At 56.9% G+C, this 119101-nt stretch overlaps 1 protein-coding gene and 1 non-coding gene across 6 annotated transcripts; one reads left to right on the top strand and one right to left on the bottom strand.

Annotated features, from left to right (window-relative positions):
- The first annotated feature begins 30605 nt into the window (after positions 1–30605).
- On the top strand, positions 30606–90091 carry SH3TC1 (SH3 domain and tetratricopeptide repeats 1). 5 transcript variants are annotated; one of them, XM_021669506.2, is made up of 18 exons: positions 46334–46448; positions 52094–52287; positions 57088–57162; positions 60103–60230; positions 62171–62276; positions 63993–64139; positions 65091–65301; positions 66407–66483; positions 67685–67880; positions 71162–71292; positions 74033–74074; positions 75881–77539; positions 81298–81478; positions 81933–82083; positions 84151–84273; positions 84985–85135; positions 86205–86401; positions 89687–90091. In XM_021669506.2, exons 2-18 carry the CDS (start codon positions 52122–52124, stop codon positions 89942–89944), a joined length of 3999 nt encoding a protein of 1332 aa, XP_021525181.2. In that variant the 5' UTR covers positions 46334–46448; positions 52094–52121; the 3' UTR covers positions 89945–90091. The 5 variants fall into 5 exon arrangements, with proteins under 5 accessions (XP_064221575.1, XP_021525182.2, XP_021525181.2 ...); XM_064365505.1 differs by lacking the exons at positions 46334–46448; positions 89687–90091 and adding an exon at positions 30606–30735 and having other exon boundaries at positions 67685–67799; positions 86205–88238; XM_021669507.2 differs by lacking the exons at positions 46334–46448; positions 89687–90091 and adding an exon at positions 30672–30735 and having other exon boundaries at positions 86205–88238.
- On the bottom strand, positions 38869–38975 carry LOC135271996 (U6 spliceosomal RNA). Its single transcript, XR_010340115.1, has one exon. It is a non-coding gene; the product is annotated as a U6 spliceosomal RNA (small nuclear RNA).
- Positions 90092–119101: the final 29010 nt, after the last annotated feature.

Below are 119101 nucleotides of genomic sequence, written 5' to 3'. Positions count from 1 at the left end.
CCTGCCCTTGTGCTTCCTGGGGTCATCTCCCAAGTAAGCCACCTGCACCCAGGTTTCCCAGCACCTACTCAGGGAGCCTAACTGGAGACCATTGTAGGGCAAAGGGGTTAGAACATCGCAAGGGCATTTGAAACTCGGCTGCCAGGGTGAAGGTCTGGATGGTGCTTGGAATTCTTCCTCCTGGCACTTCGTGTCCAGCTGCAGCACCAACGGATGCCATTTTCCATGTGAGATCCAGGGGACACTGAGGTCCGCAGAAGCAGAGGGTCAGAGAGGGGCCAGGCTGTGAGTACATCACCTGGAATGCCAGCACAGGCGAGGAGGCCCCACCGAGGCGGGACGGAGTTCCACCTAACCCTCATCCTCCACTCGACGGGTGTTCACGGAACGCCCCCTCTCATTCCACCCGAGTGGCTTGCAGGGGAGCCAGTACAAGGTCCCGCCGTGCCCTGAGGACAGACGCCAGCGGGGACAGAGCCAGCATGCCAGCCGCAGTGACACTGAGCACTTTCCTTCATGTGCTGGCTGGACTCACATTGCCGGATCGTGTCTCTAACTCGTCGCTCTAAGCACGGAGAAACCAAAGTCCTGAACTTCCAGCACAGCGTGCGAGCTGAGCTCCGTGCAGGAGGCGGGAGGGGGCCGCTGCTGCCGCCTGGGGTGGGGACCGCTCAGTAGAATGCAGCTGAAATGAAGCTTAGAGCTGGGACCGATGACTCAAGACACCACGCCTCCTGAGCATGCTGTGACGAGAACTGGGAGCTGGGCGGCTCTCTGGAGATGCCGGTGGTCCTCCCGGTGCTTCACTGCAGCCCTGTAAACAGGACTGAGACGGGGCTGGCAGGGGAGACAGCAGGACCAGCGAAGGGGAGGAAGCTGTGAACCCAGCCTTGGGTGTGGCTGATGATGCCACAGCAGCTCCCACGGGGCATGACGTCAGGTTTGTCCCTGAGCTGTGGAGGGTATTTACGGCTGTGACAAAGGCCACCCTGCCTGTTCCCTGGTGCTTGCTGTGCCCAGGCCCTGGACTCCCACTCAGCACCTCTGAGTCGACAGCAACCCCCGAAAGCAGCTGTCATCACCTGTGCCTTTTATGTGGGGAAACTGAGGCAAAGGGCAGTTAAGCAATCCACTCGGAGAAACACAGGAGTAGCAAGTGACGATGGGGCTGGAGGCCGAGTGCGCCGGCCCCGAAGCCAGTGCGCCTTCTGAGGCACCAGAGTGCCCTCTCACGCTTGGAAACGTTCAGCCAAGGGAAGGCTGGCTGAGGGTGAATCACCGGGGCCATGCAATGACCCCAGGCAGGAACCCCCACAGGAGGCAGAGACCTGGAACCAGACAGAGCCGGCTTTGGGTCTGATCCTGCCTCCTGGCTCCATGCTGGCAGGTCCTGCGCCTGGAAAATGGGAGTAACACACCACGGCCCAGGCGAGAAGGTGGGCTACATGAGACCTCCAACGAGAAGCTCCATCGTAATGGCCCCAAATGGGCCACACTGTATCCAGACCAGCACTCAGCCACACATTATGAGGCAGCAACATATCCCCCATCGTGGCCGGCTAACGCACACAGGCGGAGGACAGGCAGACAGGGCCCGCCCAGCGGGGGAGATGCATGTCTATGGCTGAGTCAGACACACTGGGGTCCAAATCCCAGCTCTGCCATTTACAAATCACATGACACCGGGTTGGATGGGACTCGCAGGCATTTCCTCCTCCGTAGGTGGGGATACCACGGGTCGCTCTGAGCAGTGCTGTGAGGACCCCGGGAGGAAACCCCGGGAGACGCCCTGGGCGTCTGGCCCAGGGCCCCAGCGCAGCACTTGATGAGCTGAGGTCTCTGCGACATTTAAGCCTGTCCCACCTGGGTGCTGCCCGACACCCTAGACACCCTGAGCAGCCCTGGAGACGGAAAAATTCCTGGAGTAAACTAAGACTGCTTGACTCAGGTTGCTCTGCGCTGGGTGCGAGCCTCGGAGGTCCGCTCTTCTGGGGCTTCCCGAGGCTGGGGCAGCCGCACCATGGGGGGATGATTGCGGGAGCCATGTGATCAGCCGCAGGCACTAGGAGCTACCCCAGGACACGGCCCGTGTTTTCCTATTGCAACTACTTTAGCAACCTCTGTGAGCCTCTACCACGCGCCAGGCAGAGGCTGATCAGCTCACGGCACCCTCAGTCCCTACCGAGACCCTGGGGAGAGGCAGCGACGGAAGGAAGGACATGGAGGTCTGGTCTTTGATCATGCCAGCAAGTGGCAGGGCTAGGTGTGAGCCCAAGACCCCACTTCAGGGTAGGTCTCAGGGAGCTCTATTCAGGCAGAGACACAGCCGAGGGGTTCGGCAAGGAAGTCCCCTGAGTGTCTCTGCAGGAAAGGGGCCATGGAATCCAGGCTCTGGGATTGGTTGATGGCATCGGGCCAGCAGCCTGGTCCGGCCTCAAGGACAGGCAGTGCCCGCCTAAAAGCCCAGCAACAAGACAGGCCCCTTCATCTCCCAGTCTTGCCAATTTCCTCTCGTGAGCTCAGCGGTCTCCCATGACCCAGATGATGCTCTGGAAGCCCAGGGTGTGGGGCAGGCAGCTTTTCCATGAGTCAGAGGCACACACCTTTTTCTGGGACAGTACGATTGAACTTTCCAAGCGTTCATCAAACTCAAGACTTGATTCTAGAAAATATCCTATCTACCCCTAAACTGTCTCATCGACAGGAACCATAGAGAGTCAAGGGTCTTAGGTGGCCAGGTTAGGAAGGAACCCTGCGCCTCACGGAGGAACAGGGCAGAGCTTGGGGGTGACCAGGCTAAGCGGAGACTGCCAGGGCCTGCGCAACGGTGGTCCTCTCCAGATACAACCTCAGATGAATTTCTGGGTCAGGAGGGTCTGGCTTCTGCTGTGCCTCATTCAGAGCGGAGTCAGGCAGGGAAAATGGACCGCGGTGCAGCTGCCAGTGCTAAGCTCCCTCAGTGCTGGGAGACACCCCCATCCCATGCAACGGACAGTGGCCCTGCAGAACGGAACCGCCGGACCTCCGCCGGAGTCATGGGTTCCCACCAGCACATGCCCTTCTCAGGGCTGGAGCCAGAGCGTGCTCTCTTCTTTCCATTTGATCTTTCAGTACAAAAGAAAACACGGAAAGCACATGGAAAGTAAAAAGGTGCAGAAGCGGGGACACTTTGCTCCTTCTCCCACCACTGACAGATGGGCACCGAGGGCACTGCCACACAGCTCCGTCCTGGCTGTTTCTGTAGAGCTGACGTCCTACATGACATACGGTTTTGCCCTCAGCTATTTTCTATATTAAACCTGTTTTCTTAAGCATGTTCTCCTAACATTAGAAATTCTTTACATAGGTAGCTAATTCTTCACGTGCACAGTGACTTCATTTACATATCTTCCCCACCGCCCAATTAGAATGTAAGTTCAAGAAACCATGGATTTTGGGTTGTTCTGTCTGTTGCGGAATCCCAGGGCTGGGAGCAGTGTGGGTTGTGTATCAGTTTGCTCTCATGCTGCCAGTGAAGACATACCAGGACTGGGTCATTTATAAAGGACAGAGGTTTCATGGACTCACCGTTCCACATGGCTCGGGAGGCTTCATCATCCTGGCGGAAGACAAAGGAGGGACAAAGGGACATCTCACATGGTGGCAGGCAAGAGAGCCCGTGCAGGGGAGCTCCGCTTTATACAACCACCAGCTGCTGTGAGCCTTAATCACCACCACGAGAACAGTATGGGGAACCGCCCCACGTTCAATTATCTCCACCTGGCCCCACCCTTGACACGTGAGGATTATTACCACTCAAGGTAAAATGTGGGTGGGGACACAGCCAAACCGTGTCAGCTCATAGTAGGCATTTTGTACATCTTTGCGGAACAGATGGCTCTATTCCATCACTCGCCTCCACGGTTTGGTGGCTTCTAGCTTTTTGTTGTTACTAGTAAGGCTGAGGTGGACGTTTCTGTGGCTACGTCATTGCCCATTCTTGGCTTAGGTGAAGAAATGTGTCTCTGTTCCAAATACTAGGCCCCGTGCCGACCACAGTCCGAGAACTAGGACTCAGGTTCGGGCTCTGCCACATCCTCTCCTTGCTCCTGGACAGCTGCTTTTCCTTCCCTGAGCCTCGGTTTGCCCTCCGTGCGGGTAGGTGGGTTTGGGCTGGAGCATTCATCACGGCCCTTCCAGCTCCATTTAAGTCACCTGGTCTTTAGTACTTTGTTAGGGAGCAAATTAATACAACCCCTCAGGAGCCTCTGCCCACCTGGCGGAATCCAATCTGCCAGCCCAGCAGCTGCCTGGTAGGACATCTAGGCTCAGAGGGAGCACAGGTCTTGCTCAAGGATCTGGTGCCCACTGGTGGCAGACCTGGCACTGGAATCCCTTCCCACCCCACCCCCTGCCCCAGCTCAGGCACCTTTCTCAACCCCTCCCCCAGCTGCCCCCCTTGTGACCACGTGGGCTAGAGTAAGATGAAGCTACATCACACCCATCGTCACCTGCTGGGCTCACCATGTGTGGGCTGGCACTGCACTCAGAGCTAAAGGCCTGCCCGCCATACTACTGGGGAAACTGAGGCAGGGGAGCCCCACAGTCAGGGCATTGGATTCGGATCCAGGCCTCTCTGGTACGGGATGTCATCCCCCCCAACCTTGCCATGTGCTATATAAACAATCACCCCAGCCACCTGACATCAACAGGCGACAGAAGTAAGGCAACTGTACAGCCTCAGTCCACACCCGAGTCATCTTAGAGGCACCCTGTGTCATGACGCTGAAGATGTGCACACAGCCCAAAGGAACGGGGAGCCCGCAGCTCAGGAGGGCTGGACAGGTTGCCCTGGGCTCTGATCCTCTGGTCCATCTGGGCAGCTGGAGACTGGACCAGATGATGCTCAGCCACGCCTCCCAGTGCTGAGCTCTGCAGTAATGCCAGCCGGCCTGGGGAGCGCCACAGGGGGCCTGCCCTTGTTGCCCTTGTTGACGATGGAAGCTCCTGTCCTGCCAGACACACTGTGGCCGGACGTTAGAGCCCACATGCCAGGAACAAGGGCCCAAGCTGTTTGCTCTCCCCTACTGTGTGGGTGGAAATGCCTGCTATGTGCATCATCGGCTGGGGACAGGGCTGGGCAGGGGCGACAGGTGGCTGGGAGCGTGCACACACAGACAATTCCAAAGAGCTGGACTGACTCAGAGGGGCTGAGCTGAGTTGGCCATCTAGCAATGACCATCTCAAACTACCGAGGGCCTCCCATGTGTGGGGTTCTTCACGTTGTACCTTGTCCCCTCCAGGCAGCCAATGCTACTGCTCTTACAGGTCAGAAAGCTAAGCTCCGGAAGGTGCCACCTATGCCTAACACCACCAGGCAGGCACCACGGTTCAAACCCCAGTCTCTGCCCCCAACTGCCCCAGTGCCCACATACCCCTTCTCTGGGGACAGCAGCCACAGATGCAGAGGAGAGATGTCAGCACTGCTTCAGAGGCTCTCCCTGATGACAGGGGGACCACAGGTATCAATTATGGCCACAGGAGGCATAAAATTACTCTGCGTGCACCCAGCCATTATCCCCACCTGCCATTAGATAAATGTGTCTGCCAAGTCTCAGGGTGCCCCAGCCACCGCCAGATAACTAGGTTGGCCATTTCAGAAATCCTCTTCCAAAGGGTTCTGCCTCCGACCTCCCCAACCACCTGCCATTGCTCTCAGCTACTCCCAAAGGCTCCCTGCGACGCAGTCCCTCCTTCCTTGGATGGGAGGGGGAGGCAGACAGTCTCCCAAGGGAGGGGAGTCCCTGGCCCCTCAGCTCCCGCCCCCTTCTAGGCCTACACTGCACAGGAAGCTTTCACTAAATGCACATTCTCTCCCCAGTCCGATCTCCCTAGGGGAAGAGCTGTCCCCACTGGTTTCTGCACCATGGCGAAGGGCCATACTGCAGTCCCTGGCGAGACAGGCTTAGAGGAAAGAGCACAAGAGTCTGTGAGCACCGGGTTCGAATCCCTGCCCCCATTCCTGAGCCAAGCAAGTGACTCAAGCCTGGTGCGCCTTGGGTCACACCCTGAAAAATGGGGTGACAGACCTCCCCTGCCGAGAATGCAACGATAAGCCCTCGGCCTGGTGCGGGCCCCAGGAGGCTCTCAGATCCAGGCATCCTCAGGCCGCCTCCAGGGCTCACCGCCAAGAGCTCCAGTTCCAGGTCTCAGTTTCCCCAACAGCACAAGGCGCGGCTGCGTTGCAACGCTGTGGGATTTTTCCAGGCCGCATAGAGGCCGTCAGATCCCGGAGGGTGGGTGCGGCGGGAAAGGCAGGGATGCGATGCGCAGGGGCGAGGGGCTGGAGACACGCAGAGATCGGGTCGGAGCCGGGTCTGACACATGCGGGCTCCGGGTCCCCAGATCTGCTGCGGAGAGTCCCGGGCGCCGACGGTCGGCCTGACGCCCCTAACCCAGGCGCTGCCGGAGCCACGCAAGGGCGGCGCCCCCCGCTGCAAAGCCCCGCCTGTCATTTCACCTCTGCGTGCCTAGGTCTGCTGGGGTCCCGGCCCTTCGCCCCCATCCCAGGCCCCTGCCCGGATCCCCGCCTGGCCGCCTTCTGCAGCCTGGAGCAACCTGGATCCCCGTGAGAAGCAAAGGAGGGGCGCTTTCCAGACAGCCCGGCGCAGCCACGCCGGCCGGCGCGCTGGGAAAGGACCCCAGCCCGCGCCACTGAGCTACGCGCTCCGGGCGCAGGGCACGGGGCTGCACTCTGGCCCCTCGGGACTGCAAAATCCTGGAGCAAAAGTTGGGTGGAGCCGCTGGGTGATTTCCCCCGGCGTTGCAGGTACAGCCTCCGAATGCCACCCAGCCCTGGCGGCGCCGCGATCCAGCGCGGGGACCCGCCAGTCCCTCAGTCCCCAGCACTCACCTGTACTCATAGCAGCAGCTCGGAGTCGGGGCGGCCCGGCGCTGCGGCAGGCAGCCCGACACTCCGGCCCGCAGGTGCCGCGCCCGCGCTATCCTCCGCCAGCCCGCCGGCTCCGCGCCCGCTCCTAGCGCACCCTCCCGGCAGCGCCACCGCAGCCCCACCGCGCGCAGGCCACGCCCACGCCACTCCCACGCCACGCCCCTCCTGGCGGCCCCGCCCCGCGCCTGCTCCCGGCCAGGAGCACCCTGGGAAGTGTAGGCGTCTCGCTCCCGCCCCTCCGCCTCTCGCCCCAGCTGCCGGATGAACGGACTACACGTCCCCGCACGCTCCGCGGCCAGCGCAGGCGCAGACTGGCGACGGCGGCTGAGGCCTTTCGCAATCGCTCTTAGATCTCTGCAGAGAGGTATCCGCGGCCTGCGGGGCGACGTGGGGACCGCCGCTGTTGGAAGCCCGGGAGTCGCTAGGAGAGCGGCGCAGGGAAAAGCGAGCTTAGTGCAGCTCTTCTTGAGTCGTGGAGCTACAAGGCGCCTGAAGAGCTTCTGGGCCAACCCTTCTTCTTTCCCCGTTTACAGAGAGGGAAACTGGGGCGGGGGGCGAGGCGCGGGCAGGATGAGCCCTCATCCCTCAGCGAGGCATGCACCGGCTGGGATTCGTGCGCACGTTTTCTGCCTCCGGGCCTGGGCTGTCCGCGCCTCGCCACCCGCCCCAGGCTCCCGTCGCTCCTCGCCGGCTGGCGCCCTGCTGGGGGGCGCACCGGGGAGGTGGCGCGGCCCACCACGGCGCAGCCCCCTGCCCGAGCCCCCGCGGTGACCGGCTCCCCTGTGACGTCAGGCGCCCAGCATAGGGCGTGGACGCGGATGCAGGAGAGGGAGTCAGGGAACGGGGAGAAGCAGGATTCCCCTCTGTGTGCCTGGTGCGACAAAAGGCGGGCTGCAGAGAGGTCGGGAGGAGCCAGCCAGCAAGAGAATGGCCACCAGGGGCCTGACCTGGAGGAGCATTTAGGATGCAGAATCGCGGGGACCTGGCATGGAGAGAGAGGCCAAGGACTTTTGGCTCGGACCAGGGCTGTTTGGAGATGTTTCAACAAGGGGAAGAAGGTTGGGCACAGAAAATGTAGACTCAATGGAACACTGGGGCAGGAGCAGGTACTCCTCCCCTCCCCCACCCCACCAGCAGCCAGCTCCTCCCAAGACGGGCCAGGACGAGAGGCCAGGACTACAGTGGCTCAGGGGAGAGCTGAAGTCCTGGGGAACCACCCCAGCCCCACACACACTAGAAATCCAGGGGGCCCAGATACGTGATTCTGCCCACAGCTCTAGGGCTCCCATGCCAGCCACTGGGATCTTGGGAACACAAGTGCCATGTAATTGAGGGGGCGCAGACAGGGTGAGGCATCCTGTTCTCAACCCAAGTCCCCTTTCAGTGATGCGACTGAAGCAAGTCCCTTCCCTTGTGGGCATTAGGGCCCCATCTGTGAAGGATCCATCATTGGCTGGGAGCATTCTGTTCAGGCAAGGGTAGTAGGGGTGGCAGTCCCTGAGTGTGCCTGCCCATTGGGACCTGCTCTTTCCACCTGCTACGGCAAGGCTGTTAACTCGCTGTGCCTTGAGATCCGTCATTAGATCTAAGAACAGTCCCCATCTTTAAGGATGGCTCTGAGGATCAGTGAGTTAATGTGTGCCGTGCCCCAGTGTGGGTTGAGATCTTTGAGTTAAATGTCTTTGATTTGCTATTATTATTCTCAGTGCTTAACATAGGGCCTGGCACAGAGCAGGCCCTCTACAAATATCTGTTGAATAAATGAAGAGGATGGAGGAGAGGGGAGAGCCCTGGCACCTGGCGCCCCTGGGTCATAGCCTGAGAGGTAGGCCAGGCACCCACCTGCCATAGGGACACCCTGCTGCCACTTGGCCTCTAAGGAGCTCTCGGTCCAGCTCCCCTGTAGCCTCTGTTTCCTTCCCAGCAGAGGCACCGTCCCCCTGTGTTTCTGAAGGCTCCTGAGAGCCTCCCAGGGGTGCCATGATTTCCCCCACACAGCCTGGTGAGGACAGCAGGGAGACCTCACGCCTCTCCGCCAAATCCCTGTGAGCCAGAGGGTGGATGTGGATGCCCCGTTCCGGGCTGGTTCCAGAGCCCAGGACAAGGGGCTGGGGAGTCTTAACAGTTCTCAACCTGGAAGGGCCTCCAGGGGTCATGTGGTTCCAACACCTTCTTTCACAAAAGCAGAAACCAAGGTCCAAAGATGTCCTGCCCCAAGTCACCCAGCAAGTCAGTGACAGGTGGGGCTTGAGCCAAGTCTTTTCTTTCCTTCCTGCTCGGTGCCTGCTGAACTGGTACTTTGAGGAAACTGCTGGTTGATTTGAATCGACTGAAACAGACTTTGGTTCTCTGTCCATGGTACTATGGGCCAGGTGTGACCCCAGGCAACTCTGTGTGCCTGAGTTTCTGTAACCTTTGAATCACAGTGCACGCCCCTTAGGATTCTCGAACACCTTTAATATCCTAAACTCCCTAGTCCTAGTGAAGAAACTAGACAAGAAATTGTTTCACAAGTCATAAGATTCATTCCAGAAAAATGCTGTCCCCCTCTTTTTTTAGCAGGCTTGGTGGGGTGTCAAGGGATCTTCAAGGAGCTTATGGACACAGGGAGGCCCCAAATGTGTCAAACCAAGGTCCTTTAAAGGTTCATCAAATGGGGACTAGGCACAGTGGCTCATGCCTGTAATCCCAGCACTTTGGGAGGCCAAGGTGGGAGGATTGCTTGCACTCAGGAGTTTGAGACCAGGCTGGGCAACTTGGCAAAACCCCGTCTCTGTACAAAAATGAGCCTGGTATGGTGGTGTGTGCCTGTGATCCAGCTCCTCTGGAGGCTGAGCTGGGAGGATTGCTGGAATGTTGGAGGCAGAGATTGCAACGAGCCATGGTTGGACCACTGCACTGCAGCCTGGGTGACGCCATGTCTCAGAAGGAGAAAAAAAAGAAAAGAAAAACAAAGTTCATTAAATGTGCATTTAGAGGTGAGTGCCTTGGTGGGTACTGACGTGGAAGCAGGAGCCCTGCTTCTCCTTCCTCAGCTGACATGCCCTGTAATGACCCATGCCCCATCCAGCAGGCAGGGGCTAGAGACCTGAACTCGGAGGGGCTCCCTTCTACCTCCACTGCTTATTCAGAGTCCCCTGGGGGCTCCCATCCCATTTCACTGGAGATCCCGTCAAGCCCCACGCAGGCGGGTGCCCCAGACCCCACCTGCCCAGCTCCACGCCCACGCTTACAACAGAGCCCTTGTCTGCATCACGCCTTCCTGAGGATCTGCCTGCTTCCCTGGGCTGTGGACTTCCCTGCTCTGCAGACGGTCTTAGAGAGGGGAAGCAACTTGGCCCAGGCTTCCCATTCGGGGAAGTGCTAGGGGGAAAGCTAGAGTTTTCCAAGGCACAAGCATAAGGAGTGGGGTTTCCTGCACCCCTCCTGGTGACCCTGGTTGGAGGCTTCAGGATGCACCCCTGGCCTGGCCTCCCTGGGACGCGAGTTCAGGTACTCTGCCTTCCTTTGTGATGAGGAGACACTTAGAGGTGATGCGTTCATCTTTCCCCTGCTCTATGACGGGGTGCTCTGGGCTCTGGGGAGGACAGCAGGGTTATGGGGGCCCACCTGGGGGTGGGCCCAGGGCCAGCAGGAACGTGACAGGCCAACAGGTCAGAAGACAATGGCCGGAACCCCCAGTAGGACCCCAGGGAAACAAGGGCACCCACTCCTTCTGAGTGTCCTAATCACTATTGTGGGATGTGGGTTGTTCCAGTGATGGAGGGAGCAGAATGCAGAGAGGGCAGCTCCAGGTCCTTGACCCACTGCACCCCAGGTCAAGCCACCTGAAGCCAAATACTGCTTCCCTGGGGCACCAGGTTTACATGTGGGGTCTCTACCCTGGTGATAGAGGTGGCTATAAAAAAACAAAAATGTGGCCCGGCACGGTGACTCACGCCTATAATCCCAGCACTTTGGGAGGCTGAGTCGGGAAGATCACGAGGTCAGGAGTTCGAGACTAGCCTGGCCAACATGGAGAAACCCCGTCTCCTGAGGACAGACATCAGTAGAGACGTCTGTAATCCCTGCTACTGGGGAGGCTGAGGCAGGAAAACCGCTTGAACCTGAGAAGCTGAGGTTGCAGTGAGCTTAGATGGTGCCACTGCACTCCAGCCTGGGTGACAGGGCGAGACTCCATAAAAAAAAAAAAAAAAGAAGAAGGCGGCAATTCAACACAAATACACACTTTCACAAACATATATTGAAGACATAAAGCCAGGCGCTCTGGTGAAGAGCTCCACCATGGTGAGCTGGGGAATGCTTTTCCTATATGGCTGAGCTGGGTGAGGCCTCCCAAAATGTGAGTCCTGTGACCACAGGTGAAGACTTATTCTCTTCGTGACAAATGACCCCACCACAAACACAGGGACCTGTCACTGCTCTATGACCTTTAAATTGCTTCAAAATTGGGGTCATTTCCCCTGAAAAAGCTATTGCCCTTTCAGAGAGTGTGAAGGTCTCAGAAAGTGTAGAAGGACACATTCTGGGTAGGGTTGAGGGCTGGGCAGACCCCATAGTGCCGGCCTCATGTAGACTGGGGCAGGTGGGCCTGTGGGTTCCTTGAGGCTCGGCCAGGAGGGGCCTGGAGGGAGAGCGGCCAGCACCCCATGGGCTGGCGGCTGCTTTAGGGAGCAGGAGAGCCTCGATGGAGGGGTCCTGTCTAAGCCCCAGTGGGAGCAACTCCAGGCTGGCTCAGAGGTGGAGGGACGTGTGACACTGCACCCAGAACTCCTGGGACCAGGCCAGGTGAAGCAAACAGTGACAGTCAACACTGCTGTGTCCTGACGGCTCTGGGCCAAGGCTCAGAAGACCCTATCATTGTCATTGTATCATCATCATCCCAATGTCACAGATGAGAAAACTGAGGTATTTGCTTACCCAATTGCAAATTATGGGCAAGTGGAGCGGGCAGGACGCACACCTGGGCCCTGCTGAAGACAGTCCCTGGCCTTCAGCCGCTGGCCGTCCGGAATCTGTCATCCCCTCCAAGGGGCATTCAAGAAGTCAAGGGATGAAGCTGGGAGTCGTGGGGTCCAGTGTGAGGTGCATGACCAGGGTACTCGCCCAGCTGGGCCCAAGCCATGCCAGGCCTGCTCCCCCCACCCCAGGGCTCCTGGGAATGCCCCGTCTTCTCCCGAACAGCTCAGACCTACCCTCCGGACCTTGGTTGAGATCCCGTCCTTGGAGAAGCGTCCCTGGCCCTCTAGCGAAGTTAGGGGTCACCCCCACTCCCCAAGGGGGTCTCCAGCACAGAGGAGAGTGGCCACTGAACTGTGGGATCAGAGCGTGCCCCCACTGCGGCTGCCACTCACCCTCAGCCAAGGAAAGAGGTCAGAGCTGCCTGAGCCCGTCTCCCGCCGTCCTGACCTCTTCCTGAATCTGCTGGGGCTTCCCACAAATTGCTTCTGTGAAGAGCAGCACAGTGTGGCTGTGCTCACCTGGGGCCTGGTCTAGAAAAAAGGTGTCCGCTCCGGAAACCCAGCTGTGCAGAAACCCTGGAAGTCAGAAGCACAGGGCGGCAGACCGAGCAGAGGTCGTCCCAAGGCCGTCAGGGGCTCCACTCAGTTGGGGAACCTCCAGGCTTTCTCTCACCAAAGTGGCAGGATCCCTGCCCTTTCTTCATCTGTAAATACCCTCCAGGAATTGATTGACTTCACTGCCAAATGGAGAAACAAATGAAATATGATTTCATTGTGGGATCTTTCCAGCCACTCAATAATTTAAAACCACGCCACATGAAACCAGGAGTAAAAATAGCATGTGACTCATGGCTTGGAGCCTATCTCAAGCCCCGGTCCACACACCTGGATTCTCAGCTAAGTCAGGCCCAGCCTCACCCTCACATGCCCACGGCTCACCTGAGGCCTCCCAGGTGGGTCAGGAAGGGGACGCACAGCCCTGGGTTACACGGGCATCTGTTCTCCCTGATACCCGATCTATGCCACAATTCCAGCTGCCCAGCTAACTCTGAGTGGTTTGTAGACTTGGCAGTGTTTTGCCATCACAGAAAACTCACAAGAGATGGTTCATTACAAGTGATGGAATGAAGTAGAACGTACAAAGGTATAGGCCTAATTCCAGAATATGACTCACACTCTGCAAAGCTTGGATGCGGCTGGTCTTCCAAAAGCCCTTCCTCCGATGAAACTTCATTCCTGTGCAGCCCAAATAGACGAGGAAAGTGAGGAGCACCAGGGAAGGAAAGAGAAAGTGAGAGCAGAGCGAGGGGCAAGCTCTGAGGTGAGACGCCACACCTGTTCAACACCGACTGCATACCTGCCCCGTGCTGGGAGTGAGACGAAGAGGCTCAGCTAGAGCAGGCAGGTGCGTGAGTCAGCCGAGCTGCGGAACAGGGGACCACAGGCTTTCGGAAGGGGCTTGAACGAGCCAGCGCAGGGCGTCGCTCCCAGCGAGGGAGGCCGATCTCTGCACTCTGCCTCCGCTGTCACACGGCATTCTTCTCTGAATGTTCCCCTTCTGTTCTCATAAGGACACTGGTCCTAGGACGGAGGGTCCACCCTAACCCAATACTGTCTGCCTTCCTCTTAACCAATCACGTCTTTGAAGACCTGATTTCCAAATAAGGTCACATTCCTGGGGACTGAGTCTTGGGGTTAGGACTTCAACGTATCTTTCTGGAAGGTGCAATTCACCCCGCCAGAGGGGACCACCAGTATCGGGCCCCACAAGGGACATGGACTTCCAGAGCCACGGCCTGTGGGACCCGGGAGGGAAACTGCAGGTCTCAGGGCTCCCAGCTGGGGAGAAGAAACGGAAACCCAGAGAGAGAAGGTCACGTGAAGCCCAGACCCCGGCAGACCAGAAGCCACAGGGCTCCCCCAGCCACGTGACCCTTGGTTGATGACCACTCAGGCACACAGCCCTGCAGAGGACCCACAAGGCAGCTGTCTCTGACAGTGAGAGCAGCTCTTGTCCTGGGAGGCCAGATGGGTCCTACCAGAAGCCTGCGCCTGGCCTTGCTGTCCTTCCCAGCAAGCTCAAGCCTCTGGTCCCACATCGCCACCACCCCCAGCTGCTGATCATGCAACACATCGCGTCCCTTCTTAGCAACTTTGTCACCAGGCTGTGCTTCCCAGAGCTGCTGTGTGGGCATGGGAGGGACGGTTTTGAGGAGGCTTAGTCAGGAGCCCTTGCCTGTGTAACTTACAAAGTGCTTGTTCCGCGGGCATCCCAGTCGGGTGTTCCCTTGAGGTCATGGTGTTGAGTGTCACCCGGTCTTACAGATGAGACACTGTAGGCTCACCAAGGCTAAGAAAGGTGCAGTCAGCTGGGTGGGGCTGGACCCGGCTCCCTGAGTTGACCAGAGCAGAGCAGGCCCCACTAGAATTTCTTCTTTCACTATGGCCAAGCTGCTTGGAGCAGGAACTACTAATGGTTTGATAATAATAAAATGACTTTAAGGCTGGGCGCGGTGGCTCATGCCTGTAATCCTGGCACTTTTGGAGGCTGAGGCAGGCTGTTCACCTGAGGTTGGGAGTTCGAGAGCAGCCTGACCAGCATGGTGAAACCCTATCTCTTAAAAAAAAAATAAAAAAAAGAAAAGTTTGAAGAAAATGACTTTAAGTAAAGGAGATCACTCTTGATAAAGAAGAGATGACCCCCATCCAATCTACTGAAGGCATTAAGAGTAAAAACAGGTTTCTTCTTCAGTGGAGAATAAAATCTGCCTCAAGACTGCAGCACCAACTCCTGCCTGAGTTGCCAACCTGTCCTGCTGCCCTGCAGAATTTTGGACTTGCCGGTCCCCACAATACCATGAGACAATTCCCTAAAATAAAACCCTGTTATCTATCAGTTGCCCTTTGTACCTGTCTGCTTACCTACCTACACACCCATTTATTCACCCACTCATCCATCCACTCCCATCCATCCATCCATCCACCCACCATTCATCCATCCACCCACCATCCATCCATCTACCACCCTCCACCCATACATTCATCTATCTACCCATCTATCCACCCACACATCCACCCATCCACCCATCTAACCATTCATCCACTCACCCATCCAGCCATCCAGCCATCATCATCCATCCATCCATCCATCCATCCCCCTATAAACACATCCACCCACCCACCCACCCATCCGTCTATCCATCCATCCACCCACCCATCCACCCATCCATCCATCTACCCATTCATCCACTCACCCATTCAGGCATCCATCCATCATCCATCCATTCATCCATCCATCCATCCCTCCATCCACCCACCCATCCATCCACCCATCCACTCATCCAGTCACCCATCCATCCATCCCTCCATCCATCCATCTATCTGTTCGTCCACTCACCCACCCAGGCATCCATCCATCAATCCATCCATCCATCCATCCATCCATCCATCCATCTGTCCATCTATCCATTCCATCCACCCATCCATCCACCCATCCACCCATCCATTCATCCATCCACTCATCCACTCACCCATCCATCCATCCATCCATCCATCTATCCATTCATCCACTCACCCATCCAGGCACCTATCCATCCATCCATCCATCCATCCATCCATCCACCCACCCACCCATCCACCCACCCATCTATCCATTCATCCACCCATTTATCCATTTATCCACTCATCCATCCACCCATCCACCCATCTACCCATCTATCCATTCAGCCATCTGTCTACCAGTCATACACCCATCCATGCATCCATCAGTCCATCCACCTACCCATCCACTACCCATCCACCCATCCATCCACCACCCATTCACCCATCCATCCCTCCATTCATCCATCCATCCATCCATCTATCTGTTCATCCACTCACCCACCCATTCACCCATCCATCCATCCATTCATCCATCTGTCCATCCACCCATCCATCCACAACCAATTCACCCAACCATCCATTTACCTATCCACTCACCCATACAGCCATCCATCTACAACCCATTCACCCATCTATCCACCACCCATCCATCTATCCATCTGTCCATCCACCTATCTGTCCACCACCAGTCTACCCATTTATTCACCACCCATCTACCCATCCATCGACCCATCCACCCACCTACCCACCCACCATCCATTCACCTATCCATCCATCTACCACCCATCCACCCATCTATCCATCTGCCACCCATCCACCATCCACCCACCATCCATCTGTTTCTATCAGTTCTGTTTCTCTGGAGAAGCCAGATTGATATACTTTCCAAATCTATCCCTGGGCTCCTTGGCACCATGACTTGAAGGCCCCTGGCTGAGCTCGGCCTGTCTTAAACTTCTCCCAGCTCCAGAAATGGCACCTGCTGCCACTACATTGCTTTCCCTGATGCCTGAGAACCCTCTGGGAGACTTCTCTTCCTGCTCCATCACATCAGTCCAACCCCAGCTCCTGCCTCCAAGTCCTTCCACAGTGTAGTTGGACACAAGTGCAGGTGCCTTCTCCAGCTCTCTTTGCTCCTGCTACCACCCCCATTCCTTCTCCTGTAGACAGAGGGATTTGCTAAATCAAAGCAAATTCCACCCCATCGTGACCCTGCCTGCCAGGAGCCTCCCTCTCCAACTCTGCCTGGCCAACTTCTCTTCAGTCCTTAAGGATCAGCCCAGGCATAATTTCCTCCTGGAAGTCCTCCCTGGCCCCTGGCCGAATTGGGCACCCCTCGGGGTTCCATGGGTCCTGGGGCTCCCTCTTTTACAGGCTGGTCTCTTGGGATTGTCGTTGTTTCCTTGTCTGTCTTCCTCACTAAATGGTGAGCTTTGAGTACTATGAGCTTCTCTGAGGAAAGCTGAGATTTGAAAGGGCCAAGGTAACGGGCCAAGTAAAGGATGGAGTGAGCAAATCCAGGAAGCCCTGCATGTTTTACTTGACTTTTTGATTGCGGTACCTGGAACATTAAGAATCAAATGCTTTTATGCGATCTTGTTTTAAAGAGTATGTTATATAGGGCTTCTTACAAAGAAAGCCTTACTATAGAAAGATCTTTTCAAAAGCTTGTAAGAAAACCAGAGTTAAGGAAAACTACATAGATTAGGAGGAAGTTGCGGCTGAGGTCAAGCCCCATCATTTCTGCCGTGGGCTGTGACACTGCCAAGGGCAGCCCCTCCTTTCTCTCTGCAAAGCCCGGCAGCCCCAGCAGAGAGAGGAACAGGGTCAGTTACATAATTCTCTGTGTCCACAGGATTAGAAGAATTGCTGAGAAGAAGCGTACTTCCCAAGCCTGAGACTTGAAGAACCTGCCTCTCAAGGTCCTGTGGGGCGAGGCCAGTCTGGCTTCTGCCACGGCCCACAGCAGTATGCATCTCAGAGCACCCCTTCTCCTAACCATCCCTTTCTTCCTGTCCCTTTGTGTTACTGGATGCAGAGGTCTGGGGGCTTACTATGCATGCAGTAAGTGATGAGCAAACATCTAAAAGGAACCTAGTTGTGTAATTAAGTGATATTTTAAACATAAAAGTTACCCATAATCTCATGGAAAAAATATGTGATCGTCTACATTTCTCAGGATGCCAACATCAATGAGTTTTTTTGTTTTGCTGCCTCCTGGTGGCAGAGTACCATAATTGCAGGCATAGTATCAAGGAGTGGAAATCCCCTCCTTCCCAGTGGTGACACCCAGACTGTGAAAAGTGGGCAGACACTGCCCTCATCAAACAGCACTCAAACATCTGCCTTCAGCCAACACAAAGGGACAGAAGGGAAGGGGTAGTTTCATGTAAGATCTTTAACCACTCCCCTTCCTGATTTCTGAGGTCTTGGGTTCAGAGGCTGTGCAGGCTTGTAAGGGTGATCTCATTAGGCATATGAGTGTGGAGAAGGGGGGGCAGCCAGTCAGACATGCTGTAGTCTCTGTCTTTGGGTGGGTTGTTTACTTCACTCCCATTTACCCTGCTCCCTGCTTTCTTATAGCACCCTGATTTTTATGCAGGAGCCACAACATCTACCCCACGCAGTCCATGGATTTCTCAGTAAGTGAGTGACTCCACATCCAGCTCAGAAGGTTTTAATGAGAGATGGGGTCATCCTTAGACTCATTAAAACCTTCTGAGCTGGAGACAGGCTACATCAGTCAACATCCCTGGACACAAAGATTTGCTCCAGGAAAGGCATATGACCCAATTTGACCAATGGGGTGTGGCAGATGGCTTGCTGAGAAAGGCTGGAAAGAACGTCTCCTGACCTTCAGGAGGGAGCTTGGAAGCTGCCCTCTCTCCTGCTTTGGATATTGCAGTGTGGGATGTACGCCAGGGACAGCTTAGGCAATTTTGTCTCCATGTGGGAAGTGAGCCTGAGAGGGAACCCAATTGTAAAGAAGTGGTCTCTGAGCCCCTGGATCAAGCCAGTCCTGAGGCCCACCTACCTCTGGACTTCCCAGTCCGTGAGCCAAGGAAGACTTTTTTGAACCACTTAGACTTGAATACTTTGTTATTTATAACACTCCACGAAGTCCCAACTCATCAGTGTTTGTGATGTCACTGAAATGAATGCCAGCAGGCTTAAGTGTCCTTGGCATGGTCTCCCTCAAAATATGATAGCATTTGGATTGCTTTTAGCTCGGGCAGCAGAACTCTGCATGAGGCCCTCACCGCTCACCTTCTCCCTGGTCTGGCGAATGTGCTCGGGGGATTCCTGAGAGCTTCTGGCTTCCCTGACCCCACTTCAGAGCTGGAAAGAAAGATGACACCTCCCAACTCTACATCAGGCAAGACTCAGGAAGAAAGGGATCTCCACTGTGTGTCAGGGAGCCTTCTTAGCATCCACCTCGCTGAAAGATGGAAGGAGAAATACGTCTAGTGCAGAGTGAGTCCCTGGATCAAGCCAGTTCCCACCCAATGCAGGCTGATAAGTTTCTGCCAAGGGAAAAAAAAAAAAGTCTTGCAGATGGTGATCAGGACTTATTTCCTAATGACAGTGGATAGAACTGTCTGCAGACTCCTGGGAAGGGTCTCAGACTGAGCGTCCCACTTGGCAGCAAACATGGTGAGATAATGAGCCCCTGACCACGGGGCCCACTTGTCCTTCCACACCCCCATCTCAGGGCAGCTGCTGGCTGCTAGAATGACCCACCCAAGGCTCAGCCTTCTGAGCTGTGCGCTAAGGGCTGGCTTCTTTTCCCAGGACACAACACGTGCGCCAAGCCAACGGGCAGTGCACAGGGCCTGGAAGCAAAGGCAGACGCTCTGTCCTCTGCAGGGACCTCCGTGTAACCTTTGTGCTTCAGTCTTGAGCTTGTTGCATCAGAGGTCTGGGTTCAGGGTAGGAGGATGGTGAGGTTTCTGCCAAGGGAAAGAATAAAGTCTCTGTTGAACCCGTTGAACCTGAAACTGACTCATCCCAATGGCCGGGAAGGCAATGAAGAGTTCCTCTACTGGGAGGGAGCGGGCAGAAGACAGCAAGTGTCCCTTATTACCATGAGAGCAGGGAGGAAGGAGGAGCCTCAGCCCGGAAGCTTCACTGGGGTGTTTCTAGGTTCTTCCATGCCCAGTGATAATGGAAAAAGGCAATTGCAACAACTACTGACCAGCAGGCACGACCGACTCAGGGCTCAGTTGCCTTAGAGCTGGGAGTGCGGGTCACCAAGCCTGAGCAATGGGCTGTCCAGGCGGGACATGCTGATGGGCACGGTGGGAGTGGCAGTGTGGGATGTCCGCCAGGGACAGCTTGGTGGAGGAGATGATGGTGTCCATCACAGCCCTGGGATCACCCACAGCCGTGGGGCCGGGGCTTGTCCGGCTGTCCCCCCTGGGCAGCTGGAGGCCCCGTGGTGGGCCGGCCTTTCTGAGGGCAGGAGCAGGGGAGCCACATGGGGGTGGACGGTGGGGGCACCTGAAGGGCAGCCTTCCCATCGCCTGGGCCAGGCGGGGAAACCGGCAGGGGAGAGGTAGAATCTGACCGCACTGCTGCCTTGGCCATCTGCAGACTCTCCCTCTGATTCCATCCCCAGCTTCACTGACAGCTGACATGGGACGCTCTTGGGGCTTCCTGGCACACCAGCCTGGCCCTTAGAGCAGACTGGCAGCCACAGGGCACAGGAGCCTATGAATACATGGCCCCCTCTTCCGAGCTGCAAGTGAACTATCTTTTTTTTATTTTGAGACGGAGTCTTACTCTGTCGCCCAGGCTGGAGCGCAGTGGTGAGATCTCAGCTCATCACAACCTCGGCCTCCCAAGTTCAAGCAATTCTCCTGACTCAGCCTCCTGAGTAGCTGGGATTATAGGCGCCTGCTACCATGCCCAGCTAATTTTTGCAGTTTTAGTAGAGACAGGGTTTTGCCATGTTGGCCAGGCTGGTCTCAAACTCCTGACCTCAAGTGATCCTCCCACCTTGGCCTCCCAAAGTGCCGAGATTACAGGCGTGAGCCACCTCGCCTGGCCTGCGAGTGGACAATTCTAAACCACATTCTGCTAGGCTCCTCTGATGATCCTGGCTGTCAAGCCCCAGGTGCCTGCAGGGGCGGCCGACTGGACAATGCCTCTGTATGGGCCGCCTCCCTCCCGTCTCCCTCTCTCCAGCCCCACTCCTGTGACCCTGGGCCCTTTAGATTTTAAACTTTCTCTTCTGGAACCGGGTCTCCAGGTCTGCCTTCCAGAGGGGGGTGTGGGTGGGGAACCAGCTTGAGGTGGGGAAGGAGCGGGAGCAGGGACCCAGGCTGGCGGGCAGGTGCCCAGGAGCCTCGAATGCCAGGCGCAGACGCTGGGCTCCTTGGGCTCTCAGCACATGAAAGTGGCCGAGTCTTTGTGCCTGAGCTGTCTGAGTAACTGCAATCGCAGGCTTGACCCAGGAGAGGATGGAGAGACTGATGAAGATCATGGACACCCACACAGACACACCGGGAGAGAGAGAGAGGGAGGGAAGGAGAAAGACCCAGGGAGCAAGAGACAGGGAGATGTGGGGACACGACAGGGGAAGAGCCTGGGGTGGGAAGGAGGCAAAACAGTGGCTGGATGTGCAGGGTCAGCCCCGCTGCCCCTCCGGCCGGCCTGGCTCACTGTTCTCCCAGGGACGGTTGGGACGGGACCATTTTGGATACCAGGGGCAGACGGTGGCTTCATTCTAAGGACGGAGGCTGGAGGGCACTGGAGCTCTTTGTTCTCAGGGAATCCTTGAAGAGAAAGCCCGGAGGGAAGGAAAAATCAAGAGACGTTTCACTGTTAGCCTCCTGCCCTGAGGAGTCTGCCCTCGTCCCAGCTGCTGCGAGGGAGCCCTGGGAGGGTATGCAGGGGTTCCCGCTGATGGGGAGCAATCCCGCCTACTCTCCAAATAGCCAACCCTCTGCTTTCTTGCGCAGAAGGAAAGGGAGAAGACGCAGACACTGGTGGGCTCTGAACTTCAGTCAGGAGGGAGAGTTCCCCATGTGGGTTTCTGAGCGGAAACGCCCAGGATCTGCAGGGCCAGCGTCGCCATGGTCCTGCTGCCTCTCCCTCTCCAGCCTCGCTCCTCTCATCTTCACGAAGGGCTTGTTCGCACGCAGCTCTCAGGCTGGCAGTGACGGTTTCATGGGTGATGATCATGAGCAGGTGCTTGGGAAACCGGCCCCGCCCACACCTGCGGATGGCAGGAAGAGGGGCTCCCCAAGCCCTCTGACGCTGACAGCTCAGCTTCCTGGGAGTCCTTCCCCTCCCTGCTCCCCGGGTGCGTTAACTGTCCTCCAGCCTGGGAGGTCACGCAGGCAAGCAGCTGAGAACTCCCCGCTCACCCCCGAGCTGGGTATGCTTCCGGGTCTGACCCTAACGAGGGTCCCAGGCGGTGCACCCACGGGGCCCTCCTGACCTGGGTGCGAAGGAGTCAAAGCTGCACAGACACAGGAACCCAGGCACACAAACCAGACAGCACAAGGACCGGACGCCCGAGCCCTTTCGCCGGCTCCGCCGCTAGCCGGGAGAGACACTGGATCCACGTGTTTTTAAGAAGTGATGGGATTGCCGTTCATTTTCACAGGGATCGGTGGGTAAATGAACAGACACACAGGATAAAACTCAGAATGGTGAGAACCGAAACCGGGTGACCGTTACTGCAGATAAAGCTAAAAAATGACAGTGCTGAAGCAACACCATGGCCACGTAAGCGCCCTCCTATGCCAGGCACACGCCTTCCCTTATGCTGCTTAGATCCTTCACCGAGGCTGCACCACCATCGCCCTGGCACAGATGAGGAAACTGAAGCCGACTCAGGGGAGGTGGCAGTGCCAGGGCCGGAGACCGGGCCCGCAGCACGTTTTGAGGACACACAGTGGGTTGCAAGTTGCTCTGCCAGGGCGAGTCTGCATTCTGGAATGTTCATCCACTGCCCACCTGTGCCCTTACTCCTGGGAAGTCACTCCCCATAGCTCATTAACCTGGGCCCTCTGCTGCAGAGCACACCCGGGGAACACAAGCTGCCTGCTGCTGCCCATGCCCAAGGTGGCCACTCCCGCCCCTCAGAGCTGGAGGCCAGGAGCAGAGGTGCCAGCCAGTCTGGCAGAGGGGACTTCGGGGGCAGGCACAGAGGCAAGGGAGAGCGGCCATCATAGCCCAAGCCTTAGCTGTGCCCTGCCACCCCTCTCTCCTGCCTTTCTTGGGGTCTCTGGGGCCCCCTCCTGGCCTGTGGCCTCCCCCAGGCTGGGTTTCCTGGTCTGGTGCCACAGGCATGGCGGAAGACACCCCCAGGGAGGCAAGTATGATGGGGTGCAAGAGACCCAGGCTGCGTCCACTGGACCGCCCCACACCCTGACCAACTGTGAAACCCAAGAATTTCCCGAGTCCTCGTGGCTCCTCCTCCAGAAAAGGGAGCTGGTATTGGCCTTGCCAGGCTGGCAAGGGGCAAATGGCATAGGAGAAGGGGACCTCAAGGGAGTTGTGCAATAAGCTCCCTCAGACCAGGAGCTGGAGGTTTTAGATCCATTGATCCATTGGTTCGGTGAAGTCTGGAACTTGGGTGGAAAGGCGGACTAGGGAAACTGAGGACTCCGGCAGTCAGAGATGGGCGGGCAAAGAGAGAGCGGGGCAGGGCCACCACAGGTATGTGCCATCCCGTCGACCCCGACCCACTTCACAGCTGGGACACCCAGGCTCAGAGAGGTTGCGTGCTCTGCCTAAGGTCACACAGCCAGCTTTTGGTAGCGCCAGAAACACCAAGGTGAAGTACTTTCTAATCCCGGTGTCTTTAGTGGATTGGGCGGACCAAGGGGGCCTGGCAGAGCATTTTATCAGATCACTCTCATCCTCGTCCTTCCAGAAAGTCAGGCTCTGTCTACTATTTGCTCTCTCAAGGTACAAACAGACCTGTGTTTCTTTATTCAAAAGAGAAGCTGCCTTTCCAGGGGCCGTAGGGGACGGAGTGGACGCTAATGCAGCAACAGCGACATGACGACGGCCTGACCCCAGAGCAACCTTCAAGCTACTGAGTGTCCTCTGTGCCTTCACCTGCACGACCTCCTCCCAGAAGGGCCCGAGGCTGCTAGCTCCACTTCACACGTGGGAAAAGCAAGGCGCACGAGGCCACGCCCTCCCCGGTAGCCAGCAAATGGCCGAGTGGGAGCGCAGAGCGTAAGTGTCCTTGGCACACAGTTGCAGTTGGAATCATGAATTTCCTTCACTGAATCACAAACAGTGCTTCCGTGCAGGCTGGGGAGGAGGGGAGGCTGAATCCTGTATTTTTTTAGTGGCTTAAACAGCATTTATTTTTGCAGTTTCTGTGGGTCAGGAATCAGGTGCGTTTGGCTGAAGTTCTCTCATGAGGTTGCAGTCAGGGTCGGCGGGGTCTGTGGCCTCATCGGAAGCTTCACTGGGGGAGGATTCACCTCCGAACCTGCTCATGCATGAGCCCCATTTCTGAGATGAACAAACTGAGGCTTAGAGGGGTTAGGGGTCTGGTTCCAGAAAATACAGCTGGAAGCATCAGGGCCAGGTCAATTATCAGCATGTGCAGAGACGGGGGTCCTGGTGGAAGCAGCTCCTGGGGCTTCCCAGGGAGTGGAATCCGCTCTGAGACAGAGTCTTGCTCTGTCACCCAGGCTGGAGTGCAGTGGCGTGATCTCCACTTACTGCGACCTCCGCCTCCTGGGTTCAAGTGATTCTCCTTCCTCAGCCTCCCGAGTAGCTGGGATTACAGGCACGTGTCACCACACCCGGCTCATTTTTGTGTCTGCTCTGTCTTTGCTGGCAGCTGCCGCTGTGGGTCCCCAGAGCACACTCCTCAGACATCAGTCCACAAATCCCAGCCGGGCCAGGCCTTTCTGTGATCCCGTCCTGACTTCGTAGCTGTCCCCCAGGCTCAGGCGGTGCAGCTGCCCCAGGCAGCGCACTGGGCTTTGGTGGAGGTGGGGTGCACACCCAGTCTCGTGACGGGAAGGCCTCTGTCCTGGCTACATCAAACCACTTCCTGTGTCCGTCCAGGCCGTGGGGCCAGAGTGCCTGGACCATCCCCACATTCATCCCACTCCCCAGGAGGAGAGGCTGGGATCCCCCCACCCCCGCGTTGTCTCTCAGCTTGCCACTCTAGGTGAAGCCCGAAGCCCCCACCTGGCAGGCTGCCCTGGTGATCAGATGGGGCAGCCCCCTGGAGTGGTAGCTGAGGCTGCACGTGTGGGACGCGCCCCTCCACTGCAAGAGATCGATGCAGGTTATCTGCCATGCAATGGTGAGCACCACTGTATGTTTAAGGATGGGGGATCTCACAACTGGAGAGAGCCAGAAGAAGCCCAGACCACCACTTCCTGGGCAAGCCATGCCCCTCTCCCATCCATGGAAGGAGACGGTTTAGGAACGTGCCCTCGGGGCGCTCCCACTGAGGGGACGCACAGCGGGGGCTCTTAGCTCAGCGCCAGTCCCAGACCAGAGCTCAATTGTGGGTGCTGCTGTTGTTCTTCTGATGTTCCACTAGAGGGCAGTGGCGGGTCGGGGCGGTGCCCTCTGGGCTGAGACTCCCTGGGCCTGTAAATGTCAGAGGAGCGGTAGAGGCTGGTGCTCTGTCTACACAGGAGGACCGACCTGCTCAAAGCTACCAGGGAGAGCTGCCCCTGGCTCCCAGGGCCCATCACACGCTTGTTCACAGTGGGCGCTTGTGGGGAGACGCACCACAGACAGGTACTAGCCTAAAGGATTGAGAGCTTGAGGCGGGTATCGGGGGTCCCGTGCCGGGGGCTGCTGAAGACCGGGGCTCAGGAGCACCCCTGCAAGGCGTGCTGTCCTTGGGCTGGACCTGGGGCTCCGGGCCCCTGCAGACCGACACCTCTTTTGTCTATAAACCCCCGGAAACACTTTCCTCCATAAACTTGCACCCACAGATGGCTTTTATGATCTCACTAATCACATTTCTTCTGATTGCAAAAAAAATCGTTTTCTTATTTTAAAAGTAATGTGCCTGAAAATTACAGAAAGAGGATAGTGAATATTTAGTGACTTCAACCTGTCGCTCTGATGACAGCCACAAATGTTTCCATGTTATTCTGTTCAACTTTTTTCTTGAGAGCATTTTTAGAAGCATGATGTTTTGAGATCTCGCCTGCCTCAGAGAATATACTGAGACTGTCTCCCGTGCGGTTGCCGGTCGCTCTCAGTGGCTCCTGACTCCCTGCTGGGCTGGGCAGACCCCTGGTGTCAGGGTCCAAGCTGGCTTTGGGGAGGGTGAGTCCCGGGGAGAGGTGAGGTCCAGCTCTGTGGCCCGGTCAGAAGAAGGCAGTCAGGTCCTGTATGACCTCGGCGTTGTCCGCCCCACCAGCCTTCCACGTGTGAAGCTGGGATTCCCCGACTCGGGGAGTCCCACCATCCCTGCCCTGCCAGAGCACCCACCTTGCCTTTGCTCTCTCTGGGTCTTGCTCTGGCCTCAGAGAGCACTGCTCATCCCAGAGAGAAACAACGGAACCGCCCGCCCACTGCCGCTGTGGGGCTCAGCTTCTGCTGCCTGGGGTCTTGGTCTATCAGTGCCCACCGTTATGTGGGATCTTCCAGCCTCTCATGGGCAGCCTTCGCGTAGGGGGTCATGCCTGCCCCTTCACTCCCTCACTCTCCCTCTGGACTCCCGGCTGCGGGAGACTCGCCTCACAGGGCCCCAGTCAAATCTCCATCTCCCTCTGGGCTAGCAGGGTGGCCTGGTCGGCACTTTTAGGATCAAGAATGACGGAAAGCAGGTGCACTTGGCTTATTTATTTCTAGAACCGTCTTAGAGAATAAGACAATACGTTTAGGACTTAGGTGACTCGTGCGTTTTTAAGTGAATTCCGGCTCCACAGGGCCAGGGTCCAAGGTGCAAGGAGTCACACATATTTCTGTTTGTTTGTTTTTAGAGACAGGGTCCCCCTCTGTCACCCAGGCTGGAGTGTAGTGGCACCATCATAGCTCACTGCAGCCTCTATCTTCTGGGCTCAAGCGAGCCTCCCACCTCAGCCTCCCAGCTAGCTGGGACCTCAGGTGCTTGCCACCATGCCTGGCTAATTTTTTGTAGAGATGAGGTCTCACTACGTTGCTCAGGCTGGTCTCAAACTCTTGGGCTCAAGCAATCCTCCCGCCTCAGCCTCCCAAAGTGCTGGGATTACAGGCTTGAGCCACCGTGCCTGGCCTCACACACATCTTGTCCACATCAGTGAAGCCCCCTTGGCATGCGAATTCTGAGTCCACCACATTAGATTAAAAGGAAGTGGCCAGGAGGCTGCTGCGGTGTGGACGCTCCCGGCATTAGGGAGTTCTCTTGGCTCACTGCAACTTCCGCCTCTCAGGTTAAGCGATTCTCCTGCCTCAGCCTCTCCAGTCGCTGGGACTACAGGTGTGTGCCACCATGCCCGGCTAATTTTTTTTTGATTTTTAGTAGAGACGAGGTTTCACTGTGTTAGGCAGGATGGTTTCAATCTTCTGACCTTGTGATCCGCCCGTCTCGGCCTCCCAAAGTGCTGGGATTACAGGCCTGAGCCACCATGCCTGGCCGGGAGTTCTTGACAATGAGAAGGGAGCAGAGGTGTCTCTCACCAGCTCTCACGCAATCCCAACTCCCTCAGCCCGCCAGAGGCGTGGGGGTATCGGTGAAGAAAGATGCCTCCCCACAGTCTGGCAGGTGGGGAGGCGCCTGCCAGGTAACTCAGCCCCGTGCCCTCGCTGGAAGGTGCACAGAGCGTGCCCAGCCCCACCCTCCCAGATGCAGACAGGGAGACTGAGGCTGGGGTTTTAAATGCAGGCTCCTGACACAGCTCGGCCCCAGGAGAGGATCTGATGGGCTGGGGAGGGCAGAGGTCAGAACCTTTAGCGCAGAAGAGCTCCAAGTCTCTGGCGACTTTAGCCTTGGGAGGCGCCTGGACGCAGACTCAGCTTGGGGCTTCCAGAGCAAGAATGTGTCCAAGCTGCTGGGCTGCTCAGACCCCGTCTCTGCACTTGGAAATGGGGGCGGCTGCACAGACCTCACTGGGGGTGGGGTGGGGTGACACCCAAGTCAGAGGCACAAAGAGAAGCAGCCAGCGAGGCCCCCGGTCCTCTGCAGGCTCCTGACCTGCAGAGCGCCCATGGCTGAGAGTAGCCTGGGACTCACCTCCTCCCGGCCCCAGGCCTCCCCAGTCTACGGGCCGGGGCACACACCCGTGGCCCTCTGGGAATTCCAGTGCTCTGGGCAGGTTCCTGAGGACGGAGCCGCTGGGGCTCAGTCAAAGCTCAGCTCTGGCAGGGTATGAGTCAGCAGGGACCTCCATGCGGCTGTGGAGTCAGAGAGCTCACCCCATGAGCAGCAGACCCTCAGCGCCTGCTGTGGGCAGGCTGGGAATGTCATCCCACGTGGTCAGGCCTCCTGGATTTTCAAGAACAGCAGGATGTCTAGCAGCTTGATTGCTGGAAACGCACTGGGAAGTCTTTAAACCTCACACCAGAGCACTGAGGGCCACTGATGGAGGGTGATACTCAAGGGAACGTGAGCTCCCATGTCCAAAGCCCCTGGTCCTGGAGCAGCACCCAGTGGATGTGGGGTGAAGGAAGCCTCTAGTGTGAGGGACAGGGCAGAGACCAGTGACTGTCGTTACAGATTGCGACGAGCAGGGCATTATAGAGGCAAATTTGCTGCTCTCCTAATTAAAAGCAAAGAAATATGCCAAACAATTCATACCTCATTCATTCATTGACACAGATAACATGGGCAGCTCCTGCCCAGCCCCGAGGACTAGCTCAGACCCCGCAGCCCAGCACTGCCCCTGTCCCAACTGAGTGACAGTGTAAGTCACTTGGCAGGACTGGGACAGGATCACCAGGATCCCTGATAAAAATACACGTCAGGGGTGTGCGTGTGCGTGTGTGTGTGCATGAATGTACATGTGTCTCTCCGTGTGCGTATATGTATATATGTATATATGAGTTCACCTCTGTGTATGCATATGTGTGCGTATGTGTGTGCACAGGTGTGTGTGTTTATGTATGTGTTTATGTGTATATATGTGTATGTATGTGTACATGTGTCTGTGAGTGTGTGCATGTGTGTGAGTGCACCTGTGTGCGTGTATGTGGTATATGTGCACACGTGTGTATGGGTGTGCATACATGTGTATGCACGTGTGCACCTGTGTGTCTGTATACATGTCTGTGTGCATGTGTATGCACTTGAGCATATGTGTATGTATATATATGTGTATATGATTGCACCTCTGTGTATGCATATGTGTGCGTATGTGTGTGCACAGGTGTGTGTATGTGTTTATGTATGTGTTTATGTGTATTTATGTGTATGTATGTGTACATGTGTCTGTGAGTGTGTGCATGTGTGTGAGTGCACCTGTGTGCGTGTATGTGGTATATGTGCACACGTGTGTATGGGTGTGCATACATGTGTATGAACGTGTGCACCTGTGTGTCTGTATACATGTCTGTGTGCATGTGTATGCACTTGTGTGTATGTGTGTATGTATGTATGTGTGTTTGTGTGCACATATGTACATGTGTGCACACACATGTGTGTATCTGTATATGTGTGTGCATGTATGTGTCTATACGTGTCTGTGTGTATGTGTGAGTGAATCTGTGTATATGTGTATGCATGTGCACACCTGTGTATGTGTGTATGTGTATATGTGTGCATGCATGTGTATGCATGTGTGCACATGTGTTTGTGTGTACGTGTCTCTGTGTGTGAGTGCACCTGTGTGTGTGCACATAAATGTGTCTGTGTGTGCATGTGTGTATGTGTATGCATGTGTGAACTTGTGTGTCTGTGTATGTCTATGTCTGTGTGTGCATCTGTGTGTGTCTGTGTGTGTCTGTCTGTGTGTGTGTCTGTGTGTGTGTCTGTGTCTGTGTGTCTGTGTGTGTGTCTGTGTGTGTATCTGTGTCTGTGTGTGTGTCTGTTTGTGTCTGTATGTCTGTGTGTGTGCATCTGTGTCTCTGTGTCTGTGTGTGTGTCTGTCTGTGTGTGTCTGTGTGTGTGTCAGTGTTTCTGTGTATGTATGCCTGTGTGTGTGCATGTGTGTGTGTCTGTGTGTCTGTGTGTGTGTGCCTGTGTCTGTGTGTCTGTGTGTGTGTCTGTGTGTGTATCTGTCTGTGTGTGTGTCTGTTTGTGTCTGTGTATGTATGTCTGTGTGTGTGCATCTGTGCCTCTGTGTCTGTGTGTGTCAGTGTTTCTGTGTATGTATGCCTGTGTGTGTGCATGTGTGTGTCTGTCTCTGTGTCTGTGTGTGTCTGTGTGTCTATGTGTGTCTGTGCGTGTCTGTGCGTGTCTGTGTCTCTGTGTGTGTCTGTGTCTGTGTATCTGTGTCTGTGCGTGTGTGTCTCTGTGTGTGTGGTGTGTGTGTGTAGGGCATTGTTTTAAGCCCTGAACATTTAGTAACTCATTTATTCCTCATAAACGCCTGATGAGGTAGGCCAGCTACCCATTGTTCTTCAGCACAAAGACCAGGCATGGGAGGCACAGAGAGGTTAAGAAAGTTGCCCTGTGTCACACAGCCTGTCACAGAGGCCATGCCCAGCTCCTGGGGGCTCAGGGGCCTGTGGAGGGCAGGAAAGCCCCTGTCTGTCAAGGCCTTGGTGAGCATCTGGAGGGAGAGTGCTGTTTGGAGCAGAGGTTCCCAGAATCGCCTGATGAGAAGCATCGCCTGGGAACTTGTGAAAAAAATCCAGATTTCCAGGTTCCCTGCCCTCCCCGGGAGATCCTGATATAGGAGACTCCAGTCAAGAATCTGAACCTTTAAGGACGTCCCAGGCGATTGTATCTTGAGCAAGTTTGGGGACCAGTCCCTCTGGACACCGCATGAGAGGCCCTGTCCATCCTTGCTGGCCTTACACTGGGCCCCCGGCACACAAGAGGTGCTCAGCAAATGTTTACCTGACTCCCAGCTAGCTGCGGTGAAGGCCCAGCTGCAGAAACCCGGCCGGGGCGAGACTGCTCAGACTCTCTTCAGCCCAGGGGAGCAGGGCCTGGTTCCTAGGGCCCAGCCTCTCTCTGCTCTGAGCAGGGACCAAGCAGGCGGTCTGAAATCCGCAGAGCCCTGGGCAGACTGAACTGGGCTGGGCCAGGGAGCACCTGTGGCAGGCTCCCTGTGGCAGATCCTCCCCAGCCTGCTTGGGGCCTGCTGGGAGAGCTGACAGTTCCAACAGCTGATAAGGAGGAGGAAGGTCAGAGGAGACAGCCCTTCCTGGGGTGGGATGGGCGGGCTGCAGGAGCACAGCCAATGACCCGGGGCCCGCCGCCCAGGTCATCTGATTGGAGCCCAGAGGCCAGGCTCACTAAACACCTTCCTGCCCGGGCTGGGTGCTGGGCTGCGGGGCTGTCCTGAGGAACCATGAGGACCGCGGCGGCTCTGCGGCAGGTGGTGGAGCCGGGATCCAGCCTCCCCGCCTCCCGTCCCTGGCAGGGTAAGTTCCAGAGTGTTTCACCGGGTCTGTGCCTGGAGAGGCTTCCCCCCTCCCCAAGGCTAAGGCCCCAGCCCCATCAGGTGAGGCTGGAGAAGGTGTTCACTCGGCAGGGTGCGCCCCAAACTCGCCTGGCCAGGAGCAGCAGGGTGGGTGCTGCCTCAATGGGGTTCCAGGGGAAGGGCCAGCCTGGTGTTCCCACGTATGAGAAATGGGCCAGGAGCCTGGTGGGTGGAGCTGGATGCTGTCAGGGTGGCAGGGTGAGGTGGGGGCGCTGTGTCCCCAGGATCCTGATGACTGGGCAGTCAGGGCGCCTGGTGGAAAGGTGAGGGCCCAAGAGGCCGTGGCCGGGGGTTCTGGAGCCGGCTTGCCACTGACTGATCCCACCCTCTGAGCCTCAGTTTCCCCGTCTGTAAGATGAGGCATGGGTGTTGGTGCCCAGGGCAGTGTCTGCACGTGACCAGCAGCCATAACTGATGGTAACAGTGCAGTGCTGGTGACCCTGGAGGGGCCAGAGTCATGCTCCCCTGCACCCTGTGCCTCTCAGGCTGCCCCAGCCCTCCCGCTATACCAGTGCCAGGGGTCTCGGAGGGGTTCCAATTGCTCCTTGCATCTCTGAATCCTCAGTCCCCCTCATGGGGCCGGGGTCCCCACCTGCCACTGGGGATGAGGCCACCTTCTCCGCGGGCTAGACCTGGGAGTGGGTTTTGAAGGCAGCAGAGGCTGGAGGCAGAGGCTGTCGGGGCAGTGAGGAGAGGCACGGGGCCTGGCCCAGAGGAGGGCAGAGGAGAGGCTGCCCTGGGGATGAGGAGACTCCGTGGCTCCGGGAAAAGTGTGGGGCCTCTGTCAGCCTCAGTGTCTCAGCATGCCACCCGCCTGGGGACCTCGCCTCCCTCTCCTGCTGGGGCTGTGGAATGATCTGGAGCTCTCTGTGGCAGCAGCAGCCCCGGGCAAGTTCTGTTCACCAGGAAGGAGCCCGTTCTCATCTTCATCCTTGTTTACAGAGGAAGGCCGGGGCTCAAGGTGGCAGAACTGGCCGGGGATCACAGGCGGCTCCCGCCTGGGGCTAGGCTGCCCTTCCAAAGGCCTGCCTCGGTTTCCTGGTGCTTCGGGGGCAATACCCAGAAACTGGCCCTGCCCCAGGTGTCTCTGTGATTAACTCATTCCCTGTGCAGTGGAGGGAGGCGTGGCCCAGAGAGGCTCCTGGGCTGGCCTGAGGTCCATGGCAAGCGGCCCCAGGGTGTCACCCAGGCAGGCAGCTCCAGGCCTGGCTGGGATCCCACTGAGACACTTGACTGTCTTTAGGCCTTAAAAGTTCACTCTCCAAACACATCAAACTTGTTCCACACTACAGGGACTTTCTGTTTCTTTGTTTATTTTAATAGACCGAATTCTTTGGAATCCTTTTAGGTTTACAAAACAGTCAGGAAGACAGTTCAGAGAGTTCTGTAAAACCCCACCCAGCTGCCTGTATTATTAGCATCTTACCTTGATACGGTACATTTGTCACAACTAATGAGCCAATACGGATGGCTTATTACCAAGCGCAGCTCACACTTGACTCAGGTTTCCTTTGTCTTTACCCAGTGCCTTCGTCTGCCCCAGGACCCCACGTTGCATTGGTCCCCTGGCCTCGCCGGGCTTCTCACACTCTCCGTGGTTTTGCTGGCCTGGACAGCTTGGAGGAGTGGTCGGGATTGTATACAGTCTGCCTCAGTTGGGATCTGTCTAGTTTTTCTCGTGATTAGACTGGAGTTATTATGGGTTACTGGGGGACAGACCCCCAAGGCACAGTGCCAGGCGCACCACTTGGTGCCAAGGCCACACGCTGTCAGCAGGACTCCCCACTGTTGACCCTGACCCTGGCCACCTGGCTGAGGGGTGTTGGTCAGGTTTCTCCCTGTAAACCTTCCCTTTTCCTCCCTTCCCTCCAGTCCTCTCTGGAAGGAAGTCTCTGCGCGCAACCCACACGGAAGAGCAGGAGTCATGGTCCCCGCCCTCAGAGTGGAGCCGCTCCATCAATTATTTGGAATTCTTCTGCCCAGGCGATCTGCCTCTCACCCTGCATTTACTCAGTCATTCCATTGTTTTATTTGAGGATGGATTTGTGGATAACTACGTGACATTTTGGGTTATAATCAAATACCACCTTATTTTTGCTCAAATTACTTTAACTCTTTCAGCTAGCTCCGTGTCCCTTTGACATGTGAGATTTCACTCCTTCCCCCATGCAGGCACGGACTCACTCTCCCGGCACCCCAGGCCGGGCTCAGCGTGTCAGTTTCCTGGCCCAGTCCTAGAATCCACCATTTCTCTGAGCCCTAACTTTTGTTGCTGGGGAAGGGTGTTAGAAACTGAGATCTATTTGGGTGCTAGGCATGCTTACTGCTGTATGGGCATCTTTTCTTCCTTAAAAACATTTTTTAAGTATTTTTATTTATTTTTAGTTTTAGTTTTTACTTTTAATTGTTTTTTTTTAGCGTCAAGTCTCAATGTAGTGCCATTACTTGGATAGGGTGACTGCGGGGAAGCGGCTTAGCTAAGGCCCCCCATTAGCAAGAGGCCAATCTGGAATTTGGGTAACTCATCCATGTTGAATGCTCAGCACGGGGCCAGGGCCAGCGTCAGATGCTGGCTAAGTGCCTACCATGTGCCAGGTCCCGAGGTGGGAGGGCTGAGCCCCATCCTTACAGCACTGGTGTGAGGACATGGGAGGCGCATCGTCACAGCACAGTGACAGGAGATGGCAGCGCCCAAGTGAGTTGGGGGCAGAGGAACAAGTAATCTCTTCCTCTCCTCCCCGGTCCCTCCCAGAAGCAAGAGCAACCCAGAAGGACTCCCAGCAGAGGTGTGGCCAAATGGGGCGTGGAAGGATGTGTAAGAGTTTGCCAGGCAGCCCCGGGAGGAAAGCAAGCCCTCCACGTGTGGAACGGCCACGTGTGGGGATGTGCAGGTAGCCCCCTGTTCTGAGGGAGTGTGGGGTGGGCAGTGAAGCTGCAGAGCCCAGGCTGGACTGAGGAGCCCCCGAGGCACACCTGCCCAAGCTTGGGTCTCTCCTGTCTACCCACTAGTTCCTGCCAGTGCCACCCCCCGCCCCACCAACCGTAGGAACTTGTGCTTCAGTTGGAGGAAACTCCCTGGGCCTCTCCTGCCTGCCCTCAGGTTCGTGATTAGAATCTAAAACCCAAGATGGCTGAGGCCGGGGGCCACTTTGGCAGGAGCCCTGTCAGTCGCCAACAGAGCCCAGCAGACCACCTGGGCGCAAGCTCAGACCCCCGGCCTGGAGAGCCTCTGTCCTCTTTTGATCCCTGTTGACCAAAGGTGGGTGCCTGGTGAGGTCTGCTACCCTGTCCTGTAGCTCGGCCCCCTCCGTGGTAAGAGAGGGCCGGGGGCTGGCAGTGCAGACCCTCCTCACCGTGGCTCCTGCTCGCCCTCCACCCCCTCCCACTCCCCTGTCCAGCCCCAATCACTGTGCTTTTGCCCAGCCCAGGACTCCTGCCCGAACTTCCCTTGCCCTCTCTGATACCTCCCATCCTTCAAGGCCCTGCTCAAATGCCACTGCCTCCACGAAGTTTTCCCTGACTGCCAAGCACAGTTAATGTTCTCACTCGTACCCTCTGCCACCCAGCGCCACTCCCGTTCCACATACTCAGTTGGCTCTGTCCGATGTGTTTCTCATATTAGACTGGGGCTGTGGGTTTGGGGGAGGAAGACCGTGAGAGCGAAGCACACTCCTGCTCACAGCACAGCAAGGACACCTGCTAGCAACAGGCCTCGCCACTGATGCGGTTGACCCCGGTCACCTGACTTCCGGGTTGGTTGGGTTTTTGCATTTCCGCACTGTCCTCTGTGGAAGAAAGCCACCGTGTGCAGCCCACGCCAAAGAAGGGAGTTCATGCTCTGCCCCCAACCTAAGGTAGTGGGCGTTCTCCTGCCTGGGGCTCTGTCCCTTCTCCCCTATTTACCCGGCTTATCCCGTCACGTATTTGTGCCCACGGGGCCTCAGGCATATTTGTTTTCTCTCTGAGGTTGACTTGACTCCCGCTTCGCCTGTGTTTTGTTGGTCACATTGTCCCAGCTTTGGCCACTGGGAGCTCTTTCAGTTGACGCCCGTGTCCCTTCGTCATGGTTCCATCATTTTGGGGATCTACTGATTCATTTAACTGTGGCTCGCACTTCCGTAATTCCTGGTGCTACAAGACACTCCAGGCCCAATGTGATTATTTCCTGCCAGGGAATGTATTTCACGAATATTTCACATGTGGAAATATTCTGCAGACTGCCTCCTCCAGGCAGCCTCCCCAGCTGTCTACAGGCAGGACTGGGGGTGTGCAGTCCTCCCCGCTGCCGGCCCCTCTGCAACGGCTGCTCTGGCCGAGCTGTCCCATCTGGTTCCTTGACTGTACCCACCATGAGGCTGAGGCTGGGGTCTCCAGACGGTGGCAGGCACCTGACTCAGCCATGCTGGATGCTGAGCACGGGGCAGGGCCAGGTCGGGCAGGCAGGTTGGAACTGGGCGATGCCTCCTGCCGATCCTGCCCTGCTGAATAGTAACGACTACGACTGCTCTCCTTTGTGGAGCCCTCCTCTGTGCCGTCAGGTGCTGGGCCTGGGCAGCGCCCGTAAAGCAGCTCCCCCAGGGGCTTTGAACCCAGGCTTCAGAATCTGCTCTCCGTCATCGGGTTGCAGCCCAGCATGTTCTGTGCTTGCCAGTGGGGTACTGTCTCCGTACCCACTGTGTGGCACCTGGACCACTACGCTACCCTTGGTGAACAGGGGAGGGCTATGCCGGGGTAGAGGGAGTGAGGCATGTGTCCATCCTGCAGCAAGTGAGGGGAGACCCCGGGACCCACACCTGGCTGGGCATCAAAGTGGAGGGCCATGCCCCTGTGACGCCGCCTGGGAGACACCCCAGCTGGTCAGCAGGCACGTGAGGCAGCAGCTGTGGACAATGGCCCAACAAGGGGCTGCTGCCTGGAGCCTGCACTGGGCACCTGTCATGAAGCAGCCCCCTCCCTGTCTCTCCAGTGTCCCGGGGGAGGTGTAGCCAGGGTGTGGCCAGATCCTGCCGGGCGTTGCTCACGGGGACACGTGGCTTGCCACATGAGGTGGGAGAGCTGGAGCCCCACCTGGGGCAAGCCCATGCCCGCTCCAAGCCGGTCGTTCCTTCCCACCAACTGCCCACACAGCTTTGCCACAGTAGAAGTGCACCTGACTGGGCTCTGTCCCCTCCTACATGTCTGGCAGAGGTGAACCCACTCAGAATTCATGGGGCTGTTGGCTCCCACCTGGCTTGAGCAGCCCAGCCTCCAGTCACCAGCACTTGGTTTGTTAGTCATTCAGCAAACGCTTGCAGAGTGTGGAGCGGTGATAGGCACGGGGGCCACAGAGAGCAGGGCCCGCCAGTGCCCTCCCTGGAGGAGCCGTCAGTGGCGGTGCTGGATGATGGCCCCAGTCCCAAGAGGGGTGGAGCGTGCTCAGGCTCTCCAGGGCCCAGGGCAAGGGCTGGCCAGGCTGGTGGCCAGGTAGGCCTCTCTGAGGAGGCAAAGCACCGAGGTCACAGCTGGAGGAGAAGGGGCGGCAGGAAGCAGTGGGGTGCAGATTCCAGGGCAGGCGGTGGGGGTGTGGGAGAGCACAGGGTGGTCAAAGCCCACGGGGTGGGGAGGTGGGGAGGGGAGGGCAGAGTGAAGCTGGCAAGGATAGCTTGGATGTAACCAGGTGGGGAAAGAGAGGGGTCGTGTGCCAAGTGCCTTGTGGTGCCGTCTACTAAGACGCAGGGCAGGGGAGGGGCAGTAGGTGTCCAGTTTGGAAGGGTGGTGTCTGGACTGGCTACCAGCCATCAGAGAGGCGGACGGTGGCGCTGGCACGGGCCTTCAGTCTGAGCTGGAGCCTGGGGACATTAGCAAAGGCAGATGGCTCCGAAGTCCCTGCTGGCATGAGCTCCCCACACAGTGTGGCCCTTGGAGAAGGCGTGACTGTGAGGGAGGATGCTGGGAGGTGGGAGAAGGTGCCCAAAAGGTGAGGTTCTCGGGTGGACCCATGGCCCTGAGAGGCAAGGAGGAGGCAGCCAGGAGGGGACTGCTGGGCTTGGCCACGTGGAAAATCTGGTGACCTGCGCATGGGTGGTTTTGGGGAGCATAGGGGCACATCGATTCGAGGCCAGGAAGTGGGGCGTGGAAAACAGCACTTGAGGTTTTTTGGGAGGTGGCCAGGCAGTGCAATGGGGCTGTCCCAGCCTGGCTGCAGGTGCCTGCAATTGCCAGCATTTCCCCCGTCCACCCCGCCCCCCATGACATCTGGCCCAGTCCAGTGGGCAGCAGGAGGCCTGCAGGAATCTCCCTCAGGGCCCTCCTCCCCTCCGCCTGCAGTGACCTCAGCCTTGGAGCCTCCAGCGTCCCGGAGGTGGGTCCCAGCTGGGAGGATTCACTCCTTAGGAGGAGCTGGGGGAGTGTGTGCCCGGGCTGCATTAATGTTTGTGTAAGCCAAGGTCAGGATCAACCCCGATCTTCAGGCTCTGCAGAATGCCGGGAATTCCAGCTGGGTCCCACCCCTGAGTCAGGAAAATTGGGGCTCTGAGGAGTTCGGGCTTATGGGATCGGGAGTCCTGGGGACTCATCTGTAAGCTGGGATCTGTGTCCCCAGACTCCTGGGAGAATGGCCTCCTCGCGGCCCCGGCCACGTGCCCTCTCCTGGGGCCTTCTCGTCTGTGCACCCTCGCTTGGTCATCCACACCTCGCCAGCCGGCTGGTCCATCAGTGTGTTTCTGAGACTTGGCCTCTTCTGGCTCTGTGATGTTTTTCTGGAGACAGAACCTGGCTCTGTCGCCCTGGCTGAAGTGCCGTGGTGCGGTCATTGCTCACTTCAGCCTCCACCTCCTAGGCTCAAGCAATGCTCCCACCTCAGCCTCCCAAGCAGCTGGGGCTACAGGCATGTACGGCCATGCCCAGCTAATTTTTTGTATTTTTTGTAGAGACAAGGTTTTGCCATGTTGCCCAGGCTGGTGTCCAACTCTTGGACTCAGGCGATCCTTGTGACTCAGCCTCCTAAAGTGCTGAGATCGCAGGCGTGAGCCACTGCGCCCAGCCCTGGCTCTGTGATCCTAGCCTCCCCACACCTCTGTTCCTCGTGGTTTTAAAGGCGGAGATGCTGGCAGGAGCTGAGGGGCTGCCATGGGGTCCTGAGGGAGGCAGTGAGGGTACTCTGGTCAGCTTCCTCCAAGAAAGGAAAGTCCCTCTTCTGAAAGCTCCGCTGGGGAAGCAGCTTGCCTCCCCCACCACCCCCAGGTGAGGAGTGCTGTGCTGAGGGGTCTCGGGCACCTGGTCAGAAGGCCAGGCTGGCCCAGGGAGGAGGAAGGACTGCGGACCTGCTGGGCTGCAGCGTCAGCAATTCCCTGGGCTCCAGGGCGACGCCGGCCCAACAGAGCAGGACATTCCGGCCAGTTGGGGGTAGGTGTCTTCAGTTTCAGCCCAGGCAGGAGAACTGCTGACCACTTCCTGCAGGCTCCGACCCGGTGGCCCTGCCACCCATCCGGCCGGGGTGGCCATCAGTCATCTGGAAAGCCGAGGAGCCCTGTGCCCCTGTTTTGCAAAGAGCAGTTCCTGAAATCACAGGGCCTAGAGCTCTGCTCATCTGATCAGGGACCGGTTTCAGCAGCAAAGGCCAGCAATAACACATGGTCTGAGCACGGCTGAGTGGGGCACCGTCCTAGCCCTTTCTGGGGGATGACTCATGACGCTGCCATCCAGCGCCCGCTGCTATGGGGCTCCAGGCTAGCAGCTTACCCCGCCGGCCCAGATATGCCTGTCCTCCAACTTGGGTGCGTGGAGGAACCAACTCGGGAAGGAATCTCGGGGGAGATGCGTGCCGGTCCTTCCCTCTTGTCCTCGGGTCTGAGCTGGGCCTGGGAAGGCCTTGGGAAGTGCGCGGGCATCTTTGCTGGTTTGCGTTTCTGCAGAACACTGCTTCAGAGAGACAGAGTTTTACACGGGAGGAATCGGAGGCCGGGGAAGATGACAGGGCTACTCAGTGTGGAGCTGGGCTCTCCAGGGGCAGGAGATGTCTCTGTCACCTTTCTTTCTTTCTTCCTTTCCTTCCCTCCTTCTTTCTTTCTTTCTTTCTTTAATTTATTTTTTAAAATAAAATACGAAACGCTTCACGAACTTGCGTGTCATCCTTGTGCGGGGGCCATGCTAACCTTCCCTGTCTCGTTCCAATTTTAGTGAATGTGCTGCCGAAACGACCACTTATTTATTTACTCTTGAGACGGAGTCTTGTTCTGTCGCCCAGGCTGGAGTGCAGGGGTGTGATCTCGGCTCACTGCAACCTCTGCCTCCTGAGTTCAAGCGATTCTCCTGCCTCAGCCTCCCAGGTAGCTGGGATTAGAGGCGCTCGCCGGCATGCCCAGCTAACTTTTGTATTTGTAGTAGAGATGGGGTTTCACTATCTTGGCCAGGCTGGTCTCGAACTTCTGATCTTGTGATCCACCCGCCTCAGCCTCCCAAAGTGCTGGGATTACAGGTGTGAGCCACCTCGCCAGCCTATTTATTTATTTTTATTATTATTATTTTTGAGATGGAGCCTTGCTCTGTTACCCAGGCTGGAGTGCAATGGCGAGATATCAGCTCGCTGCAATCTCTGCCTCCCAAATTCAAGTGATTCTTTCTCCTCTGCCTCCCAAGTAGCTGGGATTACAGGCAACCACCACCACACCCAGCTAATTTTTGTACTTTTTTTTAGTAGAGACGGGGTTTCACCATTGTTGGCCAGGCTGGTCTCAAACTCCTGACCTCAAGTGATCCGCCCACCTCGGCCTCCCAAAGTGCTGGGATTACAGGCATGAGCCACTGTGCCCGGCCCTGAGTCACCTTTGAAATGTAAGGGCCATGGAATCACCAGGAACTGCCCTTCCTGTGACCTTGGGTAAAGGTACTTCTGAGGTTGTAAATTACAATCTTGTTACCAACCACTTGTCTTTGCCGTCTTCTCTTCCACTCGGAAGGCGCTACCTGGTGAGTGGCTTCTGTGTGCAAGAGGTTTGCGTGGTTGCAGGTGTGACCAGGGCGGAGCATCGAAGCGGGGCCGGCAGTGACGGACCACGTCCCGAGCCTGTTTCGCAGCACAAGACGGCCTCGGTTCTGTGGTCCACAGATCTGGCCCCCTGTCTTGTATGATAGATGAAGTTTTATTGGCATGTGGCCATACCCGTTCGCTTATCGCTGTCCGTCTGCTTTGCTGCTGTAAGGGCAGGGTTGTGACAGACCTGATGGCTGGCAAAGCCAAACACGCTTCCCCCGGCCCTGCCCACAGTGCATTTGCCTCCCGAGTTCTAGAACGACCTTGGAGGCTCCCGTGAGCCTGTTTCTGCTGGACAGGGCCAATGGGAGAGCCAGCAGCCTGCTGAAGTAGCCTGTAGCCCCCAGGTCCCTGCATTCCTGAGAGTCACTTTTATGGCAGTTGTAGATTAACCCCTCAGGGCACGAGTGTGCTGGCCTCTCCTTGGCTGCGAGAGTCCATAGTCCCCCGAAGTGGCTGTGGGAGATTTTCGCACTCTGCCTGCCAGGAGCACAGTTGTTGTTTGAGCTGGCTCTGACCCCTGAGAAGCCCTTTACACCCCCGCTTTGCCTGGTTCTTCTCCCTCCAAGTCTCAGCCCAGGTGCTTCCTCTTTCAGGAAGCCTTCCTCGATTTCATCCTCCTCTCTTTCCTCCCAGGCCTCCCTTTGCTGCTACATGGAACATGCTTTGCCATCCTGGTCTGTTTCCCGGTCAGTTTCCCCGACTTGTCTGTGAGCTCCTCCTGTGAGCAGCCAAATCATGGGATGGGCGGGGTCCCAGAAGGCAGAGCTGGGATAGGGGTGCTGTCATCTCCAGTGGCAGGTGGCGCTCCAAACCGCAAAAAGCAGCATTACCTGGAGGTGGGGAGTGTTACCCACTGCAGAGGTGCAGTTCCCTGCGAGGGATGAGTCCCGGTAACCCCCGCTGGTGTAGGGCAGGTGAGGATCACCTTCTGAGCCTGAGATGATTCCCTCGTGACTGCTGCTGAGAACTGAATAGGCTCTGAGACAGCTAATGAAGCCAGAAGCCGCCGGGGCCTTTGTATAATTGCTGCTGTCATCACTTGCTGTAGGAGGCTGAAAAACACAAAGACAGAGCCACCAGGCACAGCACAGCCAGCAGCCTCCCAGAGGGAGGAACCTGAACCCTCAGGGCTGGGGGCTGCGGAGGTGGAAGGCAGGGTCCCCTCTTCCTGACCCAGCAACCCCGGCCTCAGGGAGCCTGGTCAGCACTCAGGTTGTGTCTGAGGCTTTGACAGGCGCTGTCCTGGGACCTTCTGAGATGGATAATTAAAGGGACTTCTCTAAAAAGTCACAGCTGAAGGGTGTGGTTGGGGGCTTCACACCCACTGTGTCACATGTGGGCCAGATTTGGGTTTTCCTGAATGAAGGACACAGGAACAGGTCTGGTAGCTTCTTTGAGTGACCAGGGACAGTCACAGGAAAAGTCTGAAGCCACACTCGCTTTTCCCAGGCTGTGGTGGCCATGCCTGCCACTTCTACATTGGATAGAAATTGTGTCCCCAGCACCTCATCCGCCCAGACTCCTGAGCAGCCAAGCCCGGGACGGGAAGCGCTTGCCGAAAATGAGCTTGTTACTCTCTCAGCGAGAGGAACCTCTCATCAGGACTGCTTTGATGTACCTGGTCAGCAGCTTCCCAGCCTGGAGCAGGCCAGAAACGGGGAACCGGCTGGTATCAAAGGCGGGTGGAGAGATGGAGAAACTCTATGCCAATCCCCTCACCTGGCAATGGGTCACTTCGCCTTATAATTCAATCAAACACCAGCTGGTCCCAGAGATCAGAGAAAGGGACAGAGGAGGGCCACTGCTTTCCAGAGCACCATCGCAAAGATTAACTCTGGGGCTTGGTGCTCGAAAGCGTGCGTGTTAGGTTCCCTGGAAAACCCCAGACTCTTGGGAAGGACTTGCTCCTGGGGGTTTCCAGGAATTGAGGGCATCACTGCCTTTGTCTCTGGCTGCTCAACTCACCTTAGAAAGCACCAGAGGGCAGTTGAGGGAGGGGTGAGGAACACAGGTTTGAGCCTGGAAGGACTAGGATCTGGGCTGATTCTTCCACATAGGAGCTGTGTGGCCCTGGCCAGGTCATGCCACCTTTAGGCCCTCTGTGAATCAGACCAGTGGGCATCAGGAGGCACTCACCAGCAGGCATCAGGAGACACTCACCAGCAGGCATCAGGAGGCACTCACCAGCAGGCATCAGGAGACACTCAAGCTGGTGGGGCCATCAGCAAGCCCCATGTGATGATAATCCTCTTGAAGGACTGAGTATCTTCTTGGCAAGTGACAATTTGAATTTATTACAACCACATCAGGGAGCAGAACTGTTGAGCTGCAGGGCACTTAGAGATCTCCAAGACCAACTCTACCATTTGCAAGATGGGGAGACTGAGGCCCAGAGCAGTGACAGATTGTGCTGGGAGAATTGAAGGCTGAGCTGGGTTCGGGCGGGCCATCTGGCAGGCAGGGCTGTGTGTGCTTCTGCCCCAGCATCTGCAGCCTCCAGGTGGGCATGCTTGGAAAGCCCGCAGCCATGAAGGCTCAGGTCCCTTCCTCTGGGAGGCTGCTGGGTGTGCTGTGTGGCGTCAGGGTGCTCTGTGCTCTGCGCAGTTGGGGAGGCTCTCAGAAAATCCCCCCGGCCTTGGGCCAGAAGGGCAGCTGCAGAGACAAACAGGATATGGAGTCTCCAGCCACAACAGGGGACAATGGCCAGGAGAGGAAATGTCTCCAGACCCGTGTGTGGAGGTGGAGCCCATTTGGGGGCGTTTTTTTTCAACGCAGCTTCCAGAAAAACAAACACAGGCGAAGCCAGGCATCTCTGGCTAGGAGAGGAAGTGTGTTCTGCCCACTCTGGAGAATGGACGGAGGTGTGAGCAGGCGGGAGAATGGGGGGACACCTGCTTTGAGTCTCAGGTCATAGACGGGAAACTGAGGCCTGCAGGAGGAGGAGCTGCCACAGGCAGGCAGCAAGTTGACGCAGGTGGTCTCGGGCCCACTCCCCACTTCTCTGCACGGCCCCTTGCTCTAACATATAAGCAGAGGCACAGGCAGCCCCATCCCATGGTGGGGCGACGAGGCCAGGGCACTGGTAGCACGTGCTGACCTCCCAGGGGCATCGGTTCTCCCCCACCTGCCTGTTGAGCATTGCTCCTCTGTGCTCCTTTCTGGGCCAAAGCCGTGGAGAGGACCCGGCACAGGCATTTGTCACACACACAGAATCTCAGTGCGACTGATCTGTGCACCTGTGCTTGGCATTTTGGAAAAGTCCTCAAGTCTAATTTAATCTTTATGACTCGGGGCACGACCGCAGAATCCCACATCCCCACCTGCCTGACACCCAGCACTACTGGGAGGAAGTGACCACTCCATGAGGCTGTGTTGACGGATGCGTGCGCCCTCGGCCTGCCCAGTTCCTGTATGTGGAGCCCAGGCTGGAGATGAATTGGATCTCAGTGGAGAAGCCTCACTGAGCGGGGGAGGGAGTCACAGAGGCTGCAGGTGGCACTGGTGGGGGTGTGGGGAGAGGAAGACCTGGGGGAGTGATGTTGGGTGCTTCTGTGGGCATCCACAGCTCCTGGGCACTGGGGCAGCAGATGCCTTGGGGGTGGCTGCTCACCCAGGAAGGCAGCCCACACAGAGGAGAGGTGGGTGTCCAGAGTTGCACTCATTCTGCAGGGAAGGTGCCAGGAGAATCTGGCTCCCAAGATGCTCTGGGCTTCGGTAGTGGGAGCTTTGTGAAGGCGGACACATTACCCAGTCGAGGGCTGAGCCGGGAGAGGCAGAGGGAGCTGGCAGGGCCGGACAGGATGCAGGTTGAGCTCTGGTGGTGGGGAAAGGTGGGAGATGGGGCCGGCAAGTGTCTGCAGGGAAGTGCAAGAAAGGCGGACCTTGTACTGTCCACCCCCGAGGCCCAAGGAGGGGACTGGCAGGACACCGGGCTCGAGGGACTGCAGGCGGCTGAGGTTGAGGGGCTGTGTTTGGGGACCGACATCAGGCTCGAGGGACTGCAGGCAACTGAGGTTGACGGGGCTGTGTTTGGGGACCGACATCAGGCTCGAGGGACTGCAGGCGGCTGAGGTTGATGGGGCTGTGTTTGGGGACCGACATCAGGCTCGAGGGACTGCAGGCGGCTGAGGTTGACGGGGCTGTGTTTGGGGACCGACGTTCCCAACCACACTGTCCCAGGTCTGCTTCACAGCTTGAGTACCGAGCTGACCCCAAATCCAGTGACACGTACGTCCACCCTGAACCTGGGAACTGACCTTCTTTGGAATGAGGGTGTTTGCAGCTGTGATTTCCTCCAGGGTCTCCAGGTGAGATCATCTTGGGTTACTTAGGTGAACCCCAAATCCAGCAACAGGGTGCTTAGGAGAGAGGAGACACAGACACAGAGGAGGAGGCTGGGCGAAGACAGAGGCACAGCCTGGAGCGAGGCGACCTTCAGCCAGAACATGCCTGGAGCCCCGGAGGCTGGGCCGGTGAGGCCGCCCCTGGCCCTCCCCACAGCTTGACTGCGGACTTTCAGCCTCCAGAACTGTCAGAGATGACACTTCTGCTGTCTGGAGTCCCCAGTGTGTGGCACTTGGATGTGGCAGCCCCAGGAAACTGACAGAGTGGCCACCAGAGCTGCCCTTCAATGCGGATGGAGAGGCCACCATTTTCCTCCTCAGACAGAGGCCGGGCCGGGGAGCCGCGTCCCCACAGGGAGGAAGAGCTGGTCTGGGAGCTACTGCTCTTCTGCCTGTGGGTCAGACTTTCAGACTGCTGTCACTGAAGACTCTCTGAAAGTGTCCCTTTGTGCCTCTGAACTCCCTCTCCCCGCCCCCACCGTTGTGTGGTCACCAAGCATGTTGGTGGCATGGAAGGTGGGGTCTGGCCAGGCCAGGCCAGGGAGCTGGGAGGCTGGGCCTGCCTGGGCCCCTAAGGGGCTTGGACCTCCCATGGACCCTCCTTGGGGCCCTTTTGGAGCAGCAAAGGGACACACCTGGGGCATCTGCGGTTGCACCCTCGTCCTGGGCCCCGGCCTCAGTGGGAGGAGGGAGGGTGCGACCTTAGGGCTTGCTGTGCAGGATGCGGGGAGTTGAGGCAAGGGACAGCCCACAGGCAGAGTCTGAGATTAGAGAAAGGTGAAGGGCGGGTAGCTGAGGATGAAGGATTTGGGCGTGGGCTGGGAGTGGCTTTGACCTGAGTAGCTCACCTGGGGTGGGAGTTCTTAGCCCGGGGTGACTTCATGCCCAGGGGATCAATATCTAAGCTATGTTTGGCTGTCAGGACTGGAAGAGGGGGCTACTGGCATCCCATGGGTGGAGGCCAGGGACCAGCTAAAACCCTCCAGTGCATGGGACAACCCCGCCCCCTCGACTAAGAAGGATGCAGCCCCAAATGTTGGTAGTGCCAAGGTTGAAAACCCCAGCCCTAAAGGCTTGAGAACCAGTGGGACCTGGGTCCAGTCTTATCTTCTAGTTGGTCACTGGCCTTGGGCATGCCACATGACCTCCCTGAGCCTTAGTTTTCCTGTCTGTGAGATGGACACATTACTATTTAACTTGAGGATTTTCCTGTGTGTAAAGCGCAGGGTGGAGGGATCCCTCCCACTCTCTCTTCCTAGAGCTGGCTGGAGCTGGCAGCCCACACCTACCACATGGGTGCCCACACCTGTGTTGGCAAGGGCATCAGAGCAGGCAGAGAGGCGGGGCCCACGGGCCAACCTGAGCTCAGTTCTGCCTCTTGTCTGAGCTGACGTGAGTCCATTCCAGGCTTCCTGAGTGGACAGGGGCGGGATTCCATGTCTTGGCCTTGGGTCTGCCTGGACAGGAAGGTTTCTGCTCTCAAACCTGGCTGAGGCCTGGAGCCAGTGGGAAGGTAAAGAGGTAGACCTGCTGGGACAGGCCAGGTTCCAGGAGAGCTTGTGGTGAGGAGGAGGAGGGCCCATCTCTTCCCTTAAATGTTCCCATTGGTGGAGCCAGTGTCCCGGACAGCACCCGGGCAGAGGCAAGGGAAGTGTGCATGAGCGTTTGTGTGCATCTGTGTGCCTGTCCATGTGTGCATGAACGTGTGTGTTTTGTATGTGTGTGCATGTGTGCGCAGGCCTGTGTGTGTGTGTATGTGTGTGTGTGTGTGCGTGCAGGCCTATGTGTGTGTGCATGTGTGCGCAGGCCTGTGTGTGTGTGTGCACGCGCAGGCCTGTGTATGTGTGTGTGCCCAGTAAGTGGAAGAGGAACAGAGAGCAGAGCTGAGGTTGGCAGGGCTGGAGGGCTGGTGGCTGGTGGACTTCCCCAATCCCAGCCTGGCCGGGGACTGGGTGCCCCGGCCTCTACTGCAGAGCCTGGGGGCCGGGCAGCGGGCGGGCAGGGCAGGGCCTGGAGCCGGTCCAGGAAAGAGCTAATGATCAACCGGCTGCGGTGTCTGTGCAGCCACCCTGGGCCTGCCTCTCCGTCACTGGCCCCCAGGCGCAGGGAGGAAGTAGGGCAGGAAGCAGGGGGCGGAGGCCGCTGTGCAGTCAGCCTGGCTGTGGGCGGCCCCTGCCTGCTCCGTCCAGCTGGAGACAGCCCCGTGGGGCCAGCCAGCGCTGGGCCAGGACGGCCACCTGGTGCCTGCGAGCTACGGCCCTTTGGGCCTGGGAGCTGCCTCTGAGGAGCAGAGCGCAGGTACGGGGGGCTCCGGGGCAGGCGGGGTGTGGACTGGCCGGGCAGCCTGCTGTCTGCGGGTCTTTGCCATGGTTGAATCTATACACTTTCTTGAGGACTTTTCTGACCTGTTTGGGATTGGGGTGGAGCAAAACTTCGAGCTGGGGGCCTAGGGGAGGTCGTGGGCACCCTCCGCAGACCCCACTCAGAGCTCATAGGTGCTGGCGGTGCTAGTCCAAAGTGACTGTGGGTAATCTCAGCTTTGACAAAGCACCTTGCTTCTGGGACTGGCCTGACCCCATGCTGACCCTTGGTGTGAGCGGCCCTGGGGGTCTGGGAGCAGAGCCAGTGACAGGGATTCCAGGTCTAGCGGGTCTCAGGTGTGACCCCCCTGCCCCGGATTAGCTGGGCCCACGCTGCCAGACCCACCAGGGTGAGCCCAGCGCCTCTAAGCCTCACCCGGCGCCATGGAGGCTGTAACTGGCCACTCTGACGCCGCCACCTGGGTCTTTTTTCCAACAACCAAATGGACCAGCGACAGGGACTCCAGCCTGAAAATTCCAGGGAGGATCCATGGTCCTGTGTGTGTACACCGCCGAGACCCCTCTGGGCCTGAGTGTGGCCCCCCAGGAGTCCCGGGAGCCCTGCCCTGTCTGTGAAGCGGGAGTTTCCGAACTTTTGCTGTTGCCGAGGCTCAGATGAGATGAATAGCAGAGTGACGCTGGGGGGAGTCAGTGGTGCCTGCCAGTGCCAGGGCCAGGGCAGCCTGCATGTGGGCCAGCCACTCAGGGTGTGTGTGGCCTCCCAGTGCCAGGCAGCGGGCTGAATCAGGGTGTCTAGGTTTAGGATGGGTATGTCGGGGCTGGGCTCAGACCGCCTGGGTTCAGCCCCACCTATGCCGCTGGGCTGTGTGACCGTGGGCAGGCAGAGTCACCGACGCTGATGGCTCGTCTGTGAAAGGAGCACAGTGGTGCCTCCCTCCTCCAGGTGAGCCGAGGACGCTGTGAGCTCCCTGCACGGCTGTAATTATGTGACTGTCAACACCGCTGTTGACAGCGATGACGACTGTGTCCTGTGATGGGCGTTGGGCGGCATTTTACGCGTGAAGACATCACTTGCTCTTTCAGCGACGTGGGGGAGGATGGCCGCACCGCACACTAGAGAGAAGCAGGGCCAGGAGTGCGCGGGGCGCCGGGTTCCCTGGCTGCCAGAGGGCGTGGCAGGGCCCTCTCCAGCGGGTTCTCGCAGCTCCGGAGGTCGGAATTCCGAACTCAAGGCATTTCTCGGAAGTCTCCTGGGCGGCTCCTCCCTGCCTCTTCCCTCTCCCTGTGGCTCCCTGTGCTCTTTGGCTGTGATTTGCATCACTCCACCCTCCGTCCCGTTGGTCACATGGCCTCCTCCCCGGCTCCTCGGGTGCCTCCGTGTCCTCTCTTTTACTCACAAGGAAGCCAGGCCTGGATTTAGGGCCCGTCTCATCTGGAACACCCTCATGTTAACTGAAGTTAACGTCATCTGCACAGACCATTTCCAAATAAGGCCCCATTCTGAGGTTCCTGTGGGCATGAATTTTGAGAAGACAGTGTTACCCCAGGATTTGAGGTGACAAGCCCACCCCCAGAGGTGCTTGGTGGCATAGGTCAGGTCTCCAGGGCCGTAAGAGTGTTCAGTAAGAGCCTGGCAAAGGCTTGGCCAAAGCTTCCGGAACCCATTCAGGGCTGGCTGGGGGCCCCTTCCTCCTTCTTCCAATCCAGATTCACAGGGCCCTGGCTGTGGGCCAGAAGCACGGTCCCTATAACCCACCTGACCCATTTGTGCGGCATGTATTTTCACTGGCATTTTCTGGCTCAGTAAACTGAGGATGGAGAGGCCTCCCAGACACCGGGGCTTGGCCCCACGTCTCCATGTTCTGGAGCCAAACTCCGCCCCTTCCCCCAGGGCTGGAGGCTGGCCTGGGGCTGGAGCCTGTTCTGACCCATCCAGAGCCCCCCAAGGGTCTGTCCCAATGATAAACTGAACAAACAGGATAAAGGCGGGAAGGAGAGAGTCCTGCAGGCTGCTTGGTGGTCCCCTAGCCCGGCAAGCTGGCCCCTGGGAGAGCAAACACCTGTCCGTGGCTGGGGGCTCTGCTTGTGCAGCTGTGGCGGGGCCTGCAGGGCTGAGGGAGGGGGAGCTGGGGAGATGGAGCTCACTTCCTCATCGCCAGGCTTTATGCAGGAACCCCACACTGAGGGTTGTAACAGCAGAAGGGAAATTCCCTGAGCCTGGGGAGTCCTCCTTTCCTCAGGAGACAGTCTCTGATCAGTAGCTCTTGCCAGGTCCGTAGAAGCCCTGGATGTGTTTCCAAGGCCCATTCCTAACACCTGTGGCTGGGAGGCAGGCAGGTGGCAGTGGATGGCGAGAGTCTGCTGGGACCCCTGCTCCACCTACAAGGACACAGACCTGGCTCCTGAGGGGCAAAGACGCAGAGACAGGAGGACGAGGACCCTGAGGTCAGACATTGGGAGCTAAAGGCCCCATAAACCAGGAAGCTGGCACGTCCAAGGAGTGGATTCCAGAGCTTTGTTGAGCTGTCTCTCTGTGCTTCCGGAGAGAAGATGGGAAGACAGCTGGCCTCGCAGGCCAGGGCTTCCTGGTTCCGCCACAGACCCAGGGCCAGGCGGTGGCACATGCAGCCACAGGCGCCGGGACTGCAGTCTGGCAAAGCGAGCAGGAGAAAGCAAAGTCTGAGCCTCCGCCAGGGCGGCTGGGGCATCCTGCGCTGCCCCTGAAGGTGCCCAGAGCTCTCCAGGCATGACCAGGGTCCCAGGACACAGGAACAGGGAGGGCGAAGGCCCCAGGCTGCACAGGGCATGTGATCACTTACAGATGCCCCGTGGGGCGTCCACTGTGAGGCCGTGTTCTGCTTCTGCAGCTCTGCGCATGCTTCCTCCTTTGGAGAGCTGGTCTTTCGGGCTGCACCCTACTCTGGCTCCAGGGGGAGCAGCTTCCCTGGAGGGCCTCTTGGGTGCCTCTTGACATCAGAGGTCTCCCGATTAACCGCCCCCGGTTCCCGCAGGTGCAGGTCCGGGTCGCTGCCCCTCAGAGGTGGTTGGGGAGTGGGAAGGATTTGGCTGTAGACTGACCAATCAGGTTCCAGCTGGAGCAGGTGGGAGGTGGAAGGGGGTGTGCCAAGGCCACTTCACAGCCAGGAGCTCCCGCCTCTGTAAGGCTTGCTGGCCTGGGGCTGGTCCCACTGAGGCCCTGCACTCTGAGCATCTCCAGGGAACCTTCCCTGACTGTGGGATTCCCTCCCCCGCCAGGGTTAGGGGACCCTTTCTATGCCTCATAGAACCTGCCTCATGGAACCATCGCTATTCTGTGTCTAAATTCCCAACTGAGCAGGCCTGGGTCTTCCTCCCTCTGTGTTCCCACTTCCTCACTCTGAGCTGGCACAGCGCAGGGGTGGGTGGTGGTTGTTGAAACCAAAGACTTGAGAACGTGGGCTCCTCCCACCCCTGCTCTGCTGATGGAGCCCAAAGTGTGCGGTGAGCTGGGGCCTGGGAGGCTATTTCTCGGGGTGACAGCCACGTCCGTGGGGGCGGGGGTGATGGCTAGGCTTGCATGACACCCACCCGTCCCTGCCTGTCACTGACTTGCCCCCCACGAGGCTTTCCTCATCCTGTACTAAATGTCACGAGGGAGCTGCCTCTTGGGGAGCAGCCTCTGTGAAGGGACCCCTCACCGCAGTGGTGGCCCGAGCCGAGAGCAGTGCCGGGATGGAGGAGGCACTCAGGAGTGGGGAGCAGGCAGCAGGGATGGCAGCTGCAGCGTGCGCTTCTGTTTGGGTCTGGCCAGGGTGTGTGTGTGCGCGTGCGCGTGCGCGCGCACCCGCACAGGTGAGAGAGTTGCCTAACCCCTCAGAGCCTCGGTTTCCCCATCTGTGCTCCGGGGAGGTAGGCCTTCCCTGGGGGTTGCTGGGCCAAGGTGTCTGGCACTGGGAGGTGTGCCTGTCCTGGGGCCGTGCTGAGGTCAGTCTTGACCGCCTCTGGGTTTTCAAGCTCAGAGCCTCAGGGTGTGGGGGCGGTACTGGGGGTGCTGGGGAAGGAAACTGGGCTCTGTCCGTGCTTGCCATATGCTGAGCCCTGCTGCTGTCTAAGGCACGCTCAGCTGCCCCTGTTTAGTAAAAATCTGAGGTGGGGAAGAAATCAGCCCAGCGTCCCTGGTAGCCCTGCTTCCAATTGCCCCCGCCCCTGCAAGACATTCTGAGCAGACGCTGGGATGGACTTGCCAGCATGTGGACCTGTCCCCCTGTTCCCGGCTTCAAGCCCCAGGGTGCCTCTCTGCCCTTCCCAGGTGCTCCACGCCCAGGGCCTCCCCTCACAGCCATGTCCTGTGTCCCTGACTGCAGACCCCACGCGCCCCCAACAGCTGCCTGGTTTGCCTCTCTGTCCCCTGCCACGTCCCTGCCCAGAGACCAGGGTGGAGATGGAGATGGGGACAGGGACGGGAGGCTCTGGGGGGCGTCCTGGCAGCTGGCAGGCCCCAGCCTGGGGGGCCCGTTGGGGCTCTGAGGCCCGGACAGAGGCCCTGCCGAGCCCTGGGTGCCCTGACCCCAGCGTCCACCACAAAAAGGGCAGTGGGACAGCAGGAGGCCAGACTCGCATTTTTGCCCAGAGGTCAGAGGCATGGCTGCCCGGGTTGTCCGTGCCCTGCCTGCAGAGGGGATTTTTGCCGGCTGCTGGGGGCAAAGGGACAAGTCCAGGCACTGGAAAGTGTGTCCCAGTGTTTGCTCAGAATGTCTCGCAGGGGCAGGGTGATGGGAGGCAGGTGCCGGCGGAACGCTGGGCTTAGCTCTTCCCACCTCACATTTTCACCACGCAGGGGCAGCGGAGCCTGCATTAGCAGCAGGAGGGAGGGGCTTGTCACCACACTTCAGGCGCGGACGGAGCCCCCTCCCCTTCCTCTGCATCCCCATCACTCCCCGAGGCTCTGGGCCTGAAAACCGCCCAGTCCATGGCATTCTGCAGGGCACGGTTGACCCTTCCTCACCCATAGTCAGGGACCAGGGCTCCCCACATAACTGGGCCCTCCCTGCGGGCACAGCAGGTGTCTTAACTACTCGCTTGCCATCCTCTCCTCTCGTCAGTCCCTCTGCCCGAGGCTGGAGCTGAGGAGGACATGGCTGACCCCGTCTCTGTGGCCACAGCTGGGATCTGTCCCCTGCATGCCTCAGCCCTGGCCCAGGCCGCTGGCCCCATGGCCCCTGTGCCTGCACGTGACACCCGAAGGGGGACTCTGTGTCCTTCTGTGCCTCCTGACAGGCCACTGAGCCCTGACTCCCGGAGCAGGATCTGTCGGGTGTGACGGCCCAGGAAAGAGGCAGTGACCCGCTCCTGAGGAGGGGCCCGAGGCACCCAGGGGCTCTGCCTCGATGGGGAAGGGGCTTCCAGGCAGAAAACCAGCAAGAGGAGGCCCCGTGGAGGACAGGAGCACGGCAAACCCAAGAAGGGGAGGGGAGGCCCCGCAGCAGTGGGGATCATGCCCTCAGCACAGGGTGTGGTCACCTGCTGCGGTGAGGGCCCCACTGGGTCTGAGAGGCACAGGCAGCTGGACCGCAGCCCTGGCCACGACCTCCGTGCTGGTCCTGGGGGGGCCGCCTCTGCTGACCACACCTCCTCTGTCCACAGGGTCAGGCATGTGAAGCCTCCACGGGTCATGGAGAACGCTGTGACCACTGAGGAGCCAACCCCTAGCGGGAGGGGGCCTGTGGGGCCATCAGGAAGTGGCGGCAGCCAGGACCAGGTCCAGACTGTGGCCATGAGGCCCTCTGTGAGCTGGGAGAAAGCAGGGCCTGAGGAGGCCAAGGCGCCGGGGAGAGGCGGTGAGTCCACCCCACCCTCCCCACCCACTTCTCCACCCCATCCCTCCCGCCCCACCTATCCCTCACCTCGCTGTCAGCCTCGGGCCGCCTGGGGCTGGGGCTGGAGCTGGGTCTAGGGCTGGGGCTGGGGCTGGGGCTGGGGCTGGGGCTGGGGCTGGGGCTGGGGCTGGAGCTGGGTCTAGGGCTGGGGCTGGGGCTGGGGCTGGGGCTGGGATCGGGGGCGGGGTCTGCTCTCCGGCCCTTCTCCCTTTCCTTCTCCTGCATGTTTATTTATTTTTTATTTATCTAGTTTTTTCTTTTTTTTGATTGATTGCCTCTGTCATAAATCCTGTGAAGTCACTATTTATCTATGTTTTTTGAGATGGAGTCTCGCATTGTCTCCCAGGCTGGAGTGCAGTGTCGCGATCTTGGCTCACGGCAGCCTCTGCCTCCCGGGTTCATGCGATTCTCCTGCCTCAGCCTCCCGAGTAGCTGGGATTACAGGCTCGTGACACCACCCATGGGTAATTTTTGTATTTTTAGTAAAGACAGGGTTTCATGATATTGGCCAGACTGGTCTTGAATTCCTGACCTCGTGATCCACCTGCCTCAGCCTCCCGAAGTGCTGGGATAACAGGCGTGAGCCACCGTGCCTGGCCCCACCCCCCGAGTGTGTCTAACAGGAGCGACTGTGCCCGCTGAGTCACTTGAGAGGCCAGGGCCCAGCTCATGTTTTTCCAGGTGTGCGTAGTGATAACGAAACTGGCCAAGAACAAGGCAGGGGCCTCCGGAGCCACAGGTTCAGAGACACTCCAGACACAGCCCCATGGGTTTGGCCTTAGAACCCCCGGGAGTCCTCAGGATGGGGCATCCCTTGTCCCCAGGAAGCACCCAAGGTGCAGACAGGGAAGGGCCAGGCCAGGTCACCCTGCACTTAGGGACTGGGCCAGGACATGTGCCCAGTCTCCTGAATCCCTCCCCGTCCTGGGACCCTGAAGGGGAGGAGGGGAGAGACAGGGGAGACCAAGGCCTGCGTGGCCCCTCCCCAGCCAGAGACAGCTGCCACTGTGACCTCTCCCTGGGCCTCCTCCTCCCACTGTCTAGCCTCAGCCCGGTGCCCTCGTAGCTGCCCCCTCCCTGTCTCGGGACTCTGGGGCTTGGCACACGGTAGCTGCTCCATCACTGCTCGAGGGATCAATGAAGGAAGATGTGTTTGGACCATGGCATCGATAGCTCAGTGCTGTCGCTGGCCCAGAGCCAGGTGTGGGGAGTATTTAATACCTGTGATCCTGCGCTTCCGTGTGAGGGCGGAGATGGGAAGGGGTGGACGGCCTCCTGCGCTGAATCACAAGGGGAAGTGGTCTGCAGGCACTGGCCTGCCCACCAGGAAGGGCGGCTCGGAGGGCTGGGGCGGGGCCTGGCCTGGGGAGCCCACCCCGCCATGGAATGGAGTTCCCTGCAGAGCAGGCCTCCTGGAAAGGAAGGGGCTGGGCAGTGCCCAGGCCCCTGAGTGCACAAGGAGACTGAGACGCAGGAGGGCGGCGGGCCAGCCTCGCGCAGAGCCAACGGGCCCAGGCAGGACCTGGGAGCCTCCGGGACAGGGAGTGCTGGGAGTCAGAGCCTTTGGCTGGAGCGGCTGGAGTTTCCTCCTCCAGAGGCTCAGCAAAGTACCGTGGCATCGCCTCCGCCTGGAGCCAATTTCTGTGGGCCCAGCTGACACAAGCTGGGGAGCGGCTCCCTGCTTAGGAGGCTGGATGGGCCGAGGGAAAGCTGGCTTGGGGCGGGGCTCCTCCTCAGCCCTTCACCTCCTCGTCTTCCCCCGGGGCAATTTCAGATAGACAGCAAAGGCAGCAGCAAAGGATAGAGATATTCCTTTTGCCCACACCCAGATTCCTCGAATGTTTACATCTTATTACTTTTACTTTGTGTGTGTGTGTGTGCGTGTGTGCATGTGTGTGTGCATGCATGCTTGTGTGTGTGTGATTTTATTCTGAACCTTTTGGGAGTCAATTGCGGACATGCTGCTCCTTCATCCTAAAAGGTGTCCATAGTTCTAGAACCAGGACATTATCTTAATAACCGCATCGTAATTATTTCAATGTCAATTTCCTGGTTTTAATAACGCTGTAACTCATCTGCAGACCTCAGTCAGATCTTGCCGTTTGTCCCAATAATATCTTCTATAGCAAAGAAGAAAAAGATTCCTGGGTCACACCTTGCGTTGGTGCGACGTCTCTGAGGTGCCTTTCAACCCGGAGGCCGCTGTTTTGAAGAATGCAGTCCTGTCCCTCGATTCGAGTGCAGCTGTTTCTTCAGGGTCACGTCAGGGATTCGGGGCAGGAGCCCGCAGAATGACGTCTCCTCACTGCGGATGGCATTTGTTTGTCTCTGGCTGGTGACGCTCATTTTGGTCCTTGCTGAAGGGGCAGCTGCGTGGTTACTTTTCTTCCCTCATCAAACTCACGAAGCATTACCGTCTCATCATGCGTGAGCCTGGTTGAAATAATCCTTGGGATGGAGGCTGCGGGACGGTGACAGTCTGCTGAGGCCTCCTGTCTCCACTCAGCAGTCGGCTCTCTGCTATAAGGAAGAGCCTGCCCGCTCCCCAGTTATTCACTGATTTATTTCAGCGTAGGCTCACACATCTTTAACTGAGTCTCTGGACTACATACATCATTATTTATTTTGTTGCTCGAATCACCCTGGATGTGGGTTTTCCACGTGTCTGCCTCACTCGGTGGGCTCGTTGTCACTTTCTGGGACATGAGGCGTTCCGGGCTCAGCTGGCACTTTCCCTGGCACGGCCCTGGGAATGGCCGTGTCTGCAGGGAGCCCTGGTTTCTGAACTGGAGGATGGGATTTAGAAGCTGTCGGGCCGGACCCCTGTCAACTTCAATAGGGGTGGCACCTCGTTGGAGAGGCCGAGGAGGAGACGCAGAGCCAGCGACCGTGACAGAGGGTTGATGGAGAAGACTCACACACTGGATGGTTCCGTGGCGGCAGCCGGACGGCACCCCCGTGAAAAGCGTGCTGTTGATGGACCATCCTCCCTCACACCCTCCCTCTAGCATCCTCTACCTGGCAACCCCCATCTAACCCTTCCAAACAAAGCGCCTGGGTCTGCATGGCCTGCATTCCACAGGATAAGCCAAGGGCTCAGATCTTCCTCAGATAGGGAGTGAATCTCCAGGCTGGCCGCTGCTGGATTCTTTGGCCCAGAAGTCCGAGCACACATTCTTCTCAGCCCACGGGGGTAGCCGCGGGGTGTGCTTCACTTAACACTGCCAGGTGCACAGGCCAGCGGGACGGAGATCTGAGCACACACACCTCTTTCCTTTCAAGACATTCCTCCCCCTCCCCTCCCTCCCCTCCCCCTTCTCTTTCTTTCTTTCTTTTTTTTTCCTTCTTTTCCTCCCTCCCTCCTTCCCTCCTTTCCTCCCTCCCTCCCTCCTTCCCTTTTTCCTTCCTTCCTTCCTTCTTGCTCTGTTGCCCAAGCTGGGGTACAGTGGTGCAATCTTGGCTCACTGCAACCTCTGCCTTCTGGGTTCAGGTGATTCTCCTGCCTCAGCCTCCCGAGTAGCTGGAATTACAGGCACCTGCCACCACGTCTGGCTAATTTTTGTATTTTAAGTAGAGATGGGGTTTCCCATGTTGGCCAGGCTGCTCTCAAACTCCTGACCTCAAGTGATCCGCCCGCTCAGCCTCCCTGGTGCTGACATTACAGGCATGGCCGCCGCGCCGGACCCATTAGGGACATTTCTGAGCCCCACTGTGTGCCTGGCTCTGGGCTTGGGTGGGGGCTGCAAAGCCAATGAGGCCTAAGAATGGGTTCTGGCCACACAGGGCAGGCGAACACCACTGCAGCCCGTCAGCAAACCCTGGCGTGAAATGGCACCATCGCCATGCAAGGTCCAAGAGCACCCTGACTGAGCTGTGGGCAGGGCTCTGCATGAGGCGCCAGGAGGCCGTGAAGACCAGCTGCATAGAAATGTACTCTGCTGCAGTCTCAGGCTTTCCTAGTCAGATCCCCCTGGATCCCGAGGCCTCTGCATGAAGAAACCTCGCAGGGCCGAGAGGAAGTGCCCAGGCCGAGATGCAAACTCTGCAGGACCAATGGCCAGAGGGGCGACCCCCAGCGGGGAACCCAGCAGCCAGGGGGGTCCAGGTCCTGCTTCCCACCTGCACAAGCCATGAGTCTGAGCCCGTCTGTGGGTGGCAAAATAAAGTCCCCCAAAGATGCTCCCATCCTGAACCCCGGGACCTGTGTCTGCATTACGTCATCCAGCAAAAGGGACTTTGCAGATGTGATGGAAGGCAAAGCCTGGAGATGGAGAGGGGATGCTCCCAGGTGCTCCGGGCAGGCCCTCCATGTAATCGCAGGGCCTTTGCAGGAGGATGGCAGGAGGGAGACATGCTGACACACAGAAGTAGAAGTTGGGGCCACAAGCCAAGGGATGCATCTGGCCTCTTGAAGGCGAGGAGTGGCTTCTCCCCAGAGGCCCTGAAAGGAGCAGGGTCCCGTCCACACTGTCACTTTAGCTCTGTGGGGCCCACTGGAACTCCAGAGCGGCGGGATCATTCAACTGATGTTGTCCTAAGCCACGGAGTGTGGGGCAGCTTGTCACAGCCCGGCGGGACATGCAGGCAGCTTCCCTCCTTGCTGGGCTGTGAGGAGCCTGGAGGAAGGTAGCCGTGGGAAAGCGGCTTGTGTGGACAGAACTCACCTCTTTTCTTGCAGAGATACCTGGGGCATTTGGCGCCTTCAGAGGAGTCAGGCATTTACCTGATCTCCCCTAATCCTGGGAATCTGCTGTGTTGCAGACGAGTCTCCTCCTGCCCGCGTGGATGGGCCTGCTGCTGGGACCCCTCCGTGCCAGATGGGAGCTTATCCCACAGGTAAATGTCCTTGGCCCGACACAGGGCTTCGGGTTCAAATCGGGGCTGTGGTGCTCCCTGAGCATCAAAGACTGTCTAACCCAGGGCTTCTCAAAGTGTAGCCTCAGACTTCCCGCCTAAATCACGGTGGGAATAGAAAGAGGGACTTATTAAATGCAGATGCCCGAGGCCTGCACCCGGAGGGGGACACAGCCCCTGGGGGCTCCCTTAGGTGTTCCTGTGTATATCTGCACAGACAGGGGACACAGATCCTGGGGACTCCATGGGTGGCACCCTGGGGAGGGGCTTCACAAGTCCCATATGGTAAGGAGTAGACGAAAAGGCCAGGCGTGGTGGCTCACACCTGGAATCCCAGCACTTTGTGAGGCTGAGGTGGGCGGATCATGAAATCAGGAGATCAAGATCATCCTGGCCAACATGGTAAAATCCTGTCTCTACTGAAAATACAAAAATTAGCTGGGCTTGGTGGTACACGCCTGTAGTCCCAGATACTCGGGAGGCTGAGGCAGGAGCATCGCTTAAACCCGGGAGGCAGAGGTTGCAGTGATGAGATCACACCACTGCGCTCCAGCCTGGTGACAGAACAAGACTCTGTCTCAAAAATAAATTAAAAAAAAGGGGAAATGGATGAACGTGCCCACTGCATCGTGGGGCAAGGTGTCCGGGCACAGGCTTCCCCTGGATGGGATCTCCATGGGGCACGGGTGGAGGGAGGTGGCCCTGGGCGAGGGAGCAGAGCCCACAGAAGGGGCCCAGGAAGCTGCGGGCTGTGGAGGTGGTAAGAAGCCCTTTACCCTGGAGACCCCCAACCCTGGCTGGGGAGGAGTGGAGACCCCAAATCCATTGCTGGCTTTTAACCATTGCTGTGACACCTGCCTATCCTCTGACTTTCCTTCTGTGTGGCCAGCACAGCTGGTGGCCACTCAGGATGACCAGGACATGTTAGGCAATGGGACAGATGATTTAGAATTTGATAAATGCAGGCCGGGCGTGGTGGCTCACACCTGTCATCCCAGCACTTTGGGAGGCCAAGACGGGCGGATCACTTGAGGTCAGGAGTTCAAGACCAGCTTGGCCAATATGGTGAAACCCCATCTCTATTAAAAATACAAAAATTAGCTATCATGTGCCTGTAATCCCAGCTACTGGGGAGGCTGAGGCAGAAGAACACTTGAACCCAGGAGGCAGACGTTGCAGAGAGTCGAGATTGCACCATTGCGCTCCAGCCTGGGTGACAGAGCCAGACTCTGTTCTCAAATCAAAAAAAAAAAAAAAGGAGAGAAAAGAAAATGCAGCGCCCACCCTCTTACGGGAGCAGGAACTTCAGGCTAAGATGGGTTGTGAAATGATGGGCTGGTGCCTCTTCCTGGGGGCGTGGATTCCAGGTTCCAGAAGTCTTGTGGGGGTGAGGATGTTTCCCCCACGGTCCCCTGCAGAAAGGTCTCAGGCAGGTGCTTCAAGCTCGTTCAAAGGTGTGAGAGTCCATCTCTCTCCGTCTCTTCTCCATCTCTCTCTAGCCCTCCCTCCCTCTCCCCCTCCTGGTTTCTCCCCTCTTCCTCCCTCTCCCTCCCTCTCACTTTTTCCCCACTCCCTCCCTCTCCCCCTCCAATTTTCTCCCCCTCCCATTTTCTCCCCCTCCCTTCCTCTCCCCCTCTCATTTCCTCCCCTCTTCCTCCCTCTTCCCCTCCCGTTTCCGCCCCCTGCCTCTCTCTTCTCCTCCTGGTTTCTCCCGTCTTTCTCCCTCTCCCGCTCCTGTTTTCTCCCCTCTCCCTGCTCTCCTTCTCCCCTTCTACTCCTCATTCTCTTCCCCCTCTCCCTGCTTCTCCTTTGGGGCAGCCCCCTCCACAGAGGGCCAAAGCCCCCAGAATGCCGCTGCCTATAGCTCTGGGGCCGAGTGCTGACCTGGAGGAACGGGAAGGCTTTTTTCTCCGCGGTTCCAGGCACTGGGAAGGAATAGTGCACAGTGCAGACGGGGTCACAGCGTGGGAGCCTGGATTCTGGTGGGAAACCTCCAGCCTCGGAAAGTGAGGAGGGACATGGATCTCAGGAGTTCCACAGCCCCTGCAGCGGGTGGCCCCCAAATGGGACACTGCAGACAGAGCACAGGCCAACTGCTGCAGAAGTTTCCACTGGACTGTGCCACAGGGACGGCCGGGAGCAGGGCCGATGGGTCCGAGCTTGCATGTCATGTCAAAGCTCTGCACAGACCAGGGGACAGACAGGAGGGAGGGCCAGGTGTGGACAGCTGCCCAGGGCAGACCGTCTGGGGCCCAGAACCATGATAGGGACGGAGTGGGGTGGAGGATGGAGCCCATGGGGTTTGCTGGTGGCTGATGTGGTGTGTGAGTGGGGAGGTGTCATTGATCTGTGCTCTGGACGGTACAGGGGGGCCTTCTGCCCTCTGAGAGACGGGGAAGAAGTGGAGAGGAGCTGGCTTAGGAAGGCAGAACTGAGATTTCCAAGGTGCTTGTGGGGTGTCTGCTGGAGGTGGGTGCCCCTGTGGTCCCAGAGTTCCCCCTTTACAGTCATCATGGGGGTGGAGGAGGGGCTTGCTAAATGCAGATGCCCAGGTCCTGCGCCTGCAGGTTCCGAAGCAGCAACCGTCTGGGGCAGGTGCTGGGGGGCGGGATTGGAGGTCGTGGTGACAGGGAGGAGAGGTCATTTGTGTGCAGTGGTTGCTGTGCTGGCCTGCAGGGGACATGAGTCCGCTTGTCCCCATCACTCTGTAGGACAGGCACTCACCCAGAAGGAAACAGGCTGGGATCTAAGCAACAGTCCAAGGCCTTTGCAGGGGTGGGACAAGGTTGGCAATCCGGGGCTTGGGCTCCCCAGGCCTTCGGGGTCAGGTATGTGGGTTGGAGGCTGGCGGGGGAGGACAGTGCCCCACAGACCTCCCAGCCCAGGCTAGGCCAACTGCCCAACCTCCATCTGCCCCTCCAGACCTGACCCTGCAGCTGCTGGCAGTGCAGAGGAAGAGTGGGCTGCGGGACCCCGGCCTGCAGCAGGCTCTGCGGGGCCAGCTCCGCCTTCTGGAGAATGACAGCCGGGAGATGGCCCGCGTGCTCGGGGTGAGTAGTCCTCTGGGGGGCCTGGGCAGGGGTGGGAGCTGGAGTTGAGGGGAGGGAGGGGCTGGGGTGCAGGGCCTGGGTCCAGGGACACAGGAGGCTGGCCTAGAGATGAGAGCCGCTCAGGCGCGTGGTAGTCTTGGAGGGGAGGCTGTGATCGCCAGGGGCGGTGAGCGGTTGTTTCTCCCACTTGCCTCGTGGGGGGCACGTGATCGTCCCTCTGCTCTCGCACAGCCCCAGCCCTGATGACCACTGAGCTGTCCCTTTCTCCCCCTGCCCTCCACCCTCGAGGACTGTCAAAGTCTCTTTGATGGGGAGTTAAAGGACAAGTGTGAAGCTAGTCTTATTTTTTTCCTGGTGACAAAGCCAGCCTCCCTTGAGCCTCTGTACACACCAGCATTCTGGGGAGGAGGGCACAGGGTGTGTCTGGGCCTGGCACACCTCCCCGTGGCTGAGGGCCGGGGCCTTGGGAGCTGGGCTGGGCGTTACCAGCACTGACTGGGGTTGGACCAGCCTGGCCTTGGCTGGTGCCCCTTAGCCTCTGTGAACCCCCCTTCCTCAGCCACATACTGGGGATGCTTAGAATCACATCCCTAGGAGCCGACTTGAGGATTATGTGATTAACTCACACGAAGCACCTGCAGGATGCCGGATGCATAGTACCTGCTCGACACGTGGGGCTGTGGTGGGCGATGCCAGGCACGGGTGAACTGGGTCAGCGTGCTGGCTCCAGGCTTGAATCTCAGCTGAGCCACTTACAGAGGTCAGACCGTGGATAAGAAATGAGGCCTTCAGGGGGCATGGCGACTCACACCTGTAATCCAAGCACTTTGGGAGAACGAAGAAGGAGGATCAGTTAAGCCCAGGAGTTCAAGACCAGCTTGAGGAACATAGGGAGACCTCGTCTCTACAAAAAATAAGAAAGTTAGCCAGGCGTGATGGTGCACACCTGTGATTCCAGCCATACAGGAGGCTGAAATGGGTGGATGACCTGGCCCAGGAGGTTGAGGCTGCAGGGAACCGTGACTGTTCCACCACACTCCAGCCTGGTCAGCAGAGTGACACCTCAGCTCTAAAAAAAAAACTAAAGAAAAGGCCAGGTGCGGTGGCTCGCACCTGTAATCCCAGCACTTTCGGAGGCTGAGGTGGGTGGATCACAAGGTCAAGAGTTCGACACCAGCCTGGCCAAGACAGTGAAATCCTGTCTCCACTAAAAATATAAAAATTAGCCAGGTATGGTGGCGGGTGCCTGTAATCCCAGCTACTAGGGAGGCTGAGGCAGAGAATTGCTTGAACCCGGGAGGCGGAGGTTGCAATGAGCCGAGATCACACCACTGCACTCCAGCCTGGGCGACAGAGTGAGACTCTGTCAAAAAAAAAGAAAGAAAGAAAGAAGCGGGACCTTGTTTTTTGTCTCTCAAATGGAGACTCAACAGCGCCCCCCAGACACACACTTCCCGAGTCGTAAGAGCTCCGGTGTCAGCTGCTGTTATTTTTTTGTGCCCCTATCAACACTGATTTACAGAAACCAGAGGAGAGGGGATGTTGGCGGTGGGAAAGAAATCAGAGCTGGCACTGCAGGTGGGGCCGGGGCCGCTCAGGGCTGAGAGCACAGCCTAACAGGGCCCAGCTTAGGCCGGGGGAACCGGCGGGCACCAGTGTGTGGGTGCTGAGCGGGAGGCGTCAAGGGTGAGGGGCCAGGGCATGGGGGCCCCATGAGTTCTGGGCAGGGCAGGGGCTTTTCCCCACAGGCTCTGGGGAGCCACGGCTGGCTTGAGAGCAGGGGAGGAGGAGCTGACAGGCTGGGAAGGAATCTTCCCTGGGCTTGTCATCCTCCGCCGGGGCCACATCAGCCAGATGTCCCTGTCATGTGGACCCTGTACTCCTGACAGATGCCCCAGAGTTCCTGGGGACCTCTGGAACTCCTGTATCTTTCTCTTCAGGAGTTATCAGCCAGGCTGCTGTCCATCCACAGTGACCAGGACCGGATCGTGGTGACGTTTAAGACTTTTGAAGAAATCTGGAAGTTTTCTACCTACCATGCTCTTGGTAAAGAGGTGACCCTCCCATAATCAGTCATGGGGACAGCTGTTGGAAGATGCTGGTTACACGCGATGCACTTCGATTACAAATTGGTGCTTTATTTACTAATTGTTTTGAGATGGAGTCTCGCTGTGTTGCCCAGGCTGGAGTGCAGTGGTGCAGTCTTGGCTCACTGCAACCTCTGCCTCCCAGGTTCAAGCGATTCTCCTGCCTCAGCCTCCTGAGTAGCTGGGACTACAGGCACCTGCCACCACGCCCGGCTAATTTTCGTATTTTTAGTAGAGACAGGGTATCACCATGTTGGCCAGGCTGTCTCGAACTCCTGACCTCAGGTGATCTGCCTGTCTCAGCCTCCCAAAGTGCTGGGATTACAGGCGTGAGCCACAAATCCGTGCTTTAGAATAGGCTGGTTCACAAAGGCCCCGCTAGTGGGACAGCAACACTGGCGTGCGCGCAAGTAGGCAGAGTCATAGATGGATGCGGGTCTTTGTTGCAAGAATGATTTAGGCTGCACTTCTAGTTACCTTCACACGCTGCCCGCTGTAATTTCACTCAACCAGAACTTGAGGGAGGCTGGCATCCAGGGGCCTCGGTACTGACCGGGAGCTCTTCCTGGAACATTCCCTGTTCCACTGGGAGGAATTCCGGCTCTAATGGAGCCTCCTGGGGATCCTTCTACCCCACCTCGCTTTGAGGGCTGAAAAAATTAGGAATAATAATCCCAGCACCTTGGGTGGCCAAGGTGGGCAGATCACGAGGTCAGGAGATTGAGACCGTCCTGGCTAACACAGTGAAACCCTGACTCTACTAAAAACACAAAAAATTAACCGGGAGTGGTGGTGGGTGCCTGTATTCCCAGCTACTCGGGAGGCTGAGGCAGGAGAATAGCTTGAACCCGAGGCAGAGGTTGCAGTGAGCTGAGATCGCGCCACCGCACTCCAGCCTGGGCAACAGAGGGAGACTCTGTCTCAAAAAAAAAAAAAAAGAATTGAGAATTGTAGCCACAATTCCCCGAGCACCTGTAAGCAGGGCCGATGCTCACCCCACTGTGGACGTGGGCTCCTTGATCGGCTCCTGGAGGAAGTGGCTCATCCTTGGCTGCCCTTCCACAAGGCAGGGGCGTCCATCCAGAGGGCAGCAGACTTCCTGTCCCCATCCTGCAGAGTCCACTCTATGCTGAGTGGAGGAAGGATTCTCACATCACTTGTGTGTGCCTTAAGCGTGCACCGAGCATCCTAGTTGAGCTGCGGTGAACGAAGGCTCACTGCCCCAGATGGGAGAGGGGAGCACGTAGCTTCCCAGAGACGAGGCTTTGCTTGGTCGAAATGGAAACAGGGATCGGCTCAGGATGCAGGCGTGGCTCATGCAGGTTCGTTTTAGACCCACCTTGCTGCTGGCCTGCACCCCCCGTGGCCTGCACCGCCCCCAGCCACGTGGTCTCCATCTAACAGAGGAGAATACGGAGGCGTGGAGAGGTCAGATAACTTGACCATGGTCACCGCTGGTGGGCGGTGGAGCTGGGCTTGGCCTCTCACAGCCCGGACGGTCAGACTGTGGCTGCTGGGTGTCGCCAGCACTGTGGGCACCCCAGGGCCAGTGGGTGACCTCCATGACCTCCCTGGACCTGGTCAGTGCAGGGCTCAGCCAACATGGGGCCACAGGCCTCCCTGCCTCCCTGCCCCTCTTCTGGAGCCCACGGGTGACTGGGGCTGGCCTCCGCAGGCTTCACTCATCACTGCCTGGCAAACCTGCTTGTGGACCAGGCCTTCTGGCTGCTCTCGCCCAGCGAGGAGGAGGAGACGGTCATCCAAGTCCACGTGGACGAGAATGCCTTGAGGCTGACCCACGAGAGCCTCCTCATCCAGGAAGGTGAGCGCTGTGTGTGGTGACAGCTGAGATCCTGCTGTGCTGGGCACACCTGGGGCAATGGGGTGACGGCCTGGGTCCGGCTGTGCTGGGCACACCTGGCCCGTGGGGTGATGGCCTGGGTCCAATTGTGCTGGGCACTCCTGGGGCAATGGGGTGACGGCCTGGGTCCGGCTGTGCTGGGCACACCTGGAGCAATGGGGTGACGGCCTGGGTCCGTCTGTGCTGGGCATGCCTGGCCCGTGGGGTGATGGCCTGGGTCCGGCTGTGCTGGGCACACCTGGGGCAATGGGGTGACGGCCTGGGTCCGGCTGTGCTGGGCACACCTGGGGCAATGGGGTGATGGCCTGGGTCCGGCTGTGCTGGGCACACCTGGGGCTTGGGCTGTGGAGCCTCTGGAGGTGGAGGGGCGCTTGGTGTGGCACTGTCACTTAGCTGTAGAGACCCTGGCCAGCCGCAGGGACACAGAGGCTCCTGGGAACCGGTGGAGGAGAGGTTCTGTCTAGTGCGAGCCCCACCTCCTGTCCCTCACATGGCTGCTGCGCTGGCCTCGTGGTTGGGCCCGAGTCTGAGGAGGGAACATGAGGCTGCCTTTCCTACCCGACTACGGCAGGAGGGGGCCTGCCAGTGGTGACTGGGCTGGCCAGGGAAGCCCGCGCAGGAGGGCCCTGGGGATCCCACGTCTGGCTCCACGTCACGCAGGCAAGGAAACCGAGGCCCAGGGTGAGGGTCTGAGGCCGAGCCAGCCTCACACGGCACACGGAGGCAGAGCTGGGACCCCATCCCAGGCCCGCCTCCCAGGCTGGGCCCCTGTGGGTTTCTGTGCCTGCAGACATCGTGGGGGCCACTCCTGCGGGTGCTGCCTTTGCTGTGTGTCCAGCAGGGGTGTGGGGGGCAGAGCCAAAACTGCACCTGGCCCGGCCACCCTCAGTGACCCCCTCCATCCTTTTGAAGGGCCCTTCTTCGTTCTGTGTCCTGACCACCATGTGAGAGTGATGACGGGTCCCTGGGATTCAGGACTTGGCCCCCAGGCCCTCAGGCAGGCTTCAGGGCCTCCCCAGGGAGAGGCGGCCCCAGAAACAGACGCTTCACCGCCAAGTCCCAGCGCATCCTCCGAGGAGGCGGCAGTGGCAGCCGCCCCGGAACCTCTGATTCCGTTTCATCAGTAGGTACCGGCCTTTGCTGCTCCGAGAGCTGTCGGCCTCACTGAGACTCCCAGGCCCGGGCCATCTGGAGGTCAAGGGGGTGGACAGAGAATGGTGGGAGCCCTGGACAGACCTGGCCCTGGCCTCGTTTCTGCTGCTTCCCAGCTGTGTGGCCTCGGCAAGTCAGTCTACCTCTCTGGGCCTCTGGCCTGCCAGCTGCACGATGGGCCAAGGACATTCACCCAGCAGGGCTATGCTGGGTTCGATGGCACAGGAGGTGCGGCATGAGCTCTCACCAGGCACATTCGAAAACCTTTTTAGGAAGTTACATAAAACGTGTGTACCCATAGTGAGGAGGCACACAGGACCCACAGGTAGAGCCAGAGGATGTGAGGACAGGTGACATGCAAGCTCCTGTTCACTTGCTGAAGCAGGGGGCATTAACTTGGCTTGGAGCTTCCTGGTAGCCAAAGCAAAGAAAGAACCTCAATCTCTTGATTTGCAGTGTCTCAAGTGACAGGCTGTGGCTTGGCTTCTCTCATTACTGAGACTCAAGAGGAGCTTCTCCTAAGAATCCTCCCTATGTGCCGTGGCCGGTGCTGTCCCGACAGCGGACGCTGAGTGTGTTCTCCTGTCATCTGGGAAAGAGGGACTGTCAGTCATCTAGTCCAGTTTCCTTTATTTTTCTGGCTGAAGGAACTGAGGCCCAGAGAGAGGAGTGATCTGTCCAGGTTATCTGGCAAAGTTGCCGTGGCACCAGGATTTGAATTCAGGCCTCCAGAGCCCCAGGCTGGGGTCTCCCTCACCCCTCACTGCGGAGCTGGGGGAGGGCAGATGCTTTGGGGGTCTGCAGGGCTCCAGGTTCACAGGGGAAGTTGTGTTTCCAGGACGAGGCCCCTAGGCTGAGGGGCATGGGACTCCCTGGAGGCAGTGTCACACACACTGAGCCTGAAGGCCACACACCCGGGCAGGCGTGTGTGTGTGAGCACGCGCACATATGTGTGTTGGGGGAGGCGAGGGACCCGCTCAGGCTGCGGGGGCTGCTGACCTGTCCAGTCTCTGCACGGAATGTATCTGCCCCACATCTGAAATCCCACAGCAAAAACCTCCCTCTCCCGGCTCCAGGTGGGCTCTTAGGGTCCCCCAGGACCCCATCGATGACTTCACGGGTGGCCCTGTGACGCCTGACAACCCGCGGATGGGTAAGCGTTTCCATGGGCCTCTCCTTCCCGGGGAAGGTGTGTGGCCCTAAATCCTCCCCCAGCCAGGGTGATAGCTATCAGGTGGTGCAAAAGTGTCGGCGGTTTTTGTCATTACTTTCGATGGCAAAAACCTCGGTTACTTTTGTACCAGCCTAATCTTCGCCAGCCTGTAAGGTCATAACTGACACTCAGGAAGCTCTGCGTGGGGGGCTGATGCCACCTCACAGGATGCTCAGTGGAGCTGCTCCAGGGCCCCTGGCCACTGTCTCCAAAGAGCTCCTAAATGTCACTTCTCAGACAGGGCAACACGACAGTCTCAGACTCGATCCTTCTGTCACCGCGTGAAACACCTGGAAGGCCCCGGGCCGAGGTGAGCAGGCACGGGCTGAATTTGCCAGGCGCACTGACAGAGGACAGTGACTGCGTACTCTTGTGAAACGCTGGCACTGCCAGCAGCCCTTCTGCTTGGATGCCAGGTCCAGCGCTGTTTGCTCTGTGCCAAGCTGCCAGTGTCTGGGTGGCCGGTGCACCTGAGGGGGACAGAATCCCACGCCAAGTGGGGTGGGGAGGAGGTGGGGCCGGGGGCTGTGGCTGCAGAAGGAGAGGAGGAAAGAGCCCCAGCCTTGGAGGCTGATGGTCGAGGCTCATTTCTCAACATTTCCGAGCCTCCATTATTTTCTCATCTTCAACCAAGGGATCAAAACACTCCTGGTTGGGTGCGGTGGCTCACGCTTGTAATCCCAGCGCTTTGAGAGGCCGAGGCGGGGAGATCACCTAAGGTCAGGAGTTTGAGACCAGCCTGGCCAACATGATGAAACCTTGTATCTACTAAAAATACAAAAGTTAACTGGGCGTGGTGGCAGGTGCCTGTAATCCCAGCTACTTGGGAGACTGAGGCAGGAGAATTGCTTGAACCCGGGAGGCAGAGGTTGCAGTGAACCCAGATTGTACCATTGCGCTCCAGCCTGGGCAACAAGAGTGAATCTCCCTCTCAAAAAAAAAAAAGAAAAAAACCCACCCCCTCTGAGGACCACATAGACTTCCCCTCCTTCATTGCAGAGGCCAAGCTTCACTACAAACCTCCTAGCAGCCAAAAGATGAATTCCCCAGGGTCCAGAGTAGCTGGCTGACATCTGCCCTGTCTGCCTCCTCTGGCCCCATGTGGTCTCCCTGGCACTCACCGTGTGGCCTTCTTCCGCAGCTATGGGGTTGGCCTCGGCATTGGCAGACTTCCAGGGCTCGGGGCCTGAAGAGATGACCTTCCAAAGTGGCGACCTCATCGAGATCCTCGGGGTGCAGGTGCCCGGCCTGCCCTGGTGCGTGGGCCGACATGCAGCCTCGGGCCAGGTGGGGTTTGTACCCAGCAGCCTCGTCAGCGTGCAGGGCCCAGTGTCCGAGTGAGTGGCGGGAGCCCCTCCCCTTCCTGAACCCACCCCATCGCACCTAAGGGGACATTGCTGCCATCCCCCTGGCTTCCCGGGTCACAAGCCTGGAAGTCATTGTGGACGACCCCTAGTCCTTTCCCTCGTCCTCAGGCTGCTGCCCCCTTGGCCCCAGGTCCCCTGGTGTCCTTCCTCTGGGCTGCTGCAGACAGTGCTCTCCTGAATGCACACCTGCCCGTGTGCTTTATCTTCCCGTGGCCACCATGATAAGGCGCTGCACACCCAGGGCTTCAAGCAACAGAAATGTGCTCGTTCAGAGTCCTAGAGGCCAGAAGTCTGAAACCAAGTGCCAGCAGGGCCACATTTCCTCGGAGACTCTAGGGGAGGGTCCTTCTTGTCTCTTCCAGCTCCTGGCGGCCCTGGGCATTCCTTGGCTTGCGGCCGCATCCCTGCACTCTGCCTCCGTCTCCGCATGGCTGTCTTCCTCTGTGTCTACTCTATTCTCTTCTTACGAGAGTGCCCATCTCCTAGGGCCCATGCAGCTCCAGCCTCACCTCATCTTAGCTGAACTAATTACATCTACAAAGATCCCTTTTCCAGAAAAGCTTACCTTCTGAGGTTCCAAGAGGCATGAATTGAAGGACGCAATTTAATCCAGTACACGCGTCAGTCGCTCTCCTCCGTAAAGCCCCGAATAGCTTCTGGGTCCGGCCTCGCAGGCCCCCATGGCCAGGTTAGGCCTTGCCGTCAGCTCACTGGAGTGCAGCTGTGCAGAGTACCTTGCACCTTCTAAAACTGCTGTGGGTGACACGTGTGTCCTTCTGCCTGGGGTTGCCCCTCTCAGCAACCCCCCTGTTCTCCCGGAGCCTTCCATCAGCCCCCATGGCTCCTCTGTGGGGGCACTCTTCTGGCCATATGCCTCTTCCTATGTGATTCCCACCCAGCCTGTGACCAGGCTTCCACAGCCAGGGAACGCCAAAAGATTTCCTCGCTCACTTCTCTGTCCTCACTGCCTGGTGTGGGCAGCAGCAGGGGGTCTTTGGAGAGGCGTCAGCTGTGCCCATCCTTGGATGGAATTTTGTTTCCCTGGACTTGACCTTCTTAAGGCCTCAGTCAAGGAGCCCGGAGAATGTGGGTGCATGGAGAGGCCACTTTCTGGGTCATGTGACCCTGGTCCTGGCCCCACCAATGAGAAGCTTGTCTTCAATGTTCCTTTTCAATGTTTGGAGCTGCGACAGACCAACACCTCTCAGACCAGGTCTTGGAGGCCATTGGTCACCATGCCTCATCAAGCCATTCATTTGTTCCCCTGTTGGAAAGGGTCTGTTTGCTCTGGTAACTCTGGCACCTGTGCATCAGAAGCAGCTGGAAGCTGGCTAGGCCATGTGCTGATGTCAGGAGCTAGACCAGCAGTTCTCAAAGCATGTTCCCATCCACCACTCCATCACAGACCACATCATGCCCTAAGGAGGGGGCAAAGCTTTGTCCACATCCCTTGAGGGTGATCCCAGGGACTCCCAGCACAAGCAAGGCATCTCTTTCCCGTGGAAATGCCTTTTCCACACTTACTTAACCTCCGGAATCCTCTTCTCACACAACCCTGTTTGCTTTTGGCTGAGCTGGTGTTCCATGGAGCTCTCTTTGGGGATCCTTGGTCTAGCTGATTCCTGCCATCTCCAAGGGACACCCAACTTCTCAACAGGTCACTGGGGGCCGTGTGAAGACAACATGTACTGAACTTACAGAGGGTCAGAGAAGAGTTTGTTCCCTTCCTCATTTAACCCAGAAGGACGACGGGGCTGGGTGCCATTGGTCCTGTTCACAGCTGGAGCAACTCCGACTTCTCCCATCACTCTAAAAACGTTTGCTGAATATCTTTCCTATTCCAGACCCTGGGTTTTCATCTTTTGTTTAATGAGAAACTCGGTGGCTCTTCTTTTATTTTTCTTTACCTTTATTTTTGACACAATTTCAGACTTAGACGAAACTTGCAAAAACAATGTAACATTCCCATGTGCCCTAGCCCAGATTGCACAAATGTTAACATGTTATGACATTTGCATTGTACTTTCTCTCTTTCACTTCTATTTTTTTCTAAACCCTTTGAGAGTAAGTTGTAAGCATGATGTTCCTTTACCCTTGAATAAGGCAGTATGTGGTTCCTGAAACCAGGACATCTGCTTACGTAACCACAGCACAGCTGTCAAAATCAGGAAGTTAACACTGATTCAGGCTGTTATCTACAGATCTTACTCAGATTTTACCAGTTGTCACAATGACGCCTTTATAGACAATGAAAATTTCAGACCATGTGTTCTATTCAGATATCCTGTCTTTCCTCCTTAATACAAAGCAGCTTTTCAGTCTTTCTTTGAAGTTTTTAAAGAATATAGGCCTGTTATTTTGCAGAATGTGCTATAAGCTTCTCTAAGTTTTTTTTTTTAATCTCAATAAGTTGCATTTCAAAGTTTCGTATTTTACTGGTGATTTAGTCGTGTAAGCAAAAATTGCCCCCTTTCTTCCTCCCTCTCTCCTTCTCTCTGTTCCTTCCTGTAGTTCCTGTCCCTGACTTTATGGGAGTACCCTGAGTTTATGCTGGGCACTCTGGGGAGCGCTGGCAGAGGTTGTACAAGAAGCAGTGGGAGTTTGCAATGTGGAGAGATTGGACTGGTTCTGCCTGCAGCTGTCACAGGGGGCTTCATAAGGGAGCGGACATTTGGGATGGGGCTTTGAAGGCTGCCTAGGAGCTCACTGTCCTAAGACGCCAGTACTTGCTTGCATCTGTTGCAGACTTTCCTGCTTCTGAGTATCTGCCCCTGACCAGACAAGGCACCCCTTGAGGGCAGGATCTGGTTTTTTTGTTTGTTTGTTTTTGACGGAATCTTACGCTGTTGCCCAGGCTGGAGTGCAGTGGCACAATCTCAGCTCACTGTAACCTCTTTTTCCTGGGTTCAAGTGATTCTCCTGCCTCAGCCTCCCAAGCAGCTGGGATTACAGGCTCATGCTACCATACCCAGCTAATTTTTGTATTTTTATAGAGACGGGGTTTCACCATATTGGCCAGGCTGGTCTCGAACCCCTGCCTCAAGGGATCTGCCCGCCTGGGCCTTCCAGTTCTGGGATTACAGGCGTGAGCCACCGCAGCCGGCCTTTATGTTATTTTTGTTGTCGTTTTTGAATCTCTGTCTCCACCCCGGGGCAGAGAGTCGTGCTCCAGGACTGTCTGTCAAATCAAGGAATGGAAACGCTGACTTTGGAAATATGTCATTTTAAATAAAGCACTTTATTTTTTCCAGGTTGGAAAGTGCGATTTTCCTCAGTGAGGAAGAAAAGTCATTCTTCAGCAAGGGCCGCTTTTCTGAGGAGGATGCCAGGCAGTTGCTGGGGCAGATGTCGGGCACCGATGTGTGCACTGTGTACAGCCTGGGTGCGTGTGGGCAATGCCCATGGCGGGGCTGCTGCCCTCCCCTTCCCCTCCACAGCGCCCGCTTCCTTCGTCCGTCTGCAGATAGTGAGTGCCAGCCCCTGGGCGCCGGAAGGTGAACAGACGGAGGCTGCCGCTGCCTCCAGGGCATGAAGGGGCTGCAGACAAGCCAGGCAGGAGAGAGGAGGGGTGGGGGGCTGGGGGCACGGGAATGCAGCCCTGAGGCTCTGGCGGGTGCCATGAAGCCCTTCCTGCCCTGGCCCCAGGCACCTGCCTGAGACGCTGGGTGAGGCAGAGGGTGTGGGCCTGGTTCTAATTTGCCAGCCCTGAGGAATTCTGTTCAGGCCCGGCCCTCCGCCTACTGCACTTTGCCTGAGTGAAAGTGACGTTTCTTCTCGTCACAAGACAAAGAACACAAGACAAAGAACCCAGGCTGTGGTGTGGCCTGGTCCCCTGGCTGCCAGGGGTGTCGGGGTGGGACCCCAGGGCTGCCGCCTCCTGAAGACAGAGATAGTCCCTCTGACCTCAGTGCCCCTCTGTGCGTGAAAGCTTTCTCTGGGGGCTGCAGTGCAATGCATAGATGAAGGTGGCCTGGGTGTGGATAAACACAAATGTGCCTCACACCTCCTTTTTTTTTGAAAAAGGGCCTTGCTCTGTTGCCGAGGTGGAGTGCAGTGACACGATCTTGGCTCGCTAAAACCCCTGCCTCCCGGGTTCAAGCGATTCTCGTGTCTCAGCCTCCCGAGTAGCTCGGACTACAGGTGTGCACCACCACACCCGGCTAAGTTTTGTACTTTTTGTGGAAACGGGTTTCACCATGTTGGCCAGGCTACTGCCCAACTCCTGACCTCAGGTGATCTGCCAGCCTCAGCCTCCTAAAGTGCTGGGATTACAGGTGTCAGCCACCGCGCCTGACAGCTACACACCTATTTGTGTACCTATGTACGCACGTACACACACAGACATGAACACACAAATACACATGTACATACACACTGTGTGCATGCACACACACCTACACATGCACACGCACACACACCTCATGCATACATGTGTGCACATGTGCCTGCACAGGTGTACACACACACACACGTACACATGCATGAATCCCACACACATGTGCACACACATATATAAACAGATATGTTTCTACACACACTTGTTTTCCCGCTCGCTCAGTGACACGCATTGCAAGACCTGTTTTTCCCAACAATATTAGATTTAAAATTTTTAGACCCGGTAAATCAACTTCCCTTCCTAAATGGACAAACTTAGACTTGACCTTAGCACATCAAGGCTCAGAGGTCCCTGGATGCTGTCTCCTGTCCTTTTAGGAAGCAGGCTTGGGACCCTCCATTCTATGCAGGTGCAGGTGGCGTGGGTGGGGTGTTGCAGGTGCAGGTGTCATGGGTGGGGTGTTGCAGGTGCAGGTGTCATGGGTGGGGTGTTGCAGGGTGCAGATGTTGCAGGGTGGGGGCGTTGCAGGGTGCAGGTGTTGTGGAGTGGGTTGTTGCAGGTGCAGGTGTCATGGGTGGGGTGTTACTAGGTGCAGGTGTTGTGGGATGGGTGCATTGCAGGGTCCTCCTCAGAACTGCATGCCTGTCATCCCAGTTCACAGTGCTCGACGCTGCCACATCTTTTTACAGCTATTTCTCATTTGACCTGCTTGGAAACCCAGTAAGCAGTTAGTGCCAGCCACTTTATGAGGGTGGAAACTGAGACCCGGGAGCTGCCTGCCCTGGGATGAGGAGGGTGGGGGTGCATGGTGAAGCGGCATTGATCCCTGGGCTGTTGGATTCAGAGCTGCTGCCCGTTCCATGTGCCCTGCTCCCTGATGGAGCTGATGGAAGCCAAAGGCATTTTCTCCAGTGATGATGGGAGGATGTCTCCAGAGGATGGGAGAGCGGAGTCCTCACAGGACTTGGGTGGGGTGGGGTCCTGGAGACGCTGACAGACGGGAAATCTCTGACCCTGTAGTTAGTGGCTCTGCCTCAGGTGTCAGAAGTGATCCTGTGCTGGTCTGCACCTGCACCCTGCGATGCCCTCACCCTGCAACACCTGCACCCTGCAATGTCCTCACCCCGCAACACCTGCACCCTGCAATGTCCTCACCCTGCAACACCTGTACCCTGCAATGCCCTCACCCCGCAACACCATCACCCTGTGATGCCCTCACCCCGCAACACCTGCACCCTGTGATGCCCTCACCCCGCAACACCTGCACCCTGCGATGCCCTCACCCCGCAACACCTGCACCCTGCAATGCCCTCACCCCACAACACCGTCACCCTGCGATGCCCTCACCCCACAACACCTGCACCCTGCGATGCCCTCACCCCGCAACACCGTCACCCTGCGATGCCCTCACCCCGCAACACCTGCACTCTGCGATGCCCTCACCCCGCAACACCATCACCCTGTGATGCCCTCACCCCGCAACACCTGCACCCTGCAATGCCTTCACCCCGCAACACCTGCACCCTGCAATGCCCTCACCCCACAGCACTGTCACCCTGCGATGCCCTCACCCCGCAACACCTGCACTCTGTGATGCCCTCACCCCGCAACACCTGCACTCTGCGATGCCCTCACCCCGCAACACCGTCACCCTGCGATGCCCTCACACCGCAACACCTGCACCCTGCGATGCCCTCACCCTGCAACACCTGCACCCAGCTCAACCTGGCAGGGGACTGGAGGTGCTGGCAGGGGTTGTTGATTACTCTCTTTTCTCCCTTTCCAGACTCAGTGGAGGAAGCTGAGACTGAGCAGCCCCAGGAACAAGGTGGGTTCTGCTGGTGCCTCAGGCTTCCTCTGGTTGTGAGCTTGGCCTTGGGGTAACGCCGGGGGAGGTAACAGAGCTGAGCACGCGGTGGGCATTGGGTGTGGCTGCCACCCCTCTGTGGGTGTGGGCTGCGGGCTTGAGGGAGGGCGCCTGAGGTGGGCCCAAATCTCCCATTCACTGCGGCGCTGGAGGCTGTGGGGGCTGCACTTCCGGTGAACATGCCAGCCCCTGCCTGGTCCCTGACCAAGGCAGTCCTTTCTACTGCCTGGGCCCACGTGTGGCTGTGGGTTCCTTTCTCATGACCTGGAGAAGCTGCAGCTTGCCCTCTGCTCTGCCTCAGAGAGGTGAGGCCACTCTGCCCTCATGGGGTGGCTGGATTCAGAGCCTTAGGTTACAGCGGTCTCAACTGAGGTCCCGAAAGGGTCTGCTCCTTCCTGAGGGGCTGATTCAGGGAGAGACCCCCCATCTCCCCTCTACGGCTCTGTCTTGCCTGCACACAGGGTCTGTGTGGGGAGAGCCTGGAGATGTGAACACAGTTCCCCTTGGGGTCAAGGGCCCTCAGAAATTCCCTGGGAATGGAATCCATCCAAGCACATTTGGGATACAGGCAGGAGGTCCCAGAGGAGGCCCGAAGCTGGTGGGGAAGGGAAGGCTGTTGTTGGCTTGCCTGGGGCAGGGGGTGGTTCCACAGGCTGTCCAAGTCCCTGGAGCAAAGGGTAGCAGCTGGGAGGGGCCGTTCACCTCTGCTGGGCGGGAGATTTCTTAGCTCATCTAGTGTAGTCAAGTCAGACATTTGCCCCTAAACCATATTAAATATTTTTTATTCCAAGGCTTTACAGATGAATAAGGAGACAGTTTGTATTAAAAATATTTTTTACATGTGAGGTTGAAACAGAGAGTCTGTTTAAATCGAGATTCTTTCCTTCCCAGTAACGTCTCCTTTCCTCCCAGTTTTCCGACAGGAAGCGCGCTTGTTTGCTCACCTCTGGGAGGGGGTTTGGCTGGGAATGCGCTGAAGCCAGCCGGTGCCAGGGGACTGTGCGGGCAGCCTGGCCTGTGTTAACCCTGTAGGAACCCAGGGCGTCAGGTTTTTAGACCACCTAAGGTGAAGGTGGCCACAGGGGTCTGGAAGCTTTCCCATGCTTCCTGCAGGGATGGTCCCTTTCCCTGCATGGAGCTGGGCACATGCGTACAGCATCCCTGCCCTCTGCCAGGGGTGGCTTTACCAACTTTGCATAGCGGCTTTGGAGCAGATCAATAGCTCTGACTGGTTGTTGAGGATTTCATGGGTTCCTGCACTCCACTGGGGGGCCCAATATGCTGACAAAAATTACATTAGTGGTTGTAGCGCTGCGCACACTTGGGTCCAATTAAGTGGCTTTGATTCTTTTTTTAATTTAATTTAATTTTTTTTTTTTGAGTCAGGGTCTCACTTTGTTACCCAGGCTGGTCTCGAACTCCTGGGCTCAAGCAATCCTCCTGCCTCAGCCTTCCAAAGTGCTGGGACTACAGGCATAAGCCACTATGCCCGGCCTTAAGTGGCTTTGATTCTAAAGGGAAAGATGCCTTTAGATGCCTTTAGAATCTCCGAGGAACACTGAGCTGACGCATAGACTCTCCTGAAACTATGCTGTCAAATGGGCGAAGGAGGAGAACGGGGGGATTGGCAAGCTGGTGGGGCAGTATTGTCTGAAGAGTGCTGCGCCAGGGACACAGAGGAGGCCAGGGATGTGGGGACCCTGCCTCCAGTGGACCCAGGACTCACATCTGGACCCTAATCTGTCTAGGTGTTTTTGTGACTTGCAGAAATACGTCTACCTTGCCTGAGCCCGGAGCCGCAGGAGACCCTGCAGAAGGTGAAGAATGTTCTGGAACAATGCAAGACCTGCGCAGGCTGCCCCCAGGAGCCAGCGTCCTGGGATCTCCATGCGGCATCCAGCAATGAGAGCTTGCAGGACCTGGAGAAGCCCTCCTTCTGCTTGGAAGCTGAGGACGACTGGGCGGACCCAGAGACCCTGAGCTCGCTGCTGCTATTCCTGAACGCTCCCGAGTACAAGGCTGGCTTCCGTGGCCTGTATGACGTGGCACTGCCGTGGCTGAGCACTGTGTTCTGCAGCTTCAGCGATGAGGAGGAGGTGACTGGGCGCCTGGCACAGGCCCGGGGCACAGCCAAGAAGGCCGGCCTCCTCATGGCCCTGGCCAGACTGTGCTTCCTCCTGGGGCGGCTGTGCAGCAGGAGACTCAAGCTGTCCCAGGCCCGGGTGTACTTTGAGGAAGCGCTGGGGGCCCTGGAGGGCCGCTTTGGAGACCTGTTCCTGGTGGTGGCCGTGTATGCCAACCTGGCCAGCATTTACCGGAAGCAGAAGAACCGGGAGAAGTGTGCACAGGTGGTGCCCAGAGCCATGGCCCTGCTCCTGGGCACGCCCGGCCACATCTGCAGCACCGAGGCGGAGGGGGAGCTCCTGCAGCTGGCACTGCGGTGGGCGGTGGGCGGCCAGAGCCTGCAGGCCGAGGCCCGGGCCTGCTTCCTGCTGGCCAGGCACCACGTGCACCTCAAGCAGCCCGAGGAGGCGCTGCCCTTCCTGGAGAGGCTGCTGCTTTTGCACAGGGACTCGGGAGCCCCGGCGGCTTCATGGCCCACGGACTGCTCCCTGCTCCTGGCTGACATCTACAGCCGCAAGTGCCTGCCCCACCTGGTGCTGGGCTGTGTCAAGGTGGCCTCGTTGCGGACACGGGGCTCACTGGCCAGCTCGCTGAGGAGCGTGGACTTGGTGCTCCGGAACGCCCCCCAGCCCCACGGCCTCCCTGCCCAGACTTCCCACTACCTCAGGCAAGCGCTGGCCTCCCTGACCCCAGGCACGGGCCAGCCACTGCGTGGCCCCCTCTGCGCCAGCCTGGCCCAGCTGTACAGCCACCACGGGTGCCACGGCCCGGCCATCACCTTCATGACACAGGCGGTGGAAGCCAGTGCCGGAGTCCATGCCATTGTGGACCGTGTGGTGGCTCTGGCCTGGCTGCATGTGCTGCATAGGCAGAGCCCGGTGGCCCTGGACATCCTGCAGTCTGTCCAGGATGCGGGGGTGGCCAGCGAGGACCAGGAGGGCGTGATTGCCAACATGGTGGCCGTGGCCCTGAAGAGGACCGGCCGGACGAGGCAGGCAGCCGAGGGCTACTACCGCGCCCTGCAGGCGGCTCAGGGCCTGGGCCAGCGGAGGAACCAGGCAGTGGTGCTAGCCAACTTCGGGGCTCTGTGCCTGCACGTGGGTGCCAGCAGGCTGGCGCAGCACTACCTCCTGGAGGCTGTGCGGCTGTTCTCGACGCTGCCTCGCGGGGAGTGTGGCCGGGACTTCACCCACGTGCTCCTGCAGCTGGGCCACCTGTGCACCCGCCAGGGCCCCGCCCAGCAGGGCAAGGGCTACTACGAGTGGGCCCTTCTGGTCGCCGTGGAGACGGGCCACGTGGAAAGTGAGTGACCCGGTCCCTCCTGCATGCCTTCCGGGGCCACTCGGGGTTAGGGCACACCTGGGGTTTGTGATTCAGACGCAAGTGGTGGTTTTTCCACCATCAAAAATGCTGAGTCGTGGCAAACAGCAGATGCTGGCAAGCACCCTGGAGACAGGCGGTTCCCACGCAGGGCCAGGCCCTCTGTGCCCTATCGGGGGAGCCAGCTCTTTCCGGTTTGCCCAGGGACTGTCCTACCTTGAGTCCTGCATGCTGGGAATCCCTATGGTCCGGGTAGAGGGGCGATGGGTCACCCAAGACGTAGCCCGGGCAGCAAAGCAGGATCCGCTGAGCTGGGCCTCGGGGCCCCTCCTCAAGCCAGGCCCTGACGCCTGTTATCTGCTTGGCATCTCGACAGCCCTGTGCACCTGACATCCCACTTCACAGAAGACACGAGGGCGGGTGGTTACCCAAAGCCGCTGAGCAGTTTGTGCAAAAGCAGCTTGCTGTGCAAAGTGTGCCAGGCCCCACCCACAAATGGGGCTTGTGGGGTCCTGGGGTGGCGGGGCTGAGCGTGGGAAAGTGACCTTCGGTCCAAAGAAGCCACAAAAGGGTGAGTGTCGTGATGGCGGGGCAGCTCTTGGCCCCGTGTTAGGGAAGTCTCTTTAGTCTGGGACCAGAGGGTTGAGAGGATTTAGACAAGTACTAGGTGGTGGGTGAGGGGCTGGTGGTGTACCTGTGTGAAGGCCCGGGGTGAGGGAATGGGGGTGAGTAAGCAGGGGTGTAAGCAGGGGCGAGTGAGCTTGGGGGTGAGTGAGTGAAAATGTAAGCAGGGATGAGTGAACGGGAGTGTGAACGGGGGTGAGTAAGCAGAGCCTCTGCAGGGAGGTGCAGAGTTGGGAGTGAGTGGGTTGGGTGCTGGATGGTAAGAAGCTCTGCTGGGGAGCTAAGCAGGGCCTGAGGCCTCAGGCTGTGGCTAAATCCTTTTCCTAAAATCACTGGGGAGCCACCAAGTGCTATAGAATACTCACTGCAGCTGCGAGCAGTGAACAGACAGTAGGTGGGCAGGGCTGCTGCGATCTAGGCTGCAGGGTGTAGATGGAGGAAGCTGAGTCCGGGGAAATGGCCAGGACCTGGGGTACCGTTGTGGGTCCCCTCTGCCCTGCAGTGCTTTGTCCATCTTCCCTGGATGGATATCCCGGCATATTGAGACCACTCAGAGGTGCCTCCTGTGGCCTGGCTCAGAGCCCCAGGGCTGTGGCCAAATCTGCCCATTTCTCAGCCCAGGCCTGGCACCCGCTCCTGGCCCTGGGAGGGACGAGTTTTCAGAAAGGATGTGAGGGGTCCTGGTCCTACATATCGGCTCGAGGAGGGGTGGGAGGGTTCAGACCCAGGAGTCTTCCCCAGGGGTATTCTCTGACTAGAAGGGGACCTTTGGGACCTCCAGGAGTCCAGGAGGAACTCAGCGCCCCAGCCCCCACTGTGGCCTCCGGTGGGTCCTGGCCACATTAGCCAGTGGCACCTCCTTCTACGAGGCCCTCCCCCAGGGTGGGATTCAGACTTGGAAACACAGGATAGGGGCCAAGGGTCATGCTTCCCTCTCCCCAAACAGCCCAGGAGACCCAGGGCAGGCTGGTACCCCACATGCTTACTTGGGGTCATTTTCGAGTCACTCTCGGTAGTCTGTCTTTCTGGAATTGGCCGCTGCATCTGGATGATCTGACTTCGTGTACAATTGTTCAGAGTTTTCACGGAATCCTTTTATTTCTGTCAGGTCGGCAATCATGTCCCCTCTTCATTTCTGATTTTAGAAACGTGGGGCTTTATGTGTTGATTTATTTTTAATAGAGATGGGGTGTCAGCACGTTGCCCAGGCTGGCCTCGAGTGCTGGCCTCAAGCGATCCTCCCACCTCGGCCTCACAGGGTGCTGGGATTACAGGCGTGAGCCACGGTGCTCGGTCTCTGACTTTCGTCATTTCTGTCCTGTCTTTCTTTTCTTGGTCAGTCTGGTGAAAGATTTATCAACTTTATTAGTATTTTCAAAAAAACAGCCTTGGGTTCTGTTGCTTGTCTGAAGTGTTTCTCCGTTCTCTCTATTTTGCTTCACACATTCCACATTCTAACGTCTGTTATTTTCTTCCTTTTACTTGCTTTGGGTTTAGTTCATTCTTCTGTTTCTTGTTTCTCAAGGTGGGAGTTTAGGGTTTTTTGGTTTTGTTTTGTTTTGTTTGAGACAGAGTCTTGCTCTGTCACCCAGGCTGCAGTGCGGTGGTGCAATCTCGGCTCACTGCAACCTCCGTCTCCCTGGTTGAACCGATTCTCTTGCCTCAGCCTCCTGAGTAGCTGGGACTACAGGCGCATGCCACCACGCCAGGCTAATTTTTGTATTTTTAGTAGAGACGGGGTTTCGCCATGTTGGCCTGGCTGGTCTCAAACTCCTGACCTAGTGATCCACCCACTTTGGCCTCCCAAAGTGCTGGGATTACAGGTGTGAGCCACCGTGCCCAGCCAAGTTAGGTTTTTGATTTGACATTTCCCTTTGAGCACTGTCTTACCTGCATCTTGGAATTTTTTGATATGCTGTGCTTTTTTTTTCTTCTTAGACAGCATTTTGCTCTGTTGCCCAGGTTGGAATACAATGGTGTAATCTCAGCTCATTGCAGCCTCTAACCAGGTTCAAGCCATTATCATGCCTCAGCCTCCCGAGTAGCTGCGATTACAGACATGTGCCATCACACCTGGCTAATTTTTGTATTTTTTGTAGAGACAGGGTTTCACCATGTTGCCCAGGCTGGTTTTGAACTCCTGGACTCAAGTGATCCTCCTGCCTCGGCCTCCCACAGTGCCGGATGACAGGTGTGAGCCACCGCGCCCGGCCCCTGCTGTGCTTCCGTGTTCATTCTTCTCCAGTTAGTTTCAGTTCCCTGATGATCTCTTCTTTGACTCGCTGGTTGTTTAGGAGTGTGTAATTTCCACGTATTTTTGAATTCTCCAAATTGTCTTCACTGTTGATTTCCAGTTTCATGTCCGTGCCGCTGAAGATCACCTCTGCTTTGCTCTCAGGCCTTTTCCACTCACTGAGGCACGTTCTGTGGCCTGGCATGTGGTCTGTCTTGGGGGCTCTCCCGTGGGCGCTTGAGAGGACTGTGTATTCTGCTGTTGTTCTCGATGTCCATTTGGTGTACCTGGTTCCTGGTGTCAATCTCTGACGTGTTTCTGACACTAGAAAGTCAGAAGCTTTCCACTGTTCCCAGCACCCTGGCTTTGGGAGAGGCCGGGAAGCCAGTGGGTTTGGAGCCTGGCTGCCTGGGAGGAGGACAGGCGTAGGAACTCCAGGGGCCGGCTTTGAACCTCATTCCCCCAACATGATGCTGTGTGTGGCAGACATGACGCTTGGCTTTGGTCTCTCAGGGTTCCATCTGCGACAAGCGCTGTTTGTGCGCCCAGCCTCGTCAGCTCGGGCTGAAGGCAGCCACGGTCCTGGCCAGAGGGGCTTTGTGAAGCAGAAACAGACGGCCCGGTACAGGGGCAGGGCCTGGCCAGGACCTCAGCCCTGGGGGTTGTAGAGAAGGCTGGCGCTCTCCCAAGCTGTCCCCATGTCACGGTGTCCTCAGCGGCTACCCTTGCATGGGCTCCAGGCCTGTCTGCGCTCAGTCTCCTGCCTATGCAGTCCCGGCTCACGGAGGCATGGAGGAGGCAAACACACCACAGGGGCCTCCGAGCCCGGCCAGCCTCGCTGCAGTGCTGGGGGCTGACGTCTTCCTTTTTGTCTTCCGCCCAGGCCAGCTGAGGGCCGTCCAGCGGCTGTGCCACTTCTACAGCGCCATCATGCCCAGCGAGGCCCAGTGTGTCATCTACCATGAGCTCCAGCTCTCCCTGGCCTGCAGGGTGGCCGACAAGGTGCTGGAGGGACAGCTCCTGGAGACCATCAGCCAGCTGTACCTGTCCCTGGGCACCGAGCGGTGAGGGCTGGTTCCGCGGTGTCAGGGGGCCGGGGCGCGGTGGAGCGGGGCAGGGTGGGGCACAGGGAAGCGGGCCCAGGGCCCCAGCAGCGCTCTCCTTGGGGTCATTTGTTTCGTTGGCATCGGATGCTCTGAGCTGGCGGGCCTCGGGTCGACCCAGGGCTGCATCTGGAGAAGACACAGGCCGTGTCTGGGAGCCGGGGGAGATGGAGCACGCCCCTCCTGCCACGGGACAGCATGATGCCTGGTTCCCTCAGGATGTCCTTCATCCTTTCCGCACCGCACTTGTTCATCCCGGTCCTCCTAACAGTCTGGGAAGGGCAGGACAGTGCGCACACAAGAGGGCGGTTCCCAGACCCCACATTCAAAATTCACCTGTCACCAGACTCATGGGAAGAGGCAGGCTGGTTCCAGGACGTGGAGCACTCATTCTGACACCTGTGTCTCATGCCAGGGCCTATAAATCCGCTCTGGACTACACCAAACGGAGTCTGGGGATTTTCATCGACCTCCAGAAGAAAGAGAAGGAGGCGCATGCCTGGCTGCAAGCAGGAAAGATCTATTACATCCTGCGGCAGAGTGAGCTGGTGGACCTGTACATCCAGGTGAGCGGCGAGGACGCAGGAGGGCCCTGCACAGGCTCACTCTCCATCCACCCGTCCGTCCGTCCATCCGTCCATCATCCATCCACTCATGTGTCCATTCATCCATTTACCTGTTCATTCTACCATCCATCCGTCCGTCCATCCATCGTCCATCCACTCATGTGTCCATTCATCCATTACCTGTTCATCCTACCATCCATCCATCCATCCGTCCATCATCCATCCACTCATGTGTCCATTCATCCATTTACCTGTTCATTCTACCATCCATCCGTCCGTCCATCCATCGTCCATCCACTCATGTGTCCATTCATCCATTACCTGTTCATCCTACCATCCATCCATCCATCCGTCCATCATCCATCCACTCATGTGTCCATTCATCCATTTACCTGTTCATCCTACCATCCATCCGTCCATCATCCATCCACTCACCTGTTCATCCCTTCATCTATCATCCATCCATCTTTCCATCCATCCTTCCATCATCCATCTATCCTTCCATCATCCATCCATCTTTCCATTATCCATCCATTCACCTGTTCATCCTTCCATCTATCCATCCATCATCCATCTATCCATCTCTTCGTCCATTCATCCGTCCATCATCCATCCACCCATCCATCCATTCATCCACCCATCCAACCATTCATTCATCCCTCCATTTATTTATCTGTCAGTCCATTTGTTTATTCATCCATCCATCCATCCATCTCTCCATCCATCCATACATAGATACACACATCATTCCACCCACCTATCCATCCATCCATCCATCCATTCATGCATCCATCTATTCACATATCCATCCACTCATCTGCCCATCCATCCATCCATCCATCCATCCATCCATACAAAATACATCTGCTTATCCACTCATCCATTCGTCCATCCATCTACTCATTCCAAAGCCACTGCTGAGCATCTGCTGTATGCCTTTCCCCTCCTTCCCACTGGTTCCCTCATATCCTCCCCAGATGCCCAGCATCTTCTCCCTGAGGGCAGAGGCATGGGCCGCTCACAGGCCCAGCACCTGCTGGTATACAGCACATGCTCAAATAATGTGTCCACTCAGTTAACACACAGAAGAACTTGCTCCAAGCAACACATGGCACATCTCCCTACAAAATGCATCTATCATAACAGCTATTTTCAGAGGCTTTCCCAAACACAGCGTGATTTGGAACAAATTGGGAAGCCCATGAGCCTGGTGAGGCTTTCATTTTTGAGCACCTGCTGTATACCTCCTTGAGCTGAGGAGAAGGATCAAGAGCTCATGGCCAAGAGGAGACCAGGCCCACCCACGAACACTCTTGATGTGGGGCCATGAGCTGTGGCAGGGATGTGGCAGCACAGAAAGGAGCAGGGGCCGGGCTCCCAGTAGTCTGGAGGCCCAGAGGCTGGCGTGAGTGCAGGGGGAGTGGGCTAGGCCTAGCCCTGGGGGCAGGATTCACAGGTGCGGAGGCCCAGGCACGGGTGGGAGCCTAGCACTGTCTGGGAACAGCAAGCAGTGGGGTCTGGCCAGGTCACAGGCAGGTCACAGGCAGGGCTAGACTGCTCAGCCATGCACTCAGCAGGCATTTGTGGAGCACCTGCTGGGGGCCAGGAGTGGCAGGAGGCCCTGAACGCTGCAGAGAAGCCCGTGGCTTGGTCCCTGGCCTTGTGGAGCTGACCTTCCTGGTGGGAGAGACAGGCGACCCTGATTAGCTAGACACCTGCTCAGGGTTCGTAGGGGAAGGACCGGGACAGAGGGGCAGGATGTGTGGGAGCCCTGAAGACACCGGGGCAGAGAGTGCCGAGGTCAGCATGTTGGGATGGGTTGGAGGCTGGCTCTGGGCTCCGTCCCCAGCTCCTGGGCTGCAGCTGCACAGGCACCTCCTGGCACTCAGCTGCATCCGGTGATTGTCCTCGTGCCAGCGGTGGCAGCAGCCCCAGCACACAGGGTCTGAAGAGGCTGAGGTGCACCTACAGTCTGTGACAGGGAGAGGCTGGTGAGGGAGTCTCACCTGGGTGGGCGTGGCCACCTCGCCAGGTGTGGGTCTTGAGGGACCTTCCGCCTCCTTGCAGGTGGCACAGAATGTGGCCCTGTACACAGGCGACCCCAGCCTGGGCCTGGAGCTGTTCGAGGCGGCTGGAGACATCTTCTTCAATGGGGCCTGGGAGCGGGAGAAAGCCGTGTCCTTCTACCGGGTGAGCTGGCCTGTGGGTTGATGCGGGTTGGCCTTGGGGGCACCGTGGGGGCCGAGGCACAGGTGTGGCAGGGCAGAGGCCTCCCACGTGGAGTCAGGGCCGCCCATGCATGTGCTTAGTTTCCTAGCGGTTTCACCGGGAGAGATATTGACTGCGCACCCCCCCGGATCAAACGCCCGGGCCCTGGACACAGCAGCGGGCTTTCCCTTCACCCGATGATCTCAAGCAGCCATGGTGGGAAGTCCTGTCCCCATCTCCCAGATGAGGAAACTGAGGCTTAGAGAGGCACGGGGACGTGTCACAGGACACACAGCATGTCAGTGGGAGACCCAGGGACAGGGTCCAGGTCTGCAGGCACCACGAAGCGGGGACGGCTTCTCCCTTCCTCTGAGCTCATGGCGTGGCTCAGACCTGGGCACAGATAAGGGTGGTGTTCTTAGAGCAGAGAGGAGTGCTGGGTGCCCTCAGCCAGACCCCCGGTGCCCAGGCGGGAGGGGCTGGTCCGAGGCTGAGGGCATGGCTGGATGGGCCTCAGGTGACCCTTCAGCCCCCAGCTTGGGTGTCTGAACCGCCCTTTCTCTCAGATCACAGAGCCGTGTTGAGGCCCACGGGTAGCTGGGGCGTGGGAAACTCCAAGCGCGTGTTTGGGTTCTGAGGAGGGCGATGGGCATTTGGGTGCGGGAAGCCTGACCCCACCTGCCTGTGTGGTAGGACCGGGCCCTGCCCCTGGCAGTGACGACGGGCAACCGCAAGGCGGAGCTGCGGCTGTGTAACAAGCTGGTGGCACTGCTGGCCACGCTGGAGGAGCCCCAGGAGGGCCTGGAGTTCGCCCACATGGCCCTAGCACTCAGCATCACCCTGGGTAAGCCCCGGATCCCGCGCTGCCGGGACCCACACCTTGCCAGGGCGCAGCCTGCAGGTCTGCAGGGCAGGAGCTGACCCAGCTGCCGCATTCTCCGATCTCCTGTCCAGGCAGGCAGATCTGCCCAGCTGGCTCCCCCGTCCGGCCCTGGGCACAGCCAGAGGTCTCTCACGCAGTGTAGAGCTCCCTGCCTGGCTGAGCTCTGCTTCCTCTGCCTCTTCCCCCTGCCGACCATAAGGGTTGCCCAGTGTGCCCTGCCTTCCAGACACTCCAGGCATCTGGTCAGTCCCTGAATGTGCTAGGCAGAGTGGCCATGGCCTCATATGCACTGATTGGTCACTTTCTCTTGTGCCCTTCCCACCTTCATCACACAGTTCTCTGGCTGAGGAAATCCCAGTTCCCCTTCCAGCAGCCAGTCCCTTAATGCCAGGCATCCCTGGTGCTGTGCCAGGGTCGTCTGTCCTCCTCCAGAGAGGGAGCCCTGAGCTGGCTGCATGCCCTAGAGACTTGTGCCCCACAGCCTGGCACACAGTAGGTGTGCAGCCGTGTGGGAATGCATTGAATGCAGGCTCCACGACCCTTGCCCTGGAAAGGGGAGGATGCCAGAGACAGCCCGGGTGGGCTTGCGCATTTTCGGGGGCACCTGGGGTTCAGGCATGCAGCGACTCCCCAGCGCCGGGGGCTCTGATCATGACACACCCAGGAAGAGTTGAATGTCACGTCTGTGGGTTGCCTGGAGCCCTGGTGTTCGGGAGTGTCTGGGCTACACGCCTTTTGGACTCTCCTGGTTGAAAGCAGTGGGCAGAGGCAGGCGGCTGTGTGTAGGCACAGAGCTGGGCCATCCAAAGCCTCACAGTAGACAGGGGCAGGACTTATTAGTTATGCTTTGCAGATGGGAAAAGTGAGTCTGGAAGCCCAGAGGAACTGTCCGGGGCTGTCCGGGTGACCGCAGGTGCCTGGAGGCGGGTCAGGTGCTGCCGGGGTCTGCATGCCTGCTCCTGAGGGGCCTGTGCCCTGCCTGCCCCAGGGAGCCCTGTTCTCACACTTGCCCCCTCGGCCTGCCCTCCAGGGGACCGGCTGAACGAGCGGGTGGCCTACCACCGGCTGGCCGCCCTGCATCACCGGCTGGGCCGCGGCGAGCTGGCGGAGCACTTCTACCTCAAGGCCCTGTCGCTCTGCAACTCGCCGCTGGAGTTCGACGAGGAGACCCTCTACTACGTGAAGGTGTACCTGGTGCTCGGTGACATCATATTCTATGACCTGAAGGTGGGTGGGGAGGGGCAGGGCTGAGGGGCTCCCGGCCCCCTTGGAGTGGGATCTCCACCCAGACCCCAGCGGCCTGGGTTCCAGCCTTCCTTAGGAATGGCCCAGTGGCCTCCCTGGAGCTCTGCGCCCGGCTGGAGGAACCGACAAGGTTAGCAGACACAACCCAGCTCCCGAGCTGGCCAGGCCCCGCCCTCAAGAGCTCAGCCTCAGCCGGAGAGGCTGACACGTGAGCAGCCTCCTCTTTACCCACTGGCAGCCACTGGGTAAAGAAAAGGGATTGTAGTCATGGGGGCCCTCCTGGAGGAGGTGACACCAAATCTGAATCTTGACAGTCAAATGTCAAGTTGCAGTTAACAAAGGAAATGGGGTAGGGAGAAAGACATTTGGGGGATGGCATTATCCTCACATTGTATCTGCTATGCAAGATCCACCCCAAATTCCATCGCCTCCTCTAGAAAGCCTACCCAGGGTGCCAGTTTGTACTGAGCAACTCCTTTCTGGAGTCTCGAGACACCTTGAATCTTCATATCACCCAGGCAGGGTGGGGCGGGGTGGATGTCTTACCATCTTGCCTCACAGACAGGGAAACCCCAGCTCAGGGTGGGTGCAGTGGGGTGGAGCCCCAACAGCCAGGCTGAGGCTTTGCTGGGTCAGCGCTGGGACCTGTGTTCCCTCTGCTCCCAGCCCTGCAGGGGTGAGAGCTGGGACCAGCTGGTTCGAGACCTGGGGTGTCTCCACCCCCCTGCCCTGCAGGCACCTGCCCCCCTCAGCATCGCTCCTGTGCCGCATCAGTGCTCCTTGTGGGATGAGGGGCCAGGGTGCTCCAGTCCAGGGACTGAGCTCTTGGGGGCCTTAAAACAACTTAAGAAGGTGGGGCAGCCCTAAGACCCCACCCTGTATCCCCCCCACAGGCCTGGGGCTGCCCGGAAGGCCCCCACCCAGTGCTGGCGACACCTGGTGGTCAGAAGTCGTCCCTGTGGCCTCCCAAGTCCCAGCCAGACAGGGAGGTGCCAGGCAGCAGGCCCAGAGGGACACTGCTCTCCGCTCACGAGCTGACCTGGGACCCAGGGGACGGGCCTCCCAGAAGGGCCCTTTATCTCTCTTGGTCACGCCCGCCGCCCACTCCACCCACCCAGGAGGAAGGGAAGGGCCTAGTCATCCCTGAGAGGCAGAGGTCCGCAGCTGGGGTCGAGGGGCAGAGGCCTCCTTCACCTCCTTCCCATGCACAGCCCTCTGGGCCTTATCGTGACTGTGCTGTCAGCGCAAGCCAGTGTCCCCCAAGGAAGCCCCCTCAGAATTCCCCCAGGGCAGCTGTCTTTCCAAGTCCACACCCTCCTCCTGTGTAGGAGACGCTGAACCCTGGGCCCAGAGGGGTGGGAGAGAAAGCCAGGCTGGATGGGGCCTGGAAGGCTGGCAGAGAGGCAGAGCTAAACAGGCATCTTTGCCGACTGCCTCTGAAATGGGGTCACTCATGAGAGTGAGCCCTGGAATAGGGTGGATTGGGTGTGCCCTGCCACCCACCAGCTGCTGCACACACCACAGGCACACGCAAATGCACACATACACACCGGCACATGTGTGCATACAGGCACAGGCACACACAGGCACACACACACAGGCACACGTGTGCAGACAGGCACACGCACACACACACAAGCACAGGCACACAAACACAGGCGCTGGCACACACACACAGGTACACGCGCACACAGGCACAGGCACACACATAGGTACACGCACACACAGAGGCACAGGCACACACAGGGACACGCAAATGTGCACAGGCACACACAGGCACATACACACGGGGACATGCACACACAAATGCACACAGGCACACACAGGCACATATACACACAGGCACATGCACACATACATACACACACAGGCACTTGCACACACAGGCACACGCACACACAGGCACATGCACACAGGCACACGCACACACAAACACATGCACACACACAAGGCACTTGCACACACAGGCACAGGCACACACGCGCACACACACAGGTACAGGCACACACAGGGACTCGCAAATATGCACAGGCACACACACATACACATGCACACACACAGGCACACACATGGGGACATGCACACACAAATGCACACAGGCACACGCACACACACACAGGCTCATGCACACAGGCGCACACACACACAGTCTCATGCACACACAGGCATGCACACAGGCACACACAGTTGCACACACAGGCACATGCACACACAGGCATGCACACACAGGCACACACAGTTGCACACATGCACAGGCACACACAGGCACACGCACACAGGCATGCACACACAGGCACACAGGCGCACACACAGGCACATGCACACACAGGCACACACAGGGGAGTCCGGGGCCTCCCGGGCTCCCCACAGGCTCCCAGGCTTCCCTCTGCCACAGCCCTGGCCACCCTGTGCGGTCAGTTTTCACTCCCAGGTCCCGCAGACTGGTAGCAGGGATATTAGGCTCAGCCGTGCACCCGGCAGAGTCCAGTGTCGGGTGGGGTGGGGGTGTTGGATGCGCCTCTGCTCCGTGTGTGGGCGCGCAGTGAGGGGATAAACGGGCTCTGCATCTTGGACTTTGTCCTTGGCCCTGGGAGCTGTCTTGAGATGGTAAAGGGGGCTGGGCCAGGCATGGGTCTTAGAGAGGTCCCTTGGGTGACCCCCATGTGGAGGAGGCACCTGGGGAGAAGTTGGGTGGGGGATGGGAGGGTCAAGGAGGAGGTCTGGGAGGCCACGTCCCAACCCAGGGATGGTGAGTTTAAGCCAAAGATGCATCTAAAATGGTAGCAGAGGCCTGGGGAGTCACTCTCTGTCCCTATTTCAGAGAAGAGTCCCAGAGATGACACCTGTGAGATACTTTTGCACCTGCACGTGGAAGGGCCTGGAAATGGTCATTGTGGACAGGGGTCAGAGGGAAGCCTGGGTCACTCAACAACGCTGTGCCCCTGCTGTGGCTGGGAGCCACGGGTCCCGCATAGGACTCTCAGAGCAGACAGGATCCACCCCAACCACAGCCCACGGGGAAAGCAGTCACTGCCTGCAGAGAGGGCAGGGCTGGGGCAGGAGGCTCAGGGCGGCTCCGGTGTAGGGACAGTCAGGAAGGCTTCCAGCGGGTGTCAGGGCCTGCAGCAGTGGAGCTTCACAGGCTTCAGGGCTCCTGGGGTGAGCCGGTGCTGGCGGGACATGATGGACAGACCTGGAGACAGGAATGGCCTCTGGGGAGACGGGCTTCAAGTCCCCTTTTGGCTGAGCATGGCCTGTCCCCTTCAGGACCCATTTGACGCGGCTGGGTATTACCAGCTGGCACTGGCGGCCGCCGTGGACCTGGGCAACAAGAAGGCACAGCTGAAGATCTACACGCGGCTGGCCACCATCTACCACAACTTCCTCCTGGACCGCGAGAAGTCGCTCTTCTTCTACCAGAAGGCCAGGACCTTCGCCACGGAGCTCAACATCCGCAGGGTCAATCTGCCTCCGCTGCCACTCTGCGGGTGGGCCCCCTGGCTGGCCCCCAGCCACCCTCGCTGAGGACAGCGTCCGAGGAAGTGGGTGCTGTGCTGGGGGGGGTGGTCTCCTGCCTCTCCTGGTGTCTCTAGTGGCTCATTTTCTGGGAAACAGAGGCATGAAAGCAGGGGTCAAATAGCAATAAATGGGTTTTTCTTTGCAATAACTTACTGAAGTCACAAAGGCATCCTTCCCTGGCGTGCTTTCTGGGCGTGTCTAGGGGCCAGCTCCCTTCCCCGGGGGCAGCCCTGCTGCTATGTCCTGATCTTGGGTATGAGAAAGACCCTGAGTCCACAGACTTGGGCCAGATCACCATGAGCCTCAGTTTCATTGGTGGCCAGAGGGCAGATGGTGGAGGTGCTCCCTGGGCAGGTGCCTGCTCTGAGCCTTTGCCATAGGTCTTGTGCCGTGCTTGCCTTTAATCCTCAGGCCACTGGGCCCAGAGGTGGGGGCTGCTTGTGCCCCTTTGAAGAAATAGAGGCACAGAGAGGTTAGGTGTCTGTCCCACCGTCACACAGCAGGTAGGGGCCAAGTAGCAGAGCCCAGTGCGCTGACCACACCACCCTACCAGCCTGCTGCCAGGACGGTGCCACTCATTAGGATCCAAGGGCAGCTCCCGGACCTCCCTTGTGGTGTCAGGAGAGCCACAGGCCAGTGAGGGTGGCCCAGGTGATCCCCTATTGAGTGTCCTCTTGTCCCACACTTGGCTGGGCCAAGCCTGGCCAGTCCCACCTCAGGTCACTGGTCAGCCCTGCGGGAAGTGAGATGCAGGGCTCCCCACCTGTGTAGACGCCGCCACCTGGTGTTGAAAGCCTCACCTGGGCTGCCCCCGGCCCTCCCCACGTACCCCTCCCCTTCCAGCCCCAGCTCTCATCCCAGTCCCCGGCAATCCCAGGTTTTCCTTCTTAGAATCTCTTGGGCCCAGGAAACACAGCTGACACGGTCTGTTTGTCAGTTTACAGCAAGGAAACTGAGGCTCGGAGGCTGCGGCTGTCCCACGTGATCCTCACACACACTACCCTCTCTCAGGCCCCTCTTTTAAACACCTTTTAAATGGCGTGACATTCACATAGCATGCAATTAACTATTTCAACATGAGTAATGTGATGGAATTCGTGCATTAACAGTGCTGTGCATTCACTCACTCCATCTAGTTAAAAACGTATTCATCTCCTCAGAAGAAACCTCCCATCCCCACTAAGCAGTTACCCCTGCTTGGTATCCCTCAAGCTGCTTGTCTAATGGAAGGGGAAACCGAGGCCTGAGAGAGACTGGCCAGTGGGCGGAGCTCTGATAATAAAGGCTCAGACGCCCACCTGCTGGTTCAGTCTGAGTTGTTTCCCACCCAGCAGAGGTGGCAGAGCCAGGAGGCCCTGGGAGCGCGGCCCGGGAGCCCCATCCTTGCCGCCGCCGGAGTCCTGCCCCCAGCCTCCCCGCCAGGTGGCAGCAGAGAGCTTTCCAGAACCGTCCACGGGGCTGGCAGAAAGCAGCGGATCAGCGCTGCTGACCAACCCAACCTCATCTTGACCCCAAACCGCTGTCTCTGCGGGTTGGGCTTGGGAACTGGAGCGGAGGCCGCATGATCGGAAACTTGAGGACGGCACGGACGGCTGGGCCAGCGGGAAGCACCGTCACAGTTACTGAGGACACAGACCTCCTGCCTGTCGGGCCGGGCCTACAGCCATGCCTCTCGGGGTGGGGCGGGGTCTGCAGGCCTGGGTCGCTCTCAGACCCCCACCTGCCTCAGAGTCCAGGGGGTTTAGAGCTGTGCCTCCCCATCTCCACCCACCCTGCCTGGCCCCATGACGGTACTGGCTCCCGGGATCCTGTACCTCCCGGGCAGCAGAGCCTGAGGGACCAGAGGAAAGGATGGGTCTTCGGCCCCGATTCAAACCCCAGCCCACCACTCACAGTCTGCGGATTCGGGGTGAGGGAGCTGATTTCTCTGAGTCCTGTTTGGTCACCACTAAGATGAGGTGCACACGCTGGAGCAGAGTGGCAGCCCCAGGGCTAACAGCGGCCTGTTACCTACTGACAATACCCCCTACTCCCTAGGGAACACTCGGCCCAGGGCAACCTGCCAGAGGCATTGGAACCAGAGCCACTCCGTCTTGAATGGGGCTGGGTAAAATGAGGCTGAGACCTGCTGGGCCGACCTGCTGGGCCGCATTCCCAGGTTAGGAATTCTTAGTCACAGGATGAGATAGGAGGTGGGCACAAGACACAGGTCACAAAGACCCCACTGATAAGGCAGGTGGCAGTAAAGACGCCGGCCAAATCCCACCAAACCAAGATGGCTGAGCGTGGCTCTGGATCTCCTCACCGCTCATTATATGCTAATTAGAATGCTCTAGCTGCTAAAGGACACTCCCACCAGCGCCATGACAGTTCACAGATGCCATGGGGACATCTGGAGGTTTCCCTGTGTGGTCTCAAAAGGGAGGGGAGGAGCCCTCAGTTCTGGGAACTGCCCATCCCTTTCCTGGAAAATTGATGAATAGTCCACCCCTTGTTTAGCATGTGATCAAGAAATAACCATGAAAATGGGCAACCAGCGGCCTTTGGCCTTCGGGGCTGCTCTGACTATGGAGTAGTCTTTTTTTTTGATGAAATCTGGCCTTGTAGCCCTCCATGCTGGAGTGCAGTGGCCCCATCTCGGCTCACTACAACCTCCGCCTCTGGGGTTAAGTGATTCTCCTGCCTCAGTCTTCCCAGTAGCTAGGATTACAGGCACCTGTCACCACGCCCAGCTAATTTTTTGTATTTCAGTAGAGACGGGTATTTTGCCATGTTGGCTGGGCTGGTCTTGAACTCCTGACCTCAGGTGATCCGCCTGCCTCGGCCTCCCACAGTGCTGGGATTCCAGGCGGGAGCCACTGACCCGGCCGGAGCAGCCATTCTTTGATTCCTTTACTTCCTAATAAACTTGCTTTCACATTATGGACTTGCCCCGAGTTCTTTCTTGTGTGAGATCCAAGAACCCTCTCTTGGGATCTGGATCGGGACCCCTTCCAGTAACAAACTCGCTTAACCTCTCAGACCCTCTGTCTCTTCCTCTGTAACCAGAGACTGACCCTACCCCGAGGTTCCCAGAGTGAAGAGAGAACGCCTGGGAAATGAGGGCCACCGCGCTGGCGTGTGCAGAACCAGGCAGCCAGTCCCTTCGTGGTGGGCGGAGGTCAGGGCTCAGCTGGCTGGGGCCCAAGCCCACTGGTCCCCAGCCCTGCTCTGCCCTTCAGAGGCTGGTTCCCAGGCAACAACCCCCAGCAACAACTCCCTTCTGCAGAATGGGCATGAGATGAGGAGATGTGCATGGGCATCTGCCTGCCCTATGCAACCAGTGGGCTCCCAGCTCAGAAGCCAGCTGCTCTGGCTTTAGAGGGAGGTGGCGACGACCTCCGGTCAACTCCGTCACCTTCCCACACACATTCAGCAAGTGCCCATGGCACGGGCTCTAGGAACTGCCTCCGGCAGGCGCAGGGAACTCCAGGAGTGTTCCAGGCCCTCCCAGAGGGCTCCTGGGACTGGGGCTGAAATCACACTCCTTGTTGGGGTCCCTGGCGACTCTCCCCTGAACAGAGAAGGAAAGCACCTTGCCCAGCGTCACACAGCACCCTCTCCTGACTCAGAGGCAAGGGAGCTCCACCCAGCACAGCCGCCTCCTCTCTCCTGGAGCCCACGTCCTTCCCTGCACTGGTTCATCCAGAAGCAAATATCGGCCGAGTTCAGGATGGACCCTCATTTTGAATGAGGAAGCTGAGGCTCAGAGAGGGATGGTCACCATCCCCAGGGAACCGGCTGCCCTGCTGTTCTCTTGAACAGAGAGATCACCATCTCCACTCAAGAGAACAGCATGAGCAGCCAGCTCTGGGCAGGACTGGGCAGCATACAGGCCACCATCCCGAGTGCACAGCAAGTCTGCGTCAGCCTCATCTTCGCCACGGAGCCCAGGGGTTGAGAGGAGGTGGTTTATGGCCCAGCTTGAGGCTGAACTCTCTCCTGAGCAGAGTTCTCCGAAGATGGGAGAGGACACCTAAGGTAGAAGTGAGCTACCCGTCAGCAGAGGGGTTCAAGCAGGCCACGAGGGTCTCCCATGTGCATGGAGCAGTATGTCCAGGTGACGCTCTTTGGGCATGAAAGCGCCCTTGGACTCCAGTTGACACCATCAGTGATCCAGGCTGTGTTTCCAGGGAGCTTGGCAGCAGTCTGCTCTCATGCCCTGTGCCTAGCGCCTAGCCAGGGGAGCAGGGGTGTGGGTCCAGGCTGGGCAGCTGGCGGGACCTGTGTCCCAGCAGCAGGGTGGGGTCTATGCAAGCTTAGGGGCAGGAAGCAGGCTTGAGTCCAGGCTCTGTCTCTCTCCGACTGGGTCTGACCCAGAGCACCCCGCAGTGGGCTCCCCTTCGTGGGCCTCACCCTCTGTGAGCCTCAGTTTCCTCATCTGTAAAACAGGACAATGAGATGTGCCTTGTTGAGCTGTCGCAAGATCGACAGCACGGTGGGAAGCACAGTTTCCGGGGCTTATCGGGCCCTCCAGGGTTGATGTAAAAATACAGTGAAAAGAATAAAGTGCTTTCACCCAGACGGAAGTGCGGCAGGCAGAATTCTAAAGTAACCCTGTGTGTGTCCTTCCCTTCAGCACAGCTGAGTCTGGGCTTTGATCGGATTTCACTTCCGCAAGTAGGCTTCATTAGGTGGGAAGGGTGAAGGGGTTTGCAAATGTAATTAAGGCCTCTAATCAGTTGAGCTGGAGTTATTCAAAGGAAGATGATTACGGACGGCTTGACCTAATCAAGTGAGTCCTGTGTAAGAGGGTTCAGCCTTCCCTGATTCTCTTACCAGCCTGGAAGGCAACAGCTTTGGGGTACTCCAGCACAGTGAGCAGCAGGCTCCCCCAGAGGGGCTGGCCCGGCTGGGAGCTGCAGGCTCTCCCAGGAGCTCAGTGGTCCCCGGCCAGCAGCCCTCAAGCCCACGGGACCCCCAGACCTGCAACAGCACAGAACTGAATTCTGCCAACAACCATGTGAATTTGGAAGGACGCTGAGTCCTGGGGATGACCACAGCCCGGCGGGCACCTCAATTACGGTGTGTGGAGACCCTGGGCAGAGAATCACGTGAGGCTTCTGACCCAAAGAAAGGGGCGTTGCTTTCGGCTGCTGAATGTGTGATAATTTGGTACACAGCATAAATAGCAAATACAAGACCAAACCCAGGAATGGGGAAGCCGAGCCCTAGGCATCCTGCCAGCCCTGATGGACTCAGCGGGCAGTAGGCCAGGCAGCCCTTCCCAAGCCCACCTCCTCGCCCACCCACCTGTCTGTTCCAGCAGGTTCACTCCTCAAATGGAGGCCTTCACATTCGGCTCTCACACCAGGAATTAAGGAAGAAGGGAGAAGGAGTGAGGCAGGAGAATAGGACGTTGCAGTAGCCAAGGCTGGGGCATGAGCGAAGGAACGGCAGGTGCGGCCAGTTCCCATAAGCCAGAGAGCAGCAGGGGCAGCCGGTTCCAGGCAGGACTGGGCGGCACCCAGGCCACATCCTCACTTCTGTAACAAAAGACAAGTTTCCAGCAGCCTCTGATGGACAGCCGGCCGAGTCTCCGCTTCACCTTCGATGGACCGTGGGACCGCTCTTCGTATGGCGTAGCCAACTGGGGGCCTCTCAAGGGCACCCAGGGGTGTTGCCGAGTTCTTTAGTTTAACAAACAGGCGAATTGGGGGGCGCTCGAGCCGCTGGCTGGAGCCGGCTCCCACTCTGTGAATCGCACTTTCGCTTCTTGAGGAGATCGTGATTCGGTCGCTCTGATCTTCTGTTGCGTGGTGTCTCGTTGCTTCTCTCGTGGCTCTGCTTGGGCGTTTGTTCCATTCTTTGCTCAACGTGCCAAGACTCTGGACAGCTCACGGTGATGACCTTCCATCAGGGAACAGGGGGGCAGGTCTTGGGACCCTGGGCTCCACCCTCCACCCAGCTGTGTGACCCCGGGCCAGCCTGGGCTTCAGAGGCCTCCTCTGCAGAGCAGGGGACATACTTCCTGAGCCCTGGCATGAGGCCCTTTGAGCACCATCTCCTGTCCGGGTCCCTGTTCATCCGCGGCCGTGCCCACCAGGCCAGCTCTCAGTACCCAGCCAGAGCCAAACACAGGATTTCACAACCCGGCCGCTTCGGGCTGGGTCTGTGAGGCATCCCAGGAAGAGAGAATTCCAGGGCCAGGAGAGCTCCAGGAAACAGGGCGGACCTCGTCCCTCCCATAGCAAACAGGGTGGCTCCTCGTCTGTGACGGCTCCCTTAAGCCCGGACGACAGGGTGAGGAGACCTCTGGGGACCCATCCTTGTGGGGAGGGCTGGGTTTCCAGAGAAGTCTGAGAGGGAGGCAGCTTTCACAATGCAAGGCTTCAGGCCAGGCACAGCTCCTCTGGGGAGGGTAGCCGGTAACAGTCCCCTTGCCCTGTCCCCAGAACCCCAGGGATTCCAGGAGGCCCAGGACAAGCCTCTCCCTTTACCTCCTGGTTCCAAAGGGGAGCCCCTGTGTGCAACCCCACCTCCCGTGCAGGAATGCACACCAGACTGGCTGGCTTCACGCCGGCAGGGAGGACCCCGCTGTGTGGCCACAGCTCACACTATCGGGCCCTGGGAACACGCCCATTCCTGATACGGCCTGCATCCAGGGCGGAGGGCAAACGTTCTGACCTAAGCCTTGTTTCCAGCACGAGCCTCAAGGGCCCCACCTGGGATGGGCCGGGGTGACGAAGGAGGAGTGGTGTCACCTCCCCACATGGGTCCCAGATGCTCGGGGATAGCCCTCCCTGTGCAGGGGGAAGGGCCTGGAGGGAAGGGACCACTGGGACCACTGGGACCACTGGGACCACTGTGAGCTGGGCCTTCACCCTTGTGGGAGCTTCACCCCAACCCCTGACCCTGTAGGGACAGATCAAAGGAAGCTCCGGAGTCATCTATGCTCTGGGTCCCCACTAGTGATCAGTGCTCTTAGCAAAGGAGAGATGGTGTTGACCTCGACCTGACCAGGACTTTCTGCTTTACCTAACAGTGGACGTGAGAGGCATTCCATTCAAGTTCAAGAGCAAGGCTCATCATGTCATTAACATTATACTGGAAGTCCCAAACAACGCAGCCAGACAAGGGAAAGGAAATCAAGTCAAAGGATTGTTAAAGAAGAAAAAACCTCCATGATTCACAAATGACAGAGTTGTTTACCCAGAAAATCCAAGACGTCACAGACAGCTTTTAGGGCCACCAAGAAGCCAAGTTTCCTGGGAAAAGAGTAAACAAGAGTCGGCTTCGTTCCTGCAGACCTACAACAGCGAGTTAGGAAGTGCGATATTAAAATGATGCAATGCAGAATGTCAAGAAAATACACACTGTGTGTGATGGTTAATACCAAGCGTCCACTAGATCCGGTGGAAGGATGCAAATTGTTGATCCTGGGTGTGTCTGTGCGGGTGTCACCAAAAGAGATGAGCATGTGAGTCAGGGGGCTGGGGAGGCAGATCCACCCTTAATCTGGTGGGCACCGTCTAATCAGCTGCCGACGAGTATAAGCAGGCAGGGAGACGTGAAAAGGCGAGACGGGCCTGGCCTCCCAGCTGACATCGTTCTCCTGTGCTGGACGCTTCCTGCCCTCAAACATCGGACTCCAGGCTCTTCAGTTTTGGGACTCGGACTGGCCCTCCTTGCTCCTCAATTTGCAGACGGCCTGTTGTGGGACCCTGTGATCATGTAGGTGAATACTTAATAAACTCCCCTTCATATATATATATGAATGTATATACGTGTATATATAGACACATATATACATATATACATGTATACTTCCTATGTGTATATATGTATATATGTATGAATATATGAATCTGTATGTATGATGAATATGCATGTGTATCTGTATTCATATATATGCCCATATATAGATATATATCTCCTATTCTGTCCTTCTGGAGAGCCCTGACTAATACACTGTGTCTAGGAATGAACTGACCAAATATTTACTGTGCTCATGGGTAGGAAAACGTCATACGGTGAAGATGCCAGTTTTTCTCAAATTAATTTGTGGCTTTATGGCAATTCCAATAAAATCCTCGAAGGTATATGTGGAACTTCACAAGCTGATTCTGAAATATAGGCAGAGGACCAGAAACTCGGGAAGAGCTACAGCTCCCCACGAGGAGCAGAGACAGGGCAGGAAGCTTTGGCCTGTGAGCCTGGATGATGTATCATAAAACAGCTTCACTAACACAGGGTATTATCAGCACAGGGATTTTTAAAAAAAGCAGAAAAAAAGAAGGCTGGCATTGAATTAGCAAATAGCTCAACACCCTACATCAAGCTTGCGAGCTGGAGGGAGAAGCTGGGTTCTTCAGTAACCAGTGTGGGGGCAAGTGTTGGTCCCAGTATGAAATGGGCCTCTCACATCCTCTTCAGAAACCCATTCCTGCCACATCACGAACCCAAATATGGAAAGCAAAAATATGTTAATTTCTTTTTTAAAAAATGAGGCTATTGGCCAGGCATGGTGGCTCACACCTGTAATCCCAGCACTTTGGGTCAGGAGTTGGAGATCATCCTGGCCAATGTGGTGAAACCCCGTCGCTACTAAAAATACAAAAATTAGCTGGGTGTGGTGGCACACACCTATAGTCCCAGCAACTCACGAGGCTGAGGCAGGAGAATCACTTGAACCCGGGAGGCAGAGGTTGCAGTGAGCTGAGATTGTGCCACTGTACTCCATCTGGGCAACAGAGCACAACCCTGTCTCAAAAAAAAAAAAAAAGAGGATATCGTCATGAGCCAGAGTGGGAAAGACTTTCTCAAACAAGGCATGTAGAACACAAAAGGAAAAAATGACTAGGCTTGGCTACATTAAAACTCAAACCACTTGTTGGGAAAACTGGCTAGCCATGTGCAGAAAGCAGAAACTGAACCCCTTCCTGACACCTTACACTAAAATTAACTTCAGATGGACTAAAGACTTAAACATAAGACCTAACACCATAAAAACCCTAGAAGAAAATCTAGGCAAAAACATTCAGGACATAGGCATAGGCAAGGACTTTATGACCAAAACAACAAAAGCATTGGCAACAAAAGCCAAAATAGACAAATGGGACCTAATCAAACTCCACAGCTTCTGCATAGTGAAAGAAACAATCATTAGAGTGAATCAGCAATCAACAGAATGGGAAAAATTTTTGCAATCTACCCATCTGACAAAGGGCTGATATTCAGAATCTACAAAGAACTAAAACAGATTTACAAGAAAAAAACAAACAAGCCCATTCAAAAGTGGGTGAAGGATATGAACAGATACTTTACAAAAGAAGACATACATGAGGCCAACAAACATATGAAAAAATGCTCATCATCACTGGTCATTAGAGAAATGCAAATCAAAACTACATTGAGATACCATCTCACGCCAGTTAGAATGGTGATCATTAAAAAATCTGGAGACAACAGATGCTGCAGAGGATGTGGAGAAATAGGAACACTTTTACACTGTTGGTGGGGGTGTAAATTAGTTCAACTATTGTGGAAGACAGTGTGGCGATTCCTCAAGGACCTAGAAATAGAAATTCCATTTGATCCAGCAATCCCATTACTGGGTATATATCCAAAGGATTATAAATCGTTCTACTATAAGGACACATGCACACGAATATTCATTGTAGCACTGTTTACAATAGCAAAGACCCAAATGCCCATCGATGATAGACTGGACAGGGAAAATGTGGCACATATACACCATGGAATATTATGCAGCCATAAAAAACGATGAGTTCGTGTCCTTTGTAGGGACATGGATGAACCTGGAAACCATCATTCTCAGCAAACTAACACAAGAACAGAAAATCAAACACTGCATGTTCTCACTCATAGGCGGGTGTTGAACAATGAGAACACATGGACACAGGGAGGGGAGCATCACACACTGGGGTCTGTTAGGGGGAAATAGGGGAGGGACAGCAGGGGGTGGGGAGTTGGGGAGAGATAGCATGGGGAGAAATGCCAGATATAGGTGAAGGGGAGGAAGGCAGCAAATCACACCGCCATGTGTGCATCTATGCAACAATCTTGCATGTTCTTCACATGTACCCAAGAACCTAAAATGCAATTTAAAAAAAAAAAACTCAAACCACTGAGCAGAAAAGATACCTGGGCCACAGAGGAAAGACAGGCCCCTGCTCGGAGAAGACACTTGCAGCAAAGGTGTCAGTCAGGGTCCGCTGGGGAGAGGGAGCCGACAGGAGATATATATATATATATATACACACACACATACACACATAGGGGAATATGTACACATGTACATCATATGCATGTATACATACACATAGATACACGCACACATATGGAGACTGATTACGGGAATTGGTTCATGTGACTTTGGAGGCAGAGAACTGCCATGAGATGCTGCCTGTGAAGCTGGAGATCAGGAGAGCCGGAGGTGGGATTCCAGGTCTGACGGGCTGAGAGCCAGGGGAGCTGGCACCCAAGGGTAGGGGAAGACAGACGGCCCCGCTCAGCAGAAGACAGGGAGAGAGGATTTGCCCTTCCATCACCTTTTTGGCCCATCTGGACCCTCAGGGAATCGGATCAGCACCCACGTTGGTGCCGATGAGGGTGGCCTTTTTGAATACTATGGATTCCGATGCTAAACTCTTCTAAAAGTGCTCTCACACACACCCCCGGAAATCTTTTACCAACCCAGTCAAGCTGGCACAAAATGGACCCTCACCACACGTATCCAAAGCAGCAAGGACGATGAGCGTGGTGGGCTGTGTGGCAGAGACAGGGTATATCACTTGCTCACGTGTAACACAGGAGCTAATAGGTTTGTTAGAGATGTCATTGTATGTAGGTAACTTCTGTAAACATCACGTATCACCAAGTACACGCATGCGCACGTACAGTTACAGACACACTGGTTAACGACAGGGACACGTGCTGAGAAATGCGACGTGGACGCGTGTTTGTGGAACACCATGGAGTGCTTACGCACACCCAGATGGTCCGGCCTACTCCACACCCGCGCATATGGCAAAGTCCGCTGCTCCTGGGCCGCACACCTGCACGGCGTGTGACTGTACTGAACACCGAGGCAGCTGGAACATCATGGTAAGGATTCATCTAAACATCGAAAAGGTACAGGGAGAGGGATGTTGGCCGATCCCCCCGCACACGGGGGACGAGGGACAGGCCTACGGCCGCAGGGCTGGGAGGCGCCCCTGGCTCCACTGTTCAGAGCTCACGGTCGTTGGGAAGTCAACCCCTTGGGGTCCTGGCTTCCTCCTCTGCAAAACGGGGACAGTGATACTGATTTCCGAGGTTCCCGTGAGGGTCATGTGAGGGTGTGTGTGTAAAGAGCAAGCCCTCAGTACACAGTGCCGTTACTGTTATCTTTTGCTTTTCTTTCCTTTTTTTTTTCTGAAACAGGGTCTTACCATGTTGTCCAGGTTTGTCTTGAACTCCTGAGCTCCGGTGATCCCCATGCTTCGGCCTCCTGAGGAGCTGGGACTATGGCTGCTTTGCAGCACACCAGCTGTTTTCATTATCTTTTTGTCTTTTAAAGATGGAGTCTGGCTCTGTCCCCAGGCTGGAGTGCAGCGGCACAATCTCAGCTCACTGGAATCTCCACCTCCCGGTTCCAGCGGTTCTCCTGCCTCAGCCTCCTGAGTAGCTGGGACTGCAGGTGCACACCACCACGCCCAGATAATTTTTGTATTTTTACTAGAGATGAGGTTTCACCATGTTGGCCAGGATGGTCTCGATCTGTTGACCATGTGATCCGCCCACCTTGGCCTCCCAAAGTGCTGGGATTGTAGGTGTGTCGCTATGCCCGACCTGTTATCTTTTTATTAGAAAATGCCTGGACAGGAGAGACCAGCGTGCATGGGCGATAACCTGTCCACCTCTGTGCACAGGCTGCACTCCACCCTTGGCCTGGCAGGCTCCTACCCACCCTTTAGGACCTCATGTGAATGACCCCTTTACAAGCCTTTCCCGCCTGCACTGCCCCCTGGGGGTCAGTAGGTGGGGGCCTCAACCCTCACTGGGAGGCTGCAGGGGAAGCCAGCCAGGCTGCTCTGTGCCACCAATCCCCGCTTGTCATCTGTGTCCATCTTGACATGCTGTGCCTCTCGCTAACCCTGTGTTTATTTCCGTGTTGCATGAGGACCCTCGGTGCATAGCTCAGGGGAATGAAACTGGCATTGTAATTCGGGGACAGAACTAAAGGGCAAGCGTGAGAATTGGTCGGGCTGAAAATCCAGCTCTGCACTCCAGGAGGCCTGTCTCAGTTTTCCAGTTGCTGCCATAACAAGTCACCACAGTTTAGAGGCTTGGAGCAGCAGACGTGGCTCCTCTCACAGTTCTGGAGGCCAGGCGTCCACATATGCACATCTATGGTAGGCAGCTCTGCGTTCCACAGCTGGCCCTCATGCTCTTAGCCCTGGGAGGCTGGCTGCCCTCAGTTTCCCCGCCTGTCATGTGGATGGTGAGAACCACAGAAGGGTTCCTTCCTCTCCCTCCCTGCTTCCTCCCTGCTTCCTCCCTGCTTCCTCCCTGCTTCCTCCCTTCTTCCCTTCCTTCCGTCTCTCCTTCCCTCCTTCTTTCCCCTCTCCCTGCCTCTCTTCTCTTCTTCTATCCTTCCCTTTTCCCTCCTGCTCTTCCTGCTTTGACTGTCTCCATGTGGAGGGGCACGTAAGTAGGAGGAGCTGCCTTATCTCTGTTGGGATCATGGTGACAGCACTGGGCGTGGGGTGCTGCTGGAGGTATGGGGTCTCACTTCTATCCACCTCCAGAGCCGGCGTCCTTGTTCAGAGCAAGTGCCCAGAATGGCCCCTGGAGGGTCCCTGCCCACCTGTCACTGTGCAAAAGTCCCAAGCCCTCAGGGAGGAAGAAGGTCAGACACTGACTCCTCTCTGGAGTCCACACAGACAGGGCCCTGGTGCCTGGGTGCCTGGGCTGAGGTTGCAGGCTGGGGCTTCAGAAGGTCAAGACCCTCTGAGTTTGCAAATTAGCTGAGGTTCAGAAGGAGCTTCAGTATTGAAAGTAAAAAGAGCTGGTCAAACTCTGTGGCTGAGATGCCGATGAATGAGTGATACAGAGCTGAACAGATGGGCGTCGTCAGCGAGGGAGAAAATCTTTTTTGTGTGAAATAGTTTCATATCTGGAAAACTTGTTTTCAAATAGGTGATTCTCTTTTAATGCACAGCGACTTGGAATTGGGACGTATGGCTGTGTGTGTGTTGCGTGTGAGAGATGGAGGGAGGCTCTGTGCTGCATCGGGACCCCCCGTTTTCCTCTTCCCAGCATGCAGGCGTCTTGGCAGGCCTGTGTGTCTAAGCCTGTGCCTCTTCTTTCTGTTTCAAATAAAACTCCGCAGTATTCCACTGTGTGCCTGTGCCACTGGCTTAATCCATTCCTGCTGCTATCACGAATACTGCGGCCCGGGTGGCTGACGAGCAACAGACCTTTCTTTCTTTCCATTCTGGAGGCTGGAAGGTCCACGCTCAAGGTGAAGTGGATTCGCTGTCTGCTGAGGGTCCTGATTCTGATTCTTGATAGGCACCTTCTCGCTGCGTCCTCACCTGGGGGAGAGACTGGCCAGGGCTCTGGGGCGCTGTGTCCGCCAGGAGGGCGCCCACCACCTCCTCACACTGTCACCTTTGGGGCTGGGATCTCAATCTATGGGTGTGGGGTGGGGGAGAGCAGGTGTTCAGTCCATTGCAGCCACTGTGGGCTTTCTTGCATTGCAGCCGCTGTGGGCTTTCATTCATCTGCTTTTGGTGAACGTCCACTCTCTCTGTTCACTGCTATAAACAACACTGCAATGAACATCTTTTGTTCATTTGCATTCTTTTTCTTTTGAGACAGAGTCTTGCTCTGTCACTCAGGCGGGAATGCAGTGGCACGGTCTCGGTTCACAGAAGCCTCGAACTCCCAGGCTCCAGCAATCCTCAGCCTCCTGAGTAGCTGGGACCACAGGTGCACATCACCATGCTTGCTAATTACAGGCAGGAGCCACCGCACCCAGCCTGGTTTTCTCTTCTATACAACGCAATACACGAAGAGGGGTGGGCATGTTTCAGAGGGCACCAGAAGCAGGTGGGCTCTAAATAGGGCATCCCAGGGAGAGCAGCATGCGCCACACCAGCAAAAGATCACAGCACCGTTCATCGGTCTGTTCATAGAACCCCTGTTCTTTAAGGCCCTGCCCGGCGCTGGGTCTGGGGTAGGCAGAGAGGTGCAGAGATAAATGATTCGTCCCATACTGTGGAGCAGAGGTGGATGCCACCGCTGAGAGCCTGAGGCAGACAGACGTGGGAACGGGGCCACAGAGAAGGCGAGGAGGGAAATCCTGCTTGGGGGCGAGTGAGGCTTCACAGAGCAGGTGCGGTGCCGGGTGCGACACCTCAGCGTGTCCCGCCTCCCTGTCTTCCCCCTGCTCCCTGAGTGCTCCTCATGTGTCCTCAGGACTCAGGGCGCTGGGGGAATATGTGTTAAATCACGGAGCTGGTGAGGAAAGAGCAAATGGGTGATGATGTGGGAGGAGGAGTTCCAGGCAGAGCCAGCTAGAGGGTGAGGCCTTCTGGAACAATGACTTGTAGGGTGTGACGGCAGCATGGGCTGCAGGGAGGGTTTGATCAAGAAGGCTGCCAGATGGGAGGGTTTCAGTGTGAGCAGCTGCTGGCCGGACCCCAGGCATCATCCAAGGGTGGGCAGGAGTCACGCTGACACAAGTGTCTCTGGCATTCCCCCACTCTCGGTCCCCGACCCCCTTCACATGGCCTCTGTCCATGTCACACAGGAGACTCATCCAGCACCATGAACCAGTGACAGAGAGGCAGCTTCCTAAACCTTTTAAAACATGGAATGCCTTTTAAGGATAGTGTTCAACAACATCAAAGATACATAAGAGAGCCCTCCTCCTGCAGAAAGAAGAAAGCTGGTAAAACCTTCCCAGAAAGCAAGCTGGTGCTCCCTGCCGGGATCTTGAAAGAGCTGATATTCATGGGCCTGAGAAGACTCATTCTCACCTTATTCTTATCTACGTCCTAACGAAGTCCAGCAGAGGCCCTCAGATGTTCACACCCAAGACGGTCATCACAGGGTTAGTAACCCGGCCCTCAGCGATGGGGCTGACTGAGCAGAGCATGGGCCCACACCCGCTGGCTCGCGTGGACCTGTCCAAAGCATGTGTTTGAAAGATTTTTTTTTTTTTTTGAGACAGATTCTCACTCTGTTGCCCAGTCTGGGGTGCAGTGATGCAATCTCGGCTCACTGCAACCTCTGCCTCCTGGGTTCAAGTGATTCTCCTGCCTCAGCCTCCCAAGTAGCAGGGACTACAGTCAGGTGCCACCATGCTTGGCTAATTTGTGTGTGTGTGTGTGTGTGTGTGTGTGTGTACATATATATATATATATTTTAAGACACAGTCTCACTCTGTCACCCAGACTGGAGTGCAGTGGCGCTCCTAGGCTCAAGGGATTCTCTTGCCTCAGCCTCCCAAGTAGCTGGGATTACAGGCTTGTGCCACCATCCCCAGCTAATTTTTGTATTTTTAGTTGAGATGGAGTTTTATCATGTTGGCCAGGCTTGTCTCAAACTCCTGACCTCAAATGATTCACCCACCTCGGCCTCTCAAAATGCTGGAATTATAGGCATGAGCCACTGCACCCAGCCTAATTTTTATATTTTTAGTAGACATGAGGTTTCACCATGTTGGTCAGGCTGGTCTTGAACCCCTGACCTTAGGTGATATGCCCGCCTCGGTCTCCCAAAGTGTTGGGATTACAAGCATGAGCCACCACGCTGGGCCAAAAGAAGTTTAATAAAAAGATAATTCACCTTTTATTTATGAGTCAATGGCCAGGTGTGGTGGCTTATGCCTGTAATCCCAGCACTTCAGGAGGCTGAGGCGGATAGATCATTTGAGGTCAGGAGTTTGGGACCAGCCTGACCAACATGGTGAAACTCCATGTCTACTAAAAATAAAAAAAATTAACCAGGCATAGTGGTGCATGCCTGTAATCCTGGCAGCTCAGGAGGCTGAGGCAGGAGAATCACTTGAACCTGGGAAGCGGAGGTTGCAGTGAGCTGAGATCATGCAATTGCACTCCAGCTTGGGCAATAAGAGCAAAACTCTGTCTCAAAAAAGTAATAATAATAAATCAAATAAGTAGAATATTTCACTATAGCGTGAGCACAGTGACAAAAATAAGTGTGCCTATGCACAGACCCTGCTGTTCACTTGCCTTCAGGTTCTCTACCCCTTTTTCCCCAGTCTGTTCTGTGTCTCGGGAAGAAAACATTTCCCGGGCTCCCTTTTTTACCAGCTTCCTGCTAGGCTCAGCTGACGGGAGAGCCCCAGGTGAGAGGATGGGAGACGCCAGGGTGTTTCTCCCGTTGTGCACACATGACTCCTACATACACTCTGATACAGGTTGCCTCTGTCCCCACCCGCGTCTCATCTTGAATTCCCACGTGTTGTGGGAGGGACCCGGTGGGAGGTAATTGAATCATGGGGGCAGCTCTTTCCCGTGCTGTCCTCGTGATGGTAGGTAAGCCTCATGAGATCTGCTGGTTATCATAAGGGAGAGTTTTCCTGCACTAGCTCTTTTTGCTTGCTGGCATCCCTGTAAGATGTGACTGGCTCCTCCTTTCCTTCCGCCATGATTGTGAGGCTTCCCCAGTCACATGGAACTGTAAGTCCAATTAAACCTCTTTCTTTGTAAATTGCCCAGCTGGGGTATGCCTTTATCAGCAGCCTGAAAACAGACTAATACATGCTCCCTTTGTGACCCCAGCTCCAGCCAAGGGACCCCAGCCCAGGGCTCCAGCAATCCCACCTCCTGCCTCTGCTGCCCCGGTCCTGGAGAGGCAGGTAACAGCCCCCTGCTCTGTGCCTCAGTGTCTGTCCTCTGAATGGCTTTTCTGTCCCTTCGTCACCTATGTGACCAATACCCTGAGTTAATCACCTGTCTTAAGTACCCAGCATGGTTTCCATCTTTTTGGCAGAAGGTGTTTTTTTCTTTTTCCTTTTTTTTTTTTTTGAGATGGGGCCTCACTCTGTCACCCAGGCTAGAATGCAGTAGCGTGATCTCAGCTCACTGCAACCTCCGTCTCCTGGGTTCAGGTGGTTCTCCTGCCTCAGCCTCCCAAGTAGCTGGGATTACAGGTGTCCACCACCACGCCCGGCTAATTTTTTTGTATTTTTAGTAGAGACGGGGTTTCACCATATTGGCCAGGCTGATCTCAAACACCTGACCTTGTGATCCACCCGCCTCAACCTCCCAAAGTGCTGGGATTACAGGTGTGAACCACCGCACCTGGCCTATTTTTCTTTTAAAATAATTATAGATTGACAAGACATTGCAAAGATAGGAAGAGAAAGTCTCATGCGCCCTTTCCCCAGCTTCCCCCAGTGATCTTACGTGACTACAGTACAATACGGAGGCCAGGAAACTGATGTGGTTACAATGCGTGTCCTTAGTTCTGTGTCATTTTATGTGCAGGGATTCCTGTAAGCACCACCACCATCAAGACACAGTAGTGTCGCCGAGTGCAGTGGCTCACGCCTGTAATCCTAGCACTTTGGGAGGCTGAGGTGGGCGGATCACCTGAGGTCAGGAGTTCAAGATCAGCCTGGCCATCATGGTGAAACACCATCTTAAAAAAAAAAAAAAAGAAAAGACACAGCAGTGTGACCCCCACAGAGCCTTCCCTTAGATGCCCTGTGGTGGCCACACCTACCTCCCCACCCACCCCAGCAATTGTCAGTCTGAACTTCATCCCTATGGGTTTGTCAATTCAAGGTTATAGAAATGGAGTTTCGCAGTAGGTGACGTTCTGAGATGGGCTTTTCCACTCAGCCTAATGCGCTTGCAGAGCAGCGCCCTCGCTGTGGCCGTCAGCCGTTTGCTCCTTTTTATAGCCGAGCTGTGGCCACGGTGGAAGGTGCATTCTGTGACTGTAACCGCTCATCCAGCATGCCTGCTCGTTGACAGTTTCTGGCTGTTACAAATAAAGCTGCAGTGAACAATTCTGTACAGGTGTTTGTGTACCTGCGTCTCCACTTCCCTGTGGCGATCGCCCAGGAGCCAAGAGCCAGGTCACATGGGCATGTTTCGTATTCTTAAGAAATCGCCAAACCATTTCCACGGTGGCTGCGCCATTTTACATTTCCTGAGAGGGTTTGGATCAGTTCACAAATCTAGAAGAAAACCACAGAAACAATGATTATTTTTGGCTGGCATCATTAAATATAATTTTTATTCCCTGAGTGTATTTGCCTGTGTCTTCCACATTTTGTAAAATAAAAGTGTATTTTGCAACCAGAAGGGTAGTCTGTAAAAATTACTCAACAAAAAGAACATTCTCATGGAATTATGATTTTTAAAAGGAAGATACTGCAAGGTCTGTTAGTATGATTTTAACTATGTAACGCACACACACACACTTGCGTGCAAACACACTTGTGCACACACACGTGCGCACACAAACTCAAGCTTCCTCACACACATTTGCACACACAAACACGCCTGTGTGCACACACACTTCTGCACACAAATTCATTTGTGCACACACACTTGGGCACACACACTTGCACAAACATGCTTGCTCGCACACACACGCACACACAAACTCATGCTTGCTCACACACTTGTGCCCACAAACTCATGCTTGCTCACACACTTGCACACACAAGCTCACACTTGCTCACACAAGCGTGCACACTCATGCTTGTGCACACACACTTGTGCACACAAACTCACACTTGCACGCACACACACACAAACACAGCCCAAGGCTGAAGTTGAGGGGAGTAACCCGGATGTCACAAGGCCCCTGCTGACTGGAGATTCAGGTGCGGTTTCTTGGGGCAGTTTTTGGTGGCTGCCATGACAAGCAACCACACACTGGGTGGGTTAAAGCAACAGACGTGGCCCCTCACAGTTCTCTGGAGGCCAGAAATCCAAAATCAAGGTGTGGGCAGGGCTGTGCTCCCACCAAAGGCTCCGGGGAGGATCCTCCTGCCTCTTCCAGCTCCCGGTGGCTCCGGGTGTTCGGCCATGTCACTCCAGTCCCTACCTCCATCTTCACAGCGCCCCCTCTTCCCTCTCCTCCTCTGTGTATCTCCTGCCCCTCCTTGTGTCTCTCGAAAGGACGGTCATCAGGGAACTCGGGGCCTTCTGGCTAATCCAGGATGATCTCAACTTCACATCTGCAAAGACACTTTTTGCAAACATGGTCACATAGTGTGGTCTGGGGGCTGAGATATGGGCGTATCTTTCTCAGGGCCAGCAATCCACCGACTACACAGGGTGACGTTTTAAACGTCTGCATACTCTGCTTTCATACGTATTTTCTAAATTGCCCACAGTGAGAATGTATATTTTTTGTTTGCTTATTTTTTTGAGACAGGGCCTCACTCTGCCACCCCGGCTAGAGTTTAGTGGTGTGATCTTGGCTCACTGAAGTCTTGACCTCCCAGGCTCCAGAGCAGCTAGGACCACAGGCGCACGCCACTATCCCTGGCTAACTTTTTGTATTCTTAGTAGAGACAAGGGCTCGCTAGGTTGCTCAGACTGGTCTCAAACTCCTGGACTCAAGTGATCCACTTGCCTTAGCCTCCCAAAGTGCTGGGTTTACAGGCATGAGCCACTGTGCCTGGCCTGAGAATGTACACGTTTTATGATGATAAATGATTAGTAATAATGCTACTAATAATAAACAGTTGCATAAAACAGTTGAGATCAAGCCAGAGACGAAAAGGGAGAGACGGTCGAGAGAGCTTCCTCAAACATCCCCACCACGTGCTTAAGTGCTTCCCAGTCCTCCAGCCTTGTAAACCTGTGGGGAGCCTCCCGCTCCTGGGCATTTGCGAGCAGCCTTGATTACATTTCTTCGGGGTAGATTCCAGGAGCCACGTGCACAGGGACACTTTGCTCTCGGTGGCTCTGGAATCTCTCTCTCTCTTTGTCTCTCTGGCCATCTCCCACATCCCCCACTCTGTAAGGCACCCAGCCCAGGGATGGCGTGAGGTGGAGGCTTGCTGCTGAAGATGCTCTCAGGATTGTCCACGCACCCAGGTGGCTTCTCTCACGGTGCCTGCATCTGAGCCACTACCACTTCCTGATGGGGATATGAGGCAGGTGCACGTCCAGACACCCCCCTATCCCACCCAGACCGAGGGCCACGTGCATGGACGCCGTCCTTCCAGTCATTCTGTGGACAATCCCTCCACAGGCTGTGGTGGAACGCACTGCTCACAGACACAGCCGAACACCTATTTCTTCTTCTTTTTTTTTTTTTTTGAGAAAGTCTCACACTGTCGCCCAGGCTGGAGTGTAGTGGCTTAGTATCAACTGACTACAACTTCTGCCTCCTGGCTTCACACGATTCTCCTGCCTCAGCCTCCAAGTAGCTGGGATTACAGGCACACACCACCACCCCCGGTTACGAAACCTTTTTGTAATTTTAGTAGAGACGAGGTTTCACTATGTTGGCCAGGCTGATCTCAAACTCCTGACCTGGTGATCCACCCGCCTCGGCCTCCCAAAGTGCTGGGATTGCAGGCGTGAGCCACCGTGCCTGGCCCTGAGCACCTATTTCTGAAGATGCTGAGTCTCCAGGGTCCAATCTTTCTTTGAAGCTGTGCTATGTTTTCATTAACTTTTCTCACTGAACACGTGAGTACAAAGAGGCCCGGCAGGAAATGCCCTGTTCCCAGACATGGCCCTCCCTGCTTCACTGCGCAGGAGAAGCTCCATCCCCATTTTCCCCCAGGGAATCAGGGACCATTGCCCTGCCCTGTGGAATCACCCTCTGGGCCCATTTGTTCAGCCTGGTGTGCACAGGGACACTTGGCTCTTGGTGGCTCTGGAATCTCCCTCTCTTTTTCTCTCTGTCTCTGCGGCCACACCTGAGGAGCCCGAATGCCAGGTGGCAGGTTCATCTTCTGCTTGATGGGACTCTTTCTGTGTCCCCTGTTGGAAGCATTCCTGCCATGGGAACGAAGACGCCTGCCAGCAGAGCTCAAAGAAAATATGGATTTAGGCTTCACTGACAATGGCACCGGCTTTTTAGTCCAGGTTGCACCCGTTAGAGGGGAGGTTCAGGGACAGTGTGTGTCCTGGGGACGGCGATGCTGGATCTCTCTCTTTTTTTTTTTTTTGAGATGGAGTCTCACTCTGTCGCCCAGGCTGGAGAGCAGTGGTGCAATCTCACTGCAACCTCCACCCGCTGCGTTCAAATGATTCTCTTGCCTCAGCCTCCCCAGTATCTGGGATTACAGGCAGCTGCCACCATGCTTGGCTAATTTTTGTATTTGTAGTAGAGATGGGGGTTTCACCATCTGGGCCAGGCTGGTCTTGAACTCCTGACCTCATGATCTACCCACCTTGACCTCCCAAAGCGCTGGAATAACAGGCATGAGCCACTGCGCCTGGCCAGCAATGCCTAACCTCGATAGTGACAGAGAAGGAAGAATTGTCCATGTAATTCGAGTGGAGAGGGCACTGCAGGGCGGGGGCAGGGACCTGCAGGCTGGAGAGAGCGGAGGGAACTGGGGAGCCACAGCAGATGGAGAAGGGAGGCTCCAGAGCCCTGTGCTCCACCGCCAGGGCCAGATTGGCGGTCATCAGCCCAAGCCTGTGGGCAGGGGTGCTGGGAAGCGGACGCCTTAGGGGTGAGGTCACGGACCGTCAGTGGCTGTAGCGGGAGTGGAAGTGCGTAGTCTGCACACAGACACCATAAGTCTGCACTGACCCAGAGACCCACAGATGGGGCTGGGTGCAGCGGGGGCCCCGCTCAGGGCAGGAATCCATGCAGCTGTATGGCTGAAGCCTCCTGCCCACTAAGCAGGAAAATCACAGGGGCCCTTGCCACGGCTGAAGGGAGCACACCCCAGCCCTGCAGGAACCAGCAGGGCACTCGCGTCTGCCCTCCAGGGCTGCCCAGGGCTCCTCCACAGCCGCTGGGTGTCGCCTCTTTAAGGGTTTGTCAGCGTACACATCCACACGGAGGTATTTAAGTTAAACAGGCATTGTCTCTGCAAGCCCAGGTGCCATCAAGGTGCCCTCTGCGGACACAATCCTGGTGGGGCCACAGCCTCTCTCAACCCCAGCTGCTCCCCACCCCTGCCCTCACCCTTCCACCCCTGCAGCCCCCAGCATCCCTGCCATGCTTGGCATCTCATCCAAACCCTTGCCAGGGCCTGACGCCGCTCTAGCCCACCCACCCCCGCTTTCACCACCTGCTGCTGCCCCACACTTGGCCAGAAGGAGCAATTCAAGGCCTTCCCTCCCTCCTGGCCTGTCCCTGCCACCCCTATTTCCAGCAGTGGGGCATTCAGGACATTCATGTGCTGGCGGGTGGCACAGTCAGCGCCACCCGCCAGCACCCACTGCTGGGCCTGGAAAGAGAGTTCCACCCAAACCCGCGTCCGGTCCAGGGCAACAGGGCCCAGGGTCACGGGAGTCCAAGGCCCCAGGTCAGCCCTGCCCCTCCACAGACCCGCTGTGACCCTAAGCAGGTGATCCCGTCTCCCGGACCCTCAGCTCCCTCCCTCACAGCCTCCGACCAGCCCCTGCTGACCCTGGCGCCTCATCAGGCCTCAGGCAGTGACAGGACAGGCACCACTGGGAGGGTGCAGCCGTGGGGAAGGGGCAGGCCGAGTCCCCGATCTCAGCCATGGCTGGGGACATGGACTGCTGTCTGCAGCTCGAGGCCTGCAGGGTGGTAGCCTCCCAGGGCACAGGCTCTCCCAGGGCCCTGTGCTGGGTACCGGCAGGGCAGCTGCGAGGCTCTACCCGGTGAGCCTGGACTGCAGCGTCGCTAGCCAGGGCATCTCAGTGGCAGCTGAGGCTGCAGGAAGGTGAGGGGATTTCCCAATTCCAAACATCGCCTCCGTCACTCCTGTGCCAGGCCCCCAGACCGACTTGTCTGACCCTCACCTCAGGCCCTGGCTTAGGTCAGGGTCTCCCCGATGCAGACCCGAGCCTGACTTTGACCTTGGTGGTGCAGGTGGGGAGGGGTATGCTACACTTGGGGTGGCGCTGAATGGCTCAGGGCTGGAGGGCACTGGGTCTCCACCATACCCTGACACAGACCGGGAAATAGAATGTGTGCACATAGGAGACAGACAGATACATGAGAGACACGGAGAGACACACACACAGAGACACAGAGAGAGACAGAGACACAGAGGGAGACATGGAGACAGAGAGAGACAGAGATACAGAGAGAACAGAGACATACAGAGAGAGACACAGAGACACAGAGACACAGAGATAGGGACAGACATAGAGACACAGAGAGAGACACACAGAGACATAGAGAGAAACGGAAACACAGAGAGAACAGAGACACACAGAGACACAGAGAACAGAGACACAGAGAAAGACAGAGACACAGAAAGAGAGACGGAGGGATACAGACAGACACAGAGACACACAGAAAGTCATGGAGACACAGAGACACAGAGACACGCAGAGAGACATGCAGAGACACAGAGAACAGAGACACAGAGAAAGACAGAGACACAGAGACACAGAAAGAGAGACAGAGGGATACAGACAGACACAGAGACACACAGAAAGTCATAGAGACACAGAGACACAGAGACACGCAGAGAGACACGCAGAGACACAGAGAACAGAGACACAGAGAAAGACAGAGACACAGAAAGAGAGACGGAGGGATACAGACAGACACAGAGACACACAGAAAGTCATAGAGACACAGAGACACACAGAGAGAAACGCAGAGACACAGAGAACAGAGACACAGAGAAAGACAGAGACACAGAGACACAGAAAGAGAGACGGAGGGATACAGACAGACACAGAGACACACAGAAAGTCATAGAGACACAGAGACACAGAGACACGCAGAGACACAGAGAACAGAGACACAGAGAAAGACAGAGACACAGAGACACAGAAAGAGAGACGGAGGGATACAGACAGACACAGAGACACACAGAAAGTCATAGAGACACAGAGACACAGAGACATGCAGAGAGACACGCAGAGACACAGAGAAAGACAGAGACACAGAGACACAGAAAGAGAGATGGAGGGATACAGACAGACACAGAGACACACAGAAAGTCATAGAGACACACAGAAAGTCATAGAGACACAGAGACACAGAGACACGCAGAGACACAGAGAACAGAGATACAGAGAAAGACAGAGACACAGAGACACAGAAGGAGAGACGGAGGGATACAGACAGACACAGAGACACACAGAAAGTCATGGAGACACAGAGACACAGATAGACAGAGACATACAGAGACACACATAGAGAGACAGAGAGACACGGAGAGACAGAGAGTGATTGAGGGATGGAAAGAGACAGAGCCAGGTGGAGGGACAGGGCCAGAGCAATAAAGCGATGTCATAGGACGAGAGCGTCTGGGGACCCTGGGGAAGGCGTACGGCATCTTTGTCACTCACGTGTCTACAACTCGATAATTATCTCAAATGAAAGTTCAGAACATGGGAAGGAGGTGCATCCCGGAGGAGAGATGCGAGGGGGGCCTGTGGCGGGGTGGGCGCGGAGCCCACAGCGGCAGGGGGTCGGGATCGGCCGCTCTGGGTACCGGCCTTCTTTCTGGGGTGCTGAGAATGTTTGAAAATTAACAGCAGTGATGGTGGCACATGTGTGGATGTACCAAACACCGCTGAATCGCACACTTTACAAGAAAGAATTGAACAGTTCATGAATTATCTCACAAAAAAGCTGTTGCATATATATATATGTACATGTTACACAAATTATCTGTATTTCCAAAAAGGGTTCAGGCTGCAGACAGCTGAAGGAGGAGTGCCATGTGCAAAGAAATATTATATTATGTAATATTATTTTTATTATATATAATTTTATTTTAATTTTATTTTACTTTATGTTACATAAATTTTATCTTATTTTATTTTATTATTTATAATTTTATTTTATATTCTATATAATTTTATTTTATATATTCTATATAATTTTATTTTTATTTTATATTATGAAATATTACATATTATGTAATATTATTTTTATTATATATAATTTTATTTTAATTTTATTTTACTTTATGTTACATAAATTTTATCTTATTTTATTTTATTATTTATAATTTTATTTTATATTCTATATAATTTTATTTTATATATTCTATATAATTTTATTTTTATTTTAAATACATATAATTTTATTTTTCCGTATTTTATATAAGACTTCTTGCTGGACGTGAGAGAGGCAGAGGCAGCACAGGAAACCCCAGTTTCCTGACGGGGTGTACCCTGTCCCGCTGCGAGGCCCCAGCCCCAGCCGCTTTCTCCTAGGGAAGGAGGAGGCTTCACTCCAGCAGGTAGAACAGCCCCGTGCCCATTTGCTCAGCAGAATGGAGGCCCACATGGCCAGGTAGCATGGGACGGCATGTGCTGGAAACCAGGGGCTGGGAAGGTGCAGCAGTTTTGGGCGATGCTGGAGCTGGGCGTGGGAGTCAGGCCCGGGAGGGATGGAGGAGGAGGAAGTCCCTGCGGCGGGGGTCCTGGGAACAGGGAGGCCGGATGCATCACCGTCCCCACCCGTGGAGTCTCCAGGATGAGGGTGGGGCTGGCTCTCAGGGCTTGGGAGGGAGGGGTCAGGTTGGGTCAGGAGGAGGCCTGTGTCTTTCAGATAGAGAAGGCCGTCCATGGGTGTCAGCTGCGGGGCATTTTGCCCGAGGTTGTCTTAGAGGTGGTGGCATTTCAGGATGAGGGGTGGGGTGTCGCTTTGCCTCTCGGAGCCTCTGCATTCTTCCCTAGGACATGGGAATGATCGCAGGCTTAAACCCCACCCAGTCAGGGAGCGGCGAATGCGTAGAATGGCTCAGCACCCGCACTGTGGAGGGGGCGCCTGAGGAGCGCCCATTCCCCGCAGGAGCCCTAGGGTCACCAGATGCCTCCTCGCCCCTCAGGCAGACGCCCCACCTTCTCGGCCCTCTTCAGTGCCCAGGTCCCTGGGACCCAATGGATGCAGCTCAAGCGTCCCTGTCCCACCCCACAGAGCAGCGTGCCCCCACCCATCCCGGACAGCTTCCCTATTCCTGACACCCAGGTGGCCAGAGCCACAGTTTAGTCCATTACCTCACCCCAGCTCCCACTGGAGGATGGAGGCCTCAGATGACCCCTGGCCAGTGGCCCCTCAGTAGGTGGACAGCGGCAGGTGGGACTGGCAGTCCTGGGAGAGCCGCCTCCTTGGACAAGACATCCCCTCCCAGGAGGCAGAGGCCGCTCTGGTCCAGGAGGTTCACATTTGACCCCTCCAGCGGGGCTGGGTGGAGTCAGGGTGATTTCCAAGAAGGGTTCAGGCTGCAGACAGACGAAGGAGGAGCGCCATATGGAAAAGGAAAAGGTGACCCCTCCTCAGCGGCGTGGCCCTGATTCATCATTTCATTTCGTCAGCCAGGGCGGGTCCCAGGCCCTCGAAGCCATCTCCCCGCTCCTTCCCCCTCCTCTCAGCCTTCCTCCTGTGAGACTATATAGCTCTGTACAAGATGAGTCCCTCTGCCTGGGTTCCAATCCAATGCTGCAGCTCACTCGCTGTGTGACCTTGGCCGAGCTGTTGGGCCTCTCTGTGCCTCGCTTTCCTTATCTGTGCAATGGGCACGGCAATAGTAGTACCTCCTCTGTGTGATAATGGCTAGAGACCTGCACAGCCCCTGGTACACACAACATCGTGGAGGCTCAGTCAACGTGACCTACTGGTATCAGTTAGCCTGGTTGTCTCGGCCACCGACTTCCTCTTTGTGGGCCTCAGTTTTTCCTTCCATAAAATGGGTATGGAACTGCTGTGTGGTTCTAGGAAAAGAACATACATTTTGGGGTCAGATCTAACTTTCCTGAAGCCTGGGTCCATCACCTAATGCCTGAGGGCCCTTGGGGAAGTCATTTAAACACCCCTAGCTCAGCTTTCTGCATCCATAAAATGGGTATAACTGGCATCCCCTCGAGGGGTTGTTCCTAGAACTTACACAAGCACCCCAAGAAGGGCAGAGCTGATGTCAGTGTTGGGAGCTGCAGAAAGGGTGGCCCATGTCACAACCTATACCCCCGCCCATCTGCCTGAGCAGAGCCCACCCTCTGAGTCACCCACTCACACAGGCCGCCGAGTCTTTTCACAGCTGATGAAGGTCTTCAAGATCCCTGGAGCGTTGTAAGCGGTGACCTCATCTGACGTGAAGCCCAGACTTGGGCAGGGGTCGAGCCAAAGGGCAGAGCCTGCCCACAGCCTGGAGGCTCAGGGTGGCCTCTGCTGTCCAGCTCTGGGCAGAGACAGAAGGATGGGATGGGGACATGGGGTCCTGGCACGGGACAAGAGGACCCTGGAGAGGGGCAGACCATGGCCCAGCCCAGGCCCAGCCTGGAGGGAGTGAATTCCATTCCACTGAGGATAAGCAACATCTCATCTTGTGCTTGTTTATAAAGAATCGTCTATATTCGGGGCAGGGTGACAAGGGGCAGTAAGTAGGAATGGACAAAGGAGGGACGTACGTAAATTAAACAACCTTCCTGGCACTGTTGAAGAAGGTGCTGAGATACCACAGGCCAGAGGGCCGGCCCTGCGCCTGCACACGCTGGCCTGGAGGAGCCTGAATCTGGAGCTCTGGGCTGACGACAGAGGTGGTCCCGTGCCTCCTGTGTGTCCGGGAAGCCAGGGATGGAGAGGAGCCTCCTGGGAGGGTCCCGGGTCCTTGGAGAATCCTCCCCCGCTCCCGCCCAGGCCAGGTGCCCAGGGTTGGGGCTGGGAGGCCTGAGGTTTGCTGAGTGAGAGGCAGTGCAGGGCAGGAGCAGTAGGGGGCGCAGCTCTCCCGAGGACAGCGCTGGGCTCCAGCCAACTTCACGACCGGCCACTGTGAGCCCCACCTGCCCATTTCAGGGAAGAACAACGGCCACCCCAGGGAACCGCATCCCAGCTGCAGAGTAGAGAAGGGTGTTTTCACTCTGTCCTCAGTTTCCCTCTCTGTACAAGGGGACTCGATCCCCACTGCAAGGTGGTCAAGACAGGTGATTGCTGGGGACAGCATGGTCTCAAGAGCGTAGCAAGGACTTGACCTACGGACAGACCTGACCTGAGGCCTGCCTGCCAGAAGCTCTGACCTTCTCCTCCCCAGCTCTGTTCTAAGGATCCTAACGCTCACCTCTCAGGGGCCTCGGGAAGACTGGCTCAAGTGTTTGCAGAGCACTCCAGCGGCCTCAGGGCCCACACATCCACAGCTGCTGTCCCCTGGAAACCGTGGCAGGCTGTGCAAACTGACCTGCTGCAGCAGCCGGTCCTAGACCCGCTCTCAGACTCAGTTTCCCCATCTGTAGATGAAAGCTTAGGGGAAATGAGCTCTTCCCAGGGACTCAGTTTTCTGTGCACTGGAGGATCCAGGGATGGAAAAGTGCTGATCTTCAGGGCCAGGTGTCTGCGGGATGACACAGCCCTCCCCCAAAAAGCCAGTTCTGGGTGGCAGCACCCCACCAAGGCTTACTCGAGGGGCAGGCATCCTAGCATGTGAACAACTGGGCAAGCCCAGCCTGCAGAGACCAGAACCAGGAGCCCTGGCCAAGGTTGAAGGAGGCCCAGCCCAGCCCAGCCCTGAGGCCCCAGCTCCTGGCATTCTGGGCCATTCCAAGAAATGGGCTGAAATTCTCCACATCTTCAAAGAGGCAGAAAGGCAGGTCCTATTGCCCCTTGCCGAATGGCCTTTTAGGAGAGGAAGCCCTAGGACCCTTCAACCCCTCACTCTCTCTGGGAGCTACGGAGGCTCACACCTAGAGCCCCGCCTCCTCCCCCGCTCGTCTTGTCTGATGGGGCCACTCCCCGCCCGACGCCTTCACAGTGCCCAGGCCTTCGAGGACACAGAGCCCTCAGGGATCAGGCCCCTCCACCTTCCCACTCCCCTAGACCCTTTAACCTCCAGCTCCCCTCCCTCCTCCGGGCCAGAGCTACCCCTTCCCATTCTTACCTTGGGTGCCTGTGAACCTGGATGGAAAAGCATCTTTATTTACACCAACAACTGCAACGGAAGTCCAGCGCTCATTCCTTCCGGGCTGCAGTCGGCCCCAGCCAGCAGGGCCTGTGGCTCCGGGGCCGGCAGAATCAGAGGTGTTTTCACCCCCATGTCACAGCCCTCATGGA

This window comes from Aotus nancymaae, unplaced genomic scaffold (assembly GCF_030222135.1).
Source record: "Aotus nancymaae isolate 86718 unplaced genomic scaffold, 86718_ANA_hifiasm-v0.15.2.pri h1tg000006l, whole genome shotgun sequence".
Taxonomy (NCBI): Eukaryota; Metazoa; Chordata; class Mammalia; order Primates; family Aotidae; genus Aotus; species Aotus nancymaae.
The sequence above is the reverse complement of the archived record's forward strand: the minus strand, read 5'-3'. Positions and strand labels throughout refer to the sequence as shown.

Bases quoted from the DNA above. Each gene is read 5' to 3' on its own strand.
- SH3TC1 (XM_012473540.2), top strand. From the start codon at position 59,345: ATGTCATGTCAAAGCTCTGCACAGACCAGGGGACAGACAGGAGGGAGG. The intron at 71,293-74,032 runs GTGCGTGTGGGC...CTCCCTTTCCAG, and splicing joins GTGCACTGTGTACAGCCTGG to ACTCAGTGGAGGAAGCTGAG. The intron at 84,274-84,984 runs GTGAGCTGGCCT...CCTGTGTGGTAG, and splicing joins AAGCCGTGTCCTTCTACCGG to GACCGGGCCCTGCCCCTGGC.